General features: G+C 46.4%; 5 protein-coding genes across 9 annotated transcripts; 4 read left to right on the top strand and 1 right to left on the bottom strand.

Annotated features, from left to right (window-relative positions):
* Positions 1-9,767: 9,767 nt before the first annotated feature.
* fbxo32 (F-box protein 32) lies at positions 9,768-20,647 on the top strand. The gene is given in 9 exon segments (NM_001185027.1): positions 9,768-10,013; positions 10,868-10,983; positions 11,129-11,178; positions 11,301-11,393; positions 15,242-15,335; positions 15,884-16,068; positions 17,378-17,560; positions 19,726-19,869; positions 20,063-20,647. Coding segments are annotated over 9 exon segments (1,068 nt in total). The 5' UTR covers positions 9,768-9,900; the 3' UTR covers positions 20,153-20,647.
* Positions 20,648-23,917: 3,270 nt separating this feature from the next.
* LOC106593866 (PRELI domain containing protein 3A-like) lies at positions 23,918-38,512 on the bottom strand. Of its 2 annotated transcripts, none has more exons than XM_082958912.1 (7): positions 38,136-38,512; positions 36,034-36,202; positions 33,919-34,008; positions 33,752-33,822; positions 30,139-30,241; positions 28,556-28,632; positions 23,918-26,469 (listed from the first exon to the last, which is right to left on the bottom strand). In XM_082958912.1, the coding sequence occupies exons 1-6, from the start codon at positions 38,165-38,167 to the stop codon at positions 28,561-28,563; spliced, it is 537 nt and encodes a 178-aa protein (XP_082815038.1). In that variant the 5' UTR covers positions 38,168-38,512; the 3' UTR covers positions 23,918-26,469; positions 28,556-28,560. The 2 variants fall into 2 exon arrangements, with proteins under 2 accessions (XP_082815038.1, XP_082815033.1); XM_082958907.1 differs by lacking the exon at positions 38,136-38,512 and adding an exon at positions 37,943-38,050.
* Positions 33,900-51,859, top strand: elovl4a (ELOVL fatty acid elongase 4a). 2 transcript variants are annotated; one of them, XM_082958904.1, is made up of 7 exons: positions 33,900-34,027; positions 40,196-40,288; positions 41,179-41,366; positions 42,267-42,347; positions 44,261-44,432; positions 44,643-44,770; positions 47,028-51,859. In XM_082958904.1, the coding sequence occupies exons 1-7, from the start codon at positions 33,991-33,993 to the stop codon at positions 47,361-47,363; spliced, it is 1,035 nt and encodes a 344-aa protein (XP_082815030.1). In that variant the 5' UTR covers positions 33,900-33,990; the 3' UTR covers positions 47,364-51,859. The 2 variants fall into 2 exon arrangements, with proteins under 2 accessions (XP_082815030.1, XP_082815031.1); XM_082958905.1 differs by lacking the exon at positions 33,900-34,027 and adding an exon at positions 38,503-38,805.
* Positions 51,860-64,505: 12,646 nt separating this feature from the next.
* Positions 64,506-78,730, top strand: mtcl3 (MTCL family member 3). The gene is made up of 11 exons (XM_082958901.1): positions 64,506-64,593; positions 65,541-66,460; positions 67,370-67,594; positions 70,018-70,176; positions 71,019-71,087; positions 71,201-71,517; positions 72,477-72,627; positions 74,763-74,927; positions 76,160-76,360; positions 76,470-76,826; positions 77,846-78,730. Exons 2-11 carry the CDS (start codon positions 65,648-65,650, stop codon positions 77,954-77,956), a joined length of 2,568 nt encoding a protein of 855 aa, XP_082815027.1. The 5' UTR covers positions 64,506-64,593; positions 65,541-65,647; the 3' UTR covers positions 77,957-78,730.
* On the top strand, positions 78,730-136,485 carry mtcl3a (MTCL family member 3a). Of its 3 annotated transcripts, none has more exons than XM_082958896.1 (7): positions 78,730-78,879; positions 82,229-82,396; positions 91,550-91,816; positions 124,966-125,460; positions 126,568-126,650; positions 129,612-132,543; positions 135,151-136,485. In XM_082958896.1, the coding sequence occupies exons 3-7, from the start codon at positions 91,682-91,684 to the stop codon at positions 135,382-135,384; spliced, it is 3,879 nt and encodes a 1,292-aa protein (XP_082815022.1). In that variant the 5' UTR covers positions 78,730-78,879; positions 82,229-82,396; positions 91,550-91,681; the 3' UTR covers positions 135,385-136,485. The 3 variants fall into 3 exon arrangements, with proteins under 3 accessions (XP_082815022.1, XP_082815023.1, XP_082815021.1); XM_082958897.1 differs by lacking the exon at positions 78,730-78,879 and adding an exon at positions 78,913-80,102; XM_082958895.1 differs by lacking the exon at positions 78,730-78,879 and adding an exon at positions 80,141-81,446.
* Positions 136,486-144,179: the final 7,694 nt, after the last annotated feature.

The raw sequence follows: 144,179 nt of genomic DNA, 5'->3' as shown, positions 1-144,179 counted from the left end.
GTCTCAGTCCCACTGTGAGGTCTCAGTCCCACTGTGAGGTCTCAGTCCCACTGTGAGGTCTCAGTCCCACTGTAACGTCTCAGTCCCACTGTAACATCTCAGTCCCACTGTGAGGTGTCAGTCCCTCTGTGAGGTCTCAGTCCCACTGTGAGGTCTCAGTCCCACTGTGAGGTCTCAGTCCCACTGTGAGGTGTCAGTCCCACTGTGAGGTGTCAGTCCCATTTTAACGTCTCAGTCTCACTGTGAGGTCTCAGTCCCTCTGTGAGGTGTCAGTCCCACTGTGAGGTCTCAGTCCCACTGTGAGGTCTCAGTCCCACTGTAACGTCTCAGTCCCACTGTAACGTCTCAGTCCCACTGTGAGGTCTCAGTCCCACTGTGAGGTCTCAGTCCCACTGTGAGGTCTCAGTCCCACTGTAACGTCTCAGTCCCACTGTAACATCTCAGTCCCACTGTGAGGTGTCAGTCCCTCTGTGGGGTCTCAGTCCCACTGTGAGGTCTCAGTCCCACTGTGAGGTCTCAGTCCCACTGTGAGGTGTCAGTCCCACTGTGAGGTGTCAGTCCCATTTTAACGTCTCAGTCTCACTGTGAGGTCTCAGTCCCACTGTGAGGTCTCAGTCCCACTGTAACGTCTCAGTCTCACTGTGAGGTCTCAGTCTCACTGTGAGGTCTCAGTCTCACTGTGAGGTCTCAGTCCCTCTGTGAGGTCTCAGTCCCACTGTGAGGTCTCAGTCCCACTGTCAGGTCTCAGTCCCACTGTCAGGTCTCAGTCTCACTGTGAGGTCTCAGTCCCACTGTAACGTCTCAGTCTCACTGTAACGTCTCAGTCTCACTGTAGCGTCTCAGTCCCACTGTGAGGTCTCAGTCCCACTGTGAGGTGTCTGTCCCACTGTAATGTCTCAGTCCCACTGTAACGTCTCAGTCCCACTGTGAGGTCTCAGTCTCACTGTGAGGTCTCAGTCCCACTGTGAAGTTTCAGTCCCACTGTGAGGTGTCAGTCTCACTGTGAGGTCTCAGTCTCACTGTGAAGTCTCAGTCTCACTGTGAAGTCTCAGTCTCACTGTGAAGTCTCAGTCTCACTGTGAAGTCTCAGTCTCTCTGTGAGGTCTCAGTCTCTCTGTGAGGTCTCAGTCCCTCTGTGAGGTCTCAGTCCCTCTGTGAGGTCTCAGTCTCACTGTGAGGTCTCAGTCTCTCTGTGAGGTCTCAGTCCCACTGCGAGGTGTCAGTCCCACTGTGAGGTCTCAGTCTCTCTGTGAGGTCTCAGTCCCACTGTGAGGTCTTAGTCCCACTGTGAGGTCTCAGTCCCTCTGTGAGGTCTTAGTCCCACTGTGAGGTCTCAGTCCCTCTGTGAGGTCTCAGTCCCACTGTGAGGTCTCAGTCCCACTGTGAGGTCTCAGTCCCACTGTGAGGTCTCAGTCCCACTGTGAGGTCTCAGTCCCACTGTGAGGACCAGCGAGGCCAGCGTGACCAGTGAGACCAGCTGAACTGGGGTCATAGACTTTACATGAGAGATAGATGGGCTGCTCAGGTTACATCTGTACTCTAGACATGATGTTGATGAAGAGGCGTCTCTTACGACAGAGGAGGAGAGGACAGCATATAGTATTTTCCGATTTCAACATTTAAATAAATATCCCAATAAATCCCTTACAGTACATCACAATCTGTCTCATATTCCACAACACATATATCTCCTGTAATAGTAGACTAAGTGTCACAAGTTTCCTCATCTTCCGATGATATAGAGAAATCGTCGTCTGAGAACGTGGACCAATACGCAGTAGAGTTGGTGCTCATCATCTTAATTTATTAAATGACGTTGAACACGAGAAAACAAGAAAACAACAAGAACGACGAATGACAGTTTTGCAGGCTGTATAAAACGCAGTGCAAAATCAATCTCCCACCAAAAGACAAACACACCCTCATATATGGGACTCTCAATCAAAGGCAAATAGACAACACCTGCCTTCAATTGAGAGTCCCAACCCCAATGAACCCAAACATAGAAACAGACACACTAGACTCAACATAGAATACATGAAAATCAAACAGTGCCCAAAAACCCCGGAATACCTAAATCAACTGCCCTACAACAAACACACCACCCCTAACCACATAAAACAAATACCCTCTGCCACGTCCTGACCAAACTACAATACCAATTAACCCTTATACTGGCCAGGACGTGACACTAAGATTATATGTCACGTCCTGACCAGTAAAGGGGTTGTTTGTTATTGTAGTTTGGTCAGGGCGTGGCAGGGGGTGTTTGTTTAGTGTGGTTCGGGGTTTTTTGGGCAATGTTCTATGTTAGTCTATTTCTATGTCTGTGTCTAGTTAGTCTAGTTCTATGCTTAGTTTATTGGTTTGACCTTGAATTGGAGGCAGCTGTTCCTCGTTGCCTCTAATTGAAGGTCCTATTTAATAGGGGTGTTTGTTCATGGGATTTGTGGGTAGTTGTTTTTCCCGTATAAGTCATTTTGTCCTTACGGGACTGTTTTTCGGCGTTGGTTTGGTTCAGTGTTTTTTGTATCACGTTCCTTCTAAAAATAAAGAAGAAGATGAGCATACACATTCCCGCTGCATTTTGGTCCACTCCTTACGACGAACGTGACATTAAACAACAGGTTACCTCTCGCTTCATTGTTTCATGAATGATTTAATAATAATTGTTACTTGTGACTTCTGAAACATCATGACCCCGTCTCTGACAACACTCCTTTCTGACCCACTTCAATGTCTCTACGCTGAGAAAAATGACAGTCTGGTGACAGCCCAACGTCTATGCTGAGTAAAATGACAGTCTGTTGACAGCCCAACGTCTACGCTGAGAAAAATGACAGTCTCGTGACAGCCCAACGTCTATGCTGAGTAAAATGACAGTCTGGTGACAGCCCAACGTCTATGCTGAGTAAAATGACAGTCTCGTGACAGCCCAACGTCTATGCTGAGTAAAATGACAGTCTCGTGACAGCCCAACGTCTATGCTGAGTAAAATGACAGTCTCGTGACAGCCCAACGTCTATGCTGAGTAAAATGACAGTCTGGTGACAGCCCAACGTCTATGCTGAGTAAAATGACAGTCTGGTGACAGCCCAACGTCTATGCTGAGTAAAATGACAGTCTCGTGACAGCCCAACGTCTATGCTGAGTAAAATGACAGTCTCGTGACAGCCCAACGTCTATGCTGAGTAAATGACAGTCTCGTGACAGCCCAACGTCTATGCTGAGTAAAATGACAGTCTCGTGACAGCCCAACGTCTATGCTGAGTAAAATGACAGTCTCGTGACAGCCCAACGTCTATGCTGAGTAAAATGACAGTCTGGTGACAGCCCAACGTCTATGCTGAGTAAAATGACAGTCTCGTGACAGCCCAACGTCTATGCTGAGTAAATGACAGTCTCGTGACAGCCCAACGTCTATGCTGAGTAAATGAGGGGGCGGGAGGGGTGAGGGGTGAGAGGGGGCGGGAGGGGTGAGGGGTGAGAGGGGGCGGGAGGGGTGCTGGAAACTACTAGATGATCTGGGGTTATTTTAGTAAACAAACAGAAGAGGGGGAACATTACACCACGTGAGTCATGTGGACTGTCGGTTGCTTCACTGGCTTCATGACAGGCAGATGTGACAGCCTGGAGCCCACAGGGAGAAACAGTTTCACAAGACCACCTGAGAGATGATGAAATGGATTCAACTGAAGAGGGACAGAAACAGGTGGAGGAGAGAGAGAGAGAGAGAGAGAGAGAGATGGTCAGGTGCTGTCTGACAGACACAAACACAGAGAGAGAGAGAGAGAGAGAGAGAGAGATGGTCAGCCACAACTCAAACACAGAGAGAGAGAGAGGGTCAGGTGCTGTCTGCCACAACACAAACACAGAGAGAGAGAGAGAGAGAGAGAGAGAGAGAGAGATGGTCAGCCACAACTCAAACACAGAGAGAGAGAGAGAGACAGAGAGAGACAGAGAGAGACAGAGAGAGAGAGAGAGGTCAGGTGCTGTCTGACAGCCACAAGACAAGCACAGACAGAGAGACAGAGAGAGAGACAGAGAGACAGAGCGAGAGCGAGAGAGACAGAGAGAGCAGACAGAGAGAGACAGAGAGAGACAGAGAGAGACAGAGAAAGAGAGACAGACAGACAGACAGACAGACAGACAGACAGACAGACAGACAGACAGACAGACAGACAGACAGACAGACAGACAGACAGACAGACAGACAGACAGACAGACAGACAGACAGACAGACAGAGGAATCAGACAGTTCTGTTCATCAGTGTTTGATATTTATTTAAACAATCAGGATATATATGCTTTTGTTTACGTTTGGGTGTTTCCCGGGAATCCAACCCACTATCCTGTCATTGCAAGAGCCATTGCTCTACTAACTGACCTGATTACCAATCAATAATATATTTGTTGTTTTGTGTTATTCTATTATGATTGAATGTTTGGATGTGTTTGGTCACACCACACCAGCCTGATGTTTCTGTAATGTCCTGTTTCACCAAGGGAAATGTCATCCACATGGACCTCTAGGAAAGCCCCTGCTCTGGTCGCATCTGGTGCCAGGCATAACTTTGCGGGGGAAAGATATTTTGGGAGAAGAACAACTGTCACGTTGCTCAATGTTACAAAGAAACAGAATACTATTAATGTAGAGTTAGCATTTAAGAGCGTGCATCTGACTGGAAGTGTGCATTTGACTGGAAGTGTTCATCTGACTGGAAGTGTGCATTTGACTTGAAATGTTCATCTGACTGGAAGTGTACATCTCACTGGAAGTGTACATTTGACTTAAAGTGTGCATCTGACTGGAAGTGTTCATCTGACTGGAAGTGTACATTTGACTGGAAGTGTGCATTTGACTTGAAGTGTGCATTTCACTGGAAGTGCACATCTGACTGGAAGTGTTCATCTGACTTGAAGTGTTCATCTGGCTGGAAGTGTGCATCTGACTGGAAGTGTACATTTGACTGGAAGTGTTCATTTGACTGGAAGTGTGCATTTGACTTGAAGTGTGCATTTGACTTGAAGTGTTCATCTGACTGGAAGTGTACATTTGAGTGGAAGTGTTCATCTGGCTGGAAGTGTGCATTTGACTAGAAGTGTACATCTGACTGGAAGTGTGCATTTGACTTGAAGTGTGCATTTGACTTGAAGTGTTCATCTGACTTGAAGTGTGCATTTGACTGGAAGAGTGCATTTGACTGGAAGTGTGCATTTGACTAGAAGTGTACATCTGACTGGAAGTGTCCATCTGACTTGAAGTGTGCATTTGACTGGAAGTGTGCATTTGGCTGGAAGTGTGCATTTGGCTTGAAGTGTTCATCTGACTGGAAGTGTTCATCTGACTGGAAGTGTTCATCTGACTTGAAGTGTTCATCTGGCTGGAAGTGTTCATCTGACTGGAAGTGTTCATCTGACTGGGAAGTGTGCATTTGACTTGAAGTGTTCATCTGACTGGAAGTGTGCATTTGACTGGAAGTGTGCATTTGACTTGAAGTGTTCATCTGACTGGAAGTGTTCATCTGACTGGAAGTGTGCATTTGACTGGAAGAGTACATTTGACTGGAAGTGTACATTTGACTGGAAGAGTGCATCTGACTGGAAGAGTGCATCTGACTGGAAGTGTGAATTTGACTGGAAGTGTTCATCTGACTGGAAGTGTGCATTTGACTTGAAGTGTTCATCTGACTGGAAGTGTTCATCTGACTGGAAGTGTGCATTTGACTGGAAGAGTACATTTGACTGGAAGTGTACATTTGACTGGAAGAGTGCATCTGACTGGAAGTGTGCATCTGACTGGAAGTGTACATTTGACTGGAAGTGTTCAGAGACTATTACCTTTTTCTGCAGTCATTGTTACTCCAGTACCTTCACTGATGGGTGTGTGGTAGATCCTGCCTATTTGCCATAATGTGATAGATAACAAAAAATGCTGTAAAACACATGGAAAATCTAGTATTCAGTGCGTATCATATGAACCGGCGAACAACCAGTGAATAACAGCATCTACAGGCAGGAGTTGATCATGTCCACGCTCTAGATTATTCCTAAACTAAACAGAATAGCGAAAACACATCCTACAAAAGTGGAGAATCAATTGAACTAAAACACAAGTCTAATATTGGCCTACTTCCCACACTACCACTCCACCAGTTGGGACTTTCCAAAAAGTCATGATGTTTTAGCTGTCTCTGAATGTAGATGTCTTCAACAGACCTCAGGGAGCAACAAGGAGAGAGAGAGAGAGCAAGAGAGAGAGAGAGAGAGAGAGAGAGAGAGAGAGAGAGAGAGAGAGAGAGAGAGGAAGAGAGAGAGCGAGAGGAAGAGAGAGAGAGAGAGAGAGAGAGACAGAGAGGAAGAGAGGGAGAGAGAGAGAGAGAGAAAGAGAGAGAGGAAGAGAGGGAGAGAAAGAGAGAGAGGAAGAGAGGGAGAGAGAGAGAGCGAGAGAGGGAGAGAGAGAGGAAGAGAGAGAGGGAGAGAGAGGAAGAGAGAGAGGGAGAGAGAGAGGAAGAGAGGGAGAGAGAGAGAGAGAGAGAGGAAGAGAGGGAGAGAGAGAGGAAGAGAGAGAGGAGAGAGAAGAGAGAGAGAGAGAGAGAGAGGAAGAGAGAGAGGGAGAGAGAGGAAGAGAGAGAGAGGGAGAGAGAGAGGAAGAGAGAGAGAGAGAGGAAGAGAGGGAGAGAGAGAGAGAGGGAGAGAGAGAGAGAGAGAGAGACGGAGAGACAACACATCACATCATAACACATCATATTTACATTTACGTTTCCGTCATTTAGCAGACGCTCTTATCCAGAGCGACTTACAAATGAACAGATGAACGACTTACATAACACATCACATCATAACACATCATAACACATCACATCATAACACATCACATCATAACACATCACATCATAACACATCACATCATAACACATTCTAACACATCATAACACATCATAACACATCACATCATATCACATCACATCATATCACATCATAACACATCATATCACATCATAACACATCATAACACATCATATCACATCATAACATATCATAACACATCATAACACATCACATCATAACACATCATATCACATCATAACATATCATAACACATCACATCACATCAACACATCACATCACACCGACATGACTTAACACACCGACATCACATCATATTTACATTTACGTTTCCGTCATTTAGCAGACGCTCTTATCCAGAGCGACTTACAAATGAACAGATGAACGACTTACATAACACATCACATCATAACACATCATAACACATCACATCATAACACATCACATCATAACACATCATATCACATCATAACACATCATAACACATCATATCACATCATAACACATCATAACACATCACATCATATCACATCACATCATATCACATCATAACACATCATAACACATCATATCACATCATAACATATCATAACACATCATAACACATCACATCATAACACATCATATCACATCATAACATATCATAACACATCACATCACATCATAACACATCATAACACATCATATCACATCATAACACATCATAACACATCATAACAGATTATAACACATCATATCATAACACATCACATCATAACACATCATAACACATCATAACACATCATATCACATCACATCATGACACATCATAACACATCATAACACATCATAACACATCATAACACATCACATCATAACACATCATATCACATCACATCATAACACATCACATCATAACACATCATAACACATCATAACACATCACATCATAACACATCATAACACATCACATCATAACACATCATAACACATTATAACACATCATAACACATCATAACACATCACATCATAACACATCATAACACATCATAACACATCACATCATAACACATCATATCACATCACATCACATCATAACACATCACATCATAACACATCATAACACATCACATCAAAAGCACATCATAACACATCACATCATAACACATCATAACACATCATAACACATCACATCATAACACATCATAACACATCACATCATAACACATCATAACACATTATAACACATCATAACACATCATAACACATCACATCATAACACATCATAACACATCATAACACATCACATCATAACACATCATATCACATCACATCACATCATAACACATCACATCATAACACATCATAACACATCACATCATAACACATCATAACACATCACATCATAACACATCATAACACATCATAACACATCACATCATAACACATCATAACACATCATATCATAACACATCATAACACATCATAACACATCATAACACATCATAACACATCATATCATAACACATCATAACACATCACATTATAACACATCACATCATAACACATCACATCATATCACATCATAACACATCATAACACATCATAACACATCATAACACATCACATCATAACACATCATAACACATCATAACACATCACATCATAACACATCATATCATAACACATCATAACACATCATATCATAACACATCATAACACATCATATCATAACACATCATAACACATCATAACACATCATAACACATCATATCATAACACATCATAACACATCACATCATAACACATCACATCATATCACATCATAACACATCATAACACATCATAACACATCATAACACATCACATTATAACACATCACATCATAACACATCACATCATATCACATCATAACACATCATAACACATCATAACACATCATAACACATCACATTATAACACATCACATCATAACACATCACATCATATCACATCATAACACATCATAACACATCATAACACATCATAACACATCACATCATAACACATCATAACACATCATAACACATCACATCATAACACATCATAACACATCATAACACATCATATCATAACACATCATAACACATCATATCATAACACATCATAACACATCATAACACATCATAACACATCATATCATAACACATCATAACACATCATAACACATCATAACACATCATAACACATCATATCATAACACATCATAACACATCACATTATAACACATCACATCATAACACATCACATCATATCACATCATAACACATCATAACACATCACATCATAACACATCATAACACATCATAACATAATGCCTTGCATTATACCTGGGAAGAAAATACTTCAATTTGCTCAACTTGCCATTGACTCAACCAGTGGATACCTCATGGCCATTGGCTAGACTTCCCCCAAGGCAAAATACTGTCCCACACAGCTACAAGGAAACCTCCAGAACAATACATTCATTTGACTTGGTGAAATTCATATTTTTGGGGGGACATAACTTGCTTACCACTTTTTTTTTGTCAGGGGAATTGACAGAAACTGAGCCTGGAGGAGTTCTGTGTTTTTATTTTTTATTTTTCCATATGATTATTTTAACTAAGTCATCAAGAAAGGGTTGTTGTGTCCAGGTCAAATGAAAAAGCTCTGATTCAGCAGTATAAAATGGTTAATGTATCTTCCAGCACAGGACATTTGCCCCCAGACACCCAGTGTGGGCGATAATGTTCCCTCCCTGGGTGATAATGTTCCTTCCCTGGGTGGTTTTGTAATAGTGAAGAAGATAAACAAAGCCACGTGTTTCTGCACCGTTTCCAACAGGGGGAGGAGCTGAAGTGTTTACTTCCTGGTTTGTTCACTGGTGAATATAAAGGCCGCTGCGCAGTCACAATACCAGACAACACATCACCTTACTGAACACCAGACGGGAGATAAAAACTAACCTGTATCTTACAACATTTAACCTTCTGCAACATAAAGTCCGGAGCTGTCATTTTCTTTCGGCGCTGTTGATTTAAACAGTCCAGAATGCCTTTTCTTGGACAGGATTGGCGATCCCCTGGTCAGAGCTGGGTTAAAACTGAAGAGGGATGGAAAAACTTTTCTTCAGACGACAAAAACAGCAATGACTCAGACGTGAGGTCAGTATCGGGGTAACTGAATGTATTTTTGTAGTGTTTGTGCTTCCTGATATATGTTGTCTTGAGCAGCATCAACACCAGCTTAGTGACATTGAGGAGAACAACTGAAGTGCGCCATCAACTTATCCAAGGAGTTTTCCCATCAAATGCTCTGAGAGAGCGGTAGAGAGAGACACTTTTGTGTTTTATTATCTACTTCACTTGCTTTGGCAATGTTAACATATGTTTCCCATGGTAATAAAACCCATTGAGTTGAGAGATTGCGGCGGGGGACAGAGAAAGATAAAAAAAAATATATACATATTGACAAGTTCACATCCAGTCCACCTCTAAAATAAGTGATAAATACATAAGTGATAAATACATAAGTGATAGAAACCTATGTGACGTTACTCACAATACAGTATTTGCTCTTGCTGTTAAACTATGGCTCAGCAGCAGATCTCTCTTGCTGTTATTGTGTGTTTGAGCCTGTGTTTCTACTCGTTAATCATTGTGCTATAAATAACTACTGTACAAGTGATGGGATTAGTAGACATCTGTTGGAATTACAGTGGATCCTGACTCCAGGCAGTTTGAAGCCAACTATATGCCTACCTATTGGGAAATCATAGTATCATCTCATATGAGCCATTTTTTTAAAAAACGTTTCATACAATGATAAAATCAGCGTTTTTTTTTTTTTTAAGTACATAAGTTTAGCTTTTGTACACCAGACGTGTAACTGGGCGTATGGTCTGTCCCCCCAGCTATTGCTAACTGGGCGTATGGTCTGTCCCCCCCAGCTATTGCTAACTGGGCGTATGGTCTGTCCCCCCAGCTATTGCTAACTGGGCGTATGGTCTGTCTTCCAGCTATTGCAAAACAGAGGACGAGTGCTTCCAGGAGAATCTGCTGCTGGCTATTACATACGACATGGCAGCTAAGAAGAGAAGGAAAGACTTCATGAACAACAACGCAAAGATTCCTTGTAAATTGAATCTACAGTTTTACAGTACTGGCCAATGACATAATAAAGCAATTGACACAGTAAATGGTCCTCTGCACTGTGATGCTCAGTTTGTATTTTTTTTTCATGGACGTCCTCAATAATCACACTCTCCTTTTTCCTACAGATTTCCACAAAGAGAAATGGATTTACGTCCACAAAGGAAGCACTAAAGAGGTAAGGAAGGACTCTTGTCTTTTAAAAAAAAACATTTGTCATTGTAAACATATATAAACAGTTACGGTATACCCTGTTGCAGTGAAACCAGATACTAATACCTGATGGTGTAATTATCCCAGCGTCATGGTTACTGCACTCTGGGAGAAGCCTTCAACCGGCTGGACTTCTGCAGCGCCATCAAGGACAACAGGAGGTTCAACTACGTCGTCCGGGTGGGTTGACTTCTGTGTTGAATCATCATGAAGGGATTACTGTGAGATGGGAACATAACTTTATTGTCCATCTGAGGATTACTGTGAGATGGGAACATAACTTTATTGTCCATCTGAGGATTACTATGAGATGGGAACATAACTTTATTGTCCATCTGAGGATTACTATGAGATGGGAACATAACTTTATTGTCCATCTGAGGATTACTATGAGATGGGAACATAACTTTATTGTTCATCTGAGGATTACTATGAGATGGGAACATAACTTTATTGTCCTTCGGCGTCACCTTAGGAAAATGACAAATATCACATTGTGCATTCATACTAATGTAGTGTTGAACATTTTAAAGGGTGTTACCACAGAGAGTAGGGGTTTTAACCTTTTTAAAGGGGTTAACCTCAGACACAGTACTGAGGGGTGTTTAAAAAGCTGGGTTATGTTCTGGGTGTGTAGGTCTCTTCCTCGCTCTCTTCTCTTCATTGCGTCATTTCTGTCTCTCTGCTGTTTCTGTCTCTCTCTGCTGTTTCTGTCTCTCTGCTGTCTCTCTCTCTCTGGGCCTTATCACTTCTCTCCAGACAAGAGGCTCTTTGGAGATATTCTCTTAACTTACAGCGGACTGTGAGGGAGCGAGAGAGAGACTCTGAGGGAGAGATACTGTGTGTTTGCTTTGAACACATCTCTCTCTGTTGATTTTTAAAAGAGAACTAGATTATTCTGAACAGTAAGTACAGACGATCATCAGAATAGTATCTAGGTAACGGTAGTAGGGGCCGATATTGGTCTGGGATGTGTTGTCCAGGTTAGTGTACTACTGCTGCTGCTGCTGCATGGTATTAGTGAGGTTCTCGGTTACAAAGACCAGGTTTACCGCAGATCAGGGAAACGATCACTGCGTCCCAAATAGCACTGTATTCCCTATATAATGTAGTGCACTACTTTGTCCAGGACCCCCAAATAGCACCGTATTCCCTATATAATGTAGTGCACTACTTTTTCAGCAGGGCCCATAGGGTGACACAACAACGATCATGGAAACACAGCCACATGTTGATCTATTAGGCAATACTCTCTGGGTTAGTGGAAATGGAGACCGACAAAGCTACGTTGATGTTTAGTTAGTGTAGAGTGGTGGCTAAAAGTACACACACACACATACACAATGTCCTGACCTACTGCTGCCATTCCTCCACACACAGACACTTGTTGGGGCCGTGAAGAGGGGGGGGGTGGAGGGAGGGGAGAGGAGAGGGACACTTAGACACTTGAGGGAGGTGGAGAGGAGAGGAGAGGGACACTTAGACACTTGAGGGAGGTGGAGGGGAGAGGAGAGGAGAGGGACACTTAGACACTTGAGGGAGGGGGAGAGGAGAGGGACACTTAGACACTTGAGGGAGGTGGAGGGGAGGGGAGAGGAGAGGAGAGGGACACTTAGACACTTGAGGGAGGTGGAGGGGAGAGGAGAGGAGAGGAGAGGGACACTTAGACACTTGAGGGAGGTGGAGGGGAGGGTAAAGCCTTCCGCGTGCTTCAGTTTGACTGGTGCCTAGCCGAACTCAATAAAAGACCTTCGCTTGAAAAACGAGGAAAAGGCTTCCATTTTGAGATGCTGTAGCCATTATACACTTCCTAAAAATGGTCAGAATTAATCGCAGATAACTTAATAAATCTGTCATTAATTATTATTATATATATATATTTGTTTTGTTATTTTAACCTCCCTTTTTCTCAATTATGATCTTGTCTCATCGCTGCGACACCCCTACGTGCTCGGGAGGCGAAGGTCGAGTCATGCGTCCTCCGAAATGTGACCCGCCAAACCGCACTTCACAACATCCGCCTGCTTAACCCGGAAGCCAGCCGCACCAATGTTTTTCGGAGGAAACACCGTTCACCTGGCTACCGGAAGTCAGCCTGCAGGCGCCCGACCCGCCACAAGGAGTCGCTAGAGCGCGATAAGCCAAGTAAAGCCCCTCCCCCGGCCAAACCCTCCCCTAACCCGGACGATGCTGTGCCAATTGTGCGCCGTCCTATGGGACTCCCCGATCACGGCCGGTTGTGACACCGCCTGGGAACGAACCCGGGTCTGTAGTGATTCCTCTAGCGCTGCGATGCAGTGACTTAAACCGCTTCGTCGCTTGGGATCCGCCCCAGTCTGTCATTTCATTTTTACAGAGGAGATCTTAGTCGCACAATTTTTACAATCTAAACAAAGATGTTTGTTTCAATATTTTTCAAGTGGGGAAAAAATGTGCATGAAAACGATTTTGCTCTTCGTTGAATGAAAACAAACCCTTCAACTGAAGAACTCCTACTGTTGACCAATCACTGGCGAAGGGGTGTAGACTGAGGCTACCGACTGAGGCTACCGACTGAGGCTACCGACTGAGGCTACCGACTGAGGCTACCGACTGAGGCTACCGACTGAGGCTTGCCTTGAGGAAAAATGTTCTGCACAAACAACCACAAAAAACCGAAGAACAAAAACGCCACTGAATGGGGTTTATATCTATATATCTCAAACTGTTTGGGATGGGAAGCATGCGGACCCCTTAAAGGGCTGTTGTGTTGTGTTGTTGGGTGCTGCTGACAATGGTCACATGTCCTGTCCAGAGTTGTGTAAGGACCAGTTTCTCCATGATGTCAGTAGCTGTGTGTTGTTGCATGCCACACATGCCACCCTGGCCTGGCCGTGGTGTACACTGTGTTAGACTAGACACCCTGGCCTGGCCGTGGTGTACACTGTGTTAGACTAGACACCCTGGCCTGGCCGTGGTGTACACTGTGTTAGACTAGACACCCTGGCCTGGCCGTGGTGTACACTGTGTTAGACTAGACACCCTGGCCTGGCCGTGGTGTACACTGTGTTGGACTAGACACCCTGGCCTGGCCGTGGTGTACACTGTGTTGGACTAGACACCCTGGCTTGGCCGTGGTGTACACTGTGTTGGACTAGACACCCTGGCCTGGCCGTGGTGTACACTGTGTTAGACTAGACACCCTGGCTTGGCCGTGGTGTACACAGTGTTAGACTAGACACCCTGCCCCAGCCAGGGCTTGGGCAACACGACCTGCCCCAGCCAGTGGGAACAGTGTTCTAGTGGCTTCTTTAAAGTGACAAGGATACTGTAGGCATGTAAACACTCAGACACACACACACACACACACACACACTCTCAAGCCCCTATAGGATTCATGCATAGATGTCCCTTTCAAGAATGTGTCTGTGTATCCACTGAGTCATGATGGGCTAGAGAGTTCTAGCCAGGTGCAGAGTTTCCAAACACCTCCTCCGTTCTGGAGGAGACCTGGAGACTCCTCCTCCTCCTCTGTTCCAACAGTCTGATAGTTAGAGACCTGGAGACTCCTCCTCCTCCTCTGTTCCAACAGTCTGCTGATAGTTAGAGACCTGGAGACTCCTCCTCCTCCTCTGTTCCAACAGTCTGATAGTTAGAGACCTGGAGACTCCTCCTCCTCCTCCTCTGTTCCAACAGTCTGCTGATAGTTAGAGACCTGGAGATTGTTGTTTTGAAATGAGCCCCGTCTGTCTTTCTACACATACAGAGAGAGAAGCATAATAAGCAGTAAGTCATGGAGGAACAGCTTGAGTCCCAAATGGCACCCTATTCCCTTTGTAGTGCACTACTTTTGACCAGGGCCCATAGTGCACTACTTTTGACCAGGGCCCATAGTGCACTACTTTTGACCAGGGCCTTGCTATTAGTGACGCAGAGACAGAGAAGTATAGCAAACAGTAAGTAATGGAGGAACAGAGAGTCTGTGAGTCTGACAGTAGGCTTGCTGATATTTATGTCTGTTTTCTCTCTCTCTCTCTCTCTCTCTCTAGCTGCTGGAGCTCATTGCCAAGTCCCAGCTGCCATCGCTCAGCGGAGTGGCTCAGAAAAATTACATGAACATCCTGGAGAGAGTGGTGCAGAAAGGTGAGCTCTCTTTCTGTTTAAATTTCAAATTCGGTCTTTCTCCCCCCCTCTCTTCATGACTTCCTAGTTTATTATTGTGTACCTGCATACTTCCTCTTATCATGCTCAGGAGACCAGGTCATGTAAATGTCATCAAAACCGATTGACCCATCATCTCGGTGACCGGCGTGTTTTTAATGGTAGAAGGTGTAATGATGCATGGTCGCTACATAATGGGGGTTCTCAGTGGAAATAATAATAAACAGTCAACACAGTCCTCTGTGGTCTGATTTTATAAACTAAATGTCTCTTCAGCTAAACAAAGGATCAGGTTGTTTAGGGAAATGTTATGAAATCCATTGGTAGATCTAGAACTGGTGGTGTAAATAGCACCGCCGAGGAGGCGCCGAACACCGTGTGTATTAACTGCATTGACACGTTTTTGTCCTTTTTTTTTTTTTTTCAAATTAATAAATAACACATTCATGATGCAAAGTTCAGAAGTACACTTCCGTTTTGTCTTCCTGAGAGTTGCTTGAACATGTTTCTCTTGTCCTCTCCCTCCACAGTCCTGGATGACCAGCAGAATGTCCGTCCCATCAAGGAGCTCCTTCAGACCCTGTACGTGTCTCTGTGTGGTCTGGTGCAGGATATGGGGAAGTCTGTTCTGGTGGGAAACATCAACTGTTGGGTCCACCGCATGGAGAACATCCTGCAGTGGCAACAACAGCTGGACAACATTCAGATCAACAGGGTGAGTAGGACAGGCTCAGCTAGCTAGTTAGTTACTTAGCTAGTTAGTTAGTTAGCTAGTTAGTTAGTTAGCTAGTTAGCATGGAGAACATCCTGCAGTGGCAACAACAGCTGGACAACATTCAGATCAACAGGGTGAGTAGGACAGGCTCAGCTAGCTAGTTAGTTAGCTAGTTAGTTAGTTAGCTAGTTAGTTAGTTAGCTAGTTAGTTAGTGAGCTAGTTAGCTAGTTAGCATGGAGAACATCCTGCAGTGGCAACAACAGCTGGACAACATTCAGATCAACAGGGTGAGTAGGACAGGCTCAGCTAGTGAGCTAGTTAGTTAGTTAGCTAGTTAGCATGGAGAACATCCTGCAGTGGCAACAACAGCTGGACAACATTCAGATCAACAGGGTGAGTAGGACAGGCTCAGCTAGTTAGTTAGTTAGCTAGTTAGTTAGTTAGCTAGTTAGTTAGTGAGCTAGTTAGCTAGTTAGCATGGAGAACATCCTGCAGTGGCAACAACAGCTGGACAACATTCAGATCAACAGGGTGAGTAGGACAGGCTCAGCTAGTTAGCTAGTTAGTTAGCTAGTTAGCATGGAGAACATCCTATAGTGGCAACAACAGCTGGACAACATTCAGATCAACAGGGTGAGTAGGACAGGCTCAGCTAGTGAGCTAGTGAGCTAGTGAGCTAGTTAGCATGGAGAACATCCTATAGTGGCAACAACAGCTGGACAACATTCAGATCAACAGGGTGAGTAGGACAGGCTCAGTTAGCTAGTTAGTTAGTTAGCTAGTTAGTTAGCTAGTTAGTTAGCTAGTTAGCATGGAGAACATCCTATAGTGGCAACAACAGCTGGACAACATTCAGATCAACGGGGTGAGTAGGACAGGCTCAGCTAGTGAGCTAGTGAGCTAGTGAGCTAGTTAGCTAGTTAGTTAGCTAGTTAGCATGGAGAACATCCTATAGTGGCAACAACAGCTGGACAACATTCAGGTCAACGGGGTTGAGCCCGACACTTTTACAGGATGAAAAGGAATCTGTCAAGGAAATGAAAGACTATATTAGAATGGGAGAAGACCACTCTGGTCCTGGAATGCTGCAGCCATTTCCACATTTCCACATTTCTCCTTCTTTGTTTTAGATCTGTGAGACCAGGTAGTTGGAAATCAGCCAATCACTGATATTGACACCCCCAGGACTAGAGATGCCTTCACCTTTTATTACAATGGATATAAGGAATATATTATTGCTGAAGGTAGAAAGGAAGCCAAACCAAGAGCTTCCCACCCTATGTAAGTCTCTGTCTCCCCCTCCTCCAGCCTGTGTCTAAGGGTATGACCCTAACAGACCTGCCTGCCAGCCTGCAGCTCAACATCATGGAGCGTCTGTCAGATGGCAGGGACCTGGTCAGTCTGGGACAGGTGACTCCAGACCTGGGACAACTCACTGAGGACAGGCTGCTGTGGAAGAGGCTCTGCCAGTACCACTTCACTGACAGACAGGTACAGACTTGTATTTATTTATATGTACATGCATGCATCATACACACACACACAGTCTTGTATAAATAACTTTGTGGGGACACAATTCAGTCCCATTCAAAATCGTATTAACCTTAACCCGAAACGCTAACCCTAGCTCCTAACCCTTAACCTAATTCTAACCTTAACCCTAAACCCCCTAGAAATAGTATTTGACCTTGTGGGGACTAATAAAATGTCCCCAGTTGGTCAAGTTGTTGTTATTATTCTTGTAAGGACTTCTGATCCCCACAAGGATAGTAAAACCGTAAACACACACAGCGCTTTTGGAGGATTCAGACCCATTGACTTTTTCCACATTTTGTTACGTTACAGCCTTATTCTAAAAATGGATTTAAATCAGTTTTTACCCCCCTTAATCTACACACAATACCCCATAAGGATAAACATTTTGCACATTTTATTAAAAAAAATACAAACCGGAAATATCACATTTACATAAGTATTCAGACCCTTTACTCAGTACTTTGTTGAAGCACTTTTGGCAGCGATTACAGCCTCGAGTCTTCTTGGGTATGACGCTACAAGCTTGGCACACCTGTATTTGGGGAGTTTCTCTCATTCTTCTCTGCAGATCCTCTCAAGCTCTGTCAGGTTGGATGGGGAGCGTCGCTGCACAGCTATTTTCAGGTCTCTCCAGAGATGTTCGATCGGGCTCAAGTCCGGGCTCTGGCTGGGCCACTCAAGGACATTCAGAGACTTCTCCCAAAGCCACTCCTGCATTGTCTTGGCTGTGTGCTTCGGGTCGTTGTCCTGTTGGAAGGTGAACGTTCGCCCCAGTCAGGTCCTGAGCGCTTTGAAGCAGGTTTTCATCAAGGATCTCTCTGTACTTTGCTCCGTTCATCCTGACTAGTCTCCCAGTCCCTGCTGCTGAAAAACATCCCCACAGCATGATGCTGCCACCACCATGCTTCACCGTAGGGATGGTGCCAGGTTTCCTCCAGATGTGACGCTTGGCATTCAGGCCAAAGAGTTCGATCTTGGTTTCATCAGACCACAGAATCCTGTTTCTCATGGTCTCAGAGTCCTTTAGGTGCCTTTTGGCAAACTCCAAGTGGGCTGTTATGTGCCTTTTACTGAGGAGTGGCTTTCGTCTGGCCTCTCTACCATAAAGGCCTGATTGGTGGACTGCTGCAGAGATTGTTGTCCTTCTGGAAGGTTCTCCCATCTCCACAGAGGAACTCTGGGGCTCTGTCAGAATGACCATCGGGTTCTTGGCCCTCCATGACCAAGGTCCTTCTCCCCTGATTGCTCAGTTTGGCCGGGCGGCCAGCTCTAGGAAGAGTCTTTGTGGTTCCAAACTTCTTCCAATTCAGAATGATGGAGGCCATTGTGTTTTTGGGGACCTTCAATGCTGCAGAAATGTTTTTGTTACCCTTCCCCAGATCTGTACCTCTACACCTCGGATCTCTACGTACATTTCCTTCGACCGCATGGCTTGGTTTTTGTTCTGACATGCACTGTCAACTGTGGGACCTTATATAGACAGGTGTGTGCCTTTCCAAATCATTTCCAATCAATTGAATTTAGCACAGGTGGACTCCAATCAAGTTGTAGAAACATCTCAAGGATGATCAATGGAAACAGGATGCACCTGAGCTCAATTTCAAGTCTCATAGCAAATGGTCTAAATACTTATGTAAATAAGATATTCGTTTTTAATTTCTAATTCATTTGCATAAATATCGAAAACCTGTTTTCGCTTTGTCATTGTTGAGTATTGTATGTAGATTGAGGATATATATATTTTTTTAATCCAATTTTACAATAAGGCTGTAACGTAACAAAATGTAGAACAACTCAAGGGGCCCCAAATTTTTTCTGAATTGCACTGTACCTCCGCACACCCTCACGTCTCTTCACATGCATTCATGGACAGTTTGGGTTTTCATGGTCTTAATAGAATAAATGGATACCAGCTTCACCTGACTGTTATGACGCCTCATTGAACCCAGCTCTGCACCACACATAGTTAATGAATGGATCTCTCTCCTTTTTTTTTTTTTTGCAGTGCATATCTCAAAAGCTGCAAGCATTTGACAAACAGGACAACACCTCTGATCTGCCACTCAAAAGGCCATGGAGTAAAAAAATGAATCAAGGTTGTGTGTGTGTTCTCTGTGCAGATCCGTAAGCGTCTGATGGTGTCAGACAAGGGCCAGTTGGAGTGGAAGAAGATGTACTTTAAGCTGTGTCGCTGCTACCCTGTCAGAGAGCAATACAGTGAAACCCTGCACTTCTGTACACACTGCCACATCCTCTTCTGGAAGGTAGCGTTGGGAACACTTCAAAATCTCTCATTCCAACATCACTCTCTCTTTCGCTCTCTTTCTCGTGTGCTCTCTCTCAATTCATATACAAGTAACACTTTTCTTATTACATAGTAATTAGAGAAAGTTATTTGTTTCTTTAGAATGAATTTACTATACTAAATTCTCTGTCTCTCTCTGTGTGTGGTTTCAGGATACAAACCACCCTTGCACAGCCAACAACACAGAGAGCTGCTGTAAGCCTGTTTCTCCACAAGGCTTTATCACCCTCTTCAAGTTCTGAGAGCCACACAGAGCCTGAGTGACTTTTGTACATACAGAACTGTTTATAGTGCAATCGACGGATTCAAACAGGCCCTTAGTATGTGTATAGGGGTGATGGTGCATTTGATTCCTGGTCACCATGACACTGGGGAGAGGAAGCAGTGGGGAAATGATGCAATCAAATTCTTGGACGGGAGAGCTGAGGATTCTGGGAGCTGGAGTTCTACAGCTAAGAACAAGTGAACTTGACAAACTGATCAAAGAGGTGGAACAAGAAGAGGGGGATGAGATGGAACAGAGTACTCTGAAGTTTATTAAATAAGTTTGGTCCTTTAAATTATTATTATTTTTTTTTTATTCAAATTAAATGCACTTCTCTTCCTGAGTGCAGTTGTGGCATGGCTACCGTAACAGCATACTAAGTTTAAACATTTTCCAGAAAGGAAATAATTTGCTAAAGTGAATTTGTTTAGTTTTAAATAGGGCTGTCAAACGATTAAAATAGTTAATAGCATTAGTAATAATTTTTTTTATTTGATCAAATTTGGCCCATTCCCCCCCCCCCCCCCCCCCCCCCCCATTTTAAAAAGCAGTGCATTGAGTTATAGGCATACTATGTTTGGATTGTAAGGGAAAGAGACAAAATAATCTATCAGTGTTTTTAATGGCATTTAAACTAATAACAGCACAAAAGTCACTGCTAACATAGATGTTAACGCTCCCAATGTTTCAGTAGGCCTTCTCCCTCTTATCAATGTTTCAGTAGGCCTTCTCCCTCTTATCAATGTTTCAGTAGGCCTTCTCCCTCTTATCAATGTTTCAGTAGGCCTACTCCCTCTTATCAATGTTTCAGTAGGCCTACTCCCTCTTATCAATGTTTCAGTAGGCCTTCTCCCTCTTATCAATGTTTCAGTAGGCCTACTCCCTCTTATCAATGTTTCAGTAGGCCTACTCCCTCTTTATCAATGTTTCAGTAGGCCTACTCCCTCTTATCAATGTTTCAGTAGGCCTTATCAATGTTTCAGTAGGCCTACTCCCTCTTTATCAATGTTTCAGTAGGCCTTCTCCCTCTTATCAATGTTTCAGTAGGCCTTCTCCCTCTTATCAATGTTTCAGTAGGCCTTCTCCCTCTTATCAATGTTTCAGTAGGCCTTCTCCCTCTTTATCAATGTTTCAGTAGGCCTACTCCCTCTTATCAATGTTTCAGTAGGCCTACTCCCTCTTTATCAATGTTTCAGTAGGCCTTCTCCCTCTTATCAATGTTTCAGTAGGCCTACTCCCTCTTATCAATGTTTCAGTAGGCCTACTCCCTCTTATCAATGTTTCAGTAGGCCTACTCCCTCTTTATCAATGTTTCAGTAGGCCTCTCCCCTTATCAATGTTTCAGTAGGCCTACTCCCTCTTATCAATGTTTCAGTAGGCCTACTCCCTCTTATCAATGTTTCAGTAGGCCTTCTCCCTCTTATCAATGTTTCAGTAGGCTCTCCCTCATCAATGTTTCAGTAGGCCTACTCCCTCTTATCAATGTTCTTGAAGTTTAACACTTCCTCATTTGCCACACACACTCAAGTACTGAAAGCTTCAGGCGTTCTCAATGAGTGTTTTTCTGATTGGAGTGTTGACTATAAGGAAAATAGAACTGTATCCATGGAGACAACGAGCTTTTTAAACCTGTCCAATGTTATGACTTCTACAGAATACATTAACAACCGATCAGCCAGGCCTGAGGTCATGTCAGATATAATACAAGGTATTAGATGTAGCCTAGGATACTGATCCATGTTCTTCAACATCAACTAGTCACAAACTGCTAATAGAATTGGGATACTTTTCTGAACTTAACCTGAAAAACTAAAATAGTAACGTTAGGTAAATGGAATGGATTTCCTGTTTTTGATTAAAATCATTGTGGGAAGTTAGCTAACTAGTTGATTCAAGATACAATCAGGCGTGGCATTGTAAACATTTAGTTTGGTTGGCTGGCTAGCTAGCGTTAGCATAACTAGCTAACTGCTTTTGTACAAATGATGTTCTTGCTGTTACCTAAAGAAACGCCTGGGAATGTGTTTATGGTTGAACTTCATGTCAGTTTTCCAGTTTAACTGTTGTTGAAAGCTGTGCGCGTAGTGCACCACAAGAGGCCGACAGCGCTACTGAGACCGAGGTCACACGGACTGAGAGGGTGACCGGGCACAGAGCGTGTTGTGTGTTGCGGTTAAAACGGTCCGTGTGGAAACGGGCGCTCAAAAAGGGTCCGTGTGATGAAGAAATGGAGACATGATTAACGGTGTCCAATTTTGTTTTTAAGGAATTACAAATGTCACGCGTTATTAACAAGTTAACTTTGACAGCCCCAAGTTTTAAAACATAATGGGTTTCATTTTCAAATAGAAAAAGGTAGGGAAATATATTAAGTGATTTGAAGTTTGAAATTAGTTTGGCTCAATTTCAAGGACAAAACAAATTTCAAGTTTTATGTGTTTAACGATTTTGGAAACGTTAGACTTTTTTGATAACCTGGGAAAGTGGAGAGAGAAATCCGGCCTTAGCTTTGGCACATTTTGGGAGAGTGTTATTTTATTTGTACTAAGGTGTTTTTCACCAAAGTTGACTGGTTTGATATTCTTTATGTTGACTGCATATATTTTCTAAACACAACCCTCCCCTTTTTTTTCACTTTTATATATTTGATATTTACAAAGGTTTTTGTATGAATTGGTTGTATTTTGCTTGTGTGTAGTCACTAGCTGCTAATGCTTTACCAACGATATTACAAACACACTGAATAATAATAGATATGGTGTTGTGCCCAAGAGCAGCTGGTTAAGAACAAAAGTGGGATGTTTTCAGATTCTTGTGTTTTAACTTTTTAATCTAGGAGACATTTATTTACAAGAAGAAATGACATGGTACTGAAGGAGCAGCTTTGAAAACCAATATATTTTAAAAGCTTGAAGGACTTTTTTTTTTATGATTCAAAACATGTTTATTTATGGCTTCCTGCATGATGCTGTTTTTATTTTTTATACCCAGATGTTTTTTTCTTTTCTAAATGATTTGTCTGTCTGACATATTGAATAACCTGTTTTGATGGGAATAGGAAGCATGATGGAACTACTTGTTGAGTGGTTTAATCTTGTATCCGTCTGCGTCCCAAATGGGACCCCCCCCCCCCCCCCCCACCACCACCACCATATAGTGCACTATATGAGCCCTGGTCAAAAGTATTAGCATTCCATTTGGGACGTAGACTTTGACCCCTATTCACACTGCCTAGGCAGTAGAGTAATGTCCAATACATGTCATGTTTCTGTTCAATAAATAAACTGAAAATACTTCCGATTTTTTTGGTTTTAGCTGTTTCCATGAATATTTAGTAATTTGTCCACTGTTATTGGAATATGAATTAAATGTACTAATGAAAATATTCTAGCTGTGATGATCATCCCAAGGTTTATTTTAACTAGTCAATGACGATGATCCCAAGTTGCAACCCATGTCATACGGTACTGGTATTTACCATGCAGGCCAGAATCTAAAATCCCTTTTTTACATTGGGCTCACACAGAGAATACGATCCAAAACATTAACATTGTTTGTTGTCCAGCATTCTGTCAGTCATAGCTCAATTACGCCATCAACTGACGACTTGACTTTACTGCAGCGTGATCTTCTGTCCTATTGGCTGATCAGTCCTGGTACTGCATTCATTGGCCAGTGACTGACTAAATAGGCCATTTTTTTTTTGTTGCATGTATGTAAAGAGTAACCAGTCCACAGCAGGTTTCAAATCAAAATCTAATTTTATTTGTCACATGCGCCAAATACAACATGTGAAATGCTTACTTTACAAGCCATTAACCAACAATGCAATTAAGAAAAAGTGTTACGAAAGTATTTACTAAAATGAACTTAAGTAAAAACTAAATAAAGAAAATACATTTTCAATGTTATAAAAATAAATATCTAACATTCAATTAAATCAACTGATAATTCAAGTATATGAAGACGCTATAAATAAACACCAGTCAGTAAAGCAGAGATTTTACAGGAGCTAAGTGTCTTAGTTGGCCATAGGACTCTGGTCTAAAGTAGTGTCTTAGTTGGCCATAGGACTCTGGTCTAAAGTAGTGCACTATGTAGGGAATAGGGCTCTGGTCTAAAGTAGTGTCTTAGCTGGCCATAGGGCTCTGGTCTAAAGTAGTGCACTATGTAGGGAATAGGGTGGACTCTGGTCAAAAGTAGTGCACTAGGATGCCCTTTTAGACACAGTTTAAACATACATGTAGGTCCATTAAAATACCAATTTGTCATGAAGTGCATTTGCTAACCCAACGAGGTCCTGTTCACAGTGGTATGTAACATATCACCCTGGTCTGTAGAGTGAGGTTGTTCTCTCTTACCGTTGAAGTTTGTCTGAACATTTATATTTTACTGCATCGTCAGCTCTACTGTAGTTTTCCTATCTATGTGAGGTCACTGTACATTCATTTAATGTATATACCTTCATAATCCTAGACTATCTACGTGCAAAGAAATATCCATTGTGTTAAAAATGTCAAAGAAACTCTCGCTTAAATATGAAACACTACCAGACACCATTCACATTTGCGATAGATTCCTGGAGAACCTTCCATAAGAGAATGTTAGATTCCTGAAGAACCTTCCATAAGAGAATGTTAGATTCCTGAAGAACCTTCCATAAGAGAATGTTAGATTCCTGGAGGAACCTTCCATAAGAGAATGTTGTGATAGATTACTCTAGAACCTTCCATAAGAGAATGTTAGATTCCTGGAGGAACCTTCCATAAGAGAATGTTGTGATAGATTACTGAAGAACCTTCCATAAGAGAATGTTAGATTCCTGGAGGAACCTTCCATAAGAGAATGTTGTGATAGATTACTGAAGAACCTTCCATAAGAGAATGTTAGATTCCTGGAGGAACCTTCCATAAGAGAATGTTGTGATAGATTACTGAAGAACCTTCCATAAGAGAATGATGAATGCATACTTCATACAGTGTATGGCAGTAGATGATTTCCATAGCAAATACCATCCGCATTTCATATGGAGAATGACGTTTTGTAGCTTTTCTATGTGATTCACATGTTAGAGTGGGGAGGTGTTATATCCACACTACATATGCATCCTAAGTAGCATCCTAAATGTCGTCCTAAATAGCATCCTAAATGTCGTCCTAAATGGCACGCAACCTACATCTATCATACACCTATGTATCCAATCAATATCCTCCTGGACATCAACATTGGCCTCAATCCCTCAGTAGGGATATCTTTCTGTGGAAGGATCAATGATCACTGTCTTTCTGATGATGTATTAATAACCCTTGTGTTTCTATTGATCGTTGACCTGACAGCCAGCAACATTGTTTATTGGTACGGAGAACTTCAGGAGGTCCTGATGAACACATGGAGAGATCCACCAGTACTGGAACTCTTCACTGTATTCCATTGGGATGGATGATATTTATGAGCTTGTAGTATAGTACATATAATCCATGTGTTCCAGGAAGAAGGTTCAGATGCCCTCTATGAAACCTGGGCACCAGGGAGGGTTGTGATGCCCTCTATGAAGCCTGGGCACCAGGGAGGGTTGTGATGCCCTCTATGAAGCCTGGGCACCAGGGAGGGTTGTGATGCCCTCTATGAAGCCTGGGCACCAGGGAGGGTTGTGATGCCCTCTATGAAGCCAGGGCACCAGGGAGGGTTGTGATGCCCTCTATGAAGCCAGGGCACCAGGGAGGGTTGTGATGCCCTCTATGAAGCCAGGGCACCAGGGATGGTTCTGATGCCCAGCTGCCATGTGGGAGGTTTGGCTGGGTACCAGAGAGGGTTCTGATTCCCAGCTGCCATGTGGGAGGTTTGGCTGGGTACCAGAGAGGGTTCTGATTCCCAGCTGCCATGTGGGAGGTTTGGCTGGGTACCAGAGAGGGTTCTGATTCCCAGCTGCCATGTGGGAGGTTTGGCTGGACACCAGAGAGGGTTCTGATTCCCAGCTGCCATGTGGGAGGTTTGGCTGGGTACCAGAGAGGGTTCTGATTCCCAGCAGCCATGTGGGAGGTTTGGCTGAGTACCAGAGAGGGTTCTGATTCCCAGCTGCCATGTGGGAGGTTTGGCTGGGTACCAGAGAGGGTTCTGATTCCCAGCAGCCATGTGGGAGGTTTGGCTGGGTACCAGAGAGGGTTCTGATTCCCAGCTGCCATGTGGGAGGTTTGGCTGGGTACCAGAGAGGGTTCTGATTGGCTGGGCTGGCTGCTTGGTGTAGGATGATATAGTCCCTGATCATGTAGTCTACACTCCTCTGATTGGCCCTTCCTGCAGGCAACAATAGCAGAAGTGTTATCATCAAACCAACAGAAAGTAATTGACAGGCTTTCAAGTTTTTCCATTTTTCATCGTTCAAAAGTATTTGATCTTCTGTGATCCTAACTTTCAAGATAGAAGAACTTGAATGGAAAAGAGAAAGTAGAAGGATAATGGCCATTGTCTACATAAACCATACAGCAGCATGCATGCAGTCACGTGCTGCTAAGCTAGGCCAGAGAAGAGTAGTTACCAGTCACGTGCTGCTAAGCTAGGCCAGGGAAGAGTAGTTCCCAGTCACGTGCTGCTAAGCTATGCCAGAGAAGAGTAGTTCCCAGTCACGTGCTGCTAAGCTAGGCCAGAGAAGAGTAGTTACCTGTCACGTGCTGCTAAGCTAGGCCAGAGAAGAGTAGTTACCAGTCACGTGCTGCTAAGCTAGGCCAGAGAAGAGTAGTTACCTGTCACGTGCTGCTAAGCTAGGCCAGAGAAGAGTAGTTACCTGTCACGTGCTGCTAAGCTAGGCCAGAGAAGAGTAGTTCCCAGTCACGTGCTGCTAAGCTAGGCCAGAGAAGAGTAGTTCCCAGTCACGTGCTGCTAAGCTAGGCCAGAGAAGAGTAGTTACCTGTCACGTGCTGCTAAGCTAGGCCAGAGAAGAGTAGTTCCCAGTCACGTGCCGCTAAGCTAGGCCAGAGAAGAGTAGTTACCTGTCACGTGCTGCTAAGCTATGCCAGAGAAGAGTAGTTCCCAGTCACGTGCTGCTAAGCTAGGCCAGAGAAGAGTAGTTACCTGTCACGTGCTGCTAAGCTAGGCCAGAGAAGAGTAGTTCCCAGTCACGTGCCGCTAAGCTAGGCCAGAGAAGAGTAGTTCCCAGTCACGTGCTGCTAAGCTAGGCCAGGGAAGAGTAGTTCCCAGTCACGTGCTGCTAAGCTAGGCCAGGGAAGAGTAGTTCCCAGTCACGTGCTGCTAAGCTAGGCCAGAGAAGAGTAGTTCCCAGTCACGTGCTGCTAAGCTAGGCCAGAGAAGAGTAGTTCCCAGTCACGTGCTGCTAAGCTAGGCCAGAGAAGAGTAGTTCCCAGTCACGTGCTGCTAAGCTAGGCCAGAGAAGAGTAGTTACCAGTCTCGTGCTGCTAAGCTAGGCCAGAGAAGAGTAGTTACCAGTCACGTGCTGCTAAGCTAGGCCAGAGAAGAGTAGTTACCAGTCTCGTGCTGCTAAGCTAGGCCAGAGAAGGGTAGTTACCAGTCTCGTGCAGCTAAGCTAGGCCAGAGAAGAGTAGTTACCAGTCACGTGCTGCTAAGCTAGGCCAGAGAAGAGTAGTTACCAGTCTCGTGCTGCTAAGCTAGGCCAGAGAAGGGTAGTTACCAGTCTCGTGCTGCTAAGCTAGGCCAGAGAAGAGTAGTTACCAGTCACGTGCTGCTAAGCTAGGCCAGAGAAGAGTAGTTACCAGTCACGTGCTGCTAAGCTAGGCCAGAGAAGAGTAGTTACCAGTCTCGTGCTGCTAAGCTAGGCCAGAGAAGAGTAGTTACCAGTCACGTGCTGCTAAGCTAGGCCAGAGAAGAGTAGTTACCAGTCACGTGCTGCTAAGCTAGGCCAGAGAAGAGTAGTTACCAGTCACGTGCTGCTAAGCTAGGCCAGAGAAGAGTAGTTACCAGTCACGTGCTGCTAAGCTAGGCCAGAGAAGAGTAGTTACCAGTCACGTGCTGCTAAGCTAGGCCAGAGAAGAGTAGTTACCAGTCACGTGCTGCTAAGCTAGGCCAGAGAAGAGTAGTTACCAGTCTCGTGCTGCTAAGCTAGGCCAGAGAAGAGTAGTTACCAGTCACGTGCTGCTAAGCTAGGCCAGAGAAGAGTAGTTACCAGTCACGTGCTGCTAAGCTAGGCCAGAGAAGAGTAGTTCCCAGTCACGTGCTGCTAAGCTAGGCCAGAGAAGAGTAGTTACCAGTCACGTGCTGCTAAGCTAGGCCAGAGAAGAGTAGTTACCTGTCACGTGCTGCTAAGCTAGGCCAGAGAAGAGTAGTTACCAGTCACGTGCTGCTAAGCTAGGCCAGAGAAGAGTAGTTACCAGTCACGTGCTGCTAAGCTAGGCCAGGGAAGAGTAGTTACCAGAGTTAGTACAGGTCACATAGAGGAACGTTCTCCCTTTCAGAGTTCTGAATGATCCACTCTATAGCATCCCAACCCTATAGAGACAGTAACACACAGAGGGAGGGACAGAGAAGACATGGTTAAAGTCAGACACACGGAGATGTTTAAAGACAGTTTGGACCGTGGACCATCTCTCTTCACAGTCGAGAAAGCATACAGGAAACGCTGCATGCAGAACACGCTCCAGAACTGTTACATCGGTATCGCTTAACTTGTCTGGGCTAGGGGGCAGTAGTTTCACGGCCGGATAAAAAACGTACCCGATTTAAACTGGTTACTACTCTTGCCCAGAAATTAGAATATGCATATTATTAGTAGATTTGGATAGAAAACACTAAAGTTTCTAAAACTGTTTGAATGGTGTCTGTGAGTATAACAGAACTCATATGGCAGGCCAAAACCTGAGAAGATTCCATACAGGAAGTGCCGTGTCTGACAATTTGTTGTCCTTCTGTTGCATCTCTATCGAAAATACAGCATCTGTGCTGTAATGTGACACTTTCTAAGGCTTCCATTGGCTCTCTAAAGCCGCCAGAAAGTGGAATGGGGTGTCTGCTGTCTCTGGGCAAAGTACAGCAGCAGAGTTTGTAAGTGGTCAGCCTGGGGACAGAGAGACTGAGATGCGCGTTCACGAGACTTCTCTATTTTTTTCTTTCAGGCTTTGAATGAATACAACGTTGTCCGGTTGGAATATTATCGCTATTTTACGAGAAAAATAGCATAAAAATTGATTTTAAACCGAGTTTGACATGTTTCTAAGTACAGTAATGGAATATTTTGAATTTTTTTGTCACGAAATGCACTCGCGCGTTACCCTTTGGATAGTGACCTGAACGCACAAACAAAACAGAGGTATTTGGATATAACTATGGATTATTTGGAACCAAAACAACATTTGTTGTTGAAGTAGAAGTCCTGGGAGTGCATTCTGACGAAGAACAGCAAAGGTAATCCAATTTTTCTTATAGTAATTCTGAGTTTAGTGAGCCCCAAACTTGGTGGGTGTCAAATTAGCTAGCCTGTGATGGCCGAGCTATGTACTCATGTACTCTAAATTCACCGGAAGTTTTTGGTGGGTATGCTAGTTCTGAACATCACATGCTAATGTAAAAAGCTGGTTTTTGATATAAATATGAACTTGATTGAACAAAACATGCATGTATTGTATAACATAATGTCCTAGGAGAGTCATCTGATGAAGATCAAAGGTTAGTGCTGCATTTAGCTGTGGTTTTGGTTTTTGTGACATATACGCTTGCTTTGAAAATGGCTGTGTGATTATTTTTGGCAGGGTACTCTCCTGACATTATCTAATGTTTTGCTTTCGTTGTAAAGCCTTTTTGAAATCGGACAATGTGGTTAGATTAACGAGAGTCTTGTCTTTAAAATGGTGTAAAATAGTCATGTTTGAGAAATTGAAGTTATAGCATTTATGAGGAATTTGTATTTCGCGTCACGCGATTCCACTGGCTGTTGACTAGGGTGGGACGTTCCCAGAGAGGTTAAAGCAGATTCTGTAGAGAAACGTTTTACAACAGTACCTTTCTGGCGTTAGCTGACATTCTGAGGGCCATCATTCCCTCCAGGTAACTGCTCAAACTGACTCCTTTTACTGTGATGATGGCCTCCTGGGTCAGAACAGTACTGACAGGGACAGAGGAGGGGTGGAACAGGATAGTTAGAACAGCACTGAGAGGGACAGAGGAGGGGGGAACAGGATAGTTAGAACAGCACTGACAGGGACAGAGGAGGGGGGAACAGGATAGTTAGAACAGCACTGAGAGGGACAGAGGAGGGGGGAACAAGATAGTTAGAACAGCACTGAGAGGGACAGAGGAGGGGTGGAGGGGGGAACAAGATAGTTAGAACAGCACAGAGGGACAGAGGAGGGTGGAACAAGATAGTTAGAACAGCACTGAGAGGGACAGAGGGGGGGGGGAACAAGATAGTTAGAACAGCACTGAGAGGGACAGAGGAGGAGTGGAGGGGGGAACAAGATAGTTAGAACAGCACTGAGAGAGACAGAGGAGGGGGGGAACAGGATAGTTAGAACAGCACTGAGAGGGACAGAGGAGGGGTGGAACAGGATAGTTAGAACAGCACTGAGGGACAGAGGAGGGGGGAACAAGGTAGTTAGAACAGCACTGAGAGGGACAGAGGAGGGGTGGAGGGGGGGAACAGGATAGTTAGAACAGCACTGAGAGGGACAGAGGAGGGGGGAAGAAGATAGTTAGAACAGCACTGAGAGGGACAGAGGAGGGGGGGAACAGGATAGGTTGCTATATTATTATTAGTATTATCCTGCTAGGTTGTAACTAGGTTGTAATGTATTATCATGCTAGGTTGTAGTGTATTATCATGCTAGGTTGTAATGTATTATCATGCTAGGTTGTAACTAGGTTGTAGTGCATTATCATGCTAGGTTGTAATGTATTATCATGCTAGGTTGTAACTAGGTTGTAGTGTATTATCATGCTAGGTTGTAATGTATTATCATGCTAGGTTGTAATGTATTATCATGCTAGGTTGTAACTAGGTTGTAGTGTATTATCCTGCTAGGTTGTAACTAGGTTGTAATGTATTATCATGCTAGGTTGTAGTGTATTATCATGCTAGGTTGTAACTAGGTTGTAATGTATTATCCTGCTAGGTTGTAACTAGGTTGTAATGTATTATCCTGCTAGGTTGTAACTAGGTTGTAGTGTATTATCCTGCTAGGTTGTAATGTATTATCATGCTAGGTTGTAGTGTATTATCATGCTAGGTTGTAATGTATTATCCTGCTAGGTTGTAGTGTATTATCCTGCTAGGTTGTAACTAGGTTGTAGTGTATTATCCTGCTAGGTTGTAATGTATTATCATGCTAGGTTGTAATGTATTATCCTGCTAGGTTGTAATGTATTATCCTGCTAGGTTGTAATGTATTATCATGCTAGGTTGTAATGCATTATCATGCTAGGTTGTAATGCATTATCCTGCTAGGTTGTAACTAGGTTGTAATGTATTATCATGCTAGGTTGTAACTAGGTTGTAATGTATTATCATGCTAGGTTGTAATGTATTATCCTGCTAGGTTGTAATGTATTATCATGCTAGGTTGTAACTAGGTTGTAATGTATTATCCTGCTAGGTTGTAATGTATTATCCTGCTAGGTTGTAGTGTATTATCCTGCTAGGTTGTAGTGTATTATCATGCTAGGTTGTAGTGTATTATCATGCTAGGTTGTAATGTATTATCCTGCTAGGTTGTAACTAGGTTGTAATGTATTATCATGCTAGGTTGTAGTGTATTATCCTGCTAGGTTGTAGTGTATTATCATGCTAGGTTGTAGTGTATTATCATGCTAGGTTGTAACTAGGTTGTAGTGTATTATCCTGCTAGGTTGTAACTAGGTTGTAGTGTATTATCATGCTAGGTTGTAGTGTATTATCATGCTAGGTTGTAATGTATTATCCTGCTAGGTTGTAGTGTATTATCATGCTAGGTTGTAGTGTATTATCATGCTAGGTTGTAGTGTATTATCATGCTAGGTTGTAGTGTATTATCATGCTAGGTTGTAATGTATTATCCTGCTAGGTTGTAATGTATTATCATGCTAGGTTGTAGTGTATTATCATGCTAGGTTGTAGTGTATTATCCTGCTAGGTTGTAGTGTATTATCCTGCTAGGTTGTAATGTATTATCATGCTAGGTTGTAGTGTATTATCATGCTAGGTTGTAGTGTATTATCATGCTAGGTTGTAGTGTATTATCATGCTAGGTTGTAGTGTATTATCATGCTAGGTTGTAGTGTATTATCATGCTAGGTTGTAGTGTATTATCATGCTAGGTTGTAGTGTATTATCATGCTAGGTTTTAGTGTATTATCCTGCTAGGTTGTAATGTATTATCATGCTAGGTTGTAGTGTATTATCATGCTAGGTTGTAATGTATTATCCTGCTAGGTTGTAGTGTATTATCCTGCTAGGTTGTAACTAGGTTGTAATGTATTATCCTGCTAGGTTGTAACTAGGTTGTAGTGTATTATCATGCTAGGTTGTAGTGTATTATCCTGCTAGGTTGTAACTAGGTTGTAATGCATTATCCTGCTAGGTTGTAACTAGGTTGTAATGTATTATCATGCTAGGTTGTAACTAGGTTGTAATGCATTATCCTGCTAGGTTGTAACTAGGTTGTAATGCATTATCCTGCTAGGTTGTAACTAGGTTGTAATGTATTATCATGCTAGGTTGTAACTAGGTTGTAATGCATTATCCTGCTAGGTTGTAACTAGGTTGTAATGCATTATCATGCTAGGTTGTAATGTATTATCATGCTAGGTTGTAACTTGGTTATAATGCATTATCCTGCTAGGTTGTAACTAGGTTGTAATGCATTATCATGCTAGGTTGTAACTAGGTTGTAGTGTATTATCATGCTAGGTTGTTGTGTATTATCCTGCTAGGTTGTAACTAGGTTGTAATGCATTATCATGCTAGGTTGTAACTAGGTTGTAGTGTATTATCCTGCTAGGTTGTTGTGTATTATCATGCTAGGTTGTAACTAGGTTGTAGTGTATTATCATGCTAGGTTGTAGTGCATTATCCTGCTAGGTTGTAATGTATTATCCTGCTAGGTTGTAGTGTATTATCCTGCTAGGTTGTAATGTATTATCCTGCTAGGTTGTAGTGTATTATCCTGCTAGGTTGTAGTGTATTATCCTGCTAGGTTGTAGTGTATTATCATGCTAGGTTGTAGTGTATTATCATGCTAGGTTGTAATGTATTATCATGCTAGGTTGTAATGTATTATCATGCTAGGTTGTAGTGTATTATCCTGCTAGGTTGTAATGTATTATCATGCTAGGTTGTAGTGTATTATCCTGCTAGGTTGTAATGTATTATCATGCTAGGTTGTAATGTATTATCATGCTAGGTTGTAACTAGGTTGTAACTAGGTTGTAATGTATTATCCTGCTAGGTTGTAGTGTATTATCCTGCTAGGTTGTAGTGTATTATCATGCTAGGTTGTAATGTATTATCCTGCTAGGTTGTAATGTATTATCCTGCTAGGTTGTAACTAGGTTGTAACTAGGTTGTAACTAGGTTGTAGTGTATTATCCTGCTAGGTTGTAGTGTATTATCCTGTGAGGTTGGGGCTTTGTTTCTACTTACACCTCTGGGTTGTCTGGGTGAGGTCTGTAAACCAGTCTTTCATCCACTGACACCAGATTGGTTAGAGTTATCTGCAGGATGAAGAAGATAAGAATTTGTATGAAACGTTCATGAAGATACCAACAGAAACATGATTATACAAAGAGAAGGGACCGCTTTCCACTCACATTTGTTGAATAAAGCTCCATCTTTTTCTCCACAGGATCCACGATGGAGTGCTCCTTGACGTACGTCCTGGTATGACTGGTCCCCAAGATCTACAAGAGAAACGTTCAGGTCAGGATATATATATAGATATATATATACATATATACACAACCGTTCAAAAGTTTGGGGTCACTTAGAAATGTCCTTGTTTTTGAAAGAAAATCAATTTTTGTTGTCCATTACAATAACATCAAATTCATCAGAAATACAGTGTAGACATTGTTAATGTTGTAAATGACTATTGTAGCTGGTAATGACTGATTTTTTAATGGAATATCTACATAGGCGTACAGAGGTCCATTATCAGCAACCATCACTCCTGTGTTCCAAAGGCACGTTGTGTTAGCTAATCCAAGTTTATCATTTTAAAAGGCTAATTGATCATTAGAAAACCATTTTGCAATTATGTTAGCACAGCTGAAAACTGTTGTCCTGATTAAAGAAGCAATAAAACTGGCCTTCTTTAGACTAGTTGAGTATCTGGAGCATCAGCATTTGTGGGTTCGATTACAGGCTCAAAATGTCCAGAAACAAAGACCTTTCTTCAGAAACTCGTCAGTCTATTCTTGTTCTGAGAAATGAAGGCTATTCCATGCGAGAAATTGCCAAGAAACTGAAGATCTCGTACAACGCTGTGTACTAATCCCTTCACAGAACAGTGCAAACTGTCTCTAACCAGAATAGAAAGAGGAGTGGGAGGCCCCGGTGCACAACTGAACAAGAGGACAAGTACATTATAGTGTCTAGTTTGAGAAACAGACACCTCACAAGTCCTCAACTGGCAGCTTCATTAAATATTACCCATAAAACACCAGTCTCAACATCAACAGTGAAGAGGCGACTCCGGGATGCTGGCCTTCTAGGCAGAGTTCCAAAAGAAAAATCCATATCTCAGATTGGCCAATAAAAAGAAAAGATTAAGATGGGCGAAAGAACACAGACACCGAACAAAGGAAGATTGGAAAAAAAAGTGTTATGGACAGACGAATCTAAGTTTGAGGTGTTCGGATTACAAAGAAGAACATTTGTGAGACGCAGAAAAAATAATGAAAAGATGTTAGAGGAGTGTTTGACGCCATCTGTCATCATGGTGGAGGCAATGTGATGGTCTGGGGCTGCTTTGGTGGTGGTAAAGTGGGAGATTTGTACAGGGTCAATGTGATGGTCTGGGGGTGCTTTGGTGGTGGTAAAGTGGGAGATTTGTACAGGGTCAATGTGATGGTCTGGGGGTGGTAAAGTGGGAGATTTGTACAGGGTCAGTGTGATGGTCTGGGGGTGCTTTGGTGGTGGTAAAGTGGGAGATTTGTACAGGGTCAATGTGATGGTCTGGGGGTGGGTAAAGTGGGAGATTTGTACAGGGTCAGTGTGATGGTCTGGGGCTGCTTTGGTGGTGGTAAAGTGGGAGATTTGTACAGGGTCAATGTGATGGTCTGGGGGTGCTTTGGTGGTGGTAAAGTGGGAGATTTGTACAGGGTCAGTGTGATGGTCTGGGGCTGCTTTGGTGGTGGTAAAGTGGGAGATTTGTACAGAGTAAAAGGGATCTTGAAGAAGGAAGGCTATCACTCCATTTTGCAACGCCATGCCATACCCTGTGGGCGGCGCTTAAATTGGAGCCAATTTCCTCCTACAACAAAACAATGACCCAAAGCACAGCTCCAAACTATGTAAGAACTATTTAGGGAAGAAGCAGTCAGCTGGTATTCTGTCTATAATGGAGAGGCCAGCACAGTCACCGTATCTCAACCCTATTGAGCTGTTGTGGGAGCAGCTTGACCGTATGGTACGTCAGAAGAGCCCATCAAGTCAATCCAACTTGGTGCTTCAGGAAGCATGGGGTGAAATCTCTTCAGATTACAAATTGACGACGAGAATACCAAAGGTCTGCAAGGCTGTAATTGCTGCAAATGGAGGATTCTTTGACGAAAAGCAAAGTTTGAAGGACACAATTATTATTTCAATTAAAAATCATTATTTAGAACCTTGTCAACGTTTTGATTATATTTCCTATTCATTTTGCAACTCATTTCATGTATGTTTTCATGGAGAGAGAGAGAGAGAGAGAACTAGTTTCTGACCGCTCGTACGATACCGGGCAGGCCCCACTCGGTGCTGAGGAGTCTGTGGCTGTGGAGCCGTCCATCAGTGTCCAGGTTCCTGTCTAACACATCCACTCCCACCACACTAGGGTTCATGGGATTAGGGTACTTCCTCATCGCTGCCTTGATCACCGTCTCCCACGGGTAGCTACAGAGAGAGAGACGAGAGACGAGACGAGAGAGAGAGACACAGAGAGAGAGAGACGAGAGAGAGACAGAGAGAGAGAGAGACAGAGAGACAGAGAGAGAGACAGAGAGACACAGAGAGAGAGAGACAGAGAGACAGAGAGACGAGACAGAGAGAGACAAAGAGACAGAGAGACAGAGAGAGAGACAGAGAGACAGAGAGAGAGAGACAGAGAGAGAGACAGAGAGAGACAGAGAGACACAGAGAGAGAGAGAGACACAGAGAGAGAGAGAGAGAGAGACAGAGAGAGAGAGAGAGAGAGACACAGAGAGAGAGAGAGAGGAGAGAGAGAGCAGAGAGAGAGACAGAGAGACGAGAGAGAGAGAGACAAGAGAGACACAGAGAGAGAGACACAGAGAGAGAGACAGGAGAGAGAGAGAGACCAGAGAGAGAGAGAGACAGAGAGACAGAGAGAGAGAGAGAGAGAGAGAGAGACAGAGACGAGGGAGAGAGAGAGAGAGAGACAGAGGAGAGAGACAGAGAGAGAGACAGAGAGACAGAAGAGAGAGAGACAGAGAGCAGAGAGAGACAGAGGAGAGACGAGAGAGAGACAGAGAGAGAGAACAGAGAGAGAGACAGAGAGAGAGAGACAGAGAGAGAGAGAGAGACAGAGAGAGAGGAGACACGAGAGAGAGAGAAGAGCAGAGACAGAGAGAGAGAGCAGAGAGAGAGAGACGAGAGAGACAGAGAGAGAGAGAGAGAGCAGAGGACAGAGAGAGAGCAGACAGACAGAAAGAAAGAGAGAGAAGAGAGAGAAAAAAGAGAGAGAGAGACAGACAGACAGAAGAGAGAGAGACAGAGAGAGAAAGAAGAGAGAGAGAGAAGAGAACAGAGAAGAGAGAGAGAGACACAGAGAGACAGAGAGACAGAGAACAAGAGAGAGAGAGAGACAGAGAGAGAGAGAGAGAGAGAGACAGAGAGAGAGAGAGAGAGAGAGAGAGAGAGAGAGAGAGAGAGAGACAGAGAGAGAGAGAGAGAGGAGGACTGTTAGGGTTCATGGGGTTAGGGTACTTCCTCATCGCTGCCTTGGATCTCTGTCTCTAAGTGCAGGAAAATCAGTCAGGTCACTAAACATGGTAATATGGCCCTTTGACACACCAGGTTAAAGACTGTGAATATGGCCCAATTACTAAAGCATGAACAGAATTACAGCCAGGATAAAAATGGTCATGCAAAGTCATAATCATACACACACATCAGAGTCAAATACTTTCATGTAAATGACAACTTGTTCTCAACTAGCCTAGCTGGTTAAATAAAGAACTTGTTCTCAACTAGCCTAGCTGGTTAAATAAGGAACTTGTTCTCCACTAGTCTACCTGGTTAAATAAGGAACTTGTTCTCAACTAGCCTACCTGGTTAAATAAAGGACTTGTTCTCCACTAACCTACCTGGTTAAATAAAGGACTTGTTCTCAACTAACCTACCTGGTTAAATAAAGGACTTGTTCTCCACTAACCTACCTGGTTAAATAAAGGACTTGTTCTCCACTAACCTACCTGGTTAAATAAAGGACTTGTTCTCAACTAACCTACCTGGTTAAATAAAGGACTTGTTCTCCACTAACCTACCTGGTTAAATAAAGGACTTGTTCTCCACTAACCTACCTGGTTAAATAAAGGACTTGTTCTCCACTAACCTACCTGGTTAAATAAAGGACTTGTTCTCCACTAACCTAGCTGGTAACACTGTATAACTCACATGTTCAACGGGACCGGGAACCGTGTCGCATCGCTGCTCTGCCTCATTTCAACAAGCCTCTAATGTCGGCTCATACTTGGAACAATAAAAGATTCAACTCATTGAAATAAAAGACAACGGTGCGTTTAACGGTAAACGGTAAGCTAGCCTGTCTATATGCTATGGTCGGTTTAGAGACTGTTGGCCTACTAACCTGAAAACATGTTCTGTACTCCAGATCTTCATCCTTCCGGTTTCTCTGACCTCCTTATAGGAGAATGTTAGAAATATCCGGTCGGTACAGGCCCATTATCTATGGTGACTTATCTTCAGTACCTGTCGTTGTACGGTGGATCCGGTCCATAGACAACAAGTAGACACGGTTCATCACACATGAAGGCAGTTCAGGTGTTGTCGTTTCGTTACGACTCAACTAGTCCGCTACGTAACGCTAAAACACTGAGCAGAATATCCACCTCCACCGCTCATAGCGCGCACACATCACGGATGGACTAGCCTGTACAACGGAGAGGTCGGTGATAAATAAAGACCGGTTACATATTCCCTGTCTCCACTACTGCTGCATTCGACTACAGATCTACGCATGCGCACCATCAAACCGTGTCCGTCGTCGGTCCATGAGTAGCACGAGAGAACCGTTTCCAGCTGCGGTGAAAGAAAGGCTTGCGGTTATTATGTTGCCTCTATAACGGATTTCTCTGTTCCGCCGTTATGTTAACTAGTCTTATATAGGAACATAACCACGGATATAAATATATATATTAGGGTTTCGGGTATCTGAAACTGTGGAACTGTTAGATTGTATGACCTTGTACTGAATGTCACAATAAAAGGACGGTATATAAACCCTATCTGTCGACACGGTAAGATAACAACAATCTTCATTCTCATCAAATAACACTGCGCTGACTTTCGGTACATTTGACTTATTTTACTGGATACAATTAGCTAGTTTGCTAGTTTTTCTTTATTTAATGGTTGAAATTATAGCATCGGGAAATGATCCATGTATGATCAATGAATAGCACAGTGACGTGGAGGGCCAGTGGGGATATGGTGCGAAATGCTCATCGTCTATATAGCCTATTCTACCCTACTCAAATATCCAGCCATATCATTTAGTAATATTCCTATATTTTAATAATGCTTTATTCCCATCAGATGAAATAATGTTTGGGTTCGTGCAGATGCTGCTTGGTTGCGGGTCAGAAGCACTAGCGGTTCTGGGGGGGGGGGGGGGGGGCAGTGCCCCTGTGACAACAATTTTGGACCCCCTTGTGGCCCCCCCCCTAAATGTGGAGTATGAAATAATTTTTACATAACTAATTTTTGCTATCATTCTTTTTTTTACATCCGTTATTAGACAGTGGCAACGCGGAACACTAATGATGATGAACATGGTATTTTACCTGCTAATGCCTGCAATGCAGTGAAGAAAACGATATGACAACAATAACGTCTAATGTAACTGGCCGCTCTAACAAGTCGCTCTGGATAAGAGCGTCTGCTAAATGACGTAAATGTAAATACAACTGGCCCCAGCTTGCCCCCCCCCCCCCCCCCAGTTGAAATGGTCTAGAACCGCCGCTGGTTCAGAGATCATTAAATCACACGGTGTTATCCACGCGCTCTATGCCAATATTATTACTGCTCTGCTCGCGCACTATGCAATGACCTGCTTGGATATAAAGCATGTTGTAGTTTTGAACTAAATAACATAGAACTACAGATTGGATGCCGCTAATAGCGGCGGTGCGGGGACAGTCAGACCAACGGGGTCAAAAAGCTGCTGACATGCTCACGGTGCGGCGTCAGCCGGGTATTTGTGAGTCGCTAGAATAGAGGACCATTCGTCTATCACGTGTCACCGAGCAGAACAGTGCAGCGCAGTGTCCCCCCCCCTCCCATCCTCTCTCACCCCCCAGTCTGTCAGGAACGGATAGATATTGATGGAAGTCTATTTGCTTACTTTACATCAGAATGTGAGGACGGACTGTAGATAGACCTTTAAACTTGTGCTGAGAAATGTAGCTGAGTAAGAATAGCCTAAATGAAATGGCTTAATTGACTGAATTGAAGCCCTGAGTTATTCCAAGACGCTCTATAGCTCCTATTCCATCCCAGTAATACTGTAGAAGCTGTCAGAGAGGATGACCTCCTCACCAGGTGGGGGCGCTAGGTGGTAGTGTTCAGTGATAGCTGGATGTTGTTAAACACCTTCTACTGTCTTCTCTCTGTGTGTCTCTCTGCCAGGGGAACTCAGATACTGGCCTGCAAAGATGGAGCTCACCACACATCTGATAAATGATACCATGAATTTATATAAATGGGCCCTTACCATAGCAGGTAATCCTTACACTCCCGTGTGTGTGTGTGTGTGTGTGTGTGTGTGTGTGTGTGTGTGTGTGTGTGTGTGTGTGTGTGTGTGTGTGTGTGTGTGTGTGTGTGTGTGTGTGTGTGTGTGTGTGTGTGCACGCGTCAGGTTTAGTCTTGATCTTGGTTTGTGAGAGTTACAGTTCATATAAGGAAATCAGTCCCAGCCAGGCCCAGCCAATCAGAATGAGTTTTCCCCCAGAAAAGGGCTTTATTACAGACAGAAATACTCCACCCCACCCCCCAGACGATCCCGCAGGTGGAGAAGCCGAATGTGGAGGTCCTGGGCTGGCGTGGTTACAGGTGGTTGTGAGGCCAATTGGACGTACTGCCAAATGTTCTAAAACGACGTTGGAAGCGGCTTATGGTAGAGAAATGAACATTAAATTCTCTGGGAACAGCTCAGACATTCCTACAGTCAGCGTGCCAATTGCACCCTCCCTCAAAACTTGAGACATCTGTGGCATTTGTGTTGTGTGACAAAACTGCACATTTTATAGAGTGGCCTTTTATTGTCCCCCAGCACAAGGTGCACCTATGTAATGATCACGCTGTTTAATCAGCTTCTTGATATGCCACACCTGTCAGGTGGATGGATTATCTTGGCAAAGGAGAAATGCTCACTAACAGGGATAGGAACAAATTTGTGCACAAAAATGTGAGATAAATACGTTTTTTTTTTTGTGCATTTTGGGGATTTTTTTATTTATTTCAACTCATGAAACATTTAACCAACACTTTACATGTTGCGTTTTATATTTTTGTGTTCAGTGTAGAGGAAGAAATGTCAGATTACTGTATTGTATTACTCACTGTTATCACAGCAGTAATACTGAGTATATTGTACTGTCCCCCCCCCAAAGACAAACGAGTGGAGAAATGGCCCCTGATGGACAACCCCCTCCCAACGCTGGCCATCAGTTCCTCCTATCTGTTGTTCCTGTGGCTGGGGCCCAAGTACATGCAGAACAGAGAACCCTTCCAGCTCCAGAAGACACTGATCGTCTACAACTTCAGCATGGTCATCTTCAACTTCTTCATTTGCAAAGAGGTGGGCGTTTTCATTTTTAATTTTATTTTAAAATTCTAATCTCGTCAGCCACAACCAAATATTGTGTGAGTTTGCTAGTCTGGTTTAGCTTCTCGATTTTAAAATCTGTCACTAGAGACTTGTCACGACTTCTGCCCGAACTCGATGCCACTCCTTGTGTAGGTGGCGCTCGGCGGTCGACGTCACCTGTCTTCTAGCCCGTCGTTGATCCGTTTTTTCATTTTCCATTGGTTTTGTCTTGTCTTCCATCACACCTGGTTCCAATCCCGTTCATTACATGTTGTGTATTTAACCCTCTGTTTCCCCCTCATGTCCTTGTCGGTGATTGATTGTGATGTTATGTACGCGGGTATTTTGGATCAGGTGTGCGACGGGTTATTTTCTTTAGTTTCTCCTGCGCCTGACTTCCCTGCCACCTACAAACACGACTATGACAAGACTGAAACTAACTAAGTCAACTTTCATTGTCCTTCAAGAGTTGCTGAATATTTTATTTCACTTTCACCTCTTTTTTTTTTTTTAAAGCATTCATAAAACATTTCCAAAAAGTGTAATTTAGTTGTGTAAAACTCCTTAGATTCCCTGTTTCCATTAGTTGATATCTGTCTGCTCTTAGTTTCTCTCTCTCTCTCTCTCTCTCTCTCTCTCTGTGTCTGTGTCTCTCTCTGTGTCTGTGTCTCTCTCTCTCTCTGTGTCTCTCTCTCTCTCTGTGTGTCTCTCTCTCTCTCTGTGTGTCTCTCTCTCTCTCTCTCTGTGTGTCTCTCTCTCTCTCTCTCTCTCTCTCTCTCTCTCTCTCTGTGTCTCTGTCTCTCTCTCTCTCTGTGTCTCTCTCTGTCTCTCTCTGTCTCTCTCTCGGTTTATATATATGTGTGTGTGTGTGGTGGTCTCTTCTATTCTCAGCTCTTCCTGGCGGCTCGGGCGGCCGGATACAGCTACATCTGCCAGTCTGTTGACTACTCAGACGACCCCAACGAAGTCCGGGTGAGTTCACCCAGAAACGACCCGGGACCTGGGTTCAAGTAGTATTTGAAATCGTTTCAAAATCTTTCATTGTGGCTCGATGCAGGTTGCCTGTCGCAATGGAACCAATTAGAATATTCACAAAATTGCGAACCCCAACCCATCTGGCATTCTAGACAGGATAAAGCAAACGGTAGTATTTAAACCCAGTTGGACGCCTGTATAATCAGTAGTACAGGTATGACCAGTAGTACAGGTATGACCAGTAGTACAGGTATGACCGGTAGTACAGGTATGACCACTAGTACAGGTATGACCACTAGTACAGGTAGGACCGGTAGTACAGGTATGACCAGTAGGACAGGTATGACCAGTAGTGCAGGTATGACCAGTAGTACAGGTATGACCAGTAGTACAGGTATGACCGGTAGTACAGGTATGACCGGTAGTACAGGTATGACCACTAGTACAGGTATGACCACTAGTACAGGTATGACCACTAGTACAGGTATGACCAGTAGGACAGGTATGACCAGTAGTGCAGGTATGACCAGTAGGACAGGTATGACCAGTAGTACAGGTATGACCGGTAGTACAGGTATGACCGGTAGTACAGGTATGACCGGTAGTACAGCTATGACCAGTAGTACAGGTATGACCGGTAGTACAGGTATGACCAGTAGTACAGGTATGACCAGTAGTACAGCTATGACCAGTAGTACAGCTATGACCAGTAGTACAGGTATGACCAGTAGTACAGCTATGACCAGTAGTACAGCTATGACCAGTAGTACAGGTATGGCCGGTAGTACAGGTATGACCGGTAGTACAGGTATGACCGGTAGTACAGCTATGACCAGTAGTACAGGTATGACCAGTAGTACAGGTATGACCAGTAGTACAGGTATGACCAGTAGTACAGGTATGACCGGTAGTACAGGTATGACCAGTAGTACAGGTATGACCAGTAGTACAGGTATGACCAGTAGTACAGGTATGACCAGTAGTACAGGTAGGACCAGTAGTACAGGTATGACCAGTAGTACAGGTATGACCGGTAGTACAGCTATGACCGGTAGTACAGGTATGACCGGTAGTACAGGTATGACCAGTAACTGGGAGATGCTGGCTGGCCATGATCCTTGCAGCGACTGGGATCATGAAATCAGACACCTGCTCTCTCTTTCACTCACCTCTGGGAGACGTGAAGAAACATGACCAGGCTTTATCCATCTGAGCAAACCCTCCAATCAGACAGACGGAGCCAGCGGGGTGGGTAGCTACTTCTCCATGACGTTTACACCAGGCAGCGTGCCACGTCCGTACAGATGATCCATTATATTGACCAGGTACTCAAGTGGCCGCTCTAACGACCGACAATAAATATCTTCTTAAAATGGAAAGCAGTTGGAAGGAGGCAAGATCAAGTGGGACCATTTCTAGCCAATGAGATGGCAGATACACGTGTGAACAACAAAGTGTTCATATTCGATCAAATAAGCCTCATGTATCAAATAAGCCATTACAGTTTTTGTTGACCAAATTCAACACTCTCTCATTGACCGTAGAAAAAGTCCTTGCTTGGTGACGGGGAAACCCCTCTCGGTGAGCCCCAAATATTATATATAAACCCCACCTGCTAGAGAAGACAGTTATCCCTTTCCCTTCGCCTCTTCCTCTCTGTCGTCAGAGATCATTTTGTGTCCAAGGTTGATGATGATGATGATGATGAAAGGTCAAAGGTCAGGGATCACATCAGGCTATAGTCTAGTCAACAGATTCTAGCAGAGGCATAAACATCCCTCTACAGAGAGGTCACATGACCCCCTAAAGTTATGAAATATAACCTGTCTGGAGATTGTTGTCGAAGTCTTCCTCATTGACACTAACGTCGCGTCCTCCCGTCCCCCCCCGTCCCCCCCGGCCCTTCACAGATAGCAGCAGCGTTGTGGTGGTATTTCATCTCTAAAGGAGTAGAGTACCTGGACACGGTCTTCTTCATCCTGAGGAAGAAGTTTAACCAGGTCAGCTTCCTACACGTCTACCACCACTGTACCATGTTCACCCTCTGGTGGATCGGCATCAAGTGGGTGGCTGGCGGACAGTGTGAGTATCCCCCTTTCTATTTGTCTTTGTTTTTTAATACATAACCAGTAACTTCCTTTGAGAAAAAGGAATCTCTTCTTCTGCATTGAACTGTAGCAGAATGCAGTAACATGTTACAATCCCTTTATTAGAAATTCATACATTATTTGTGATTTGATAATGGTACCTCATCACATTATCTGCTGGGGTTTCCCCCTCCTCCTTTTGCAGCATTCTTCGGTGCACACATGAACGCTGCCATTCATGTCCTGATGTATCTGTATTACGGTCTGGCCTCCTTTGGACCCAAGATCCAGAAGTACCTGTGGTGGAAGAAGTACCTGACTGTCATCCAGATGGTAAGAGATCCGTTTACAGGAACTTGATTCAGATGGTTTTACAGTTAAGTCAGTCATGGCGTTATGTCATATCATCACTACTGGGTTGCTGGACTATTCAGTTAGTGAACCTCGAAGGTCCGAAGCTGGTCTTCTTTCTCTACCCGGAGAGATCATGGAGAACCAGCTGGTCTTCTTTCTCTACCCGGAGAGATCATGGAAAACCAGCTGGTCTTCTTTGTCTACCCGGAGAGATCATGGAGAACCAGCTGGTCTTCTTTCTCTACCTGGAGAGATCATGAAAACCAGCTGGTCTTCTTTCTCTACCTGGAGAGATCATGAAAACCAGCTGGTCTTCTTTCTCTACCTGGAGAGATCATGGAGAACCAGCTGGTCTTCTTTCTCTACCTGGAGAGATCATGGAGAACCAGCTGGTCTTCTTTCTCTACCTGGAGAGATCATGAAAACCAGCTGGTCTTCTTTCTCTACCTGGAGAGATCATGGAAAACCAGCTGGTCTTCTTTCTCTACCTGGAGAGATCATGGAGAACCAGCTGGTCTTCTTCTCTACCTGGAGAGATCATGGAGAACCAGCTGGTCTTCTTTCTCTACCTGGAGAGATCATGAAAACCAGCTGGTCTTCTTTCTCTACCTGGAGAGATCATGGAGAACCAGCTGGTCTTCTTTCTCTACCCGGAGAGATCATGGAGAACCAGCTGGTCTTCTTTCTCTACCCGGAGAGATCATGGAGAACCAGCTGGTCTTCTTTCTCTACCTGGAGAGATCATGGAAAACCAGCTGGTTTTCTTTGTCTACCCGGAGAGATCATGGAGAACCAGCTGGTCTTCTTTTGACTTATTCCACATTTTGTTACGTTACAACGTTTTTTTTCCACCACTCATTAATCTACTGACAACATCTCATGATGACAAATCAAAAACAGGTTTAGACATTTTTGCCAATGTATTCTTTTTTTCACAGAAATATGGCACACCTGTATTTGGGGAATTTCTCCCTTCTCTGCAGATCCTCTCAAGCTCTGTCAGGCTGGATGGGGAGCGTTGCTGCACAGCTATTTTCAGGTCTCTCCAGAGATGTTAGATTGGGTTCAAGTCCGGACTCTGGCTGGGCCACTCAAGGACATTCAGAGAATTGTCCCGAGACCACTCCTGCGTTGTCTTGGCTGTGTGCTTAGGGACGTTGTCCTGTTGGAAGGTGAACCTTCGCCCCAGTCTGAAGTCCTGATCACTCTGGAGCAGGTTTTCATCAAGGATCTCTATGTACTTTGCTCCGTTCATCTTGATCCTGACTAGTCTCCCAGTCCCTGCTGCTGAAAAACATCCCCACAGCATGATGCTGCCACCACCATGCTTCACCATAGGGATGGTGCCAGGTTTCCTCCAGACGTGACGCTTGGCATTCAGGCCAAAGAGTTCAATCTTGGTTTCATCAGACCAGATAATCTTGTTTGTCATGGTCAGAGTCCTTTAGGTGCCTTTTGGCAAACTCCAAGCGGACTGTCATGTGCCTTTTACTGAGGAATGGCTTCCGTCTGGCCACCCTACCATAAAGGCCTGATTGGTGGACTGCTGCAGAGATTGTTGTCCTTCTGCAAGCTTCTCCCATCTCCACAGAGGAACTCTGGAGTTCTGTCAGAGTGACTATCAGGTTCTTGGTCACCTCACTGACCAAGGTCCTTCTCCCCCGATTACTCAGTTTGGCCGAGCGGCCAGCTCTAGGAAGAGTCTTGGTGTTTCCAAACTTCTTCCATTTAAGAATGATGGAGGCCACTGTGTTCTTGGGGACCTTCCATGCTACAGACATTTTTTGGTACCCTTCCCCAGATCTGTTCCTCGACACAATCCTGTCTCTGAGCTCTACAGACAATTCCTTTGACCTCATGGCTTGGTTTTTGCTCTGACATGCACTGTCAACTGTGGGACCTTATATAGACAGGTGTGTGCCTTTCCAAATCATGTCCAATCAATTGAATTTACCACAAGTGGACTCCAATCAAGTTGTAGAAACATCTCAAGGATGATCAATGGAAACAGGATGCACCTGAGCTCAATGTTGAGTCTCATAGCAAAGGGTCTGAATACTTATATCATTATGGGGTATTGTGTGTAGATTGATGAGGAAATTGTTGTATTTAATACATTTTAGAATAAGGCTGTAACGTAACAAAATGCATTAAAAGTCAAGGGGTATGAATACTTTCCCGAACGCCCTGTACATAATAAGGTTTCAACTGATCCCTCCCTCTGTCTCTACCTCAGGTCCAGTTCCATGTCACCATCGGCCACACTGCTCTGTCCCTCTACATGGACTGTGAGTTTCCCCACTGGATGCACTATGCCCTTATCTGCTACGCCCTGACCTTCATCGCCCTGTTCGGTAACTTCTACTACCAGACGTATCGCCGCACGCCACGTCAACCCAGGGAGCCCAAGGCCTCCAAGGCTCTGTCTAACGGGGTCTCCAACGGGCTGTCCAAGGGACTGGGGAATGGAGCGGTGGTGGGAGGGGGCAAGGTGGAGGAAAAGGAGAGATCATCAGGGGTGGACAACGGGAACGGAAGGAGGAAGAGGAAGGGGAGGGCCAAGAGGGATTAGACGGAGGGAGAGGGGGTGTAGGGCTGAAGGAGGCTGGCACTAACAGGCCTTGCTGTTTTGATCTTATTATACCTCCCACATAGCACCCTATTCCCTATGCAGTGCACCACTTGTAGGTGAAGGCGTGGTAAGAGGCAAGGCTGGAGACAATTACATTTCAATTCAATCAATTTATGAAGAAAACTGACATTTCAAAATTCTAATTTTTCCTCATTGGGTTTTGATTGGGGAAAACTTGAATTTCAGTTGACTTTCTACGTTGACTGAATTGAAAGGGAAATAACCCCAATCCTGGGAAGAGGTCACGACGTGTCCATGGTGACCGTCATTACAACTCATCCAACATTCAGTAGTTTCTGGTCTGGAAAACAACAACATCATGTTCTCTCTCTCTCTCTGTACCGCAGTGTTGAGGTTTGTAGCTAGCGAACCGACTGGTTTGTAGCTAGCGAACCGACTGGTTTTGTAGCTAGCGAACCGACTGGTTTGTAGCTAGCGAACCGACTGGTTTTGTAGCTAGCGAACCGACTGGTTTTGTAGCTAGCGAACCGACTGGTTTGTAGCTAGCGAACCGACTGGTTTTGTAGCTAGCGAACCGACTGGTTTTGTAGCTAGCGAACCGACTGGTTTGTAGCTAGCGAACCGACTGGTTTGTAGCTAGCGAACCGACTGGTTTGTAGCTAGCGAACCGACTGGTTTGTAGCTAGCGAACCGACTGGTTTTGTAGCTAGCTGATTCACTGGTTTGTAGCTAGCGAACCGACTGGTTTTGTAGCTAGCGAACCGACTGGTTTTGTAGCTAGCGAACCGACTGGTTTTGTAGCTAGCGAACCGACTGGTTTGTAGCTAGCGAACCGACTGGTTTGTAGCTAGCGAACCGACTGGTTTGTAGCTAGCGAACCGACTGGTTTTGTAGCTAGCGAACCGACTGGTTTTGTAGCTAGCGAACCGACTGGTTTTGTAGCTAGCGAACCGACTGGTTTTGTAGCTAGCGAACCGACTGGTTTTGTAGCTAGCTGATTCACTGGTTTGTAGCTAGCGAACTGACTGGTTTTGTAGCTAGCTGATTCACTAGTTTGTAGCTAGCGAACCGACTGGTTTGTAGCTAGCGAACCGACTGGTGTTTAGCTAGCTGATTCACTGGTGTGTAGCAAACTAACCCACTGGTTTGTAGCTAGCAAACTCATTAATTCACTAGTTTGTAGCTAGCTGATTCACTGGTGTGTAGCTATAACCCACTGGCGTGTAGCTAGCTGATTCACTGGTGTGTAGCTAACTAACCCACTGGCGTGTAACTAGCTGATTCACTGGTGTGTAGCTATAACCCACTGGTGTGTAACTAGCTGATTCACTGGTGTGTAGCTATAACCCACTGGTGTGTAACTAGCTGATTCACTGGTGTGTAGCTATAACCCACTGGTGTGTAACTAGCTGATTCACTGGTGTGTAGCTATAACCCACTGGCGTGTAGTTAGCTGATTCACTGGTGTGTAGCTATAACCCACTGGTGTTTAGTTAGCTGATTCACTGGTGTGTAGCTATAACCCACTGGTGTCTAGAGACAGGAACACACCACACACGCGCAGGCTTCCATCACCAGTACAGGAGACAATGTCAGTCGATCTTTGGCCTTTTTTAATTTAAACATTCAATGTGTACGTATGCCTTTTAAACAATATGACTTAGTCATACTGTCATTTTTGGCCTTTGCCCAGATTTGTTGGTTCATATTATGTGAGGTAGGCCATTGAATTCTTCAGCCCACTTCAGCTGTTGGCAATCCTAGCCACACATTGAGATTACATAAGGTCTGAAAAACAAATTTGAGCTCTTGAAATACAAGTTAAGCTTTATCCAATTACGACTTGGCCAATTAGACGTGTTTACTGTACATGCTAATAAAAAGCATCACTCATTATTACTAGAAGTGACATTCATTTAGAGGCAGTGGAATCTAGAAGCGACATTCAGTTAGAGACAGTGGAATCTAGAAGTGACATTCAGTTAAAGACAGTGGAATCTAGAAGTGACATTCAGTTAAAGACAGTGGAATCTAGAAGCGACATTCAGTTAGAGACAGTGGAATCTAGAAGTGACATTCAGTTAGAGACAGTGGAATCTGGAAGTGACATTCAGTTAGAGGCAGTGGAATCTAGAAGCGACATTCAGTTAGAGGGAGTGGAATCTAGAAGCGACATTTAGAGTCAGTGGAATCTAGAAGTGACATTCAGTTAGAGTCAGTGGAATCTAGAAGCGACATTCAGTTAGAGGCAGCGGAATCTAGAAGCGACATTCAGTTAGAGGCAGTGGAATCTAGAAGCGACATTCAGTTAGAGACAGTGGAATCTAGAAGCGACATTCAGTTAGAGGCAGTGGAATCTAGAAGTGACATTCAGTTAGAGACAGTGGAATCTGGAAGCGACATTCAGTTAGAGACAGTGGAATCTAGAAGTGACATTCAGTTAGAGACAGTGGAATCTAGAAGTGATATTCAGTTAGAGACAGTGGAATCTGGAAGTGACATTCAGTTAGAGGCAGTGGAATCTAGAAGCGACATTCAGTTAGAGGGAGTGGAATCTAGAAGCGACATTTAGAGTCAGTGGAATCTAGAAGTGACATTCAGTTAGAGTCAGCGGAATCTAGAAGCGACATTCAGTTAGAGACAGTGGAATCTAGAAGCGACATTCAGTTAGAGGCAGTGGAATCTAGAAGTGACATTCAGTTAGAGGCAGTGGAATCTAGAAGCGACATTCAGTTAGAGACAGTGGAATCTAGAAGCGACATTCAGTTAGAGGCAGCGGAATCTAGAAGCGACATTCAGTTAGAGGCAGCGGAATCTAGAAGCGACATTCAGTTAGAGGCAGAGGAATCTAGAAGCGACATTCAGTTAGAGACAGCGGAATCTAGAAGCGACATTCAGTTAGAGACAGTGGAATCTAGAAGCGACATTCAGTTAGAGGCAGCGGAATCTGGAAGCGACATTCAGTTAGAGACAGTGGAATCTAGAAGCGACATTCAGTTAGAGGCAGCGGAATCTGGAAGCGACATTCAGTTAGAGGCAGCGGAATCTGGAAGCGACATTCAGTTAGAGGCAGCGGAATCTGGAAGCGACATTCAGTTAGAGGCAGCGGAATCTGGAAGCGACATTCAGTTAGAGGCAGCGGAATCTGGAAGCGACATTCAGTTAGAGGCCGTGGAATCTAGAAGTGACATTCAGTTAGAGACAGTGGAATCTAGAAGTGATATTCAGTTAGAGACAGTGGAATCTGGAAGTGACATTCAGTTAGAGACAGTGGAATCTAGAAGTGATATTCAGTTAGAGACAGTGGAATCTGGAAGTGACATTCAGTTAGAGACAGTGGAATCTGGAAGTGACATTCAGTTAGAGACAGTGGAATTTTGTCAGAAATGTTGCCTTGTTTTCTATTTCACTATTCTGTCCTGGTTGCCTCTACATACGACATCACTAGTTGTCTTACTCAGTGAACGTGAAGCTGTGAGCAGAGCCAAGTAGACACACTATGTCAGGGAATATTAACTGTGAAGACGCTGCTATGGATTATTAGGGCAAATCAAACTACTAGTCAACTGGGAGATGCTGTTTATCAACCAATCAAATCAAATGATCGATTGCTGGATTGATTTGATACGCTGTTTAGGCAATATCAGCTGGTCAATGTGTTTTAGTTAGTGTACTGTACATACTGCTACTGAAGGACCATGTGCTCTACCTAACCTAACGTGTTTTAGTTAGTGTACTGTACATACTGCTACTGAAGGACCATGTGCTCTACCTAACGTGTTTTAGTTAGTGTACTGTACATACTGCGACTGAAGGACCATGTACTCTACCTAACCTAACGTGTTTTAGTTAGTGTACTGTACATACTGCTACTGAAGGACCATGTGCTCTACCTAACCTAACGTGTTTTAGTTAGTGTACTGTACATACTGCTACTGAAGGACCATGTGCTCTACCTAACCTAACGTGTTTTAGTTAGTGTACTGTACATACTGCTACTGAAGGACCATGTACTCTACCTAACCTAACGTGTTTTAGTTAGTGTACTGTACATACTGCTACTGAAGGACCATGTGCTCTAGCTAACCGTGACATGTGTAGAGTACAACACCACACAGTCTATTCTAGAGCAGCAAATTCAACCATGTATCACATCATGTAATTTAATAGATTTATTGTTCCTATCTTTAATATAAATGTGTTTTTTTTTTTTTTCTTCTTCTGAATGGCAAAGTGCTTGTCTGTGTTTTAGTGTTCTTGGAGACTTTTTTTAAATTTATTATTTATTACATGTTGTATATATTATATGCTGTGTGATTTTTGTACATTTGTGATTTTTTTTTGGGGGGGGGGGTTCCCAAGTAAATACCATGATGAGCAGATATTTCTCTGTCCAAACAGCTTGCACGTTCTTTTAAAGGATCATGACTTATTTCAACTCATAGATACAAATAAACAGAATGCCTGGACATACAGTACGTGTTGTCTCTCCTTCAGCCATTAAAAGATATTGTATGTCTACGATCAGTTCTTTTATTATTGTTTCATTTATTACTGCTCAGGACAGGAAGGGAGGGTGTAAATGGTGGCTGCTGTGGACCAAGGTCATGTTGAGGCTTGGTGATTCTGAGTAGGGGTGCCTTGTCATTCTTCCAGTGAACACCAGAGGGCGTAGTGGTCCTTAGAACAGGATGATGTTTTAAAGTCTCTAGTTCGAGAGAAGAAAGGGGTTTACGCTTCAGAGAGTTGTCCACCTTTTGCTGATTCTCAATTTTAACATTTTCAGGCGACTGGGAGGTTGGTGTAAGTTCCAGTATCTAACCTGTATGTCCACCATGTTCCTTTCTCCTATCCAGTCCAGTCCAGTATCTAACCTGTATGTCCACCATGTTTCTTTCTCCTATCCAGTCCAGTCCAGTATCTAACCTGTATGTCCACCATGTTTCTTTCTCCTATCCAGTCTAGTATCTAACCTGTATGTCCACCATGTTCCTTTCTCCTATCCAGTCCAGTATCTAACCTGTATGTCCACCATGTTCCTTTCTCCTATCCAGTCTAGTATCTAACCTGTATGTCCACCATGTTCCTTTCTCCTATCCAGTCTAGTATCTAACCTGTATGTCCACCATGTTTCTTTCTCCTATCCAGTCCAGTATCTAACCTGTATGTCCACCATGTTCCTTTCTCCTATCCAGTCTAGTATCTAACCTGTATGTCCACCATGTTCCTTTCTCCTATCCAGTCCAGTCTAGTATCTAACCTGTATGTCCACCATGTTCCTTTCTCCTATCCAGTCTAGTATCTAACCTGTATGTCCACCATGTTTCTTTCTCCTATCCAGTCCAGTCTAGTATCTAACCTGTATGTCCACCATGTTCCTTTCTCCTATCCAGTCTAGTATCTAACCTGTATGTCCACCATGTTCCTTTCTCCTATCCAGTCCAGTCTAGTATCTAACCTGTATGTCCACCATGTTTCTTTCTCCTATCCAGTCTAGTATCTAACCTGTATGTCCACCATGTTCCTTTCTCCTATCCAGTCCAGTCTAGTATCTAACCTGTATGTCCACCATGTTTCTTTCTCCTATCCAGTCCAGTCCAGTATCTAACCTGTATGTCCACCATGTTCCTTTCTCCTATCCAGTCCAGTCTAGTATCTAACCTGTATGTCCACCATGTTCCTTTCTCCTATCCAGTCTAGTATCTAACCTGTATGTCCACCATGTTCCTTTCTCCTATCCAGTCTAGTATCTAACCTGTATGTCCACCATGTTTCTTTCTCCTATCCAGTCCAGTCCAGTATCTAACCTGTATGTCCACCATGTTCCTTTCTCCTATCCAGTCCAGTCCAGTATCTAACCTGTATGTCCACCATGTTCCTTTCTCCTATCCAGTCTAGTATCTAACCTGTATGTCCACCATGTTCCTTTCTCCTATCCAGTCCAGTATCTAACCTGTATGTCCACCATGTTTCTTTCTCCTATCCAGTCCAGTCTAGTATCTAACCTGTATGTCCACCATGTTTCTTTCTCCTATCCAGTCCAGTCCAGTATCTAACCTGTATGTCCACCATGTTCCTTTCTCCTATCCAGTCTAGTATCTAACCTGTATGTCCACCATGTTCCTTTCTCCTATCCAGTCCAGTCCAGTATCTAACCTGTATGTCCACCATGTTTCTTTCTCCTATCCAGTCCAGTATCTAACCTGTATGTCCACCATGTTCCTTTCTCCTATCCAGTCCAGTCCAGTATCTAACCTGTATGTCCACCATGTTCCTTTCTCCTATCCAGTCCAGTATCTAACCTGTATGTCCACCATGTTTCTTTCTCCTATCCAGTCTAGTATCTAACCTGTATGTCCACCATGTTCCTTTCTCCTATCCAGTCCAGTCCAGTATCTAACCTGTATGTCCACCATGTTTCTTTCTCCTATCCAGTCCAGTCTAGTATCTAACCTGTATGTCCACCATGTTCCTTTCTCCTATCCAGTCCAGTCCAGTATCTAACCTGTATGTCCACCATGTTCCTTTCTCCTATCCAGTCTAGTATCTAACCTGTATGTCCACCATGTTTCTTTCTCCTATCCAGTCTAGTATCTAACCTGTATGTCCACCATGTTTCTTTCTCCTATCCAGTCCAGTCCAGTATCTAACCTGTATGTCCACCATGTTCCTTTCTCCTATCCAGTCTAGTATCTAACCTGTATGTCCACCATGTTCCTTTCTCCTATCCAGTCCAGTATCTAACCTGTATGTCCACCATGTTCCTTTCTCCTATCCAGTCTAGTATCTAACCTGTATGTCCACCATGTTCCTTTCTCCTATCCAGTCCAGTCCAGTATCTAACCTGTATGTCCACCATGTTCCTTTCTCCTATCCAGTCTAGTATCTAACCTGTATGTCCACCATGTTCCTTTCTCCTATCCAGTCCAGTCCAGTATCTAACCTGTATGTCCACCATGTTTCTTTCTCCTATCCAGTCCAGTCTAGTATCTAACCTGTATGTCCACCATGTTCCTTTCTCCTATCCAGTCCAGTCTAGTATCTAACCTGTATGTCCACCATGTTCCTTTCTCCTATCCAGTCCAGTCTAGTATCTAACCTGTATGTCCACCATGTTCCTTTCTCCTATCCAGTCCAGTCTAGTATCTAACCTGTATGTCCACCATGTTCCTTTCTCCTATCCAGTCCAGTCTAGTATCTAACCTGTATGTCCACCATGTTCCTTTCTCCTATCCAGTCCAGTCCAGTATCTAACCTGTATGTCCACCATGTTCCTTTCTCCTATCCAGTCCAGTCTAGTATCTAACCTGTATGTCCACCATGTTCCTTTCTCCTATCCAGTCCAGTCTAGTATCTAACCTGTATGTCCACCATGTTCCTTTCTCCTATCCAGTCCAGTCTAGTATCTAACCTGTATGTCCACCATGTTCCTTTCTCCTATCCAGTCTAGTATCTAACCTGTATGTCCACCATGTTCCTTTCTCCTATCCAGTCTAGTATCTAACCTGTATGTCCACCATGTTCCTTTCTCCTATCCAGTCTAGTATCTAACCTGTATGTCCACCATGTTCCTTTCTCCTATCCAGTCCAGTCCAGTATCTAACCTGTATGTCCACCATGTTTCTTTCTCCTATCCAGTCCAGTCTAGTATCTAACCTGTATGTCCACCATGTTCCTTTCTCCTATCCAGTCTAGTATCTAACCTGTATGTCCACCATGTTTCTTTCTCCTATCCAGTCTAGTATCTAACCTGTATGTCCACCATGTTTCTTTCTCCTATCCAGTCTAGTATCTAACCTGTATGTCCACCATGTTCCTTTCTCCTATCCAGTCTAGTATCTAACCTGTATGTCCACCATGTTCCTTTCTCCTATCCAGTCTAGTATCTAACCTGTATGTCCACCATGTTCCTTTCTCCTATCCAGTCTAGTATCTAACCTGTATGTCCAACATGTTTCTTTCTCCTATCCAGTCCAGTCTAGTATCTAACCTGTATGTCCACCATGTTCCTTTCTCCTATCCAGTCCAGTCTAGTATCTAACCTGTATGTCCACCATGTTCCTTTCTCCTATCCAGTCCAGTCTAGTATCTAACCTGTATGTCCACCATGTTCCTTTCTCCTATCCAGTCCAGTCTAGTATCTAACCTGTATGTCCACCATGTTCCTTTCTCCTATCCAGTCCAGTCCAGTATCTAACCTGTATGTCCACCATGTTTCTTTCTCCTATCCAGTCTAGTATCTAACCTGTATGTCCACCATGTTCCTTTCTCCTATCCAGTCCAGTCTAGTATCTAACCTGTATGTCCACCATGTTTCTTTCTCCTATCCAGTCTAGTATCTAACCTGTATGTCCACCATGTTTCTTTCTCCTATCCAGTCTAGTATCTAACCTGTATGTCCACCATGTTCCTTTCTCCTATCCAGTCCAGTCTAGTATCTAACCTGTATGTCCACCATGTTTCATTCTCCTATCCAGTCTAGTATCTAACCTGTATGTCCACCATGTTCCTTTCTCCTATCCAGTCCAGTCCAGTATCTAACCTGTATGTCCACCATGTTCCTTTCTCCTATCCAGTCCAGTCCAGTATCTAACCTGTATGTCCACCATGTTCCTTTCTCCTATCCAGTCTAGTATCTAACCTGTATGTCCACCATGTTCCTTTCTCCTATCCAGTCCAGTATCTAACCTGTATGTCCACCATGTTCCTTTCTCCTATCCAGTCCAGTCCAGTATCTAACCTGTATGTCCACCATGTTTCTTTCTCCTATCCAGTCTAGTATCTAACCTGTATGTCCACCATGTTTCTTTCTCCTATCCAGTCCAGTCCAGTATCTAACCTGTATGTCCACCATGTTTCTTTCTCCTATCCAGTCCAGTCTAGTATCTAACCTGTATGTCCACCATGTTTCTTTCTCCTATCCAGTCCAGTCCAGTATCTAACCTGTGTAGAGGAGTGACCAGTCAGGGGAGAGTCCTCACTGTAAATAACACTAGGGTCAAAATCGAATCGAAGTCTATTGGTCACATACACATATTTAGCAGATGTTATTGCGGGTGTAACGAAAATGCTTGTGAATCTGAGGAGATGTTGAAACTGCAGTCAGTGAGGAAATAGAGGAGTGTTCCAAATGGCAGCCTATTCCCTACATAGTGCCCTACTTTTGACCAAAACCCTATGGGTGCATCTAGTGCCCTATAAAGGGAAGAGGGTCCCATTGGGGATGCAGACTAGCTGTTTAACAGATGTGTGATCCAGGAGGTCACCTACTCCTTTATGTCACTGATCAGGGGCCCCAAGGACCAATCAGCATCCTTCTTCCTCATCCCCACGCTTCACGGAAACAAAGGTTTCCATGGTAACTGTACACAGCCGTGGTTCTAAATTAAACCGGGGGGCTCTCACACCTCCCTACCACACACACACACACACCCTCTTCTGTAATCTGTGAGAGCCCCCACACAGTTGGATGTGTGTGTGTGTGTGTGTGTGTGTGTGTGTGTGTGTGTGTGTGTGTGTGGTCATGCACTACTAGACAAGAGAGTTTATGGGTGGGTGTTAGCATTGCCAGAGAAGGAGATGAAGGGCGGGTCTTTGTTATTCTGTTACCCGGAGCAATACTTTTATAACTCAATATAGGAAAGCTGTAATTTTAGCAAGCATCTCCCCTTTAGGCTCCTATATTTCCTCACTGACTGCAGTTTCAACATCTCCTCAGATACAGAGAGAAGATTCTCTGGTCTGCATTGAAACAGCAGGCCAGGGAATCTGCTCTTTGTATCTGAGGAAATGTTAAAACTGTTTCAACATCTCAGATATCGAGAGAAGATTCCCTGGCCTCACAATAACTCTTAGTTTCTTCTTCAAACTATTTAGGCAAGTAGAAACATTTTTTTTTTTTAAAGTGTCAAATATCTGTCCTAGCCCTGTTATTGGATGGTCCAGAGGACTAATTAAGGAGAATTTCTACGCCTTCATAGTCCCCCCCCCCCCCCTTGTCTCCTCCCTCACACAGTCATCCTTCAGGACCAGGCTAGAGCAGACAGGTGTTCATCTATATGCCTGCTGGAAATTCACAGGGAGAGGAGAACAGAGCAGTAGATTCCAGCCCCACGAGACCCAGTAATAAGTCATATACATACAGTTTTTAAAGTGTCAAATATCTGTCCTAGCCCTGTTATTGGATGGTCCAGAGGACTAATTAAGGAGAATTTCTACGCCTTCATAGTCCCCCCCCCCCCTTGTCTCCTCCCTCACACAGTCATCCTTCAGGACCAGGCTAGAGCAGACAGGTGTTCATCTATATGCCTGCTGGAAATTCACAGGGAGAGGAGAACAGAGCAGTAGATTCCAGCCCCACGAGACCCAGTAATAAGTCATATACATACAGTTGCTTTTTTTTTTGATTTATCACTCGTAAAATCGGATTAAATTGATGCAATGCAAACGTAAGTATTCTTGCGGATCTTTGCTTAGCCTGCAGTCCTATTATGAACCAGTATCTGTAGAATCTGTAGCTCCTCCTACCCCACAAGCTGAGGCCAGAACACGCCCACTCATTAAAAACCCAGCAGGCCGCTCCCTTAGCGCTCCTCATTGGTCGTCACTCAAAGACAAAACTGTGGCTGTGTCACTGAAAATTGCTTCATAATCGTGTAGCATTATGATTTCCAAAGTACCTAGACTATTGGTGCCTGGGGCCCCCGACACACGTTACACAAACCCTGAATAAACATGAAGGATTAGGACACAGTCTCAGATTTCCAACAATGCAAAGCAGCCTGGATGAGTCTGGGCATGAGGTCATTGTGCTGGTGTTGGGGAAGGAGGAGGAGGAGGAGGAGGAGGGGGAGGTTGACAGAGGGCAGGGTGAAGCAGGGTGGTGGTATTATTTTGGGATGTGAGTTAATCAAGGACTCTCTGTCTCTGTCTCTCTCCAGTGGCGGACCTACGATTTACGCTGTCAAGGGCTGCTCAGCTTCATCGCTCTAATTCTGTCTTGCTTCAGCAGGTTGGTTCAACAGCAGCAAAATCTGCGGGAAGCTTCAAAGTTGGAAAATGGTTGAAAGGGGGGGAGGAGGGGTTCAGTGGTGGAAAAAGTACCCGATTGTCATACTTGAGTAAAAGTAAAGATACTTTAATAGAAAATGACTCAAGTAAAAGTGAAAGTCACTCAGTAAAATACTACTTGAGTAAAAGTTTAAAAGTATTTGGTTTTAAATATACTTATTAAGTATCAAAAGTAAATGTAATTGCTAAAATATACTTAAGTATCAAAAGTAAAAGTATAAATCATTTCACGTTCTTTATATTAAGCAAACCAGACGGCACAATTTTCTTTCTTTATTTATTTTTTACGGATCGCCAGGGGCACAATCCAATACTCTAGACTTCATTTACAAACGAAGCATTTGTATTTAGTGAGTCTGCCAGATCAGAAGCAGTAGGGATGACCAGTTCACACACTTGATAAGTGTGTGAATTGGACCATGTCCTGTCCTGCTAAACATTCAAAATGTAACAAGTACTTTTGGGTTTCAGGGAAAATGTATGGAGTAAAAAGTACATTATTTTCTTTACGAATGTAGTGAAATAAAAGTTGTCAAAAATATAAATAGTAAAGGTCAGATACCCCAAAACACTACTTAAGTAGTACTTTATAATATTTTTACTTAAGTACTTTACACCACTGGGGGATTTTGCCTGGACACTGTGCCCAGGTTAATGAGGCCACATTATTTGGGATGAACATGCAAAGGTAACCATATTTTTTTGAAGTGATTTGTTTGACAATCAGATGAAAACATCATGACTGGTTGTGTTTATGGCACATTTTAAAGGTAATACATTTTTACAGTTCAATTACCGTAAAACTTCAATTAAACGGCGAATCTCAAAAGGCCGGCTGTCCCTTTTAATAGCCGGGCGACGTCACACATTTCAGCAAATAAAAGCCTGTTTCAAATAAAAGCCTGTTTCAAATATACGTTGTTTACGAGGTTACCATGCATTACCATGAATTGTTTCCTAGGTTACCATGCATTACCATGAATTGTTTACGAGGTTACCATGCATTACCATGGATTGTTTACGAGGTTACCATGCATTACCATGGATTGTTTACGAGGTTACCATGCATTACCATGAATTGTTTACGAGGTTACCATGCATTACCATGAATTGTTTACTAGGTTACCATGCATTACCATGAATTGTTTACGAGGTTACCATGCATTACCATGAATTGTTTACGAGGTTACCATGCATTACCATGAATTGTTTACGAGGTTACCATGCATTACCATGAATTGTTTACTAGGTTACCATGCATTACCATGAATTGTTTACGAGGTTTAATGTTTGATTTGTTAGATTTAATAATTAAGTAATGACTAACAAAAATTATGGCAATCATCCATTTTATCACCAGTAAGAACCTGCTAGCCATTGGCTGCTAACAGCTGAGAACTGCTAACCATTGGCTGCCAACAGCTGAGAACTGCTAGCCATTGGCTGCCAACAGCTGAGAACTGCTAGCCATTGGCTGCTAACAGCTGAGAACTGCTAGCCATTGGTTGCTAACAGGAGATAACTGCTAGCCATTGGCTGCTAACAGCAGATAACTGCTAACCATTGGCTGCTAACAGCTGAGAACTGCTAGCCATTGGCTGCTAACAGCAGATAACTGCTAACCATTGGCTGCTAACAGCTGAGAACTGCTAGCCATTGGTTGCTAACAGGAGATAACTGCTAGCCATTGGTTGCTAACAGGAAATAACTGCTAGCCATTGGCTGCTAACAGCAGATAACTGCTAGCCATTGGTTGCTAACAGCTGAGAAACTGCTATCCATTTGCTGCCAACAGCTGAGAAAGGCTAGCCATTTGGTTGCTACACAGCAGATAACTGCTAGCCATTGGCTGCTAACAGCTGAGAACTGCTAGCCATTGGCTGCTAACAGCTGAGAACTGCTAGCTAACTGGCAAGCACAAAAAACCGTCAACAACTTCCCGGAGTACAGACTCCTAGAAACCAGCTGATCGCCCTCTAGTGGCGAAAGTAAGAACTGCCAAAAAATGCACAGTCAAAGAGGAGAATAGTTGTTATGTCAAGGAAAAGTTTAAAAGAAATCTAGAGGCATACTGAGTCAAAAGAAATGTGACTCAGTGTGTAAACGATAACACATTAGTGCAGGAAATGAAGAAATATATTAATACATGAAAGTGAATGCTGGAATTAAACAATGAACTACTTAAATGAGCATAGTTAATAGACACCTGGCTATAATAGAAACCTGTCTCTAATAAGTTCCTGTTGTGTTCGGGGATTTAAAAACTCCTGGGCAATTAATTGAAGTTTTACGGTACCTCTTTACTGTAAAACCCATTATAGGGGGGCCCTTAGACTGGCCTCTGCCTGGGGCTTCCAAATCAATAAGTTCTGCCCCTGCCTCTCTCTCTGTCTCTCTCTCTCTGTGTGTGTGTGTGTGTGTGTGTGTGTGTGTGTGTGTGTGTGTGTGTGTGTGTGTGTGTGTGTGTCTCTCTCTCTCTGTGATGTCCTCCCAGCTGTCCTTCAGACTAGAGTTACACAATACCTCAAGATCAGACTAGAGTTACACAATACCTCAGGATCAGACTAGAGTTACACAATACCTCAAGATCAGACTAGAGTTACACAATACCTCAGGATCAGACTGTATTTACAGGATATCTCAGGATCAGACTATATTTACAGGATATCTCAGGATCAGACTATATTTACAGGATATCTCAGGATCAGACTATATTTACAGGATATCTCAGGATCAGACTATATTTACAGGATATCTCAGGATCAGACTATATTTACAGGATATCTCAGGATCAAATCAGGTCAAACCTTATTTGTCACATGACCCAAGACCTTAAGGTGAAATGCTTACTTACAAGCCCTTAACCAACAGTGCAGTTCAAGAAGAGTTAAGAAAATATTCACCAAATAAACTAATATAAATATATATATTTTTTAAAATAAAAAGTAACACAATAACATAACACTAACCAAACTATATACAGGAGGTACCGGTACCGAGTCAATGTGGAGGCTATATACAGGAGGTACCGGTACAGAGTCAATGTGGAGGCTATATACAGGAGGTACCGGTACAGAGTCAATGTGGAGGCTATATACAGGGGGTACCGGTACAGAGTCAATGTGGAGGCTATATACAGGAGGTACCGGTACCGAGTCAATGTGGAGGCTATATACAGGAGGTACCGGTACCGAGTCAGATGTGGAGGCTATATACAGGAGGTACCGGTACGAGAGTCAATGTGGAGGCTATATACAGGGGGTACCGGTACAGAGTCAATGTGGAGGCTATATACAGGAGGTACCGGTACAGAGTCAATGTGGAGGCTATATACAGAGAGGTACCGATGTACGGGTCGCGAGTCAATGTGGAGGCTATATACAGGAGGTTACCGGTACAGAGTCAATGTGGAGGCTATATACAGGAGGTACCGGTACAGAGTCAATGTGGAGGCTATATACAGGAGGTACCGGTACAGAGTCAATGTGGAGGCTATATACAGGAGGTACCGGTACCGAGTCAATGTGGAGGCTATATACAGGAGGTACCGGTACCGAGTCAATGTGGAGGCTATATACAGGAGGTACCGGTACACGAGTCAATGTGGAGGCTATATACAGGAGGTACCGGTACAGAGTCAATGTGGAGGCTATATACAGGGGGTACCGGTACAGAGTCAATGTGGAGGCTATATACAGGAGGTACCGGTACCGAGTCAATGTGGAGGCTATATACAGGAGGTACCGGTACCGAGTCAATGTGGAGGCTATATACAGGGTGTTACGGTACAGAGTCAATGTGGAGGCTATATACAGGGGTACCGGTACAGAGTCAATGTGGAGGCTATATACAGGAGGTACCGGTACCGAGTCAGTGTGGAGGCTATATACAGGAGGTACCGGTACCGAGTCAATGTGGAGGCTATATACAGGAGGTACCGGTACCGAGTCAATGTGGAGGCTATATACAGGAGGTACCGGTACCGAGTCAGTGTGCAGGCTATATACACGCGAGTAGCAGCAGTGTACAAGACAAATGGGGGGGGGGTCAAAGATCAGACTACAGTTACAGGATCAGACTACAGTTACAGGATCAGACTGGAGTTACAGGATCAGACTAGAGGTATCTCATCTCATTTTAGACTGTTGCTTATAAGACATCAAAGATGGAATAATAACTGGACAATGGATAACATGTAATCAACTTTTCACAATTTGAGGATGCAGAATATAGAGGCTGTACATGGTTGATTGGATTTCAGGAAGATACAGAAGCGATGTTCAAGGGTTAATTTAATGTTGAGTGGATTTAATTGGAGAGAGACTGGGCCCTGCAGGGATGTAGACATCTGTCATAATAAGGCCCTCACAGTTGGCAGGGAGGGGAGAGGAGGTGGAGAGGTGGGGGGAGGAGAGGTTGGGGGGAGAGGAGGAGGGGGGAGGAGAGGGGGAGGAGAGGCGGAGGGGGAGAGGGGCGGCGAGGTGGGGGGGGAGGAGAGGAGGAGGAGTGGTGGCGAGGTGGCATGAGGAGAGGAGGAGGGGGAGAGGGGTGGCGAGGTGGGGGGGGAGGAGGAGGAGTGGGAGGAGAGGAGGAGGGGGAGGAGAGGAGGAGGGGGAGGAGGAGAGGGGGAGAGGGGTGGCGAGGTGGGGGGGAGGAGAGGAGGAGGAGGGGGAGAGTGGTGGCGAGGTGGCAGGAGGAGCGGAGGAGGGGGAGAGGGGTGGCGAGGTGGGGGGGGAGGAGAGGAGGACGGGGAGAGGGGTGGTGAGGTGGGGGGGGGGAGAGGGGTGGTGAGGTGGGGGGGGGGGAGAGGAGGAGGGGGAGAGGGGTGGCGAGGTGGGGGGGAGGAGAGGAGGGGGCGAGGTGGGGGGGAGGAGAGGAAGAGGGGGAGAGGTGGGGGAGGATGGGGAGGAGGAGAGCAGGGGTTAGGTGGAGAGGACTAGAGGAGAGTTGGGGTGGAGGGGGGTTGGGGGGGTACACACCCCAGTTAGTGTGAGGAGGGTGAGAGATAACCCAGTTAGTGTGAGGAGGGTGAGAGATAACCCAGTTAGTGTGAGGAGGGTGAGAGATAACCCAGTTAGTGTGAAGAGGGTGAGAGATAACCCAGTTAGTGTGAGGAGGGTGAGAGATAACCCAGTTAGTGTGAGGAGTGGTGAGAGATAACCCAGGGACGGTGAGAGCATTTGACTGTCTCTGTCCCGTAGCTCTGTTCAAAAAGTACCCCCCCTCTTTCTCTTAACTCAGCTCTGACGGTCTCCAGGCTCCTGTGAAACAGTTTCACAACACAGCTTGAGGCTGCGAGAGAGAGAGAGAGAGAGAGAGAGGAGCGAGAAGAGAGAGAGAGAGAGAGAGAGAGATAGATCAAAAGAGATAGCAAGAGCAAAAGAGATAAGCAAGAGCAAAAGAGATAGCAAGAGGAGAGAGAGAGTCTCAGTGACAAGCCAGGAATAAATGGAAAGTGACAATGTTGGCTGGATGTCTTTGGTACTCAGCTTGTTTTGAAACACAGAGGCAGAGTGATAGAATATACCTCCCTCCAGTTGCATGGCAACATAATTATGCTTAAATGTACACCAAACCAAAAACCATTGATTTCAAAGTGTAACAAACCATACAACTGGTTGTAGACAGGAACCATGTATTCAAGGAGGGATACCCCTTGTTTATCTACCATCAAAAGCCTCTGATAGGACTGCCTCTCTCTCTCTCTCTCTCTCTCTCTCTGTCTGTCTCTGTCTCTCTCTCTCTCTCTCTGTGTCTCTCTCTCTCCTCTCTCTCTCTCTCTCTCTCTCTCTCTCTGTCTCTCTCTCTCTCTCTCTGACAATCTTTAAATCAACAAGGTAGTTTTGGCGGCATTATCACCAATTATGGTGCCGTAAATCTTCAGGTCATCATTCATGAGAATGCATTATTTGTGTATATCATCATGAATCCTGCCAGGTGCCAACTAAGCACTTCCACCTTCATCTTCCGGTTAGTCTCTTTCTGCGCCCCTCCCCTCCCCGAGGTGACGTAATGTAATGTACATTAGAACCAGTTTCATTGGTGGTTGGGGCCGCGTGCGCTCAAAGAGATTCAGAGGAGGGGATTCCTCCTCCTCCTCCTCCTCCTCCTCCCCATCACTGTCGCCGGGATACTGCTGGTAAGATGTCCTTTAAATGATATTCATTGTTTTCATTGGTTAAGAATAACTCTTATTTGTATGATTAACATCAATATATATTTAGTGCTTAGAGAGGACAAAGGGTTTTAATTGTGTCAATCGATTTGAATCTTTATGATTTGTTAGACCCAGTGTGTGTGTGTGTGTGTGTGTGTGGTTTCTGTCGGAAACTAACCTCTCATTAGACTACACACACTAGGTTGACTATCGAATTCTAGACGGTATTTAACTATTGATTGTACTACAACGCGAGCATCGTGTAGATTGCTCGCTCCTTTATTTTGCAGGTTTATCCCTTCCATCCGGTTGAGTAGTGTCTCAGCGGGTTTATCCGTTCCATCCGGTTGATAAAGTCTCATCGGACGTGTCGGAGCGGTAGGAGTGGAACGACAGCCACGAACCTGACAGATATTCAAAACATTTTCCCTCGAGCCTTGTCTCGACGATGTTTACTTCTAGAGGTCAGAGCTTCCGAAGAATCCTGTCTTTAAAAGAATGAGAAAAAGAGAGAGAGAGAGAGAGAGAGAGAGAGAGAGAGAGAGAGAGAGAGAGAGATCTAACAGTAGAATGGCTGGACACATGCTTCAGCCTAGTGCAATTTAATTGGCTGATGAGATTTCCAATTACTGCAGCCATTCTCTGCGTGCGGGCTAGTAGCCCGGTGGGCCTGGTCTGATGGTGTTGGTACTGCAACCTTATTGTGGGTGGATTGGGGCAGTGTTGTTATGAAGGTGCCTTTTACATAAAATATTAATTTCAGCCACGCTCTATATTTAAAGACCTCTCAGAATAGAATGGCCTCTCGTTTAGCCTACTTGAGTCTACTTTCAAGAAACGCATGGAAGCAAATCACCTCCGTTTCTCGGCTTATGTTTCTTTTTTCTTTGTAGTTAAAATAACGATGTGTTCACTGTATTATTTTTCAGCCAGAAGAACACAGCGCAGGGAGGGTACTGTCTGGCTGATGTGATGATGTGATGTGGATTGTAGACTAGGCTATTGAACTGAACGTCCATCCTCTCTATATGACACCATGAACCCTGCGTCGGGCGGCGCTGCCGACTCCCGCAGCCAGCTAGACAATAGCAACAGAAGGCAGCAGCTACAGCGCGCTTCCTCCCCGGCTGGCGGCAAAGACATTGGATCTAAAGAGACACCGAAAAGCAGCACTCCGTCAAAGAGCATCGCGTCAAAGCAGTGCGGAGGAGGGAGAGGCAGCCGCGGCAGCTCCCCGGTCTCCACGGCAACCAGCAAAGACAGACAGTATTTTTCTTTCAAAGGCGCGGCAAGCGTGGCAGGCGCGGTCCCTGTCCAGTCCGATGGTGCTGAAATCCATACGTTGACCAGGGCGGCGGCGGCGGCTGGGAGCGGCAGAGGAGCGGCAGAGGAGCGCAGCAGTCAGTCTGAAGACTCGCGTTGTACTGATATATCGTGTTTGAAGGGGGATACAACACGGGTTGTTTCTGATCAACCTTGTTCATCCAAATCTCCTAAATTGAAGAACAATAACCCGAGAGGAGGGGGAGGAGAAGGTGAGGCTAGCGGTACAACGACCGGAAACAAAAAAACCTCTGGCAAGAGCAGTGTGGGCTGCGGCCCTGGCTTCTGGAGAGAGGGATGTTTGCAGTCTGAGCTGATCCAGTTTCACCTGAATAAAAGCTTAAAAAAAGGAGGAGGAAAGATGAAGACAAAGACACAGTCTCCCCCGGAGCCGGTCACAGAAACGGCGGTACCAGAGGATCTCTCCCCTGAGGCCATCGTTAACGAGCCCGAACCGGTACCTGAGCCCGACCAGCTATTTCAGGAGGAGATAGAGAAACTGGAGGATGAAAATGATGAGCTAAAGGTATGTCTATATGTCTGCCATTGTCACGTCTGTATGGGTTTAAAAATAATGGGTTTAATAACAGCATGTTTTAGCAGCCTACGCTTTATACTGTTGCCCAGGGGCGTCATGCACCCCCAAAATCTGAGGGGCAGAAAGTACATGAGGATGGCTGGGGGTAGGGGGTAGGGGGGTTTCCGGAGAGGGGCTATGCCCCTGTCCATAAATTGGAGAATTTATCATTTTTCAAACACCTGAAACAGCTTTTTTTTCCAGCAATCTAGAGCCATAATCATTATGCTTAATTATATGTCCAATATATATATATATTCCTCTGCATATCTAAACCTCTTGAGATGTTTCTATTCTCCTTACTGGTGGCTCTTTTTTTTAATGAAACTAAATATGCTTTTCTGCATCTCTGCTCAAATCTGGGTAAAACATTGAAAGGAATGTGAGTCTTATTCAGTACATTTAGTTATTGATTGGTTTTCTAAAGTCTACCTGCCTTGCCAGCAGGCATGCCAGCTAAGATAGTTAGACAAGCTAGCTACTCTTAACTTTATAGCCTGAAAATGGCTCCTTGGTAGCTAGTTATGAGGTTGGGAGATTGGGAACCTATCTGGGCTAGCTAAAGCCAACTTCATAAAATTGCTTCCTAAAAGTGGCTAGTAGTATTACAGAGAAGAAAAAAAAGAAGAAAAAAAAAATAAAAAATAATATATATATATATATATATATATATATATATGTAAAAAAAATTATAGTTAAAAAAAGTAATATTTACAGCACAAATCTGAGGGGGCACGTGCCCCTGTGCCCCTATGGGCATGACGCCTTTGCTGTTGCCTCTATAATGTTTTATTGATGCCTCTAATTGCTGTGTCCCTCTCCATCTCTCTCTTTCTCTCTCTCATTCATTCCCATTAGACTGAGATAGAGGAGATGAGAGCGGAGATGGACGAGATGAGAGACACGTTCTACGAAGAGGACGCGTGCCAGCTGCAGGACATGCATCGCGAGCTGGAGCGAGCCAATAAGAACTGCCGGATTCTCCAGTACCGTCTGAGGAAGGCGGAGAGGAAGAGGATGAGGTTCGCTCAGACGGGAGAGGTAGACGGAGAGCTACTGAGGGCCCTGGAGCAGGACTTGAAGGTAAGACGCTGTCTAGACTCTAGGATAACTATTTTCCGGCCCATAAAATAATTTAGATTTTGGCCACTAGATGGCAGCAGTGTATGTGCAAAGTTTAACACTGATCCAATGAACCATTGCATTTCAGTGAGGGGCCAAGCCTCGAGACACCCACAACTTGTTTATTCATTAAACCAAGTCCTTTCGCACCAATGCCAACAAGTGCGGCGATAATTGTGATATTGAAAATAGAAAAAATATTTCTAACACACCAATGAACCTATAGCGCTACTGCCTGTGCTTAGATTGACCAATGTGTTAGGTCTGTTAAAATACCTGAAGGAAATATTGTCTAGACTCTATATGTCATCAGGTAATGTTGTCTAGACTCTATATGTCATAAGGTAATGTTGTCTAGACTCTATATGTCATCAGGTAATGTTGTCTAGACTCTATATGTCATAAGGTAATGTTGTCTAGACTCTATATGTCATAGGGTAATGTTGTCTAGACTCTATATGTCATAGGGTAATGTTGTCTAGACTCTATATGTCATAGGGTAATGTTGTCTAGACTCTATATGTCATAGGGTTTGACCTGAAGGTAATGTTGTCTAGACTCTATATGTCATAAGGTAATGTTGTCTAGACTCTATATGTCATCAGGTAATGTTGTCTAGACTCTATATGTCATAGGGTAATGTTGTCTAGACTCTATATGTCATCAGGTAATGTTGTCTAGACTCTATATGTCATAGGGTAATGTTGTCTAGACTCTATATGTCATAGGGTAATGTTGTCTAGACTCTATATGTCATAGGGTAATGTAGTCTAGACTCTATATGTCATAGGGTGGGACCTGAAGGTAATGTTGTCTAGACTCTATATATCATAGGGTAATGTTGTCTAGACTCTATATGTCATAGGGTGGGACCTGAAGGTAATGTTGTCTAGACTCTATATGTCATAGGGTTTGACCTGAAGGTAATGTTTTCTAGACTCTATATGTCATAGGGTAATGTTGTCTAGACTCTATATGTCATAGGGTGGGACCTGAAGGTAATGTTGTCTAGACTCTATATGTCATAGGGTAATGGTGTCTAGACTCTATATGTCATAGGGTGGGACCTGAAGGTAATGTTGTCTAGTCTCTATATGTCATAGGATAATGTTGTCTAAACTCTATATGGCATAGGGTGGGACCTAAAGGTAATGTTGTCTAGTCTCTATATGTCATAGGGTGGGACCTGAAGGTAATGTTGTCTAGTCTCTATATGTCATAGGGTGGGACCTAAAGGTAATGTTGTCTAGACTCTATATGTCATAGGGTGGGACCTGAAGGTAATGTTGTCTAGACTCTATATATCATAGGGTAATGTTGTCTAGACTCTATATGTCATATGGTTTGACCTGAAGGTAATGTTGTCTAGACTCTATATGTCATAAGGTAATGTTGTCTAGACTCTATATGTCATAGGGTAATGTTGTCTAGACTCTATATGTCATAGGGTAATGTTGTCTAGACTCTATATGTCGTAAGGTAATGTTGTCTAGACGCTATATGTCATAGGGTAATGTTGTCTAGACTCTATATGTCATAGGGTAATGTAGTCTAGACTCTATATGTCATAGGGTAATGTAGTCTAGACTCTATATGTCATAGGGTAATGTTGTCTAGACTCTATATGTCATAGGGTAATGTTGTCTAGACTCTATATGTCATAGGGTAATGTTGTCTAGACTCTATATGTCATAGGGTGGGACCTGAAGGTAATGTTGTCTAGACTATATGTCATAGGGTGGGACCTGACGGTAATGTTGTCTAGACTGTGTCTGCTGTGAACTGTGGATGTGATGAATGCTATTTGGTTTGATCCAAATGCCATTCTATTCCCAAAATGCTTGTGTATATACAGTTACATATGCAGTGGATTCTGAAAGTATTCAGACCCCTTGACCTTTTCCACATTTTGTTACGTTGCAACCTTTTTCTAAAATGGATTAAATAAAAACAAATCCTCATCAATCTACACACAATACCCCATAATGACATCACAATACTCCATAATGACATCACAATACCCCATAATGACATCACAATACCCCATAATGACATCACAATACCCCATAATGACGAAGCAAAAACAGGTTTTAAGAAATCCTGTCAAATTTATAAAAAATCAATTTAAATAAATCTCCCCCTCCCTGTCTCTCTCCCCCTCCATCCCTCTCCCTCCCCCACTCCCCCTCCCTTTCCCATTCGCTCTCCCCCTCCATCCCTCTCTCTCTCCATCTCCCCCTCCCTCTCCACTTCCCTCCCCCTCCCTCTCCACTTCCCTACCCCTCCCTCTCTCTCTCTCCCTCTCCCTCCCTGTCTCTCTCCCTCTCTCTCCCTCCCTGTCTCTCTCCCTCCCTGTCTCTCTGCCCCCCGCCCCCCCTCTCTAGGTAGCGAAGGATGTGTCAGTGCGTCTGCACCATGAGTTGGAGAATGTGGAGGAGAAAAGGACGAAGACAGAGGAGGAGAACGAGAAGCTAAGGCAAAAGCTGATAGAGGTGGAGGTGACCAAGCAGGCCCTGCACAACCAGCTGGAGAAGGCCAAGGAGGTGATGAGGGGGAGGGAAGGGGTGAGGTGGGGGGGGGACAGGGGTAGACAGGGGAGGGTTAGGGTGGTGGGTTAGGGTTAGGTGGAGGTGACTGAGCAGGCCCTGCACAACCAGCTGGAGAAGGCCAAGGAGGTGATGAGGGGGAGGGAAGGGGTGAGGTGGGGGGGGGGGACAGGGGTAGACAGGGGAGGGTAAGGGTGGTGGGTTAGGGTTAGGTGGAGGTGACTGAGCAGGCCCTGCACAACCAGCTGGAGAAGGCCAAGGAGGTGATGAGGGGGAGGGAAGGGGTGAGGTGGGGGGGGGACAGGGGTAGACAGGGGAGGGTTAGGGTGGTGGGTTAGGGTTAGGTGGAGGTGACTGAGCAGGCCCTGCACAACCAGCTGGAGAAGGCCAAGGAGGTGATGAGGGGGAGGGATGGGGTGAGGTGGGGGGGGGGGGACAGGGGTAGACAGGGGAGGGTTAGGGTGGTGGGTTAGGGTTAGGTGGAGGTGACCAAGCAGGCCCTGCACAACCAGCTGGAGAAGGAGGTAATGAGGACACCTGCTGTCAGGGAGGGCAAGGTTCCGCAGTGTCACGTGACCAGCTGGATTCAAACCCAGGTCTCCTGCGTGCCACAACACCGTGTTAAGCCTGCCGAGCTAAAGCCGAGACGTTAGCTCAGGGAGTTAACACAGGGTCTGGTTACTCATCACAAGCTTGTTAGTTAAGAGGTTTCCCGAGAGTCATGTTTTAATGATTAACAGCCTGTCCTGTAAAGAACATGGTACTGTCCACGACAGATTCCACCAGTCATGTACAACAGTTAACAGGTGGGCTGATGATTCCATCTTTATTCTCTGCAGCTGTCACTGAAGAGGAGAGGAGGCAGGGACGTTCAGAAAGAGAAGAGGATTCCACAGACTCCAATAGAAGTACGGCACTATTTTCAACAATGTTTTACATCATTGTTATTCGTCAAACTATAATGACGAAAGAGACGAGACCAAAACATATATATATATTATATTCTTCTTCTCTCCTTCAGGAGGACAACGAAGATCTGAAATGCCAGTTGGCCTTCATCAAGGAGGAAGCCATTTTAATGAGGAAGAAGATGGCTAAAATTGACAAGGAGAAGGACCGGCTGGAACACGAGCTGCAGAAGTATCGCTCTTTCTACGGGGATGTGGATAGCCCTGGGCCCAAGGGAGAGGCTGGTGGACCAGCTACCACCCGGGAGTCAGAGCTGAAACTGAGACTGAGGCTGGTGGAGGAGGAAGCCAACATCCTGGGGAGGAAGATCGTAGAGTTGGAGGTGGAAAATAGAGGACTGAAGGCTGAACTGGAGGACATGAGAGACAGGTAGGGAGGGAGGGAGGGAGGGAGGGAGGGAGGGAGGGAGGGAGGGAGGGAGGGAGGGAATAGAGGACTGAAGACTGAACTGGAGGACATGAGAGACAGGTAGGGAGGGAGGGAGGGAGGGAGGGAGGGAGGGAGGGATGGAGGGGGTGAGGGAGGGAGGGAGGGAGGTGGAGAATAGAGGACTGAAGGCTGAACTGGAGGACATGAGAGACAGGTAGGGAGGGAGGGATGGAGGGAGGGAGGGAGGGAGGGAGGACTAGAGGTGGAGAATAGAGGACTGAGGCCTGAACTGGAGGAGAGGAGAGACCGGTAGACCCAACGGACCCCTAAACCCTACGCCCTAAACCCTAAAGCCTATAGACTTGATGCACTTGTGGAGATCTGAGAGGATTTGACAGCTGTCAGCAATATGGTAGTAGCTCCACCCTGCTCTCTGATAGGCTTGATAAAAGTTTCCCCATATTGCTTATACCAATCAAATCCTCTCAGATCTCCATATGTCTTTGTAAATAAACAAGATACATTTGATTGATTGATGTATTGATTGGTTGATATATTGATTGATGTATTGATTGATCTATCGATTGATGTATTGATTGATGTATTGATTGATTGATGTATTGATTGATTGATGTATTGATTGACGTATTGATTGATTGATGTATTGATTGATTGATGTATTGATTGATTTATTGATTGATGGATGTGTTGATCGATTTATTGATTGATGGATGTGTTGATCGACGTGCTGATTGATGGATGTATTGATTGATGGATGTATTGATTGATGGATGTATTGATTGATGTATTGATTGATGGATGTGTTGATCGACGTGCTGATTGATGGATGTATTGATTGATGGATGTATTGATTGATGGATGTATTGATTGATGGATGTATTGATTGATGTATTGATTGATGGATGTGTTGATCGACGTGCTGATCGATGCGTTACCAGGGATGAGGTGGCTGGAGGCTCGGCTGAGCATGGCTGCAGCAGGGAGCAGGGAGAGGAACTCAGGGAGCTGAGACAGCAGCTACAGCTGGTGGAGGACGAGGCAGAGCTGCTCAGGAGGAACCTGCAGGACGCAGAGGAGGACAACAACAAGGTGGCGTCCCAAATGGCACCCTATTCCCTATATAGTGCACTACTACTGCAGGATGTAGAGGAGAACAACAGTGTTAGTCCCAAAATGGCACCCTATTCCCTATATAGTGCACTACTTTAGACCAGGGAGCAAAGGGCTCTGGTTGAAACTAGTGTGCGATATAGGGAATAGGGTGCAATTTGGAAAGAAGCCGTTTACATTCTACGTGTGAATCATATAGTAGAGTATTTGTCGTTACTGATCACATTTATCTCTCTCTCTCAACACCCCCTCGTAGCAACGTCTCATAAGGTTAACCATGTACCTCCTGGGGGAAGGACACCTGGTCCCATAAGGTTTACCATGTATCTCATGGGGGAAGGACACCTGGTCTCATAAGGTTTAACATGTACCTCCTGGGGGAAGGACACCTGGTCCCATAAGGTTTAACATGTATCTCATGGGGGAAGGACACCTGGTGTCATAAGGTTTAACATGTACCTCCTGGGGGAAGGACACCTGGTCCCATAAGGTTTAACATGTACCTCCTGGGGGAAGAACACCTGGTCTCATAAGGTTTAACATGTACCTCCTGGGGGAAGGACACCTGGTCCCATAAGGTTTAACATTTATCTCCTGGGGGAAGGACACCTGGTCCCATAAGGTTTAACATGTACCTCCTGGGGGAAGGACACCTGGTCCCATAAGGTTTAACATGTACCTCCTGGGGGAAGGACACCTGGTCCCATAAGGTTTAACATGTACCTCCTGGGGGAAGAACACCTGGTCTCATAAGGTTTAACATTTATCTCCTGGGGGAAGGACACCTGGTCTCATAAGGTTTAACATGTACCTCCTGGGGGAAGGACACCTGGTCTCATAAGGTTTACCATGTATCTCATGGGGGAAGGACACCTGGTGTCATAAGGTTTAACATGTACCTCCTGGGGGAAGGACACCTGGTCTCATAAGGTTTAACATTTATCTCCTGGGGGAAGGACACCTGGTCTCATAAGGTTTACCATGTACCTCCTGGGGGAAGGACACCTGGTCCCATAAGGTTTAACATGTACCTCCTGGGGGAAGGACACCTGGTCTCATAAGGTTTACCATGTATCTCCTGGGGGAAGGACACCTGGTCTCATAAGGTTTACCATGTATCTCATGGGGGAAGGACACCTGGTCTCATAAGGTTTAACATGTACCACCTGGGGGAAGGACACCTGGTCCCATAAGGTTTACCATGTACCTCCTGGGGGAAGGACACCTGGTCTCATAAGGTTTACCATGTATCTCATGGGGGAAGGACACCTGGTGTCATAAGGTTTAACATGTACCTCCTGGGGGAAGGACACCTGGTCTCATAAGGTTTACCATGTACCTCCTGGGGGAAGGACACCTGGTCCCATAAGGTTTAACATGTACCTCCTGGGGGAAGGACACCTGGTCTCATAAGGTTTAACATTTATCTCCTGGGGGAAGGACACCTGGTCTCATAAGGTTTACCATGTACCTCCTGGGGGAAGGACACCTGGTCCCATAAGGTTTAACATGTACCTCCTGGGGGAAGGACACCTGGCCTCATAAGGTTTAACATTTATCTCCTGGGTGAAGGACACCTGGCCTCATAAGGTTTAACATGTACCTCCTGGGGGAAGGACACCTGGTCTCATAAGGTTTAACATGTACCACCTGGGGGAAGGACACCTGGTCTCATAAGGTTTAACATTTATCTCCTGGGGGAAGGACACCTGGTCTCATAAGGTTTAACATGTACCTCCTGGGGGAAGGACACCTGGTCTCATAAGGTTTAACATGTACCTCCTGGGGGAAGGACACCTGGTCTCATAAGGTTTACCATGTACCTCCTGGGGGAAGGACACCTGGTCTCATAAGGTTTAACATGTACCTCCTGGGGGAAGGACACCTGGTGTCATAAGGTTTAACATGTATCTCCTGGGGGAAGGACACCTGGTCTCATAAGGTTTAACATGTATCTCCTGGGGGAAGGACACAGGACACGTACCCCAGGTTGAGAACCACAGATTTAACAGACGTTCTTTAATCCAGAACCATATACAGTCAGTGATTTAAGCTTTAAGGTAGTTTTACTAAAGTACATCCTGTTTCAATCGCCCACTATATCGTTCTTTTAGGTGACGGGAGAGCTGAACAAGCTGAAGTACAAGGAGGGCTCCAGGCACGGCGCTGGTGGTGGAGGAGGTGGTGGTGTCGGAGCGGCTGCAGACCGGGCCAAGGTGGAGGTCCTGCAGGAGGAGCTAAAGGCTGCCAGGCTGCAGATCAACGAGCTGAGTGGCAAGGTGAGGCAGCATGATGGACTACACTACCCACAATGCTCTGTGTATTTTTTTTTTTCTTCTTCTGTGCAAGGTTGGGGTCACTTCCATTTTAATTCCTTCAATTCAGGAAGTTACCTGGAATTCCAATTCCAATTTCCCTCCATGCTTCTCACTGAGAACACATTGGAAGTGGAATTTCAGTTTACTTCCTGAATTCATTGAAATGAAGCTGACAGTTGAAGCTAACATAATGCTCCATCACTGACGTTAACATAATGCTATCCATCTCTGACGCTAACATAATGCTATCCTGTCTCTGACGCTAACATAATGCTATCCTGTCTCTAACGCTAACATAATGCTATCCTGTCTCTGAAGCTAACATAATGCTATCCTGTCTCTGACGCTAACATAATGCTATCCTGTCTCTAACGCTAACATAATGCTATCCTGTCTCTGACGCTAACATAATGCTATCCTGTCTCTGACGCTAACATAATGCTACCCTGTCTCTGACGCTAACATAATGCTATCCTGTCTCTGACGCTAACATAACGCTATCCTGTCTCTGACGCTAACATAATGCTATCCTGTCTCTGATGCTAACATAATGCTATCCTGTCTCTGACGCTAACATAATGCTATCCTGTCTCTGACGTTAACATAATGCTATCCTGTCTCTGACGTTAACATAATGCTATCCTGTCTCTGACGCTAACATAACGCTATCCTGTCTCTGACGCTAACATAACGCTATCCTGTCTCTGACGCTAACATAATGCTATCCTGTTCTGCGCTCGCACCGCTCGACGCACATAATGCTATCCTGTCTCTGACGCTAACATAATGCTATCCTGTCTCTGACGCTAACATAATGCCTTCCTGTCTCTGACGCTAACATAATGCTATCCTGTCTCTGACGCTAACATAATGCTATCCTGTCTCTGACGCTAACATAATGCTATCATGTCTCTGACACTAACATAATGCTATCCTGTCTCTGACGCTAACATAATGCTATCCTGTCTCTGACGCTAACATAATGCTATCCTGTCTCTGACGCTAACATAATGCTATCCATCACTGACGCTAACATAATGCTATCCTGTCTCTGACGCTAACATAATGCTAACCTGTCTCCTTACCTCTACAGGTGATGCAGATGCATAATGCTATCCTGTCTCTGACGCTAACATAATGCTATCCTGTCTCTGACGCTAACATAATGCTATCCTGTCTCCTTACCTCTACAGGTGATGCAGATGCAGTATGAGAACCGTGTCCTGCTGTCCAACATGCAGCGCTACGACCTGGCATCACACCTGGGCATCAGGGCCAGCCCCCGGGAAAGTGACGCAGAGAGTGACGGAGGAGATGACGCCTCCACCTCATCGCGCTTCCCACCCCACCGTAAACGAGAAGGCCCCGTCGGAGGGGAGTGCGACTCGGACGAGGTGATACACGTACCACAGTAAACCCAATAATGGCTTTGTGTATTAAATACAGTGAAGCTGACAAGCCCGAAGCTAATCCTAAGGTTATCCCGTCTCCCTACCAATCCAGGTGCGTAACATCCGGTGCCTGACCCCCACGCGCTCCCTCTACACCCCCGAGGGCCGTTTCCTCCCCCGCAGCCTGAAGGACCGGCAGCAGATGGTAGACATCCGTCTAGAAGCAGAGCGGCTGGGTCGGACCATCGACAGGCTGATAGCGGACACCGGTACCATCATGGCTGAGGCCCGGGTCTATATGGTCTCCAACGGGGAGCTTTACGAGGAGGAAGGGAGCACCGTCAGAGAACATGAGTTGTTGTACAGGATCACCGCTCAGATGAAGGCCTTCAGGAAGGAGCTGCAGGGATTTATAGACAGACTGGATGTCCCCAAGCCAGAGGACAAAGAGGAAGAGGAACCACTGTCTGTAAGTTGAACAGAGTTAGACACACACTAGGGTTTCCGTTGGCCTTTTGCCCCCTCCCCCCCCCTCCCCCTCCCTCCTTATTAAATGTCCGGTAAATTAAAATGTCCGTCACCACATTTCCTAACGGAAACCCTGGCAGACACTTACACACACCCATTACATGTATGCATTGTGGACATGTCAGTATTACATCTACTGTAGGACAGGCCTCTATTTGGTCTGAATGTCAGTATTACATCTACTGTAGGACAGGCCTCTATTTGGTCTGAATGTCAGTATTACATCTACTGTAGGACAGGCCTCTATTTGGTCTGAATGTCAGTATTACATCTACTGTAGGACAGGCCTCTATTTGGTCTGAATGTCAGTATTACATCTACTGTAGGACAAGTCTCTATTTGGTCTGAATGTCAGTATTACATCTACTGTAGGACAGGCCTCTATTTGGTCTGAATGTCAGTATTACATCTACTGTAGGACAGGCCTCTATTTGGTCTGAATGTCAGTATTACATCTACTGTAGGACAAGTCTCTATTTGGTCTGAATGTCAGTATTACATCTACTGTAGGACAGGCCTCTATTTGGTCTGAATGTCAGTATTACATCTACTGTAGGATATGCCTCTATTTGGTCTGAATGTCAGTATTACATCTACTGTAGGACAGGCCTCTATTTGGTCTGAATGTCAGTATTACATCTACTGTAGGACAGGCCTCTATTTGGTCTGAATGTCAGTATTACATCTACTGTAGGACAGGCCTCTATTTGGTCTGAATGTCAGTATTACATCTACTGTAGGATATGCCTCTATTTGGTCTGAATGTCAGTATTACATCTACTGTAGGACAGGCCTCTATTTTGGTCTGAATGTCAGTATTACATCTACTGTAGGACAGGCCTCTATTTGGTCTGAATGTCAGTATTGTTTAACCTGCTTTTAATCTGTTCTCTCTTCCTGTCTTTCTACCATTCTGTTTTCCTGACTCGTCCTCCTTCTCTGTCCTATTAACCCATCTAGATGTTTCAACCCATCATTCTGCTCATCCTCATCCTCGTCCTGTTCTCTTCACTCTCCTATACCACCATCTTCAAACTCGTCTTCCTCTTTACTCTCTTCTTCGTCCTGTAACGTCCGTCTCACTTTGCATAGACACATATTTTTTGTTTAGTCATATTTTTATTTGGTTTGTATTTTTTCTTTTGGAACATTCCCATCTAAGGTCACACGTGATACGGGACACTATTCCACGTTTCAGCAGTTACTATTTACACGCTTTCAACACACACTGGAGGAGACCACACACACCTCTGGGACTGAGACCACACACCTCTGGGACTGAGACCACACACCTCTGGGACTGAGACCACACACCTCTGGGACTGAGACCACACACCTCTGGGACTGAGACACTGGGGAGACCACACACCTCTGGGACTGAGACCACACACCTCTGGGACTGAGACCACACACCTCTGGGACTGAGACCACACACCTCTGGGCTGAGACCACACACCTCTGGGGCTGAGACACTGGAGGAGACCACACACCTCTGGGCTGAGACCACACACCTCTGGGACTGAGACCACACACCTCTGGGACTGAGACCACACACCTCTGGGACTGAGACACTGGAGGAGACCACACACCTCTGGGACTGAGACCACACACCTCTGGGACTGAGACCACACACCTCTGGGACTGAGACCACACACCTCTGGGACTGAGACACTGGAGGAGACCACACACCTCTGGGGCTGAGACCACACACCTCTGGGACTGAGACCACACACCTCTGGGACTGAGACCACACACCTCTGGGACTGAGACCACACACCTCTGGGACTGAGACACTGGAGGAGACCACACACCTCTGGGACTGAGACACTGGGGAGACCACACACCTCTGGGCTGAGACCACACACCTCTGGGACTAAGACCACACACCTCTGGGACTGAGACCACACACCTCTGGGCTGAGACACTGGAGGAGACCACACACCTCTGGGACTGAGACCACACACCTCTGGGACTGAGACACTGTATATTATTAGGTGAGTAGACAAGGTTAACAGTAAATGGTCCCTTATCTAACCTTATTTTAGAGGTCCCCCAGAACTCTGATGCAAAAGGCAGGAAGGAACAACAGTTTGCTGTGGGTGTATAGGAGGCCCAGTCTGTAAACCTACACAGTACCTACCTATGTATAGTGCTCATGCATGTACAGTATAGCAGTGTTAGGGACACATAATCCATCAACAGAGCGTTCACCTGGAGTACTGTGAAATGTTTACTTACGAGCCCTTAACCAACAACACAGAGTTTTAAACAGTAAGAAATATGTGCAACATAAACTAAATGAAAAATACTAACAGCTGCTCTATGTACATAGTCATTGAACACTGGTCACTTATATATATGTAACCGATGTGAAATGGCTAGTTAGTTAGCGGTGGTGCGCGCTAGTTTCAATCGGGTGACGTCACTCGCTCTGCGACCTTGAAGTAGTTGTTCCCCTTGCGCTGCAAGGGCCGCGGCTTTTTGTGGCGTGATGGGTAACGATGCTTCGTGGGGTGTCAGTTGTTGATGTGCGCAGAGGGTCCCTGGTTCGAGCCCAGGTTGGGGCGAGGAGAGGGACGGAAGCTAGACTGTTACATACTGTATTCTGGTCAAAGCTCATCCTATATAACTACTGCTGTACACACCTTTTCTATTTGTATATTGTCATAATGTGTATATACACACCATCATATACATACATTCCATTGCTCGTTCTGATATTTTTTGGGGTGTATTGTTGTGTTTTTGTTAGGTATTACTGTTGTAATAATGCACTGTTGGGACCTAGAAAACATACGCGTTTCGCTACACCTGCGATAACATCTGTAAAATATGTGCACATGACCAATAACATTTGATTTGTGTTGGATGTGGTCTTGTTAATATCCCGTAAGTTCTATTGGCCACTGAGACCGGAACACACGGCGATTCTCATCCGGCGGTGGGTATGTGACGTCATAAACGGTATTAAGACCAGCTGTGAGGGAGAAGTACGCGGGGGCTTCTTCGTGGCTCGTCTGGTCGAGTTGTCCAATGAAAAAGCATCAGGAAAAAATAAAGACAAGTCAGACCAAGACGGTTATTTCCGTTGGATTTAGGGACCACTCTGATTTTCATTAACAACTGACCAGAAAGACCCGGTTTTTTTTGTTGGATAGCTTATTTTGGTGTTTTTGGAGAACTTTATGATATTACACAGCTGGACATTGCATAACAGGTAAGATGTTTTCAGATGTCCCGAATCTATTCAGAGATTTGAAGGCAATGAAAGGGTTCTTGTGAAATAACGGAGCACAGCCTTATATCAAAATAGGATGCAGACTAACTGCGAATACAGAAACGTGGATCAACTGCAAGAGTGTGTGTGTGTGTGTGTGTGTGTGTGTGTGTGTGTGTGTGTGTGTGTGTGTGTGTATTGACAGGCTGTGCAACATTTGGCTTCTGATTTTGCGTGTGAAGCCAATAAACACCCATTAGACTATAACCAGCGAGCTGAACACATTTATCGCCACGGTCACGGTTACAACCCTTTGAATAGTCTAGTCTACCACTTGATCCACATTCCGCAGTCAGAGCCCCGCGACAATAATCGACCCGGTAGTAAACAGACGTGATTTAATTCATATTTATTCAACGGGGGGTTCCGCGCGACCTACTCCCGGCTCCGTTACTTAGTAGTCTACGTTACCCGGTGGGGTTATTGAGTAAATGATATACATGGTTACAGGGTGTAAAAATAGTCCCCCAGCTCTTACATCAGTGGACTAGGTGTATTATTGGGTAGTCGTCCTGTCCCCGTAACAACAACCTACTGGGTGTTCGTCACCCACACAGCGCGCTGCACAGGGCAGGAGCCTGGCCGGTAACCGTAGTATTTTACCGTAGGAATAATGACTAGCCTAAAGAAGTTTGGATAATAAATCCAGATAGCATCAGTAGAGTGCCGCCGCATAATGACCGACTGTTGACCTTGGCAACGGCGCGGTGACATGGAAGGGACAAATACGCACATCGCTGCATGGCCTCGAACTGCTCCTGGTTCAGCGTTGAGAGAAACGGACAAGTCCGGGGAAATCTCCGGTTTCGGATAATTATGCTGCTGCAACTACAACCGAAAGCCCCCCCGGTCAACCGAAAGGCTGTCATCAGTTTGTGTTTGTTTGTCACTGCGCGTTGAGAAATGTGGAATGCTGCGTTCGGAAATGGGTCAGATTTGGGTAGTGGAGGAGGTGGAGGCGGAGGCGGCGGCGGTGGGTACGTGCCAGCGCAGGACTGGGAATTCGTTCCCTGCTCCCGGTTGGAAAGAGAAAGAGAGAGGGGCAGAGGGAAGAAGAGTCGCAGCCCGTTCAGGACGTTCTCCTCCCCGCCAACAGTCACTCAGTTCACCGAACGGTCTCATTCTGGAACGGTTGGAACATCAGTGGATCGGACGCAAGAACCGGGGACTCATCACTCCCGTCTGAAACACAAGTTTCAGCACTTAAAGAAACGCCACGGACAGGACAAGGAAGAATGGATTCGACAGAAGGAGATACTTTTAAGACAAGTTGCTGAGATACAAGTAGGCCTAATTTTGAAAATAATTTCACACTTCAGCACAGGTAGATATTCTATTCACAAGTTTTACATGATACTTCTGGTTCACTACTACGATTTTGTTTTTGTTCTGAGTGTTTTCTGAATGTATGTATTGTGGAACACCAGCTACAGCTAACTGTGTTGCTGTATTGATTCTCAGGGAGAACAGCTAACTCTGTGTTGCTGTATTGATTCTCAGGGAGGGGAGAACAGCTAACTCTGTGTTGCTGTATTGATTCTCAGGGAGAACAGCTAACTCTGTGTTGCTGTATTGATTCTCAGGGAGAACAGCTAACTCTGTGTTGCTGTATTGATTCTCAGGGAGAACAGCTAACTCTGTGTTGCTGTATTGATTCTCAGGGAGAACAGCTAACTCTGTGTTGCTGTATTGATTCTCAGGGAGAACAGCTAACTCTGTGTTGCTGTATTGATTCTCAGGGAGAACAGCTAACTCTGTGTTGCTGTATTGATTCTCAGGGAGAACAGCTAACTCTGTGTTGCTGTATTGATTCTCAGGGAGGGGAGAACAGCTAACTCTGTGTTGCTGTATTGATTCTCAGGGAGAACAGCTAACTCTGTGTTGCTGTATTGATTCTCAGGGAGAACAGCTAACTCTGTGTTGCTGTATTGATTCTCAGGGAGGGGAGAACAGCTAACTCTGTGTTGCTGTATTGATTCTCAGGGAGGGGAGAACAGCTAACTCTGTGTTGCTGTATTGATTCTCAGGGAGAACAGCTAACTCTGTGTTGCTGTATTGATTCTCAGGGAGGGGAGAACAGAAGGATTTTGTTGGATCTTAAGACTGTAGTGGAGGAGGTGCAGCTAGAGGTGAAGAGAGAGGAGTCCAAGAGGAGCGAGCTACAGCTGCAGTACACTAAGGACAGATGTGCCTGGGAACTGGAGAGAGCTCAGCTGAAATGCAGAATCGCACAGGTAAGAATACACTATACTATATTATACTACACTATACTATACAATATGATACTATACTATATGATACTATACTATATGATACTACACTATACTATACGATACTACACTATACTATACTATATGATACTACACTATACTATACTATATGATACTATACTATACTATACTATATGATACTACACTATACTATACTATATGATACTACACTATACTATACTATATGATACTACACTATACTATACAATATGATACTATACTATACAATATGATACTATACTATACAATATGATACTACTCTATACTATATGATACTATACTATACAATATGATACCGCACTACTGATACTGCACTATACTATACTATATGATACTACATGATACTATACTATATGATACTACACCATACTATACAGTATGCTACTACACAGTATGATACTACACTATACTATACAATATGATACTATACTACACTATATGATACTACACTATACACTGACTGTGTCAGTACTGTAGGACACAGTCAGCCATCTCCCTCTATAATATCTCTCTGTGTCAGTACTGTAGGACACAGTCAGCCATCTTTCAGAGGCCTGTGATGTGGTTAGAAGAGTCATGCTCGCATCACATGGTGGGATCTGTGATCTGTGAATGTGTGACCAATCAATTGGATGAGGGGATTCAGGGTCTGAAGACAAGACAGACAGACAGACAGACAGACAGACAGACAGACAGACAGACAGACAGACAGACAGACAGACAGACAGACAGACAGACAGACAGACAGACAGACAGACAAGACAATGGACAGACTGTGTGGAAAACCAGAGTCTGGGAAAGTACACAGCTTTTCTCTAAGCTTTCATGTAAACAGGGGATAGATATGGACTCATCCTAAACAGGGGATAGATATGGACTCATCCTAAACAGGGGATAGATATGGACTCATCCTAAACAGGGGATAGATATGGACTCATACTAAACAGGGGATAGATATGGACTCATACTAAACAGGGGATAGATATGGACTCATCCTAAACAGGGGATAGATATGGACTCATACTAAACAGGGGATAGATATGGACTCATCCTAAACAGGGGATAGATATGGACTCATACTAAACAGGGGATAGATATGGACTCATCCTAAACAGGGGATAGATATGGACTCATCCTAAACAGGGGATAGATATGGACTCATACTAAACAGGGGATAGATATGGACTCATCCTAAACAGGGGATAGATATGGACTCATCCTAAACAGGGGATAGATATGGACTCATACTAAACAGGGGATAGATATGGACTCATCCTAAACAGGGGATAGATATGGACTCATCCTAAACAGGGGATAGATATGGACTCATCCTAAACAGGGGATAGATATGGACTCATCCTAAACAGGGGATAGATATGGACTCATCCTAAACAGGGGATAGATATGGACTCATACTAAACAGGGGATAGATATGGACTCATACTAAACAGGGGATAGATATGGACTCATACTAAACAGGGGATAGATATGGACTCATACTAAACAGGGGATAGATATGGACTCATCCTAAACAGGGGATAGATATGGACTCATCCTAAACAGGGGATAGATATGGACTCATCCTAAACAGGGGATAGATATGGACTCATCCTAAACAGGGGATAGATATGGACTCATCCTAAACAGGGGATAGATATGGACTCATCCTAAACAGGGGATAGATATGGACTCATCCTAAACAGGGGATAGATATGGACTCATCCTAAACAGGGGATAGATATGGACTCATACTAAACAGGGGATAGATATGGACTCATCCTAAACAGGGGATAGATATGGACTCATCCTAAACAGGGGATAGATATGGACTCATCCTAAACAGGGGATAGATATGGACTCATCCTAAACAGGGGATAGATATGGACTCATACTAAACAGGGGATAGATATGGACTCATACTAAACAGGGGATAGATATGGACTCATCCTAAACAGGGGATAGATATGGACTCATCCTAAACAGGGGATAGATATGGACTCATACTAAACAGGGGATAGATATGGACTCATACTAAACAGGGGATAGATATGGACTCATACTAAACAGGGGATAGATATGGACTCATACTAAACAGGGGTTAGTTATGGACTCATACTAAACAGGGGATAGATATGGACTCATACTAAACAGGGGATAGATATGGACTCATACTAAACAGGGGATAGATATGGACTCATCCTAAACAGGGGATAGATATGGACTCATCCTAAACAGGGGATAGATATGGACTCATACTAAACAGGGGATAGATATGGACTCATCCTAAACAGGGGATAGATATGGACTCATCCTAAACAGGGGATAGATATGGACTCATACTAAACAGGGGATAGATATGGACTCATACTAAACAGGGGATAGATATGGACTCATACTAAACAGGGGATAGATCTGGACTCATACTAAACAGGGGATAGATCTGGACTCATCCTAAACAGGGGATAGATCTGGACTCATCCTAAACAGGGGATAGATCTGGACTCATCCTAAACAGGGGATAGATATGGACTCATACTAAACAGGGGATAGATATGGACTCATACTAAACAGGGGATAGATATGGACTCATACTAAACAGGGGATAGATATGGACTCATCCTAAACAGGGGATAGATATGGACTCATCCTAAACAGGGAGATTAGATATTGGACTCATCCTAAACAGGGGATAGATATGGACTCATCCTAAACAGGGGATAGATATGGACTCATCCTAAACAGGGGATAGATATGGACTCATACTAAACAGGGGATAGATATGGACTCATACTAAACAGGGGATAGATATGGACTCATCCTAAACAGGGGATAGATATGGACTCATACTAAACAGGGGATAGATATGGACTCATCCTAAACAGGGGATAGATATGGACTCATCCTAAACAGGGGATAGATATGGACTCATCCTAAACAGGGGATAGATATGGACTCATCCTAAACAGGGGATAGCTATGGACTCATACTAAACAGACCTTTCACTTAACAGAGTAACACAACATCTCCTTACATAGGTCTGGAATTAAAGCATGACTGAAGCATAGAAACTGAACGTGTGCGTGTGTGTGCGCGTGTGTGTGATTGTGGGTGAAGCTTGTACCGTACACCCCTGTGCTGTATGACCCAGTCATCTGTCAGGATCCCATGTTGGTCTCGTACTAAGAATATAAACAGTCCAGTCTGTTCACTAACTAGTTATGAAGAGGAACTGTGTTCAGTGTTAAAACTATTCCATGATCAAAACACTCCCAGCTTCTAGAATTCACTTGTTGTTCCCCAGAGTTCTGATGGTTCTGTGTGAGTCCACAGTGTTCTATATTAATGATTGTCAGACCACATCAGCTTCTAGAATTCACTCGTTGTTCCCCAGAGTTCTGATGGTTCTGTGTGAGTCCACAGTGTTCTATATTAATGATTGTCAGACCACATCAGCTTCTAGAATTCACTTGTTGTTCCCCAGAGTTCTGATGGTTCTGTGTGAGTCCACAGTGTTCTATATTAATGATTGTCAGACCACATCAGCTTCTAGAATTCACTCGTTGTTCCCCAGAGTTCTGATGGTTCTGTGTGAGTCCACAGTGTTCTATATTAATGATTGTCAGACCACATCAGCTTCTAGAATTCACTCGTTGTTCCCCAGAGTTCTGATGGTTCTGTGTGAGTCCACAGTGTTCTATATTAATGATTGTCAGACCACATCAGCTTCTAGAATTCACTCGTTGTTCCCCAGAGTTCTGATGGTTCTGTGTGAGTCCACAGTGTTCTATATTAATGATTGTCAGACCACATCAGCTTCTAGAATTCACTTGTTGTTCCCCAGAGTTCTGATGGTTCTGTGTGAGTCCACAGTGTTCTATATTAATGATTGTCAGACCACATCAGCTTCTAGAATTCACTTGTTGTTTCCCAGAGTTCTGATGGTTCTGTGTGAGTCCACAGTGTTCTATATTAATAAATGGAATGTTGGTCTGGCATAGCCTGGTGATGTGCAGGGAGGGGTTAGCTCCATTGTAAAAGCTGTTTTCGCCTCTCAGCCACATCCTGCTGCCACAGTTTAGTTTATAGACAGTTATACACAGCCTGCGGTTTGTCTCGAAGGGCTCCCTATTTCCTATGGGCCCTGGTCAAAAGTAGTGCACTACTGTATGTAGGGAATAGGGTGCCATGCATCCTGTGTCTTCGAGCTACCAGGTCTTACCACCAATCATCCTGGGGCTGAGCTACCAGGTCTTACCACCACCAAGCATCCTGGGGCTGAGCTACCAGGTCTTACCACCAAAGCATCCTGGGGCTGAGCTACCAGCTCTTACCACTAAGCATCCTGGGGCTGAGCTACCAGGTCTTACCACCACCAAGCATCCTGGGGCTGAGCTACCAGGTCTTACCACCACTAAGCATCCTGGGGCTGAGCTACCAGGTCTTACCACCACCAAGCATCCTGGGGCTGAGCTACCAGGTCTTACCACCACCAAGCATCCTGGGGCTGAGCTACCAGGTCTTACCACCACCAAGCATCCTGGGGCTGAGCTACCAGGTCTTACCACCACCAAGCATCCTGGGGCTGAGCTACCAGGTCTTACCACCACCAAGCATCCTGGGGCTGAGCTACCAGGTCTTACCACCAAGCATCCTGGGGCTGAGCTACCAGGTCTTACCACCACTAAGCATCCTGGGGCTGAGCTACCAGGTCTTACCACCACTAAGCATCCTGGGGCTGAGCTACCAGGTCTTACCACCACCAAGCATCCTGGGGCTGAGCTACCAGGTCTTACCACCACCAAGCATCCTGGGGCTGAGCTACCAGGTCTTACCACCAAGCATCCTGGGGCTGAGCTACCAGGTCTTACCACCACCAAGCATCCTGGGGCCGAGCCGGATATCTGCAGGCATATTTGTCCACATACTTTAGATGTTTGTCAAGCAGAAACATCTCACTTGTCCTTCCAGCCCCACCGCTCCCTGAGGAATGTATGTGACATTGTAACTCTGTACAGCATTGGCTGGTTGGTTGAGGCTCCTATTAATAGAGAGAGACCACGATGATACTGTTACCTTTACACACACACACACACGGACACACACACACACGGACACACACACACGGACACACGGACACACACGGACACACACGGACACACACGGACACACTGTCCAGTCCTAAAGCAGCAGGAGATGGCTGCTGTTGTGTGTTTATTCTATGTCTGCCAGCCAGCCTGTCTCTGTCTGCCAGCCTGTCTCTGTCTTTTGCTGTCTGTCTGCCAGCCTGTCTCTGTCTTTTGCTGTCTGTCTGCCAGCCTGTCTGGAGAACTGTAAGACTCTAGTCAACCATTGTTGTTACAGGTCCTCCTGGAATATACATACCTCACTGCCAAGAAGAGCATCAGCCTCCGTCTCAATTTAACCTCTGAGTTACAGCAGTAGCACTCTCTGTGTATTCCTGTTCCTGTTTGGTTAGGAATAGACTGGACAGCTCCAGTCATCCTGCCACTGCAATTACACAGAGCGTTCAAAGACCTCAGACAGACAGACGATGCTTCCCAAATGGGACACTAGTTCCTATATGCTGCACTAATGGGCCCTGGTCAAAAGTAGTGCACTATATAGGGAATAAGGTGCCATTTAGGACACAACCAGAGGGACCAGAGAGACAAGGAGAAACAGTGTTCTCTTCGTACTCCATAACTTCATGGCCCTTAGCCACGGGACCACCAGTACTTCATGGCCCTTAGCCACGGGACCACCAGTACTTCATGGCCCTTAGTTACGGGACCACCAGTACTCCATGGCCCTTAGTTATGGGACCACCAGTACTCCATGGCCCTTAGTTACGGGACCACCAGTACTTCATGGCCCTTAGCCACGGGACCACCAGTACTCCATGGCCGTTAGTTACGGGCCCACCAGTACTCTATACCTTCATGGCCCTTAGCCACGGGACCACCAGTACTTCATGGCCCTTAGTTACGGGACCACCAGTACTTCATGGCCCTTAGCCACAGGACCACCAGTACTTCATGGCCCTTAGTTACGGGACCACCAGTACTCCATGGCCCTTAGTTACGGGACCACCAGTACTTCATGGCCCTTAGTTACGGGACCACCAGTACTTCATGGCCCTTAGCCACGGGACCACCAGTACTTCATGGCCCTTAGCCTTACGGGACCACCAGTACTTCATGGCCCTTAGTTACGGGACCACCAGTACTTCATGGCCCTATAGTTACGGGACCACCAGTACTTCATGGCCCTTAGTTACGGGACCACCAGTACTTCATGGCCCTTAGTTATGGGACCACCAGTACTTCATGGCCCTTAGTTACGGGACCACCAGTACTTCATGGCCCTTAGCCACAGGACCACCAGTACTTCATGGCCCTTAGTTACGGGACCACCAATACTTCATGGCCCTTAGCCACGGGACCACCAGTACTTCATTGCCCTTAGTTATGGCCCACCAGTACTCCATAACTTCATGGCCCTTAGTTACGGGACCACCAGTACTTCATGGCCCTTAGTTACGGGACCACCAGTACTTCATGGCTCTTAGTTACGGGACCACCAGTACTCCATGGCCCTTAGTTACGGGACCACCAGTACTTCATGGCCCTTAGCCACGGGACCACCAGTACTTCATGGCCCTTAGTTACGGGACCACCAGTACTTCATGGCCCTTAGTTACGGGACCACCAGTACTTCATGGCCCTTAGTTACGGGACCACCAGTACTTCATGGCCCTTAGTTACGGGACCACCAGTACTTCATGGCCCTTAGTTACGGGACCACCAGTACTCCATAACTTCATGGCCCTTAGTTACGGGACCACCACGGGCCCTGGTCAAAAGTAGTTCACTATATAGGGAATAGGATGTGTGTAGTCTATGTGTACTTACTACAGAGAGAAGCATTGTCCTGGTCTCATTCCAGCTCCACAGCCAGTATAGTTTCTCTAAGGGTTATATTGACCACACAGAGAGAGAGAGGACTGATTCCCTTAACGCTGCCCTTCTTAACCCAAACCACTCACAGTCAACACAACTAGTTGGTATTAAAAATACAAGATTTCCTGAATTGGCCTAAACAGCAGATGTTTGTGTCTGATGTATGGACACTAGGCAGGGTAGTGGTTAGAGTGGAGGGGCGGCAGGGTAGCCTAGTGGTTAGAGTGGAGGGGCGGCAGGGTAGCCTAGTGGTTAGAGTGGAGGGGCGGCAGGGTAGCCTAGTGGTTAGAGTGGAGGGACGGCAGGTAGCCTAGTGGTTAGAGTGGAGGGACGGCAGAGTAGCCTAGTGGTTAGAGTGGAGGGGCGGCAGGGTAGCCTAGTGGTTAGAGTGGAGGGACGGCAGGTAGCCTAGTGGTTAGAGTGGAGGGACGGCAGGTAGCCTAGTGGTTAGAGTGGAGGGGCGGCAGGGTAGCCTAGTGGTTAGAGTGTAGAGGCGGGATGTAGCCTAGTGGTTAGAGTGGAGGGACGGCAGGTAGCCTAGTGGTTAGAGTGGAGGGACGGCAGGTAGCCTAGTGGTTAGAGTGGAGGGACGGCAGGTAGCCTAGTGGTTAGAGTGGAGGGACGGCAGGTAGCCTAGTGGTTAGAGTGGAGGGACGGCAGGTAGCCTAGTGGTTAGAGTGGAGGGACGGCAGGTAGCCTAGTGGTTAGAGTGGAGGGACGGCAGGTAGCCTAGTGGTTAGAGTGGAGGGACGGCAGGTAGCCTAGTGGTTAGAGTGGAGGGGCGGCAGGTAGCCTAGTGGTTAGAGTGGAGGGGCGGCAGGTAGCCTAGTGGTTAGAGCGGAGGGGCGGCAGGTAGCCTAGTGGTTAGAGCGGAGGGGCGGCAGGTAGCCTAGTGGTTAGAGCGGAGGGGCGGCAGGTAGCCTAGTGGTTAGAGCGGAGGGGCGGCAGGTAGCCTAGTGGTTAGAGCGGAGGGGCGGCAGCTAGCCTAGTGGTTAGAGCGGAGGGGCGGCAGGGTAGGCTAGTGGTTAGAGTGGAGGGTGGCAGGGTAGCCTAGTGGTTAGAGTGGAGGGGTGGCAGGGTAGCCTAGTGGTTAGAGTGGAGGGGCGGCAGGGTAGCCTAGTGGTTAGAGTGGAGGGGCGGCAGGGTAGCCTAGTGGTTAGAGTGGAGGGGCGGCAGGGTAGCCTAGTGGTTAGAGTGGAGGAACAGCAGGGTAGTGGTTAGAGTGGAGGGGTGGTAGGTAGCCTAGTGGTTAGAGTGGAGGGACGGCAGGTAGCCTAGTGGTTAGAGGGGGGAGGCAGGTAGCCTAGTGGTTAGAGTGGAGGGGCGGCAGGGTAGTGGTTAGAGTGGAGGGGCGGCAGGTAGCCTAGTGGTTAGAGTGGAGGGGCGGCAGGGTAGTGGTTAGAGTGGAGGGGCGGCAGGTAGCCCTAGTGGTTAGAGCGTTGGACTAGTAACCGAAAGGTTGCTAGATCGAATCCCCCGAGCTGACAAGGTAAAAATCTGTCGTTCTGCCCCTGAACAAGGCAGTTAACCCACTGTTCCCCAGTAGACCGTCATTATAAATAACAATTTGTTCTTAACAGACTTGCCTAGTTAAATAAAGTTTTTAAAAAATGTACTCCCCTTTTTAACAACTACTCTGTAGATAGTGTCCAGAGACAAGACAGGGAGACAGGACCACAGACAGGAAAGGAACTGTGTAGAGGCAGCTGTGATATCCTGTCAGATGATGAGAGACAGGAGAGACAGGAGAGGTTGACCATCAACTCCTTGAGTTATGATCTTTTAATCCCTTCCATCCGTTCTCTGAATTCTCCCTTTCCTCTCCTCCCCCTGGTCCTTCTCTCCCTCCACCCCTCTTCCTGACACTCCCTGACATTCTCTCCCACCTAATTATCTTGTCTGCTCTCTCTCCCTGCCTGCCTCTCTCTCTACTCCCCCTTCTCCATCTCCCCCTCTCTCCCTGCCTGCCTCTCTCTCTACTCCCCCTTCTCCATCTCCCTCTCTCCCTGCCTGCCTCTCTCTTTACTCCCCCTTCTCCATCTCCCTCTCTCCCTGCCTGCCTCTCTACTCCCCCTTCTCCATCTCCCTCTCTCCCTGCCTGCCTCTCTCTTTACTCCCCCCTCTCCATCTCTCCCTCCATCTCTCTCTTCCTGTCCAGTTGGAGGCTAGAGGAGGTCCTGTCGTTGAGGTGGGGCTGAGAACTCAGAGTCCAGAGCCCAGGGAGAGTACTCTTCATCGGAGGGACAGAGAGCAGCAGAGGAGGCTGCTGGTTGACACCCACACGGCAGCCATGGACGTGCGCTGCAGGCTGGAGCTCAGTGAGAAGGGCTGGGTCCGAGAGAAGTCTGAACTGCTGGAGAGATTCAACTCTGAGAGGAAGGAGTGGGAGAGCCAGCTGGGAGACATGCAGAGGAAGATACAGGAGGTGAGAGGAAGGTAGTGGGAGAGCCAGCTGGGAGACATGCAGAGGAAGATACAGGAGGTGAGAGGAAGGTAGTGGGAGAGCCAGCTGGGAGACATGCAGAGGAAGATACAGGAGGTGAGAGGAAGGTAGTGGGAGAGCCAGCTGGGAGACATGCAGAGGAAGATACAGGAGGTGAGAGGAAGGTAGTGGGAGAGCCAGCTGGGAGACATGCAGAGGAAGATACAGGAGGTGAGAGGAAGGTAGTGGGAGAGCCAGCTGGGAGACATGCAGAGGAAGATACAGGAGGTGAGAGGAAGGTAGTGGGAGAGCCAGCTGGGAGACATGCAGAGGAAGATACAGGAGGTGAGAGGAAGGTAGTGGGAGAGCCAGCTGGGAGACATGCAGAGGAAGATACAGGAGGTGAGAGGAAGGTAGTGGGAGAGCCAGCTGGGAGACATGCAGAGGAAGATACAGGAGGTGAGAGGAAGGTAGTGGGAGAGCCAGCTGGGAGACATGCAGAGGAAGATACAGGAGGTGAGAGGAAGGTAGTGGGAGAGCCAGCTGGGAGACATGCAGAGGAAGATACAGGAGGTGAGAGGAAGGTAGTGGGAGAGCCAGCTGGGAGACATGCAGAGGAAGATACAGGAGGTGAGAGGAAGGTAGTGGGAGAGCCAGCTGGGAGACATGCAGAGGAAGATACAGGAGGTGAGAGGAAGGTAGTGGGAGAGCCAGCTGGGAGACATGCAGAGGAAGATACAGGAGGTGAGAGGAAGGTAGTGGGAGAGCCAGCTGGGAGACATGCAGAGGAAGATACAGGAGGTGAGAGGAAGGTAGTGGGAGAGCCAGCTGGGAGACATGCAGAGGAAGATACAGGAGGTGAGAGGAAGGTAGTGGGAGAGCCAGCTGGGAGACATGCAGAGGAAGATACAGGAGGTGAGAGGAAGGTAGTGGGAGAGCCAGCTGGGAGACATGCAGAGGAAGATACAGGAGGTGAGAGGAAGGTAGTGGGAGAGCCAGCTGGGAGACATGCAGAGGAAGATACAGGAGGTGAGAGGAAGGTAGTGGGAGAGCCAGCTGGGAGACATGCAGAGGAAGATACAGGAGGTGAGAGGAAGGTAGTGGGAGAGCCAGCTGGGAGACATGCAGAGGAAGATACAGGAGGTGAGAGGAAGGTAGTGGGAGAGCCAGCTGGGAGACATGCAGAGGAAGATACAGGAGGTGAGAGGAAGGTAGTGGGAGAGCCAGCTGGGAGACATGCAGAGGAAGATACAGGAGGTGAGAGGAAGGTAGTGGGAGAGCCAGCTGGGAGACATGCAGAGGAAGATACAGGAGGTGAGAGGAAGGTAGTGGGAGAGCCAGCTGGGAGACATGCAGAGGAAGATACAGGAGGTGAGAGGAAGGTAGTGGGAGAGCCAGCTGGGAGACATGCAGAGGAAGATACAGGAGGTGAGAGGAAGGTAGTGGGAGAGCCAGCTGGGAGACATGCAGAGGAAGATACAGGAGGTGAGAGGAAGGTAGTGGGAGAGCCAGCTGGGAGACATGCAGAGGAAGATACAGGAGGTGAGAGGAAGGTAGTGGGAGAGCCAGCTGGGAGACATGCAGAGGAAGATACAGGAGGTGAGAGGAAGGTAGTGGGAGAGCCAGCTGGGAGACATGCAGAGGAAGATACAGGAGGTGAGAGGAAGGTAGTGGGAGAGCCAGCTGGGAGACATGCAGAGGAAGATACAGGAGGTGAGAGGAAGGTAGTGGGAGAGCCAGCTGGGAGACATGCAGAGGAAGATACAGGAGGTGAGAGGAAGGTAGTGGGAGAGCCAGCTGGGAGACATGCAGAGGAAGATACAGGAGGTGAGAGGAAGGTAGTGGGAGAGCCAGCTGGGAGACATGCAGAGGAAGATACAGGAGGTGAGAGGAAGGTAGTGGGAGAGCCAGCTGGGAGACATGCAGAGGAAGATACAGGAGGTGAGAGGAAGGTAGTGGGAGAGCCAGCTGGGAGACATGCAGAGGAAGATACAGGAGGTGAGAGGAAGGTAGTGGGAGAGCCAGCTGGGAGACATGCAGAGGAAGATACAGGAGGTGAGAGGAAGGTAGTGGGAGAGCCAGCTGGGAGACATGCAGAGGAAGATACAGGAGGTGAGAGGAAGGTAGTGGGAGAGCCAGCTGGGAGACATGCAGAGGAAGATACAGGAGGTGAGAGGAAGGTAGTGGGAGAGCCAGCTGGGAGACATGCAGAGGAAGATACAGGAGGTGAGAGGAAGGTAGTGGGAGAGCCAGCTGGGAGACATGCAGAGGAAGATACAGGAGGTGAGAGGAAGGTAGTGGGAGAGCCAGCTGGGAGACATGCAGAGGAAGATACAGGAGGTGAGAGGAAGGTAGTGGGAGAGCCAGCTGGGAGACATGCAGAGGAAGATACAGGAGGTGAGAGGAAGGTAGTGGGAGAGCCAGCTGGGAGACATGCAGAGGAAGATACAGGAGGTGAGAGGAAGGTAGTGGGAGAGCCAGCTGGGAGACATGCAGAGGAAGATACAGGAGGTGAGAGGAAGGTAGTGGGAGAGCCAGCTGGGAGACATGCAGAGGAAGATACAGGAGGTGAGAGGAAGGTAGTGGGAGAGCCAGCTGGGAGACATGCAGAGGAAGATACAGGAGGTGAGAGGAAGGTAGTGGGAGAGCCAGCTGGGAGACATGCAGAGGAAGATACAGGAGGTGAGAGGAAGGTAGTGGGAGAGCCAGCTGGGAGACATGCAGAGGAAGATACAGGAGGTGAGAGGAAGGTAGTGGGAGAGCCAGCTGGGAGACATGCAGAGGAAGATACAGGAGGTGAGAGGAAGGTAGTGGGAGAGCCAGCTGGGAGACATGCAGAGGAAGATACAGGAGGTGAGAGGAAGGTAGTGGGAGAGCCAGCTGGGAGACATGCAGAGGAAGATACAGGAGGTGAGAGGAAGGTAGTGGGAGAGCCAGCTGGGAGACATGCAGAGGAAGATACAGGAGGTGAGAGGAAGGTAGTGGGAGAGCCAGCTGGGAGACATGCAGAGGAAGATACAGGAGGTGAGAGGAAGGTAGTGGGAGAGCCAGCTGGGAGACATGCAGAGGAAGATACAGGAGGTGAGATGGGTGAGATGGGTGAGAGGAGGTGAGATGGGTGAGAGGAGAGGGGGTGAGAGGAGGTGAGATGGGTGAGAGGAGAGGGGGTGAGAGGAGGTGAGAGGAGGGGAGAGATTTATCTCTGAGAGGAAGGAGTGGGAGAGCCAGCTGGGAGACATGCAGAGGAGGTGAGAGGAGGTGAGAGGAGGTGAGAGGAGGAGGGGAGGGGAGAGGAGGTGAGAGGAGGGGAGAGGAGGTGAGAGGAGGTGAGAGGAGGGGAGAGGAGGTGAGAGGAGGTGAGCCATGACACTGGAGAGTTTGTTTGTTTTGTTTTTCCAGCATTTTACAGTTTTTTGTTACAACAAATCCCCTGACACTGGACCTGTAGACTAGTATGTGAAGTGTTTGGCTGTAGCCTGATCCCAGATCTGTTTGTCATGACATTGCCCATAGCAGCTGGAAAGACAGGACAGATCTGGGACCAGGTTGGCTGAGCTGTAAAGCAGAATGTGGTGATGTTTTGTAGCCTGATCCCAGATCTGTTTGTCATGACATTGCCCATAGCAGCTGGAAAGACAGGACAGATCTGGGACCAGGTTGGCTGAGCTGTAAAGCAGAATGTGGTGATGTTTTGTAGCCTGATCCCAGATCTGTTTGTCATGACATTGCCCATAGCAGCTGGAAAGACAGGACAGATCTGGGACCAGGTTGGCTGAGCTGTAAAGCAGAATGTGGTGATGTTTTGTGGTTGAAGAGTGGTGCTAACAGCAACTATTGGAAACATAGTGAAAGAGTCATTGACATGTGACCAGTCCTATTGAAACAATCCTAACAAAGTAGCCATTCATATAGTCATGTTCTGCAGAGTAATGGGACAAAGTCCTTGGAGCTCACTGGTCCTGCTATATCTCTATAGTCTAAGGTACTGTCCTCCTGTTCTGCTTTGGCAGACCAACTAATACTGATCCCAGTACAGCTACAGTAAGGTTAGGGGCTATGCTTTGGGAAACATAAGACCAACTAATACTGATCCCAGTACAGCTGCAGTAAGGTTAGGGGCTATGCTTTGGCAGACCAACTAATACTGATCCCAGTACAGCTACAGTAAGGTTAGGGGCTATGCTTTGGGAAACATGGGACCAACTAATACTGATCCCAGTACAGCTGCAGTAAGGTTAGTGGCTATGCTTTGGGAGACCAACTAATTCTGATCCCAGTACAGCTGCAGTAAGGTTAGGGGCTATGCTTTGGCAGACCAACTAATACTGATCCCAGTACAGCTACAGTAAGGTTAGGGGCTATGCTTTGGGAAACATAAGACCAACTAATACTGATCCCAGTACAGCTGCAGTAAGGTTAGGGGCTATGCTTTGAGAAACACAAGACCAACTAATACTGATCCCAGTACAGCTGCAGTAAGGTTAGGGGCTATGCTTTGAGAAACACAAGACCAACTAATACTGATCCCAGTACAGCTGCAGTAAGGTTAGGGGCTATGCTTTGGGAGACCAACTAATACTGATCCCAGTACAGTTGCAGTAAGGTTAGGGGCTATGCTTTAGGAAACATAAGACCAACTAATACTGATCCCAGTACAGCTGCAGTAAGGTTAGGGGCTATGCTTTAGGAAACATAAGACCAACTAATACTGATCCCAGTACAGTTGCAGTAAGGTTAGGGGCTATGCTTTGGCAGACCAACTAATACTGATCCCAGTACAGCTGCAGTAAGGTTAGGGGCTATGCTTTAGGAAACATAAGACCAACTAATACTGATCCCAGTACAGCTGCAGTAAGGTTAGGGGCTATGCTTTGAGAAACACAAGACCAACTAATACTGATCCCAGTACAGCTACAGTAAGGTTAGGGGCTATGCTTTGAGAAACATAAGACCAACTAATACTGATCCCAGTACAGTTGCAGTAAGGTTAGGGGCTATGCTTTAGGAAACATTGAGGTAGTCACCTCATACAAGTACTTGTGAGTATGGCTAGACGGTACACTGTCCTTCTCTCAACACATATCCAAGCTGCAGGCTAAAGTTAAATCTAGACTTGGTTTCCTCTATCGTAAATCGCTCCTCTTTCACGCCAGGTGCCAAACTAACCCTGATTCAGATGACCATCCTACCCGTGCTAGATTACAGAGACATCATTTATAGATCGGTAGGTAAGGATGCTCTCGAGCGGCTAGATGTTCTTTAAATCAAATCAAATATATTTGTCACACATACACATGGTTAGCAGATGTTAATGCGAGTGTAGCGAAATGCTTGTGCTTCTAGTTCCAACAGTGCAGTAAATATCTAACAAGTAATCTAACAATTTCACAACAACTACCTAATACACACAAATCTAAAGGGGTGAATGAGAATATGTACATAGGTGAGAGGAGAGGTGGGAGTGGGAGGAGAGGTGGGAGGGAGGGAGGGAGGGAGGGAGGGAGAGAGGTGAGAGGAGAGTGGGAGAGGGAGAGAGGTGGGAGTAGAGGGAGAGAGAGGGGGAGGGAGAGAGGTGGGAGGAGAGCGAGAGGATCAGGTGATGACGAGAGGATGGAAGGAGAGAGGAGAGGTGGAGAAAGGGAAGGAGATGAGAGGTGGAGAAAGGGAAGGAGATGAGGAGGCAGTGGGTAGCTAGTGAATGGAGAACATCAGGGGACATCCAATACAGAAGGCTCTAAATCTGACACACTCAGGCTAGGAGAGGCTAGGAGAGGCTAGGAGAAGCTAGGAGAGGCTAGGAGAGGCTAGGAGAGGAGAGGCTAGGAGAGGAGAGGCTAGGAGAGGAGAGGCTAGGAGAGGAGAGGCTAGGAGAGGAGAGGCTAGGAGAGGCTAGGAGAGGCTAGGCGAGGAGAGGAGAGGAGAGGCTAGGAGAGGCTAGGAGAGGAGAGGCTAGGAGAGGAGAGGCGAGGCTAGGAGAGGAGAGGCTAGGAGAGGCGAGGAGAGGCGAGGAGAGGCGAGGAGAGGCGAGGAGAGGCTAGGAGAGGCGAGGCAGGGAGAGGCGAGACTAGGAGAGGAGAGGCTAGGCGAGGAGAGGCGAGGAGAGGCGAGGAGAGGCTAGGAGAGGATAGGAGAGGCTAGGCGATTAGCTTCCTAATGAGACGAGAAATACAAAAGGAACAATCTGCTTTGAACCAACATGTGGCTCTCATTTGGCCTCCTGAGAACAAACATTTATAAGGAAAAAAGAAACGCAGAGGAAAAATAGAGAGGCAGAGAGACATGTTTACCAAAGCATAGTCCTCACCTCACTACAGAGAGACATGTTTACCAAAGCATAGTCCTCACCTCACTACAGAGAGACATGTTTACCAAAGCATAGTCCTGACCTCACTACAGAGAGACATGTTTACCAAAGCATAGTCCTGACCTCACTACAGAGAGACATGTTTACCAAAGCATAGTCCTGACCTCACTACAGAGAGACATGTTTACCAAAGCATAGTCCTGACCTCACTACAGAGAGACATGTTTACCAAAGCATAGTCCTGACCTCACTACAGAGAGACATGTTTACCAAAGCATAGTCCTGACCTCACTACAGAGAGACATGTTTACCAAAGCATAGTCCTGACCTCACTACAGAGAGACATGTTTACCAAAGCATAGTCCTGACCTCACTACAGAGAGACATGTTTACCAAAGCATAGTCCTGACCTCACTACAGAGAGACATGTTTACCAAAGCATAGTCCTGACCTCACTACAGAGAGACATGTTTACCAAAGCATAGTCCTGACCTCACTACAGAGAGACATGTTTACCAAAGCATAGTCCTGACCTCACTACAGAGAGACATGTTTACCAAAGCATAGTCCTGACCTCACTACAGAGAGACATGTTTACCAAAGCATAGTCCTGACCTCACTACAGAGAGACATGTTTACCAAAGCATAGTCCTGACCTCACTACAGAGAGACATGTTTACCAAAGCATAGTCCTGACCTCACTACAGAGAGACATGTTTACCAAAGCATAGTCCTGACCTCACTACAGAGAGACATGTTTACCAAAGCATAGTCCTGACCTCACTACAGAGAGACATGTTTCCCAAAGCATAGTCCTGACCTCACTACAGAGAGACATGTTTCCCAAAGCATAGTCCTGACCTCACTACAGAGAGACATGTTTACCAAAGCATAGTCCTGACCTCACTACAGAGAGACATGTTTACCAAAGCATAGTCCTGACCTCACTACAGAGAGACATGTTTACCAAAGCATAGTCCTGACCTCACTACAGAGAGACATGTTTACCAAAGCATAGTCCTGACCTCACTACAGAGAGACATGTTTACCAAAGCATAGTCCTGACCTCACTACAGAGAGACATGTTTACCAAAGCATAGTCCTGACCTCACTACAGAGAGACATGTTTACCAAAGCATAGTCCTGACCTCACTACAGAGAGACATGTTTACCAAAGCATAGTCCTGACCTCACTACAGAGAGACATGTTTACCAAAGCATAGTCCTGACCTCACTACAGAGAGACATGTTTACCAAAGCATAGTCCTGACCTCACTACAGAGAGACATGTTTACCAAAGCATAGTCCTGACCTCACTACAGAGAGACATGTTTACCAAAGCATAGTCCTGACCTCACTACAGAGAGACATGTTTACCAAAGCATAGTCCTGACCTCACTACAGAGAGACATGTTTACCAAAGCATAGTCCTGACCTCACTACAGAGAGACATGTTTACCAAAGCATAGTCCTCACCTCACTACAGAGAGACATGTTTACCAAAGCATAGTCCTGACCTCACTACAGAGAGACATGTTTACCAAAGCATAGTCCTGACCTCACTACAGAGAGACATGTTTACCAAAGCATAGTCCTCACCTCACTACAGAGAGACATGTTTACCAAAGCATAGTCCTGACCTCACTACAGAGAGACATGTTTACCAAAGCATAGTCCTCACCTCACTACAGAGAGACATGTTTACCAAAGCATAGTCCTGACCTCACTACAGAGAGACATGTTTACCAAAGCATAGTCCTGACCTCACTACAGAGAGACATGTTTACCAAAGCATAGTCCTGACCTCACTACAGAGAGACATGTTTACCAAAGCATAGTCCTGACCTCACTACAGAGAGACATGTTTACCAAAGCATAGTCCTGACCTCACTACAGAGAGACATGTTTACCAAAGCATAGTCCTGACCTCACTACAGAGAGACATGTTTACCAAAGCATAGTCCTGACCTCACTACAGAGAGACATGTTTACCAAAGCATAGTCCTGACCTCACTACAGAGAGACATGTTTACCAAAGCGTAGTCCTGACCTCACTACAGAGAGACATGTTTACCAAAGCGTAGTCCTGACCTCACTACAGAGAGACATGTTTACCAAAGCGTAGTCCTGACCTCACTACAGAGAGACATGTTTACCAAAGCGTAGTCCTGACCTCACTACAGAGAGACATGTTTACCAAAGCGTAGTCCTGACCTCACTACAGAGAGACATGTTTACCAAAGCGTAGTCCTGACCTCACTACAGAGAGACATGTTTACCAAAGCATAGTCCTGACCTCACTACAGAGAGACATGTTTACCAAAGCATGGTCCTCACCTCACTACAGAGAGACATGTTTACCAAAGCATGGTCCTGACCTCACTACAGAGAGACATGTTTACCAAAGCATAGTCCTGACCTCACTACAGAGAGACATGTTTACCAAAGCATAGTCCTGACCTCACTACAGAGAGACATGTTTACCAAAGCGTAGTCCTGACCTCACTACAGAGAGACATGTTTACCAAAGCATAGTCCTGACCTCACTACAGAGAGACATGTTTACCAAAGCGTAGTCCTGACCTCACTACAGAGAGACATGTTTACCAAAGCGTAGTCCTGACCTCACTACAGAGAGACATGTTTACCAAAGCGTAGTCCTCACCTCACTACAGAGAGACATGTTTACCAAAGCGTAGTCCTGACCTCACTACAGAGAGACATGTTTACCAAAGCATTGTCCTGACCTCACTACAGAGAGACATGTTTCCCAAAGCATTGTCCTGACCTCACTACAGAGAGACATGTTTCCCAAAGCATAGTCCTGACCTCACTACAGAGAGACATGTTTCCCAAAGCATAGTCCTGACCTCACTACAGAGAGACATGTTTACCAAAGCATAGTCCTGACCTCACTACAGAGAGACATGTTTACCAAAGCATAGTCCTGACCTCACTACAGAGAGACATGTTTACCAAAGCATAGTCCTGACCTCACTACAGAGAGACATGTTTACCAAAGCATAGTCCTGACCTCACTACAGAGAGACATGTTTACCAAAGCATAGTCCTGACCTCACTACAGAGAGACATGTTTACCAAAGCATAGTCCTGACCTCACTACAGAGAGACATGTTTACCAAAGCATAGTCCTGACCTCACTACAGAGAGACATGTTTACCAAAGCATAGTCCTGACCTCACTACAGAGAGACATGTTTACCAAAGCATAGTCCTGACCTCACTACAGAGAGACATGTTTACCAAAGCATAGTCCTGACCTCACTACAGAGAGACATGTTTACCAAAGCATAGTCCTGACCTCACTACAGAGAGACATGTTTACCAAAGCATAGTCCTGACCTCACTACAGAGAGACATGTTTACCAAAGCATAGTCCTGACCTCACTACAGAGAGACATGTTTACCAAAGCATAGTCCTGACCTCACTACAGAGAGACATGTTTACCAAAGCATAGTCCTGACCTCACTACAGAGAGACATGTTTACCAAAGCATAGTCCTGACCTCACTACAGAGAGACATGTTTACCAAAGCATAGTCCTGACCTCACTACAGAGAGACATGTTTACCAAAGCATAGTCCTGACCTCACTACAGAGAGACATGTTTACCAAAGCATAGTCCTGACCTCACTACAGAGAGACATGTTTACCAAAGCATAGTCCTGACCTCACTACAGAGAGACATGTTTACCAAAGCATAGTCCTGACCTCACTACAGAGAGACATGTTTACCAAAGCATAGTCCTGACCTCACTACAGAGAGACATGTTTACCAAAGCATAGTCCTGACCTCACTACAGAGAGACATGTTTACCAAAGCATAGTCCTGACCTCACTACAGAGAGACATGTTTACCAAAGCATAGTCCTGACCTCACTACAGAGAGACATGTTTACCAAAGCATAGTCCTGACCTCACTACAGAGAGACATGTTTACCAAAGCATAGTCCTGACCTCACTACAGAGAGACATGTTTACCAAAGCATAGTCCTGACCTCACTACAGAGAGACATGTTTACCAAAGCATAGTCCTGACCTCACTACAGAGAGACATGTTTACCAAAGCATAGTCCTGACCTCACTACAGAGAGACATGTTTACCAAAGCATAGTCCTGACCTCACTACAGAGAGACATGTTTCCCAAAGCATAGTCCTGACCTCACTACAGAGAGACATGTTTACCAAAGCATAGTCCTGACCTCACTACAGAGAGACATGTTTACCAAAGCATAGTCCTGACCTCACTACAGAGAGACATGTTTACCAAAGCATAGTCCTCACCTCACTACAGAGAGACATGTTTACCAAAGCATAGTCCTGACCTCACTACAGAGAGACATGTTTACCAAAGCATAGTCCTGACCTCACTACAGAGAGACATGTTTACCAAAGCATAGTCCTGACCTCACTACAGAGAGACATGTTTACCAAAGCATAGTCCTGACCTCACTACAGAGAGACATGTTTACCAAAGCATAGTCCTGACCTCACTACAGAGAGACATGTTTACCAAAGCATAGTCCTGACCTCACTACAGAGAGACATGTTTACCAAAGCATAGTCCTGACCTCACTACAGAGAGACATGTTTACCAAAGCATAGTCCTGACCTCACTACAGAGAGACATGTTTACCAAAGCATAGTCCTGACCTCACTACAGAGAGACATGTTTACCAAAGCATAGTCCTGACCTCACTACAGAGAGACATGTTTACCAAAGCATAGTCCTGACCTCACTACAGAGAGACATGTTTACCAAAGCATAGTCCTGACCTCACTACAGAGAGACATGTTTACCAAAGCATAGTCCTGACCTCACTACAGAGAGACATGTTTACCAAAGCATAGTCCTGACCTCACTACAGAGAGACATGTTTACCAAAGCATAGTCCTGACCTCACTACAGAGAGACATGTTTACCAAAGCATAGTCCTGACCTCACTACAGAGAGACATGTTTACCAAAGCATAGTCCTGACCTCACTACAGAGAGACATGTTTACCAAAGCATAGTCCTGACCTCACTACAGAGAGACATGTTTACCAAAGCATAGTCCTGACCTCACTACAGAGAGACATGTTTACCAAAGCATAGTCCTGACCTCACTACAGAGAGACATGTTTACCAAAGCATAGTCCTGACCTCACTACAGAGAGACATGTTTACCAAAGCATAGTCCTGACCTCACTACAGAGAGACATGTTTACCAAAGCATAGTCCTGACCTCACTACAGAGAGACATGTTTACCAAAGCATAGTCCTGACCTCACTACAGAGAGACATGTTTACCAAAGCATAGTCCTGACCTCACTACAGAGAGACATGTTTACCAAAGCATAGTCCTGACCTCACTACAGAGAGACATGTTTACCAAAGCATAGTCCTGACCTCACTACAGAGAGACATGTTTACCAAAGCATAGTCCTGACCTCACTACAGAGAGACATGTTTACCAAAGCATAGTCCTGACCTCACTACAGAGAGACATGTTTACCAAAGCATAGTCCTGACCTCACTACAGAGAGACATGTTTACCAAAGCATAGTCCTGACCTCACTACAGAGAGACATGTTTACCAAAGCATAGTCCTGACCTCACTACAGAGAGACATGTTTACCAAAGCATAGTCCTGACCTCACTACAGAGAGACATGTTTACCAAAGCATAGTCCTGACCTCACTACAGAGAGACATGTTTACCAAAGCATAGTCCTGACCTCACTACAGAGAGACATGTTTACCAAAGCATAGTCCTGACCTCACTACAGAGAGACATGTTTACCAAAGCATAGTCCTGACCTCACTACAGAGAGACATGTTTACCAAAGCATAGTCCTGACCTCACTACAGAGAGACATGTTTACCAAAGCATAGTCCTGACCTCACTACAGAGAGACATGTTTACCAAAGCATAGTCCTGACCTCACTACAGAGAGACATGTTTACCAAAGCATAGTCCTGACCTCACTACAGAGAGACATGTTTACCAAAGCATAGTCCTGACCTCACTACAGAGAGACATGTTTACCAAAGCATAGTCCTGACCTCACTACAGAGAGACATGTTTACCAAAGCATAGTCCTGACCTCACTACAGAGAGACATGTTTACCAAAGCATAGTCCTGACCTCACTACAGAGAGACATGTTTACCAAAGCATAGTCCTGACCTCACTACAGAGAGACATGTTTACCAAAGCATAGTCCTGACCTCACTACAGAGAGACATGTTTACCAAAGCATAGTCCTGACCTCACTACAGAGAGACATGTTTACCAAAGCATAGTCCTGACCTCACTACAGAGAGACATGTTTACCAAAGCATAGTCCTGACCTCACTACAGAGAGACATGTTTACCAAAGCATAGTCCTGACCTCACTACAGAGAGACATGTTTACCAAAGCATAGTCCTGACCTCACTACAGAGAGACATGTTTACCAAAGCATAGTCCTGACCTCACTACAGAGAGACATGTTTACCAAAGCATAGTCCTGACCTCACTACAGAGAGACATGTTTACCAAAGCATAGTCCTGACCTCACTACAGAGAGACATGTTTACCAAAGCATAGTCCTGACCTCACTACAGAGAGACATGTTTACCAAAGCATAGTCCTGACCTCACTACAGAGAGACATGTTTACCAAAGCATAGTCCTGACCTCACTACAGAGAGACATGTTTACCAAAGCATAGTCCTGACCTCACTACAGAGAGACATGTTTACCAAAGCATAGTCCTGACCTCACTACAGAGAGACATGTTTACCAAAGCATAGTCCTGACCTCACTACAGAGAGACATGTTTACCAAAGCATAGTCCTGACCTCACTACAGAGAGACATGTTTACCAAAGCATAGTCCTGACCTCACTACAGAGAGACATGTTTACCAAAGCATAGTCCTGACCTCACTACAGAGAGACATGTTTACCAAAGCATAGTCCTGACCTCACTACAGAGAGACATGTTTACCAAAGCATAGTCCTGACCTCACTACAGAGAGACATGTTTACCAAAGCATAGTCCTGACCTCACTACAGAGAGACATGTTTACCAAAGCATAGTCCTGACCTCACTACAGAGAGACATGTTTACCAAAGCATAGTCCTGACCTCACTACAGAGAGACATGTTTACCAAAGCATAGTCCTGACCTCACTACAGAGAGACATGTTTACCAAAGCATAGTCCTGACCTCACTACAGAGAGACATGTTTACCAAAGCATAGTCCTGACCTCACTACAGAGAGACATGTTTACCAAAGCATAGTCCTGACCTCACTACAGAGAGACATGTTTACCAAAGCATAGTCCTGACCTCACTACAGAGAGACATGTTTACCAAAGCATAGTCCTGACCTCACTACAGAGAGACATGTTTACCAAAGCATAGTCCTGACCTCACTACAGAGAGACATGTTTACCAAAGCATAGTCCTGACCTCACTACAGAGAGACATGTTTACCAAAGCATAGTCCTGACCTCACTACAGAGAGACATGTTTACCAAAGCATAGTCCTGACCTCACTACAGAGAGACATGTTTACCAAAGCATAGTCCTGACCTCACTACAGAGAGACATGTTTACCAAAGCATAGTCCTGACCTCACTACAGAGAGACATGTTTACCAAAGCATAGTCCTGACCTCACTACAGAGAGACATGTTTACCAAAGCATAGTCCTGACCTCACTACAGAGAGACATGTTTACCAAAGCATAGTCCTGACCTCACTACAGAGAGACATGTTTACCAAAGCATAGTCCTGACCTCACTACAGAGAGACATGTTTACCAAAGCATAGTCCTGACCTCACTACAGAGAGACATGTTTACCAAAGCATAGTCCTGACCTCACTACAGAGAGACATGTTTACCAAAGCATAGTCCTGACCTCACTACAGAGAGACATGTTTACCAAAGCATAGTCCTGACCTCACTACAGAGAGACATGTTTACCAAAGCATAGTCCTGACCTCACTACAGAGAGACATGTTTACCAAAGCATAGTCCTGACCTCACTACAGAGAGACATGTTTACCAAAGCATAGTCCTGACCTCACTACAGAGAGACATGTTTACCAAAGCATAGTCCTGACCTCACTACAGAGAGACATGTTTACCAAAGCATAGTCCTGACCTCACTACAGAGAGACATGTTTACCAAAGCATAGTCCTGACCTCACTACAGAGAGACATGTTTACCAAAGCATAGTCCTGACCTCACTACAGAGAGACATGTTTACCAAAGCATAGTCCTGACCTCACTACAGAGAGACATGTTTACCAAAGCATAGTCCTGACCTCACTACAGAGAGACATGTTTACCAAAGCATAGTCCTGACCTCACTACAGAGAGACATGTTTACCAAAGCATAGTCCTGACCTCACTACAGAGAGACATGTTTACCAAAGCATAGTCCTGACCTCACTACAGAGAGACATGTTTACCAAAGCATAGTCCTGACCTCACTACAGAGAGACATGTTTACCAAAGCATAGTCCTGACCTCACTACAGAGAGACATGTTTACCAAAGCATAGTCCTGACCTCACTACAGAGAGACATGTTTACCAAAGCATAGTCCTGACCTCACTACAGAGAGACATGTTTACCAAAGCATAGTCCTGACCTCACTACAGAGAGACATGTTTACCAAAGCATAGTCCTGACCTCACTACAGAGAGACATGTTTACCAAAGCATAGTCCTGACCTCACTACAGAGAGACATGTTTACCAAAGCATAGTCCTGACCTCACTACAGAGAGACATGTTTACCAAAGCATAGTCCTGACCTCACTACAGAGAGACATGTTTACCAAAGCATAGTCCTGACCTCACTACAGAGAGACATGTTTACCAAAGCATAGTCCTGACCTCACTACAGAGAGACATGTTTACCAAAGCATAGTCCTGACCTCACTACAGAGAGACATGTTTACCAAAGCATAGTCCTGACCTCACTACAGAGAGACATGTTTACCAAAGCATAGTCCTGACCTCACTACAGAGAGACATGTTTACCAAAGCATAGTCCTGACCTCACTACAGAGAGACATGTTTACCAAAGCATAGTCCTGACCTCACTACAGAGAGACATGTTTACCAAAGCATAGTCCTGACCTCACTACAGAGAGACATGTTTACCAAAGCATAGTCCTGACCTCACTACAGAGAGACATGTTTACCAAAGCATAGTCCTGACCTCACTACAGAGAGACATGTTTACCAAAGCATAGTCCTGACCTCACTACAGAGAGACATGTTTACCAAAGCATAGTCCTGACCTCACTACAGAGAGACATGTTTACCAAAGCATAGTCCTGACCTCACTACAGAGAGACATGTTTACCAAAGCATAGTCCTGACCTCACTACAGAGAGACATGTTTACCAAAGCATAGTCCTGACCTCACTACAGAGAGACATGTTTACCAAAGCATAGTCCTGACCTCACTACAGAGAGACATGTTTACCAAAGCATAGTCCTGACCTCACTACAGAGAGACATGTTTACCAAAGCATAGTCCTGACCTCACTACAGAGAGACATGTTTACCAAAGCATAGTCCTGACCTCACTACAGAGAGACATGTTTACCAAAGCATAGTCCTGACCTCACTACAGAGAGACATGTTTACCAAAGCATAGTCCTGACCTCACTACAGAGAGACATGTTTACCAAAGCATAGTCCTGACCTCACTACAGAGAGACATGTTTACCAAAGCATAGTCCTGACCTCACTACAGAGAGACATGTTTACCAAAGCATAGTCCTGACCTCACTACAGAGAGACATGTTTACCAAAGCATAGTCCTGACCTCACTACAGAGAGACATGTTTACCAAAGCATAGTCCTGACCTCACTACAGAGAGACATGTTTACCAAAGCATAGTCCTGACCTCACTACAGAGAGACATGTTTACCAAAGCATAGTCCTGACCTCACTACAGAGAGACATGTTTACCAAAGCATAGTCCTGACCTCACTACAGAGAGACATGTTTACCAAAGCATAGTCCTGACCTCACTACAGAGAGACATGTTTACCAAAGCATAGTCCTGACCTCACTACAGAGAGACATGTTTACCAAAGCATAGTCCTGACCTCACTACAGAGAGACATGTTTACCAAAGCATAGTCCTGACCTCACTACAGAGAGACATGTTTACCAAAGCATAGTCCTGACCTCACTACAGAGAGACATGTTTACCAAAGCATAGTCCTGACCTCACTACAGAGAGACATGTTTACCAAAGCATAGTCCTGACCTCACTACAGAGAGACATGTTTACCAAAGCATAGTCCTGACCTCACTACAGAGAGACATGTTTACCAAAGCATAGTCCTGACCTCACTACAGAGAGACATGTTTACCAAAGCATAGTCCTGACCTCACTACAGAGAGACATGTTTACCAAAGCATAGTCCTGACCTCACTACAGAGAGACATGTTTACCAAAGCATAGTCCTGACCTCACTACAGAGAGACATGTTTACCAAAGCATAGTCCTGACCTCACTACAGAGAGACATGTTTACCAAAGCATAGTCCTGACCTCACTACAGAGAGACATGTTTACCAAAGCATAGTCCTGACCTCACTACAGAGAGACATGTTTACCAAAGCATAGTCCTGACCTCACTACAGAGAGACATGTTTACCAAAGCATAGTCCTGACCTCACTACAGAGAGACATGTTTACCAAAGCATAGTCCTGACCTCACTACAGAGAGACATGTTTACCAAAGCATAGTCCTGACCTCACTACAGAGAGACATGTTTACCAAAGCATAGTCCTGACCTCACTACAGAGAGACATGTTTACCAAAGCATAGTCCTGACCTCACTACAGAGAGACATGTTTACCAAAGCATAGTCCTGACCTCACTACAGAGAGACATGTTTACCAAAGCATAGTCCTGACCTCACTACAGAGAGACATGTTTACCAAAGCATAGTCCTGACCTCACTACAGAGAGACATGTTTACCAAAGCATAGTCCTGACCTCACTACAGAGAGACATGTTTACCAAAGCATAGTCCTGACCTCACTACAGAGAGACATGTTTACCAAAGCATAGTCCTGACCTCACTACAGAGAGACATGTTTACCAAAGCATAGTCCTGACCTCACTACAGAGAGACATGTTTACCAAAGCATAGTCCTGACCTCACTACAGAGAGACATGTTTACCAAAGCATAGTCCTGACCTCACTACAGAGAGACATGTTTACCAAAGCATAGTCCTGACCTCACTACAGAGAGACATGTTTACCAAAGCATAGTCCTGACCTCACTACAGAGAGACATGTTTACCAAAGCATAGTCCTGACCTCACTACAGAGAGACATGTTTACCAAAGCATAGTCCTGACCTCACTACAGAGAGACATGTTTACCAAAGCATAGTCCTGACCTCACTACAGAGAGACATGTTTACCAAAGCATAGTCCTGACCTCACTACAGAGAGACATGTTTACCAAAGCATAGTCCTGACCTCACTACAGAGAGACATGTTTACCAAAGCATAGTCCTGACCTCACTACAGAGAGACATGTTTACCAAAGCATAGTCCTGACCTCACTACAGAGAGACATGTTTACCAAAGCATAGTCCTGACCTCACTACAGAGAGACATGTTTACCAAAGCATAGTCCTGACCTCACTACAGAGAGACATGTTTACCAAAGCATAGTCCTGACCTCACTACAGAGAGACATGTTTACCAAAGCATAGTCCTGACCTCACTACAGAGAGACATGTTTACCAAAGCATAGTCCTGACCTCACTACAGAGAGACATGTTTACCAAAGCATAGTCCTGACCTCACTACAGAGAGACATGTTTACCAAAGCATAGTCCTGACCTCACTACAGAGAGACATGTTTACCAAAGCATAGTCCTGACCTCACTACAGAGAGACATGTTTACCAAAGCATAGTCCTGACCTCACTACAGAGAGACATGTTTACCAAAGCATAGTCCTGACCTCACTACAGAGAGACATGTTTACCAAAGCATAGTCCTGACCTCACTACAGAGAGACATGTTTACCAAAGCATAGTCCTGACCTCACTACAGAGAGACATGTTTACCAAAGCATAGTCCTGACCTCACTACAGAGAGACATGTTTACCAAAGCATAGTCCTGACCTCACTACAGAGAGACATGTTTACCAAAGCATAGTCCTGACCTCACTACAGAGAGACATGTTTACCAAAGCATAGTCCTGACCTCACTACAGAGAGACATGTTTACCAAAGCATAGTCCTGACCTCACTACAGAGAGACATGTTTACCAAAGCATAGTCCTGACCTCACTACAGAGAGACATGTTTACCAAAGCATAGTCCTGACCTCACTACAGAGAGACATGTTTACCAAAGCATAGTCCTGACCTCACTACAGAGAGACATGTTTACCAAAGCATAGTCCTGACCTCACTACAGAGAGACATGTTTACCAAAGCATAGTCCTGACCTCACTACAGAGAGACATGTTTACCAAAGCATAGTCCTGACCTCACTACAGAGAGACATGTTTACCAAAGCATAGTCCTGACCTCACTACAGAGAGACATGTTTACCAAAGCATAGTCCTGACCTCACTACAGAGAGACATGTTTACCAAAGCATAGTCCTGACCTCACTACAGAGAGACATGTTTACCAAAGCATAGTCCTGACCTCACTACAGAGAGACATGTTTACCAAAGCATAGTCCTGACCTCACTACAGAGAGACATGTTTACCAAAGCATAGTCCTGACCTCACTACAGAGAGACATGTTTACCAAAGCATAGTCCTGACCTCACTACAGAGAGACATGTTTACCAAAGCATAGTCCTGACCTCACTACAGAGAGACATGTTTACCAAAGCATAGTCCTGACCTCACTACAGAGAGACATGTTTACCAAAGCATAGTCCTGACCTCACTACAGAGAGACATGTTTACCAAAGCATAGTCCTGACCTCACTACAGAGAGACATGTTTACCAAAGCATAGTCCTGACCTCACTACAGAGAGACATGTTTACCAAAGCATAGTCCTGACCTCACTACAGAGAGACATGTTTACCAAAGCATAGTCCTGACCTCACTACAGAGAGACATGTTTACCAAAGCATAGTCCTGACCTCACTACAGAGAGACATGTTTACCAAAGCATAGTCCTGACCTCACTACAGAGAGACATGTTTACCAAAGCATAGTCCTGACCTCACTACAGAGAGACATGTTTACCAAAGCATAGTCCTGACCTCACTACAGAGAGACATGTTTACCAAAGCATAGTCCTGACCTCACTACAGAGAGACATGTTTACCAAAGCATAGTCCTGACCTCACTACAGAGAGACATGTTTACCAAAGCATAGTCCTGACCTCACTACAGAGAGACATGTTTACCAAAGCATAGTCCTGACCTCACTACAGAGAGACATGTTTACCAAAGCATAGTCCTGACCTCACTACAGAGAGACATGTTTACCAAAGCATAGTCCTGACCTCACTACAGAGAGACATGTTTACCAAAGCATAGTCCTGACCTCACTACAGAGAGACATGTTTACCAAAGCATAGTCCTGACCTCACTACAGAGAGACATGTTTACCAAAGCATAGTCCTGACCTCACTACAGAGAGACATGTTTACCAAAGCATAGTCCTGACCTCACTACAGAGAGACATGTTTACCAAAGCATAGTCCTGACCTCACTACAGAGAGACATGTTTACCAAAGCATAGTCCTGACCTCACTACAGAGAGACATGTTTACCAAAGCATAGTCCTGACCTCACTACAGAGAGACATGTTTACCAAAGCATAGTCCTGACCTCACTACAGAGAGACATGTTTACCAAAGCATAGTCCTGACCTCACTACAGAGAGACATGTTTACCAAAGCATAGTCCTGACCTCACTACAGAGAGACATGTTTACCAAAGCATAGTCCTGACCTCACTACAGAGAGACATGTTTACCAAAGCATAGTCCTGACCTCACTACAGAGAGACATGTTTACCAAAGCATAGTCCTGACCTCACTACAGAGAGACATGTTTACCAAAGCATAGTCCTGACCTCACTACAGAGAGACATGTTTACCAAAGCATAGTCCTGACCTCACTACAGAGAGACATGTTTACCAAAGCATAGTCCTGACCTCACTACAGAGAGACATGTTTACCAAAGCATAGTCCTGACCTCACTACAGAGAGACATGTTTACCAAAGCATAGTCCTGACCTCACTACAGAGAGACATGTTTACCAAAGCATAGTCCTGACCTCACTACAGAGAGACATGTTTACCAAAGCATAGTCCTGACCTCACTACAGAGAGACATGTTTACCAAAGCATAGTCCTGACCTCACTACAGAGAGACATGTTTACCAAAGCATAGTCCTGACCTCACTACAGAGAGACATGTTTACCAAAGCATAGTCCTGACCTCACTACAGAGAGACATGTTTACCAAAGCATAGTCCTGACCTCACTACAGAGAGACATGTTTACCAAAGCATAGTCCTGACCTCACTACAGAGAGACATGTTTACCAAAGCATAGTCCTGACCTCACTACAGAGAGACATGTTTACCAAAGCATAGTCCTGACCTCACTACAGAGAGACATGTTTACCAAAGCATAGTCCTGACCTCACTACAGAGAGACATGTTTACCAAAGCATAGTCCTGACCTCACTACAGAGAGACATGTTTACCAAAGCATAGTCCTGACCTCACTACAGAGAGACATGTTTACCAAAGCATAGTCCTGACCTCACTACAGAGAGACATGTTTACCAAAGCATAGTCCTGACCTCACTACAGAGAGACATGTTTACCAAAGCATAGTCCTGACCTCACTACAGAGAGACATGTTTACCAAAGCATAGTCCTGACCTCACTACAGAGAGACATGTTTACCAAAGCATAGTCCTGACCTCACTACAGAGAGACATGTTTACCAAAGCATAGTCCTGACCTCACTACAGAGAGACATGTTTACCAAAGCATAGTCCTGACCTCACTACAGAGAGACATGTTTACCAAAGCATAGTCCTGACCTCACTACAGAGAGACATGTTTACCAAAGCATAGTCCTGACCTCACTACAGAGAGACATGTTTACCAAAGCATAGTCCTGACCTCACTACAGAGAGACATGTTTACCAAAGCATAGTCCTGACCTCACTACAGAGAGACATGTTTACCAAAGCATAGTCCTGACCTCACTACAGAGAGACATGTTTACCAAAGCATAGTCCTGACCTCACTACAGAGAGACATGTTTACCAAAGCATAGTCCTGACCTCACTACAGAGAGACATGTTTACCAAAGCATAGTCCTGACCTCACTACAGAGAGACATGTTTACCAAAGCATAGTCCTGACCTCACTACAGAGAGACATGTTTACCAAAGCATAGTCCTGACCTCACTACAGAGAGACATGTTTACCAAAGCATAGTCCTGACCTCACTACAGAGAGACATGTTTACCAAAGCATAGTCCTGACCTCACTACAGAGAGACATGTTTACCAAAGCATAGTCCTGACCTCACTACAGAGAGACATGTTTACCAAAGCATAGTCCTGACCTCACTACAGAGAGACATGTTTACCAAAGCATAGTCCTGACCTCACTACAGAGAGACATGTTTACCAAAGCATAGTCCTGACCTCACTACAGAGAGACATGTTTACCAAAGCATAGTCCTGACCTCACTACAGAGAGACATGTTTACCAAAGCATAGTCCTGACCTCACTACAGAGAGACATGTTTACCAAAGCATAGTCCTGACCTCACTACAGAGAGACATGTTTACCAAAGCATAGTCCTGACCTCACTACAGAGAGACATGTTTACCAAAGCATAGTCCTGACCTCACTACAGAGAGACATGTTTACCAAAGCATAGTCCTGACCTCACTACAGAGAGACATGTTTACCAAAGCATAGTCCTGACCTCACTACAGAGAGACATGTTTACCAAAGCATAGTCCTGACCTCACTACAGAGAGACATGTTTACCAAAGCATAGTCCTGACCTCACTACAGAGAGACATGTTTACCAAAGCATAGTCCTGACCTCACTACAGAGAGACATGTTTACCAAAGCATAGTCCTGACCTCACTACAGAGAGACATGTTTACCAAAGCATAGTCCTGACCTCACTACAGAGAGACATGTTTACCAAAGCATAGTCCTGACCTCACTACAGAGAGACATGTTTACCAAAGCATAGTCCTGACCTCACTACAGAGAGACATGTTTACCAAAGCATAGTCCTGACCTCACTACAGAGAGACATGTTTACCAAAGCATAGTCCTGACCTCACTACAGAGAGACATGTTTACCAAAGCATAGTCCTGACCTCACTACAGAGAGACATGTTTACCAAAGCATAGTCCTGACCTCACTACAGAGAGACATGTTTACCAAAGCATAGTCCTGACCTCACTACAGAGAGACATGTTTACCAAAGCATAGTCCTGACCTCACTACAGAGAGACATGTTTACCAAAGCATAGTCCTGACCTCACTACAGAGAGACATGTTTACCAAAGCATAGTCCTGACCTCACTACAGAGAGACATGTTTACCAAAGCATAGTCCTGACCTCACTACAGAGAGACATGTTTACCAAAGCATAGTCCTGACCTCACTACAGAGAGACATGTTTACCAAAGCATAGTCCTGACCTCACTACAGAGAGACATGTTTACCAAAGCATAGTCCTGACCTCACTACAGAGAGACATGTTTACCAAAGCATAGTCCTGACCTCACTACAGAGAGACATGTTTACCAAAGCATAGTCCTGACCTCACTACAGAGAGACATGTTTACCAAAGCATAGTCCTGACCTCACTACAGAGAGACATGTTTACCAAAGCATAGTCCTGACCTCACTACAGAGAGACATGTTTACCAAAGCATAGTCCTGACCTCACTACAGAGAGACATGTTTACCAAAGCATAGTCCTGACCTCACTACAGAGAGACATGTTTACCAAAGCATAGTCCTGACCTCACTACAGAGAGACATGTTTACCAAAGCATAGTCCTGACCTCACTACAGAGAGACATGTTTACCAAAGCATAGTCCTGACCTCACTACAGAGAGACATGTTTACCAAAGCATAGTCCTGACCTCACTACAGAGAGACATGTTTACCAAAGCATAGTCCTGACCTCACTACAGAGAGACATGTTTACCAAAGCATAGTCCTGACCTCACTACAGAGAGACATGTTTACCAAAGCATAGTCCTGACCTCACTACAGAGAGACATGTTTACCAAAGCATAGTCCTGACCTCACTACAGAGAGACATGTTTACCAAAGCATAGTCCTGACCTCACTACAGAGAGACATGTTTACCAAAGCATAGTCCTGACCTCACTACAGAGAGACATGTTTACCAAAGCATAGTCCTGACCTCACTACAGAGAGACATGTTTACCAAAGCATAGTCCTGACCTCACTACAGAGAGACATGTTTACCAAAGCATAGTCCTGACCTCACTACAGAGAGACATGTTTACCAAAGCATAGTCCTGACCTCACTACAGAGAGACATGTTTACCAAAGCATAGTCCTGACCTCACTACAGAGAGACATGTTTACCAAAGCATAGTCCTGACCTCACTACAGAGAGACATGTTTACCAAAGCATAGTCCTGACCTCACTACAGAGAGACATGTTTACCAAAGCATAGTCCTGACCTCACTACAGAGAGACATGTTTACCAAAGCATAGTCCTGACCTCACTACAGAGAGACATGTTTACCAAAGCATAGTCCTGACCTCACTACAGAGAGACATGTTTACCAAAGCATAGTCCTGACCTCACTACAGAGAGACATGTTTACCAAAGCATAGTCCTGACCTCACTACAGAGAGACATGTTTACCAAAGCATAGTCCTGACCTCACTACAGAGAGACATGTTTACCAAAGCATAGTCCTGACCTCACTACAGAGAGACATGTTTACCAAAGCATAGTCCTGACCTCACTACAGAGAGACATGTTTACCAAAGCATAGTCCTGACCTCACTACAGAGAGACATGTTTACCAAAGCATAGTCCTGACCTCACTACAGAGAGACATGTTTACCAAAGCATAGTCCTGACCTCACTACAGAGAGACATGTTTACCAAAGCATAGTCCTGACCTCACTACAGAGAGACATGTTTACCAAAGCATAGTCCTGACCTCACTACAGAGAGACATGTTTACCAAAGCATAGTCCTGACCTCACTACAGAGAGACATGTTTACCAAAGCATAGTCCTGACCTCACTACAGAGAGACATGTTTACCAAAGCATAGTCCTGACCTCACTACAGAGAGACATGTTTACCAAAGCATAGTCCTGACCTCACTACAGAGAGACATGTTTACCAAAGCATAGTCCTGACCTCACTACAGAGAGACATGTTTACCAAAGCATAGTCCTGACCTCACTACAGAGAGACATGTTTACCAAAGCATAGTCCTGACCTCACTACAGAGAGACATGTTTACCAAAGCATAGTCCTGACCTCACTACAGAGAGACATGTTTACCAAAGCATAGTCCTGACCTCACTACAGAGAGACATGTTTACCAAAGCATAGTCCTGACCTCACTACAGAGAGACATGTTTACCAAAGCATAGTCCTGACCTCACTACAGAGAGACATGTTTACCAAAGCATAGTCCTGACCTCACTACAGAGAGACATGTTTACCAAAGCATAGTCCTGACCTCACTACAGAGAGACATGTTTACCAAAGCATAGTCCTGACCTCACTACAGAGAGACATGTTTACCAAAGCATAGTCCTGACCTCACTACAGAGAGACATGTTTACCAAAGCATAGTCCTGACCTCACTACAGAGAGACATGTTTACCAAAGCATAGTCCTGACCTCACTACAGAGAGACATGTTTACCAAAGCATAGTCCTGACCTCACTACAGAGAGACATGTTTACCAAAGCATAGTCCTGACCTCACTACAGAGAGACATGTTTACCAAAGCATAGTCCTGACCTCACTACAGAGAGACATGTTTACCAAAGCATAGTCCTGACCTCACTACAGAGAGACATGTTTACCAAAGCATAGTCCTGACCTCACTACAGAGAGACATGTTTACCAAAGCATAGTCCTGACCTCACTACAGAGAGACATGTTTACCAAAGCATAGTCCTGACCTCACTACAGAGAGACATGTTTACCAAAGCATAGTCCTGACCTCACTACAGAGAGACATGTTTACCAAAGCATAGTCCTGACCTCACTACAGAGAGACATGTTTACCAAAGCATAGTCCTGACCTCACTACAGAGAGACATGTTTACCAAAGCATAGTCCTGACCTCACTACAGAGAGACATGTTTACCAAAGCATAGTCCTGACCTCACTACAGAGAGACATGTTTACCAAAGCATAGTCCTGACCTCACTACAGAGAGACATGTTTACCAAAGCATAGTCCTGACCTCACTACAGAGAGACATGTTTACCAAAGCATAGTCCTGACCTCACTACAGAGAGACATGTTTACCAAAGCATAGTCCTGACCTCACTACAGAGAGACATGTTTACCAAAGCATAGTCCTGACCTCACTACAGAGAGACATGTTTACCAAAGCATAGTCCTGACCTCACTACAGAGAGACATGTTTACCAAAGCATAGTCCTGACCTCACTACAGAGAGACATGTTTACCAAAGCATAGTCCTGACCTCACTACAGAGAGACATGTTTACCAAAGCATAGTCCTGACCTCACTACAGAGAGACATGTTTACCAAAGCATAGTCCTGACCTCACTACAGAGAGACATGTTTACCAAAGCATAGTCCTGACCTCACTACAGAGAGACATGTTTACCAAAGCATAGTCCTGACCTCACTACAGAGAGACATGTTTACCAAAGCATAGTCCTGACCTCACTACAGAGAGACATGTTTACCAAAGCATAGTCCTGACCTCACTACAGAGAGACATGTTTACCAAAGCATAGTCCTGACCTCACTACAGAGAGACATGTTTACCAAAGCATAGTCCTGACCTCACTACAGAGAGACATGTTTACCAAAGCATAGTCCTGACCTCACTACAGAGAGACATGTTTACCAAAGCATAGTCCTGACCTCACTACAGAGAGACATGTTTACCAAAGCATAGTCCTGACCTCACTACAGAGAGACATGTTTACCAAAGCATAGTCCTGACCTCACTACAGAGAGACATGTTTACCAAAGCATAGTCCTGACCTCACTACAGAGAGACATGTTTACCAAAGCATAGTCCTGACCTCACTACAGAGAGACATGTTTACCAAAGCATAGTCCTGACCTCACTACAGAGAGACATGTTTACCAAAGCATAGTCCTGACCTCACTACAGAGAGACATGTTTACCAAAGCATAGTCCTGACCTCACTACAGAGAGACATGTTTACCAAAGCATAGTCCTGACCTCACTACAGAGAGACATGTTTACCAAAGCATAGTCCTGACCTCACTACAGAGAGACATGTTTACCAAAGCATAGTCCTGACCTCACTACAGAGAGACATGTTTACCAAAGCATAGTCCTGACCTCACTACAGAGAGACATGTTTACCAAAGCATAGTCCTGACCTCACTACAGAGAGACATGTTTACCAAAGCATAGTCCTGACCTCACTACAGAGAGACATGTTTACCAAAGCATAGTCCTGACCTCACTACAGAGAGACATGTTTACCAAAGCATAGTCCTGACCTCACTACAGAGAGACATGTTTACCAAAGCATAGTCCTGACCTCACTACAGAGAGACATGTTTACCAAAGCATAGTCCTGACCTCACTACAGAGAGACATGTTTACCAAAGCATAGTCCTGACCTCACTACAGAGAGACATGTTTACCAAAGCATAGTCCTGACCTCACTACAGAGAGACATGTTTACCAAAGCATAGTCCTGACCTCACTACAGAGAGACATGTTTACCAAAGCATAGTCCTGACCTCACTACAGAGAGACATGTTTACCAAAGCATAGTCCTGACCTCACTACAGAGAGACATGTTTACCAAAGCATAGTCCTGACCTCACTACAGAGAGACATGTTTACCAAAGCATAGTCCTGACCTCACTACAGAGAGACATGTTTACCAAAGCATAGTCCTGACCTCACTACAGAGAGACATGTTTACCAAAGCATAGTCCTGACCTCACTACAGAGAGACATGTTTACCAAAGCATAGTCCTGACCTCACTACAGAGAGACATGTTTACCAAAGCATAGTCCTGACCTCACTACAGAGAGACATGTTTACCAAAGCATAGTCCTGACCTCACTACAGAGAGACATGTTTACCAAAGCATAGTCCTGACCTCACTACAGAGAGACATGTTTACCAAAGCATAGTCCTGACCTCACTACAGAGAGACATGTTTACCAAAGCATAGTCCTGACCTCACTACAGAGAGACATGTTTACCAAAGCATAGTCCTGACCTCACTACAGAGAGACATGTTTACCAAAGCATAGTCCTGACCTCACTACAGAGAGACATGTTTACCAAAGCATAGTCCTGACCTCACTACAGAGAGACATGTTTACCAAAGCATAGTCCTGACCTCACTACAGAGAGACATGTTTACCAAAGCATAGTCCTGACCTCACTACAGAGAGACATGTTTACCAAAGCATAGTCCTGACCTCACTACAGAGAGACATGTTTACCAAAGCATAGTCCTGACCTCACTACAGAGAGACATGTTTACCAAAGCATAGTCCTGACCTCACTACAGAGAGACATGTTTACCAAAGCATAGTCCTGACCTCACTACAGAGAGACATGTTTACCAAAGCATAGTCCTGACCTCACTACAGAGAGACATGTTTACCAAAGCATAGTCCTGACCTCACTACAGAGAGACATGTTTACCAAAGCATAGTCCTGACCTCACTACAGAGAGACATGTTTACCAAAGCATAGTCCTGACCTCACTACAGAGAGACATGTTTACCAAAGCATAGTCCTGACCTCACTACAGAGAGACATGTTTACCAAAGCATAGTCCTGACCTCACTACAGAGAGACATGTTTACCAAAGCATAGTCCTGACCTCACTACAGAGAGACATGTTTACCAAAGCATAGTCCTGACCTCACTACAGAGAGACATGTTTACCAAAGCATAGTCCTGACCTCACTACAGAGAGACATGTTTACCAAAGCATAGTCCTGACCTCACTACAGAGAGACATGTTTACCAAAGCATAGTCCTGACCTCACTACAGAGAGACATGTTTACCAAAGCATAGTCCTGACCTCACTACAGAGAGACATGTTTACCAAAGCATAGTCCTGACCTCACTACAGAGAGACATGTTTACCAAAGCATAGTCCTGACCTCACTACAGAGAGACATGTTTACCAAAGCATAGTCCTGACCTCACTACAGAGAGACATGTTTACCAAAGCATAGTCCTGACCTCACTACAGAGAGACATGTTTACCAAAGCATAGTCCTGACCTCACTACAGAGAGACATGTTTACCAAAGCATAGTCCTGACCTCACTACAGAGAGACATGTTTACCAAAGCATAGTCCTGACCTCACTACAGAGAGACATGTTTACCAAAGCATAGTCCTGACCTCACTACAGAGAGACATGTTTACCAAAGCATAGTCCTGACCTCACTACAGAGAGACATGTTTACCAAAGCATAGTCCTGACCTCACTACAGAGAGACATGTTTACCAAAGCATAGTCCTGACCTCACTACAGAGAGACATGTTTACCAAAGCATAGTCCTGACCTCACTACAGAGAGACATGTTTACCAAAGCATAGTCCTGACCTCACTACAGAGAGACATGTTTACCAAAGCATAGTCCTGACCTCACTACAGAGAGACATGTTTACCAAAGCATAGTCCTCACCTCACTACAGAGAGACATGTTTACCAAAGCATAGTCCTGACCTCACTACAGAGAGACATGTTTACCAAAGCATAGTCCTGACCTCACTACAGAGAGACATGTTTACCAAAGCATAGTCCTGACCTCACTACAGAGAGACATGTTTACCAAAGCATGGTCCTGACCTCACTACAGAGAGACATGTTTACCAAAGCATGGTCCTGACCTCACTACAGAGAGACATGTTTACCAAAGCATGGTCCTGACCTCACTACAGAGAGACATGTTTACCAAAGCATGGTCCTGACCTCACTACAGAGAGACATGTTTACCAAAGCATAGTCCTGACCTCACTACAGAGAGACATGTTTCCCAAAGCATAGTCCTGACCTCACTACAGAGAGACATGTTTACCAAAGCATAGTCCTGACCTCACTACAGAGAGACATGTTTACCAAAGCATAGTCCTGACCTCACTACAGAGAGACATGTTTACCAAAGCATAGTCCTGACCTCACTACAGAGAGACATGTTTACCAAAGCATAGTCCTGACCTCACTACAGAGAGACATGTTTACCAAAGCATAGTCCTGACCTCACTACAGAGAGACATGTTTACCAAAGCATAGTCCTGACCTCACTACAGAGAGACATGTTTACCAAAGCATAGTCCTGACCTCACTACAGAGAGACATGTTTACCAAAGTATAGTCCTGACCTCACTACAGAGAGACATGTTTACCAAAGCATAGTCCTGACCTCACTACAGAGAGACATGTTTACCAAAGCATAGTCCTGACCTCACTACAGAGAGACATGTTTACCAAAGCATAGTCCTGACCTCACTACAGAGAGACATGTTTACCAAAGCATAGTCCTGACCTCACTACAGAGAGACATGTTTACCAAAGCATAGTCCTGACCTCACTACAGAGAGACATGTTTACCAAAGCATAGTCCTGACCTCACTACAGAGAGACATGTTTACCAAAGCATAGTCCTGACCTCACTACAGAGAGACATGTTTACCAAAGCATAGTCCTGACCTCACTACAGAGAGACATGTTTACCAAAGCATAGTCCTGACCTCACTACAGAGAGACATGTTTACCAAAGCATAGTCCTGACCTCACTACAGAGAGACATGTTTACCAAAGCATAGTCCTGACCTCACTACAGAGAGACATGTTTACCAAAGCATAGTCCTGACCTCACTACAGAGAGACATGTTTACCAAAGCATAGTCCTGACCTCACTACAGAGAGACATGTTTACCAAAGCATAGTCCTGACCTCACTACAGAGAGACATGTTTACCAAAGCATAGTCCTGACCTCACTACAGAGAGACATGTTTACCAAAGCATAGTCCTGACCTCACTACAGAGAGACATGTTTACCAAAGCATAGTCCTGACCTCACTACAGAGAGACATGTTTACCAAAGCATAGTCCTGACCTCACTACAGAGAGACATGTTTACCAAAGCATAGTCCTGACCTCACTACAGAGAGACATGTTTACCAAAGCATAGTCCTGACCTCACTACAGAGAGACATGTTTACCAAAGCATAGTCCTGACCTCACTACAGAGAGACATGTTTACCAAAGCATAGTCCTGACCTCACTACAGAGAGACATGTTTACCAAAGCATAGTCCTGACCTCACTACAGAGAGACATGTTTACCAAAGCATAGTCCTGACCTCACTACAGAGAGACATGTTTACCAAAGCATAGTCCTGACCTCACTACAGAGAGACATGTTTACCAAAGCATAGTCCTGACCTCACTACAGAGAGACATGTTTACCAAAGCATAGTCCTGACCTCACTACAGAGAGACATGTTTACCAAAGCATAGTCCTGACCTCACTACAGAGAGACATGTTTACCAAAGCATAGTCCTGACCTCACTACAGAGAGACATGTTTACCAAAGCATAGTCCTGACCTCACTACAGAGAGACATGTTTACCAAAGCATAGTCCTGACCTCACTACAGAGAGACATGTTTACCAAAGCATAGTCCTGACCTCACTACAGAGAGACATGTTTACCAAAGCATAGTCCTGACCTCACTACAGAGAGACATGTTTACCAAAGCATAGTCCTGACCTCACTACAGAGAGACATGTTTACCAAAGCATAGTCCTGACCTCACTACAGAGAGACATGTTTCCCAAAGCATAGTCCTGACCTCACTACAGAGAGACATGTTTACCAAAGCATAGTCCTGACCTCACTACAGAGAGACATGTTTACCAAAGCATAGTCCTGACCTCACTACAGAGAGACATGTTTACCAAAGCATAGTCCTGACCTCACTACAGAGAGACATGTTTACCAAAGCATAGTCCTGACCTCACTACAGAGATGCAGAGAGAGGCAGAGAGAGGCAGAGAGAGGCAGAGAGAGGCAGAGCGAGGCAGAGAGCGAGGCAGAGAGCGAGGCAGAGAGCGAGGCAGAGAGCGAGGCAGAGAGCGAGGCAGAGAGAGACCTATATAGGGAATAGGGTGCCATTTGGGAGTCATCCCTGATGAAATAGTTGTCCCGTTTGGGGACGTGGTGGTAGCAGGGGAAAGGTCATCCATTCAGTTTAACACTCTGAGGCTGTGGCCCAGCTGTTTTACTCTGGGTACGTAGTCTAAAGAGTTGTATATTTCACTGAGTACTGTAGTGGTTCCAGATGGGTTTTATGTATGGGGATCAATGTATTTTATTACTATGGCTGTGTACGCTATACTGCTGTAATTAAATGTAATCTACGTAAGCCTCCCAAAAAGTCATTATATCACGAGAGGGCCATAAACAATAGCTAGTAATGCTGTGTTCTCCAAGAAAGGTAGAAATCCTTATAAATTGCTGAGGTCTAGTCATTTTTGAGGACACAAACTCAAGTACACAGTACAAATATGATACAATATTTTCAGTATTATATACAACGTTTTTCCTATTCAGCAAAACTGTATATGAATAAGGCTTTTCAAAATATACTAGAATCGATTTATAAAATGACTTAGTGTATAGGATTTGAACCTGTAGAGTACATATTTGTATGTTTTAGTTGTAGAGAAGATGTGTCTCTTTTCTAAAGGTCTCTCTCCATGGAAACATCTCACAGAGCTCGCCTTTTTCATCTCATATTGATCTTGTCCATCTACGACAAACAGAAAGTGAATTTTGTTTAAAATCTATGAATTATTTTTATGCTACTGGCGGCAGGGTAGCCTTAGTGGTTAGAGCGTTGGGCCAGTCACCTGAAAGGTTTCTAGATTGAATCCCCCGAGCTGACAAGGTAAAAATATGTCGTTCTGTCCCCTGAACAAGACAGTTAACCCACTGTTCCCCGGTAGGCCGTCATTATAAATAAGAATTTGTTCTTAACAGACTTTCCTGGTTAAATAAAAGTAAAATAAATATAGATAATAATCTCTGAATGTGCTACAGCGATGTAAGGATTCCAGGCGTATGCGTTGTTAGTGGCTCAACCAGTAAGGTTCAGCCAGGACTTGATGGACAGTCGGAAGACCCAATGAAATGGTAGGAGGGACATCCAAGCTTCATACAGGCAGAAGAGACGTACTCCTGTGTCCGCGGTAACCAGGGCTACCGCTGTCCACAGATGGATTTATACGTGAAAAGGTTTTGTCGGAAGCGGTACCAGAACTACGCAGAACCAGGGGACTTTACATGGAAGAGTTTAAAACATAAAACATGTTGTTATAACACTCACAGACCTAGAATGAGATTCTGTTCCTGTTGTAACACTTTACTTCACGCCTACAGATACATTATGATTCTGCCCTAATGCATTGTGGGTAAGACCTGTGAAAGCATTTCCCCCTGGCCACACACTTGGTTTAATCGACGTTGTTTCTACGTCATTTATATGATATGACTTTCTCCTCCTAGATGTACGACGAGGTGAAGGTGAGGCGTGAGGTATCTGGGGAGATGAGAGAACCTGTCGGAGAGATTACAGAGGAAGTCACCCTGAGTGTCAGCGTACATTCCACCAGCACAGGATCCAGCATGCTTAGCGACAACTCGACCGCCGACCCACGAAGCGGCGGCGGCGGCGGCCAATCAGAGCCCGCCAACCAACACGGCTCCTACCCCCGTCGTCACGGCAACGACGACTTCGCCGCCCACAGAAACCGGGTGGATCACCGTGGCGACAGAGGAAACCCCCGTAACTATGATGCCTGTGTTGGTAACCAGGAAGTGGACATGACAGAACTGGAGGCCATCCTGCGAGGGGTTGACAGAGATTCTCCCTCTAAAGGGGGTATGGTTGATGTCCATCACGTCTCCCACGGTGGACCTATTGTAGGACTAACCCACAGCACTGAGATGAGCTCTGGGACATGGACTGACAAGAAGGAGAATAATACAGCCCTCAATGCTGTGAGTCAACACAACATTCTGTTGTCTATTGCTCCTCCCTCTCAAGTCTGTTTTTGTCTTTTAGTAATGTACATCTCTCCTTCTCTCCCTCTCTCTCTCCCTCCCTCCTCTCTCTCCCCTCCCTCCTCTCCCCCCCCCCCATCTCTCTCCCTCCTCTTCTCTCCCTCCCTCTCTCCCTCTCTCCTCTACTCTCCCTCCCTCTCTCCCTTGCTCCTCTTTCTCTCCCTCCCTCCTCTTTCTCTCCTTCTCTCTCTCCTTCTCTCTCTCCTCTCCTTCTCTCTCTCCTTCTCTCTCGCTCTCTCCTCTCATTCTCTCTCTCTGCTTCTCTCTCTCCTCTCTCTCCTTCTCTCTCTCTCTCTCCTTCTCTCATCTCTCTCTCCCTCCCTCCTCTCTCCTTCTCTCTCTCTCCTCTCATTCTCTCTCTCTCCTCTCCTTCTCTCCTCTCCTTCTCTCTCCCTCCTCTCTCTCCCTCCCTCCTCTCTCTCTCCCTCCCTCCTCTCTCTCCCTCCCTCCTCTCTCTCTCTCTCTCCCTCCCTCCTCTCTCCCTCCCTCCTCTCTCCCTCCCTCCTCTCTCCCTCCCTCCCTCCCTCCCTCCCTCCTCTTTCTCTCTTTCCTCCTCTCTCCCTCCCTCCTCTCTCTCCCTCCCTCCTCTCTCTCCCTCCCTCCTCCTTCTCTCTCTTTCCTCCTCTCTCCCTCCCTCCCTCCTCTCTCTCTCTCTCTCCCTCTCTCCCTCCCCCTCTCTCTCTCCCTCCCTCCTCTCTCCCTCCTCTTCTCTCCCTCTCTCTCTCCCTCCCTCCTCTCTCTCCCTCCCTCCTCTCTCTCTCTCCCTCCTCTTCTCTCCCTCCCTCTCTCCCTCTCTCCTCTACTCTCCCTCCCTCTCTCCCTTGCTCCTCTTTCTCTCCCTCCCTCCTCTTTCTCTCCTTCTCTCTCTTCTCTCTCTCCTCTCCTTCTCTCTCTCTCTCTCTCTGCTTCTCTCTCTCTCCTCTCTCTCCTTCTCTCTCTCCTTCTCTCTCGCTCTCTCCTCTCATTCTCTCTCTCTCTCTCTCTGCTTCTCTCTCTCTCCTCTCTCTCCTTCTCTCTCTCTCTCTCCTTCTCTCATCTCTCTAGGCCCTGAATGAGATAGCCCGTGTGAGTGAAGAGCTGTGTAGCTACCAGGATGAGATCAGTAGGAAGTCCGGAGAGGACAAGAGGTAAGACTCTATCAACAAACTATTCCCTGTATAGTGCACTACTTTTGACCATGGCCCATAGGGCCTCTGTATAGGGAATAGGGTTCCGTGTGGGATACAGTCACTGTCTACCGATGGCTGGATCTAACCAGTACTCGGCTGGGAGCACCATGGCACTTGGCTGGATCTAACCAGTACTCGGCTGGATCTAACCAGTCCTCGGCTGGGAACATCCTGGCACTTGGCTGGATCTAACCAGTACTCGGCTGTGAGCACCATGGCACTAGGCTGGATCTAACCAGTCCTCAGCTGGATCTAACCAGTCCTCGACTGGGAACATCCTGGCACTTGGCTGGATTTAACCAGTACTCGGCTGGGGGCACCATGGCACTTGGCTGGATTTAACCAGTACTCGGCTGGGAGCACCATGGCACTTGGCTGGATTTAACCAGTACTCGGCTGGGAACATGCTGGCACTTGGCTGGATCTAACCAGTCCTCTGCTGGATCTAACCAGTCCTCTGCTGGATCTAACCAGTCCTCGGCTGGATCTAACCAGTCCTCGGCTGGGAACATCCTGGCACTTGGCTGGATCTAACCAGTCCTCGGCTGGATCTAACCAGTCCTCGGCTGGGAGCACCATGGCACTTAGCTGGATCTAACCAGTCCTCGGCTGGGAGCACCATGGCACTTGGCTGGATCTAACCAGTCCTCGGCTGGGAGCACCATAGCACTTGGCTGGATCTAACCAGTCCTCGGCTGGGAGCACCATAGCACTTGGCTGGATCTAACCAGTCCTCGGCTGGGAGCACCATGGCACTTGGCTGGATCTAACCAGTCCTTGGCTGGGAGCACCATGGCACTTGGCTGGATCTAACCAGTCCTCTGCTGGGATCTAACCAGTCCTCTGGCTGGATCTAACCAGTCCTCTGCTGGGATCTAACCAGTCCTCTGGCTGGATCTAACCAGTCCTCGGCTGGGATCTAACCAGTCCTCGGCTGGATCTAACCAGTCCTCGCCTGGGAGCACCATGGCACTTAGTTGGATCTAACCAGTACTCGGCTGGGAGCACCATGGCACTTGGTTGGATCTAACCAGTACTCGGCTGGGAACACCATGGCACTTGGTTGGATCTAACCAGTACTCGGCTGGGGGCACCATGGCACTTGGTTGGATCTAACCAGTACTCGGCTGGGAACACCATGGCACTTGGTTGGATCTAACCAGTACTCGGCTGGGGGCACCATGGCACTTGGTTGGATCTAACCAGTACTCGGCTGGGGGCACCATGGCACTTGGTTGGATCTAACCAGTACTCGGCTGGGAACACCATGGCACTTGGTTGGATCTAACCAGTACTCGGCTGGGGGCACCATGGCACTTGGTTGGATCTAACCAGTACTCGGCTGGGAACACCATGGCACTTGGTTGGATCTAACCAGTACTCGGCTGGGAACACCATGGCACTTGGTTGGATCTAACCAGTACTCGGCTGGGGGAACACCATGGCACTTGGCTGGATCTAACCAGTACTCGGCTGGGAGCACCATGGCACTTGGCTGGATCTAACCCCTTCTCTGTGTTAAATACCTGGGATACTCTCTGTGCTTTTTAAACTCTGCATCCAGAACTAAATGTTGCATTACGAACCACTGGTTGAAATACCAGGCATGCTTGGTCTGCTCCATTTGCCGTAGCAGCCACCAGTCATCATATGAAATACCTGGGAATCCTGAGATGCTGGCTGTGCTTTGTAACGGTATGGACTTCCTGTCTCTGTGTTCCGTCCTCTGCCCTAGGAGTCACTGTTTCAAATACCTGGGATGTTTGCTGTGCTTTGTGAGCTTGTCCATTCTGCTTGATCTCTCCTAGAGTGTTTGAAATAGTTTAGATGTTCGCTGTACTTTGTGAGCTTGTCCATTCTGCTTGATCTCTCCTAGAGTGTTTGAAATAGTTTAGATGTTCGCTGTGCTTTGTGAGCTTGTCCATTCTGCTTGATCTCTCCTAGAGTGATTGAAATAGTTTAGATGTTCGCTGTACTTTGTGAGCTTGTCCATTCTGCTTGATCTCTCCTAGAGTGTTTGAAATAGTTTAGATGTTCGCTGTACTTTGTGAGCTTGTCCATTCTGCTTGATCTCTCCTAGAGTGTTTGAAATAGTTTAGATGTTCGCTGTACTTTGTGAGCTTGTCCATTCTGCTTGATCTCTCCTAGAGTGTTTGAAATAGTTTAGATGTTCGCTGTACTTTGTGAGCTTGTCCATTCTGCTTGATCTCTCCTAGAGTGTTTGAAATAGTTTAGATGTTCGCTGTACTTTGTGAGCTTGTCCATTCTGCTTGATCTCTCCTAGAGTGTTTGAAATAGTTTAGATGTTCGCTGTGCTTTGTGAGCTTGTCCATTCTGCTTGATCTCTCCTAGAGTGATTGAAATAGTTTAGATGTTCGCTGTACTTTGTGAGCTTGTCCATTCTGCTTGATCTCTCCTAGAGTGTTTGAAATAGTTTAGATGTTCGCTGTACTTTGTGAGCTTGTCCATTCTGCTTGATCTCTCCTAGAGTGTTTGAAATAGTTTAGATGTTCGCTGTACTTTGTGAGCTTGTCCATTCTGCTTGATCTCTCCTAGAGTGTTTGAAATAGTTTAGATGTTCGCTGTACTTTGTGAGCTTGTCCATTCTGCTTGATCTCTCCTAGAGTGATTGAAATAGTTTAGATGTTCGCTGTGCTTTGTGAGCTTGTCCATTCTGCTTGATCTCTCCTAGAGTTGATTGAAATAGTTTAGATGTTCGCTGTGCTTTGTGAGCTTGTCCATTCTGCTTGATCTCTCCTAGAGTGTTTGAAATAGTTTAGATGTTCGCTGTGCTTTGTGAGCTTGTCCATTCTGCTTGATCTCTCCTAGAGTTGATTGAAATAGTTTAGATGTTCGCTGTGCTTTGTAATGTAATGACCTTTTTTACTTTCTTTCTGTGTTTTGATTCCCTGCCCTAAGGGGTCGAACCGAGTCCGTGTATTTCCCCAAGGTGGACCATGTTACGACCAGAGAGAGAATGGAGGACCCTGCCTTCAACCTGAAGCAGCTGGTAGCTGATCTCCGGGCCCTGGAAGAGGAGAACTGGCTGTCCATCAGGATGGACCCCACCAGTGGCCCCAGTCACGTCAAGGACCCCACATCCAAGCCCCCTGAGAGGGAGAGAGAAGCCCCTCCGCTCTCCCCTCTGCTGATTCCTCCTCCTATCCCTCCTCGGACAACATCATGGTACCTCGCCAGCCCCTCCCCTGAACTACATGTCCCAGAATCCCTCAGTGGCTCAGGCAGGAAGTGCCACAGCCCCTGTCTCCTGTTAGACAGGATGTGCATCAGCAGCCCATCGATAGTGAGGAAGTTCGAGGCGATGCTGCAGGAGAACGAGGGGAAAGTTCTGACGGAGGCGGTGTTTACCACCTGCGCTGTTCCCGCTAACTCCCATTGCAACGTGGGCTGCTGCCACAACCGCTGGTCCTGCGACGGGAACCGCTTCGGCAGCAGCAGGTCGTCCACCTACGTGCCTGTCCAGAAGAGCCTGTCTGAAGTCAACATAGTGAGTGCTGCTGGGAGAGACTTGATGCACGACTACAGGCCCGTTGAGAACCCTAGAAGTCCTAGAAGCCCTGAGAGAGAGAGTCATGTACAACCTGGAAACAAAGACCTAGCCGTTTCACACATCTTTCTTGACCTTACCTTAGAGTTACCCCCTCCAGGCTTCAACCCTCCGGGCCCCAACCCTCCGGGCCCCAACCCTCCGGGCCCCAACCCTCCGGGCCCCAACCCTCCGGGCCCCAACCCTCCGGGCCCCAACCCTCCGGGCCCCAACCCTCCGGGCCCCAACCCTCCGGGCCCCAGTAGGAATAAGATGCTGGAACAGGCCACTGCTGAGTTTAACAGGACTCTCTTCCAGGCTGAGATGGGTCGAGGGATGGAGGACGATGAGGCGGAGGACAGTTTTACCTCAGCGGGTGTCTCTAAGCGGGGCACACCAGACGGTACGACGGTATGTGGCGAGGTCACACACGGGGTCACCAGGGAGACGAACTTTGACCTCCCGCCACGGCACAACACAGAGGTCAGACAGAAGGAGGTGATCTGTGACATCACAGCTCAGAAGCTGAGTTCAGGGATCAAACTGAGCCAGGCCCTGGCCCCATCTGACCCTCATCCAGGAGTCACCGTCAGGACCTTTGACTCCTCTGCCACCACCTCTGACCTTTCACCCCAACACCCAGAAGTTACGTTTAGGAACATGCCTTCTAACCCGGCAACACGCTGCCCTGAGGTCAAACACAAAGCTGGACCCCCCAACAGCCTATCTAAGCCCACACTGAACAGGTCCATCTCTGGTGAATACAAGCAGCCTGCCCAGGCTACACATACGGCTCCAGAACCAGAGGTGAGTGCCAGTCCTAAGAGGGACAACAAGGCCCAAGGAGAGAGGCCTCATTCAGTTAAGTCGTGCCCAGCGCCCCAGCCTCCTACAAACCCTAGGCCAAGGCAGGTTGGGCAACCTGGGTGTCGCCCAACCACAATGCAGGACACCCCTAAACCTGACGCTGGGGGGCCAGGACTCTGTGTGCCTGGAGCTGGGGGGCCAGGACTCAGTGTGCCTGGAGCTGGGGGGCCAGGACTCAGTGTGCCTGGAGCTGGGGGGCCAGGACTCCGTGTGCCTGGAGCTGGGGGGCCAGGACTCAGTGTGCCTGGAGCTGGGGGGCCAGGACTCTGTGTGCCTGGAGCTGGGGGGCCAGGACTCCGTGTGCCTGGAGCTGGGGGGCCAGGACTCTGTGTGCCTGGAGCTGGGGGGCCAGGACTCTGTGTGCCTGGAGCTGGGGGGCCAGGACTCTGTGTGCCTGGAGCTGGGGGGCCAGGACTCTGTGTGCCTGGAGCTGGGGGGCCAGGACTCTGTGTGCCTGGAGCTGGGGGGCCAGGACTCCGTGTGCCTGGAGCTGGGGGGCCAGGACTCCGTGTGCCTGGAGCTGGGGGGCCAGGACTCCGTGTGCCTGGAGCTGGGGGGCCAGGACTCCGTGTGCCTGGAGCTGGGGGGCCAGGACTCCGTGTGCCTGGAGCTGGGGGGCCAGGACTCTGTGTGCCTGGAGCTGGGGGGCCAGGACTCCGTGTGCCTGGAGCTGGGGGGCCAGGACTCCGTGTGCCAGGTGTAATGAGCGACCAGCCCTGGAAGCCCCTGACCCTGGCTGCATTGCGTCCGTCTGACTCCAGGTCTAATTACGGCGCTGTGGAGAGGATCCTGAAGAGCTATGAGAACACTGCCTGGACCCAGCGGTACCAGAACCATACCCAACCCACTGAGTCCAGCCCTAACCCTAACCCTGGACGCAGCCCCAGCCCTAACCCTGGCTTCAGCCCCAGCCCTAACCCTAACCCTGGACGCAGCCATGGCCACAGTCCTAACCCTGGCTTCAGCCCCAGTCCTAACCCTGGCTTCAGCCCCAGTCTCAGTCCTAATCCTGGTCCTAGCCCCAGTCCTAACCCTGGCTTCAGCCCCAGTCTCAGCCCTAATCCTGGTCCTAGCCCCAGTCCTAACCCTGGCTTCAGCCCCAGCCCTAATCCTGGTCCTAGCCCCAGTCCTAACCCTGGCTTCAGCCCCAGACAGGAAGAGGAACTCATGGATCTTCTGGCGGAGATGATGGACAAGGATTACTGGGATCACCCAGGCCCTGCCTCTGGACAGTCCTCCTACACACACTCTCACCACAGCCAGCTGACCAGCTCCCATGGAGAGACCAGGCTGACCAGCTCCCATGGAGAGACCAGGCTGACCAGCTCCCATGGAGAGACCAGGCTGACCAGCTCCCATGGAGAGACCAGGCTGACCAGCTCCCATGGAGAGACCAGGCTGACCAGCTCCCATGGAGAGACCAGGCTGACCATGCAGGTGAGTACGCAAACGCAAGAATACACACACAACACTCACCACAGTCAGCTGACCAGCTAATCTGGTAGTACACTCCAAGGTAATAGTCCCCTAGTCTCTATGGGTCCTGGTTGAAGGTAGTACACTCCAAGGTAATGGTCCCCTAGTCTCTATGGGTCCTGGTTGAAGGTAGTACACTCCAAGGTAATGGTCCCCTAGTCTCTATGGGTCCTGGTTGAAGGTAGTACACTCCAAGGTAATAGTCCCCTAGTCTCTATGGGTCCTGGTTGAAGGTAGTACACTCCAGGGTAATGGTCCCCTAGTCTCTATGGGTCCTGGTTGAAGGTAGTACACTCCAAGGTAATGGTCCCCTAGTCTCTATGGGTCCTGGTTGAAGGTAGTACACTCCAAGGTAATAGTCCCCTAGTCTCTATGGGTCCTGGTTGAAGGTAGTACACTCCAAGGTAATGGTCCCCTAGTCCCTATGGGTCCTGGTTGAAGGTAGTACACTCCAAGGTAATAGTCCCCTAGTCTCTATGGGTCCTGGTTGAAGGTAGGACACTCCAGGGTAATGGTCCCCTAGTCTCTATGGGTCCTGGTTGAAGGTAGTACACTCCAAGGTAATGGTCCCCTAGTCTCTATGGGTCCTGGTTGAAGGTAGTACACTCCAAGGTAATGGTCCCCTAGTCCCTATGGGTCCTGGTTGAAGGTAGTACACTCCAAGGTAATAGTCCCCTAGTCCCTATGGGTCCTGGTTGAAGGTAGTACACTCCAAGGTAATGGTCCCCTAGTCCCTATGGGTCCTGGTTGAAGGTAGTACACTCCAAGGTAATGGTCCCCTAGTCCCTATGGGTCCTGGTTGAAGGTAGTACACTCCAAGGTAATGGTCCCCTAGTCCCTATGGGTCCTGGTTGAAGGTAGTACACTCCAAGGTAATGGTCCCCTAGTCCCTATGGGTCCTGGTTGAAGGTAGTACACTCCAAGGTAATAGTCCCCTAGTCCCTATGGGTCCTGGTTGAAGGTAGTACACTCCAAGGTAATTGTCCCCTAGTCTCTATGGGTCCTGGTTGAAGGTAGTACACTCCAAGGTAATAGTCCCCTAGTCCCTATGGGTCCTGGTTGAAGGTAGTACACTCCAAGGTAATAGTCCCCTAGTCCCTATGGGTCCTGGTTGAAGGTAGTACACTCCAAGGTAATGGTCCCCTAGTCCCTATGGGTCCTGGTTGAAGGTAGTACACTCCAAGGTAATGGTCCCCTAGTCCCTATGGGTCCTGGTTGAAGGTAGTACACTCCAAGGTAATGGTCCCCTAGTCCCTATGGGTCCTGGTTGAAGGTAGTACACTCCAAGGTAATGGTCCCCTAGTCCCTATGGGTCCTGGTTGAAGGTAGTACACTCCAAGGTAATGGTCCCCTAGTCCCTATGGGTCCTGGTTGAAGGTAGTACACTCCAGGGTAATGGTCCCCTAGTCCCTATGGGTCCTGGTTGAAGGTAGTACACTCCAAGGTAATGGTCCCCTAGTCCCTATGGGTCCTGGTTGAAGGTAGTACACTCCAAGGTAATGGTCCCCTAGTCCCTATGGGTCCTGGTTGAAGGTAGTACACTCCAAGGTAATGGTCCCCTAGTCCCTATGGGGTCCTGGTTGAAGGTAGTACACTCCAAGGTAATGGTCCCCTAGTCCCTATGGGTCCTGGTTGAAGGTAGTACACTCCAAGGTAATGGTCCCCTAGTCCCTATGGGTCCTGGTTGAAGGTAGTACACTCCCAAGGTAATGGTCCCCTAGTCCCTATGGGTCCTGGTTGAAGGTAGTACACTCCAAGGTAATGGTCCCCTAGTCCTCTATGGGTCCTGGTTGAAGGTAGTACACTCCAAGGTAATGGTCCCCTAGTCCCTATGGGTCCTGGTTGAAGGTAGTACACTCCAAGGGTAATGGTCCCCTAGTCCCTATGGGTCCTGGTTGAAGGTAGTAGCACTCCAAGGTAATGGTCCCCTAGTCCCTATGGGGTCTCTGGGTTGAAGGTAGGACACTCCAAGGTAATGGTCCCCCTAGTCCCTATGGGTCCTGGTTGAAGGTAGGACACTCCAAGGTAATGGTCCCCCTAGTCCCTATGGGTCCTGGTTGAAGGTAGTACACTCCAAGGTAATAGTCCCCTAGTCTCTATGGGTCCTGGTTGAAGGTAGGACACTCCAGGGTAATAGTCCCCTAGTCCCTATGGGTCCTGGTTGAAGGTAGTACACTCCAAGGTAATAGTCCCCTAGTCCCTATGGGTCCTGGTTGAAGGTAGGACACTCCAGGGTTGCATTTGGGACAGACAATGCTTTCCTCCTCTCTCATTCTCTCTCCCCCGTCTCTCGCTTTCTCTCTCGCTTTCTCTCTCCCTCTCTCTCTCCCTCTCGCTCTTTCTCTATCGCTCTCCCTCTCCCCCTCTCGGTCTCTCCCCTCTCCCCCTCTCCGTCTCTCCCCCTCTCGGTCTCTCCCCTCTCCCCCTCTCGGTCTCTCCCCCTCTCCCCCTCTCCGTCTCTCCCCCTCTCCGTCTCTCCGTCTCTCTCCGTCTCTCCCCCTCTCCGTCTCTCCCCCTCTCCGTCTCCCCTCACCCTCTCTCTCTGTCTCTCTGTCTCTCTTCCCTCAGGAGTGTAAAGTGTCTTCCAGCTCCTCATCAGTCCAGAAGAATTTCTCTCGTCCGGCCTGTCCAGCCAACCGCAGGCCACCGTCACGCTGGGCTAGTTCCTCTTCCTCCTCCACCTCTTCTTCCTCCTCCTCCACCCCTATAAACCAGCCCTCTCCGGCTCCTCCCACAAACACACCTCATTCTCCTACTCAGCCTATCACACGGAGACGGTCATCATCTGACCCGCCCAGCTGACCCTGTGTCTGAACCAATAAGATGCCTTCGTTACTTTACGTACTCTGACGTTTCTTCCTCAATACAATCCTTCCGTGATTCCTTCACATCGAAGGCCCGAGTCGGGGGGGGGACGACCCTTCGACCTTCTCCTCCAGTATGGTTGTGGAGAACGTGATGAACTGAGATAGAACCCGACTCAAAACCTGCCTCTTCCTTCCATCACCTCTGTACATACCATAATACCAAGACTGTTATTTCTACTACCAACCAGACTGTCAAGAGCTTCAGCTGTGGACTGCAGCGTTGAGAATCAGTTCACAGATCATCTATAGAATGTATCTCATCAACCAGAGGAGATGTTTCATGTATTCTACTATAGGAACTCCATGATCCCCAATGCTGACTGTACCTCTGTGGCTTAGGCTTGCATTCCCAAATAGCACCCTATTCCCTATATAGTGCGCTACTTTTTTGACCATAGTGCCATAGAGCTTTGGTCAAAAGTAGTGCACTAAATAGGGAATAGAGTGCCATTTAGGAGGCAAATATATTCAACACCGTTCACTGTACATACTCTTTTAACTTTACATGTTGCATAATAATTCCAGTATTACAGAATAATGTTTTGTTATTCTTTACCTTTATAATATCAAGATGGATTTACATAAACGGTCCTGTTTCTACATATTTACCAAAAGGTGTTGTCTACAGCCTCTCTTCAACAAAGGACTGACGAGTTTCGATGCTTTTATTTGATTGGACATCCGCTGGCTGTTGTCAGGCAAGATAGCTGACTAGCTCCTTGTGTTAGCGCTTCCTGTTTTGTTGGGGGCCATGCTTAAAGGGGCAATCTGCAGTTCAAACAAAAACACTTTACTAATAACAGAATGCCCCTTTTTAAAGTATTTTTTTGTTTGTTTGTTTTAACATGATGAAATGGACAACAACCCCCTTTCTACTGGAGGTCACTGTAACCGATGGTTACCTACCCGGCCCTATTGAGTAACACTACGGCCTGTTGAATCAATGTGGTGGTGACCTCATGACACATCACTATATCATGAACGTGATGCCTTTTTTTTGCTGTTCTTAATTTGGTGTAATAAATGTAGCTCTATATTTACTGTCTACTTCTTAATATGTCTGGATTACAATTTATAGTATAATAATAATGTGTATTCTTCTCATATTCAAAATCCCGTTTAATTTTTGTTTTTTTAGGGGGGGTATTTGCGTGTTTTGTATTGTCAGGTATTAGGCTAGTGAGCTGTTGGAGCTGGGAGCATAAACATTACTCTACACCCATCATAACATCTGATAAATACGTGACCAATAACATTTTGATTTGATTTGATCCACTTTGACACCCCACCCAATCATCTGCTTCCTTCCTGTTTGAGCGATTACCGTGGCGATGACCACTAATCCCACAGGTGGTTGATTGAATCAGTCTACTCCAGGAACTCAGGAGTTGACTGGGCTGATCTACGTCCCAAATAGCACCTTATTCCCTATGAAGTGCACTACTTTGGAACAAGACTTTGGACTCCAGGGCCCCTGGTCAAAAGTAGTGCACTATATAGGAAATAGGGAGCCTTTTGGGACACAGACCTAGATTCCCTATTCCCTCCTCCCCCTCCTCCTCCTCCAACCAGTCAATCAGCCTGTCACATAATACATGTCCCAGGAAGTTTAGTATCGACGGCAGCAAGCTGTCGGGCCAGACCAGGCTACCTGGGGGGGGGGGGGGGACACCAGACCCGGTTCCCTGGGGGGGGACACACCAGACCCGGCTCCCTGGGGGGGGAGACGACACCAGACCCGGCTCCCTGGGGGGGGGGGGACACCAGACCCGGCTCCCTGGGGGGGGGGGCACCAGACCCGGCTACCTGGGGGGGGGGGGGAGACACCAGACCCGGCTCCCTGGGGGACGGACGGACACCAGACCCGGCTACCTGGGGGGGGGGACGGGACACCAGACCCGGCTACCTGGGGGGGGGACACACACCAGACCCGGCTACCTGGGGAGGGGGGGGGGGGGACACCAGACCCGGCTACCTGGGGTGGGGGGGGGGGGGGACACCAGATCCGGCTACCTGGGGGGGGGGGGGACACCAGATCCGGCTACCTGGGGGGGGGGGGGGGGACACCAGACCCGGCTACCTGGGGGGGGGGGGGGGGGGGGGGGGGGGGGGGGGGACACCAGACCCAGGTCCCTGGTAGTTCAAATACTACTTCAAATCTTTCCAATACTTTTGAGCGTTTTCTCTAGCCTTCCTAGAGTGCCAGCTGTGTGGGGTTTATCGTTTTGGGACCTTTTCCCTATCGGTCCGTTAAGCCAGACGAGCTGAATGAAATGATTTAGTATTTGAACCCAGGTGGTGGACAGACACCTGATCCCAGGCTGTCTAAACCGGGCAGCTGATAGAAATAACAGGCGGTAGACACAGTGTCTTGGTGCCTGAAATACTACCCCTCCACTGGACCTGGTGGTAGGAGCCCAGCCCTGACCTCTCCTTCCCTGGGATGGGTTCCCCTCCACTGGACCTGGTGATAGGAGCCCAGCCCTGACCTCTCCTTCCCTGGGATACTACCCCTCCACTGGACCTGGTGATAGGAGCCCAGCCCTGACCTCTCCTTCCCTGGGATGGGTTCCCCTCCACTGGACCTGGTGATAGGAGCCCAGCCCTGACCTCTCCTTCCCTGGGATGGGTTCCTGGGTCTGGGTCTGGTGGTAGGAGCCCAGCCCTGACCTCTCCTTCCCTGGGATGGGTTCCCCTCCACTGGACCTGGTGGTAGGAGCCCAGCCCTGACCTCTCCTTCCCTGGGATGGGTTTCTGGGTCTGGGTCTGGTGGTAGGAGCCCAGCCCTGACCTCTCCTTCCCTGGGATGTGTTCTTGTTCTCTGGGTCTGGTGGTAGGAGCCCAGCCCTGACCTCTCCTTCCCTGGGATGTGTTCTTGTTTCTGGGTCTGGGTGGGACGTGGGAAGGAGGGTGGTCACGTGTTGGCCTAAGCACCCAGTCAGTCTGTAAAAACAGTAAACAATCCTGGACTTCATTCTGCATCGTGACAGACAGACAGGGACCCAGGAGAGAGCTCCACCAGGCAGACAGACAGGGACCCAGGGGAGAGCTCCACCAGGCAGACAGACAGGGACCCAGGGGAGAGCTCCACCAGGCAGACAGACAGGGACCCAGGGGAGAGCTCCACAGCAGACAGACAGACAGGGACCCAGGTGAGAGCTCCACCAGGCAGACAGACAGACAGGACCCAGGGGAGAGCTCCACCAGGCAGACAGACAGGGACCCAGGGGAGAGCTCCACCAGGCAGACAGACAGACAGGGACCCAGGGGAGAGCTCCACCAGGCAGACAGACAGGGACCCAGGGGAGAGCTCCACCAGGCAGACAGACAGGGACCCAGGGGAGAGCTCCACCAGGCAGACAGACAGACAGGGACCCAGGTGAGAGCTCCACCAGGCAGACAGACAGACAGGACCAGGGAGAGCTCCACAGGCAGACAGACAGGGACCCAGGGGAGAGCTCCACCAGGCAGACAGACAGGGACCCAGGGGAGAGCTCCACCAGGCAGACGACAGGGACCCAGGGGAGAGCTCCACCAGGCAGACAGACAGACAGGGGCCCAGGTGAGAGCTCCACCAGGCAGACAGACAGGGACCCAGGGGAGAGCTCCACCAGGCAGACAGACAGCGACCCAGGGGAGAGCTCCACCAGGCAGACAGACAGGGACCCAGGGGAGAGCTCCACCAGGCAGACAGACAGACAGGGGCCCAGGTGAGAGCTCCACCAGGCAGACAGACAGGGACCCAGGGGAGAGCTCCACCAGGCAGACAGACAGGGACCCAGGGGAGAGCTCCACCAGGCAGACAGACAGGGACCCAGGGGAGAGCTCCACCAGGCAGACAGACAGACAGGGACCCAGGGGAGAGCTCCACCAGGCAGACAGACAGGGACCCAGGGGAGAGCTCCACCAGGCAGACAGACAGACAGGGACCCAGGGGAGAGCTCCACCAGGCAGACAGACAGACAGGGACCCAGGGGAGAGCTCCACCAGGCAGACAGACAGGGACCCAGGGGAGAGCTCCACCAGGCAGACAGACAGACAGGGACCCAGGGGAGAGCTCCACCAGGCAGACAGACAGGGACCCAGGGGAGAGCTCCACCAGGCAGACAGACAGACAGGGACCCAGGGGAGAGCTCCACCAGGCAGACAGACAGACAGGGACCCAGGGGAGAGCTCCACCAGGCAGACAGACAGGGACCCAGGGGAGAGCTCCACCAGGCAGACAGACAGGGACCCAGGGGAGAGCTCCACCAGGCAGACAGACAGACAGGGACCCAGGGGAGAGCTCCACCAGGCAGACAGACAGGGACCCAGGGGAGAGCTCCACCAGGCAGACAGACAGGGACCCAGGGGAGAGCTCCACCAGACAGACAGACAGACAGGGACCCAGGGGAGAGCTCCACCAGGCAGACAGACAGACAGGGACCCAGGAGAGAGCTCCACCAGGCAGACAGACAGGGACCCAGGGGAGAGCTCCACCAGGCAGACAGACAGGGACCCAGGGGAGAGCTCCACCAGGCAGACAGACAGACAGGGACCCAGGTGAGAGCTCCACCAGGCAGACAGACAGACAGGGACCCAGGGGAGAGCTCCACCAGGCAGACAGACAGGGACCCAGGGGAGAGCTCCACCAGGCAGACAGACAGACAGGGACCCAGGGGAGAGCTCCACCAGGCAGACAGACAGGGACCCAGGGGAGAGCTCCACCAGGCAGACAGACAGGGACCCAGGGGAGAGCTCCACCAGGCAGACAGACAGACAGGGACCCAGGTGAGAGCTCCACCAGGCAGACAGACAGACAGGGACCCAGGGGAGAGCTCCACCAGGCAGACAGACAGGGACCCAGGGGAGAGCTCCACCAGGCAGACAGACAGGGACCCAGGGGAGAGCTCCACCAGGCAGACAGACAGGGACCCAGGGGAGAGCTCCACCAGGCAGACAGACAGACAGGGGCCCAGGTGAGAGCTCCACCAGGCAGACAGACAGGGACCCAGGGGAGAGCTCCACCAGGCAGACAGACAGCGACCCAGGGGAGAGCTCCACCAGGCAGACAGACAGGGACCCAGGGGAGAGCTCCACCAGGCAGACAGACAGACAGGGGCCCAGGTGAGAGCTCCACCAGGCAGACAGACAGGGACCCAGGGGAGAGCTCCACCAGGCAGACAGACAGGGACCCAGGGGAGAGCTCCACCAGGCAGACAGACAGGGACCCAGGGGAGAGCTCCACCAGGCAGACAGACAGACAGGGACCCAGGGGAGAGCTCCACCAGGCAGACAGACAGGGACCCAGGGGAGAGCTCCACCAGGCAGACAGACAGACAGGGACCCAGGGGAGAGCTCCACCAGGCAGACAGACAGACAGGGACCCAGGGGAGAGCTCCACCAGGCAGACAGACAGACAGGGACCCAGGGGAGAGCTCCACCAGGCAGACAGACAGGGACCCAGGAGAGAGCTCCACCAGGCAGACAGACAGGGACCCAGGAGAGAGCTCCACCAGGCAGACAGACAGGGACCCAGGGGAGAGCTCCACCAGACAGACAGACAGGGACCCAGGGGAGAGCTCCACCAGGCAGACAGACAGGGACCCAGGTGAGAGCTCCACCAGGCAGACAGACAGGGACCCAGGGGAGAGCTCCACCAGGCAGACAGACAGACAGGGACCCAGGGGAGAGCTCCACCAGGCAGACAGACAGGGACCCAGGGGAGAGCTCCACCAGGCAGACAGACAGACAGGGACCCAGGGGAGAGCTCCACCAGGCAGACAGACAGGGACCCAGGGGAGAGCTCCACCAGGCAGACAGACAGACAGGGACCCAGGGGAGAGCTCCACCAGGCAGACAGACAGGGACTGTCTATCTTCATTCCGCATAGTGCCAGTCACAGATAGATAGACATTGTAGAGAGATGGTAGGGCAGGTACACCTAGCTACATACACTACCTGTCAGACAGCAGTCAGTCTCCTAAACTCACAGAGCGGACACACACACACACACACACACACACACACACACACACACACACACACACACACACACACACACACACACACACACACACACACACACACACACACACACACACACACACACACACACACAGAGAGCGGGGACACACACACACACAGAGCGGGGACACACACACACACACACAGAGCGGGGACACACACAGAGCGGGGACACACACACACACACACACACAGAGCGGGGACACACACACACACACAGAGCGGGGACACACACAGAGCGGGGACACACACCTTGTACTGTAGCAGCTGTGATAGCATCTTTATGGTGTTTAGTGCACTCCCTTCCTCTCAAACAGCTGTTCTCTGGTCTACAGGTCCTCTCCACAAGTACCGAGCGTGTGTGTGTGTGTGTGTGTGTGTGTGTGTGTGTGTGTGTGTGTGTGTGTGTGTGTGTGTGTGTGTGTGTGTGTGTGTGTGTGTGTGTGTCCCACTGCCCTCCGACCCGTCTCTCCAGGAGTCCTGGGACCCCAGCGGTTTGGGTTCCACTGAGGGCTGTGGCATCTGCCAACCTGCCATCCATCCTGCCCTGAAATAGACATTCTACTGAACAGACACTTAGACATTCAACTCAACTGCAAGAGTGTGTGTGTCCTGGTTCTTTATCGCAGGAAGGTTTTAGCGCCATGCTGACTCCAGCACATTCCCAGACTTCCTGTGTTGCTGCAGACAGCTGAGTATCAACCTGGTGATCACTTAGTGGCCTGTCCTCTTCCTTCCCCCTCTCTCTGTCTCTCTCTCTGTCTCTCTCTCTGTCTCTCTCTCTCTCTCTCTCTCTCTCTGTCTCTCTCTCTGTCTCTCTCTGTCTCTCTCTCTGTCTCTCTCTCTGTCTCTCTGTCTCTCTCTCTCTGTCTCTCTCTCTCTGTCTCTCTCTCTCTCTCTCTCTCTCTCTCTGTCTCTCTCTCTCTGTCTCTCTCTCTCTGTCTCTCTCTCTCTCTCTCTCTCTCTCTCTCTCTCTGTCTCTCTCTCTGTCTCTCTGTCTCTCTCTCTCTGTCTCTCTCTCTCTGTCTCTCTCTCTCTGTCTCTCTCTCTGTCTCTCTCTCTCTGTCTCTCTCTCTCTGTCTCTCTCTCTCTCTCTCTCTCTGTCTCTCTCTCTGTCTCTCTCTCTCTGTCTCTCTCTCTCTGTCTCTCTCTCTGTCTCTCTCTCTCTGTCTCTCTCTCTCTCTCTCTGTCTCTGTCTCTCTCTGTCTCTGTCTCTCTCTGTCTCTGTCTCTCTCTGTCTCTGTGTCTCTCTCTCTGTCTCTGTCTCTGTCTCTCTCTGTCTCAGTCTCTCAGAGCCACGGGCTCCTCTCTCCATTAGCCTGACTGTAATTTCAGACGGGCTCCATTATCTAACGGAAACTGCATGGTAACATCCTCTTCAGGGGGATAGATGATCAAGGCATAAACCTATTCAACCCGTCCCTCATTGATCAAAAGGCTTGGTTCATTATTCACGTCCATATATGGAGATGTGTTGTGTATAGAACTGACCTATCAGACAAGCAGATGACAGTGTCATCACTCACTCCATGCCAATTGGCTGAACTAAATTGCCACTGCCTGTCTGAGGAGACCACAAGGGCTGTCCTGTCACTCAGTGTCCAGGTGGTTGTTGGCCCTGGTGACTTCCTGTACTGTACAGCAGGAGGTAGAGCAGAGTCCCAGAGTCTGGAAGGACTGGGGTAGGGCAGAGTCCCAGAGTCTGGAATGACTGGGGTAGGGCAGAGTCCCAGAGTCTGGAATGACTGGGATAGAGCAGAGTCTCAGAGTCACAAGGGTCGTATTGAGGAGACCAAGGCGCAGCGTGTAGAGTGCTCATAATTTATTTTAATGAAACTACTTAAACAAAAAATATAAAACGACAGCCAACAGTTCCGTCAGGTAAACTAACAAAACGGAAAACAACTACCCACGAAAAACTAAGGGAAAAAGGCTGCCTAAGTATGGCTTCCAATCAGAGACAATGATAGACAGCTGCCTCTGATTGGAAACCATACCTGGCCAAAACATAGAAAACAAAAACATAGAATGCCCACCCATCTATCACACCCTGACCTAACTAAACAGAAAAACACAGCTCTCCTAGGTCAGAGCGTGACACTCAGAGTCTGGAATGACTGGGGTAGAGCAGAGTCTCAGAGTCTGGAAGGACTGGGTTAGGGCAGAGTCCCAGAGTCTGGAAGGACTGGGGTAGAGCAGAGTCTCAGAGTCTGGAAGGACTGGGGTAGAGCAGAGTCCCAGAGTCTGGAATGACTGGGGCAGGGCAGAGTCTCAGAGTCTGGAGAGACTGGGATAGGTCAGAGTCCCAGAGTCTGGAATGACTTGGGTAGGGCAGAGTCTCAGAGTCTGGAATGACTGGGATAGAGTCCAGGAACCGTTTAGAATTCCTGCCTGCTTTTAAATAGAACATTGTAAACTGTAGCGTTTTAAAATGGGAGCTCCACCCTAGTAGCAATTGTACCTCTGAAATACAGGGCCTTCTGGAAAGTATTTAAACCACTTCACTTTTTACACATTTTGTTATGTTACAGCCTTATTCTAAAATGGATTAATCTACAAACAATACCCTATAATGACAAAAACTGTTTTTTTTTTTAAATGTTTGAACATGTATTAAAAATAAAAACTGTAATACCTTATTTACATAAGTATTCAGACCCTTTGCTATGAAACTTGAATTTGAGCTCAGGTGCATCCTGTTTCCATTGATCATCCTTGAGATGT

Source organism: Salmo salar, chromosome 02 (assembly GCF_965601325.2).
Source record: "Salmo salar chromosome 02, fSalSal1, whole genome shotgun sequence".
In the NCBI taxonomy this organism is placed as follows: Eukaryota; Metazoa; Chordata; class Actinopteri; order Salmoniformes; family Salmonidae; genus Salmo; species Salmo salar.
The sequence above is the reverse complement of the archived record's forward strand: the minus strand, read 5'-3'. Positions and strand labels throughout refer to the sequence as shown.

Excerpts from the sequence above, each read along its gene's own strand:
- mtcl3a (XM_082958895.1), top strand. The coding sequence starts at position 81,066 with ATGTGGAATGCTGCGTTCGGAAATGGGTCAGATTTGGGTAGTGGAGGA. Across the intron at positions 81,447-82,228 it reads GACAAGTTGCTGAGATACAA|GGAGGGGAGAACAGAAGGAT; the intron begins GTAGGCCTAATT and ends ATTGATTCTCAG. Across the intron at positions 91,817-124,965 it reads TGCAGAGGAAGATACAGGAG|ATGTACGACGAGGTGAAGGT; the intron begins GTGAGAGGAAGG and ends TTCTCCTCCTAG.
- mtcl3 (XM_082958901.1), top strand. The coding sequence starts at position 65,648 with ATGAACCCTGCGTCGGGCGGCGCTGCCGACTCCCGCAGCCAGCTAGAC. Across the intron at positions 66,461-67,369 it reads ATGAAAATGATGAGCTAAAG|ACTGAGATAGAGGAGATGAG; the intron begins GTATGTCTATAT and ends CATTCCCATTAG. Across the intron at positions 76,361-76,469 it reads GGGAGTGCGACTCGGACGAG|GTGCGTAACATCCGGTGCCT; the intron begins GTGATACACGTA and ends CTACCAATCCAG.
- elovl4a (XM_082958904.1), top strand. The coding sequence starts at position 33,991 with ATGACTGGTCCCCAAGATCTACAAGAGAAACGTTCAG. Across the intron at positions 34,028-40,195 it reads TCTACAAGAGAAACGTTCAG|GGGAACTCAGATACTGGCCT; the intron begins GTCAGGATATAT and ends TCTCTCTGCCAG. Across the intron at positions 42,348-44,260 it reads ACGACCCCAACGAAGTCCGG|ATAGCAGCAGCGTTGTGGTG; the intron begins GTGAGTTCACCC and ends GGCCCTTCACAG.
- LOC106593866 (XM_082958907.1), bottom strand. The coding sequence starts at position 37,989 with ATGAGGCAGAGCAGCGATGCGACACGGTTCCCGGTCCCGTTGAACAT. Across the intron at positions 34,009-36,033 it reads TGCCCGGTATCGTACGAGCG|ATCTTGGGGACCAGTCATAC; the intron begins GTCAGAAACTAG and ends TTTCTCTTGTAG. Across the intron at positions 33,823-33,918 it reads TGGAGCTTTATTCAACAAAT|ATAACTCTAACCAATCTGGT; the intron begins GTGAGTGGAAAG and ends TTCATCCTGCAG.